The following is a 144,179-nucleotide window of genomic DNA, read 5'->3' as shown; positions in this document are numbered from 1 at the left end:
GTTTTTTGCAATTTTCACCCGAGTGTGCTGGGTATACTCAGACGTGAGTCCCAGGCTCTCCACACCACTGGAGTCAAGCTATCCCGGCTGATGAAGGCTGATATCCAGAAACCGGTCCTTGGATGCTTGATTCCGGTCTGGGAAAGACATGGCTTGGTAGTTCGGACTGAACTGTTTCCATGAGGCACAGGGTCAGAGCTGTTTTGCATATAGCCAGTGTCTAACCCAGGGTGGTGTGGAGTGCAAAAAAATGTTGGATTTAGGCCCAGATCCTTGTTCTGGGTAAATGTATGACATTGTTCTACATGCTGTCCATCAACTGTGTTTTTTGCAATTTTCACCCGAGTGTGCTGGGTATACTCAGACGTGAGTCCCAGGCTCTCCACACCACTGGAGTCAAGCTATCCAGGCTGATAAAGGCTGATAGCCAGAAACCGGTCCTTGGATGCTTGATTCCGGTCTGGGAAAGACATGGCTTGGTAGTTCGGACTGGACTGTTTCTATGAGGCACAGGGTCAGAGCTGATTTGCATATAGCCAGTGTCTAACCCAGGGTGGTGTGGAGTGCAAAAAAATGATGGATTTAGGCCCAGATCTTTGTACTGGGTAAATGTATGACATTGTTCTACATTCTGTCCATCAACTGTGTTTTTTGCAATTTTCACCCCGAGTGTGCTGGGTATACTCAGACGTGAGTCCCGGGCTCTCCACACCACTGGAGTCAAGCTATCCAGGCTGATGATGGATGATAGCCAGAAACCGGTCCTTGGATGCTTGATTCCGGTCAGGGAAAGACATGGCTTGGTAGTTCGGACTGGACTGTTCCCATGAGGCACAGGGTCAGAGCTGATTTGCATATAGCCAGTGTCTAACCCAGGGTGGTGTGGAGTGCAAAAAAACGATGGATTTAGGCCCAGATCCTTGTACTGGGGTGAATGTATGACATTCTTCTACATTCTGTCCATCAACTGTGTTTTTTGCAATTTTCACCCCGAGTGTGCTGGGTATACTCAGACGTGAGTCCCAGGCTCTCCACACCACTGGAGTCAAGCTATCCAGGCTGATGAAGGCTGATAGCCAGAAACCGGTCCTTGGATGCTTGATTCCGGTCAGGGAAAGACATGGCTTGGTAGTTCGGACTGGACTGTTCCCATGAGGCACAGGGTCAGAGCTGATTTGCATATAGCCAGTGTCTAACCCAGGGTCGTGTGGAGTGCAAAAAAACAATGGATTTAGGCCCAGATCCTTGTACTGGGGTGAATGTATGACATTCTTCTACATTCTGTCCATCAACTGTGTTTTTTGCAATTTTCACCCCGAGTGTGCTGGGTATACTCAGACGTGAGTCCCAGGCTCTCCACACCACTGGAGTCAAGCTATCCAGGCTGATGAAGGCTGATAGCCAGAAACCGGTCCTTGGATGCTTGATTCCGGTCTGGGAAAGACATGGCTTGGTAGTTCGGACTGGACTGTTCCCATGAGGCACAGGGTCAGAGCTGATTTGCATATAGCCAGTGTCTAACCCAGGGTGGTGTGGAGTGCAACAAAACGATGGATTTAGGCCCAGATCCTTGTACTGGTGTGAATGTATGACATTCTACTACATTCTGTCCATCAACTGTGTATTTTGCAATTTTCACCCCGAGTGTGCTGGGTATACTCAGACGTGAGTCCCAGGCTCTCCACACCACTGGAGTCAAGCTATCCAGGCTGATGAAGGCTGATAGCCAGAAACCGGTCCTTGGATGCTTGATTCCGGTCTGGGAAAGACATGGCTTGGTAGTTCAGACTGGACTGTTCCCATGAGGCACAGGGTCAGAGCTGATTTGCATATAGCCATTGTCTAACCCAGGGTGGTGTGGAGTGCAAAAAAACAATAGATTTAGGCCCAGATCCTTGTACTGGGATGAATGGATGACATTGTTCTACATTCTGTCCATTAACTGTGTTTTTTGCAATTTTCACCCGAGTGTGCTGGGTATACTCAGACGTGAGTCCCAGGCTCTCCACACCACTGGAGTCAAGCTATCCAGGCTGAGGAAGGCTGATAGCCAGAAACCGGTCCTTGGATGCTTGATTCCGGTCTGGGAAAGACATGGCTTGGTAGTTCAGACTGGACTGTTCCCATGAGGCACAGGGTCAGAGCTGATTTGCATATAGCCAGTGTCTAACCCAGCGTGGTGTGGAGTGCAAAAAAACAATGGATTTAGGCCCAGATCCTTGTACTGGGGTGAATGTATGACATTGTTCTACATTCTGTCCATCAACTGTGTTTTTTGCAATTTTCACCCGAGTGTGCTGGGTATACTCAGACGTGAGTCCCAGGCTCTCCACACCACTGGAGTCAAGCTATCCCGGCTGATGAAGGCTGATAGCCAGAAACTGGTCCTTGGATGCTTGATTCCGGTCTGGGAAAGACATGGCTTGGTAGTTCGGACTGGACTGTTTCCATGAGGCACAGGGTCAGAGCTGTTTTGCATATAGCCAGTGTCTAACCCAGGGTGGTGTGGAGTGCAAAAAAATGTTGGATTTAGGCCCAGATCCTTGTACTGGGTAAATGTATGACATTGTTCTACATGCTGTCCATCAACTGTGTTTTTTGCAATTTTCACCCGAGTGTGCTGGGTATACTCAGACGTGAGTCCCAGACTCTCCACACCACTGGAGTCAAGCTATCCAGGCTGATAAAGGCTGATAGCCAGAAACCGGTCCTTGGATGCTTGATTCCGGTCTGGGAAAGACATGGCTTGGTAGTTCGGACTGGACTGTTTCTATGAGGCACAGGGTCAGAGCTGAATTGCATATAGCCAGTGTCTAACCCAGGGTGGTGTGGAGTGCAAAAAAATGATGGATTTAGGCCCAGATCCTTGTACTGGGTAAATGTATGACATTGGTCTACATTCTGTCCATCAACTGTGTTTTTTGCAATTTTCACCCAGAGTGTGCTGGGTATACTCAGACGTGAGTCCCAGGCTCTCCACACCACTGGAGTCAAGCTATCCAGGCTGATGAAGGCTGATAGCCAGAAACCGATCCTTGGATGCTTGATTCCGGTCTGGGAAAGACATGGCTTGGTAGTTCGGACTGGACTGTTCCCATGAGGCACTGGGTCAGAGCTGATTTGCAAATAGCCAGTGTCTAACCCAGGGTGGTGTGGAGTGCAAAAAAACGATGGATTTAGGCCCAGATCCTTGTACTGGGGTGAATGTATGACATTCTTCTACATTCTGTCCATCAACTGTGTTTTTTGCAATTTTCACCCCGAGTGTGCTGGGTATACTCAGACGTGAGTCCCAGGCTCTCGCCACACCACTGGAGTCAAGCTATCCAGGCTGATGAAGGCTGATAGCCTGAAACCGGTCCTTGGATGCTTGATTCCGGTCTGGGAAAGACATGGTTTGGTAGTTCGGACTGGACTGTTCCCATGAGGCACAGAGTCAGAGCTAATTTGCATATAGCCAGTGTCTAACCCAGGGTGGTGTGGAGTGCAAAACAATGATGGATTTAGGCCCAGATCTTTGTACTGGGTAAATGTATGACATTGTTCTACATTCTGTCCATCAACTGTGTTTTTTGCAATTTTCACCCCGAGTGTGCTGGGTATACTCAGGCGTGAGTCCCGGGCTCTCCACACCACTGGAGTCAAGCTATCCAGGCTGATGAAGGCTGATAGCCAGAAACCGGTCCTTGGATGCTTGATTCCGGTCTGGGAAAGACATGGCTTGGTAGTTCGGACTGGACTGTTCCCATGAGGCACAGGGTCAGAGCTGATTTGCATATAGCCAGTGTCTAACCCAGGGTGGTGTGGAGTGCAAAAAAACGATGGATTTAGGCCCAGATCCTTGTACTGGGGTGAATGTATGACATTCTTCTACATTCTGTCCATCAACTGTGTTTTTTGCAATTTTCACCCCGAGTGTGCTGGGTATACTCAGACGTGAGTCCCAGGCTCTCCACACCACTGGAGTCAAGCTATCCAGGCTGATGAAGGCTGATAGCCAGAAACCGGTCCTTGGATGCTTGATTCCGGTCTGGGAAAGACATGGCTTGGTAGTTCAGACTGGACTGTTCCCATGAGGCACAGGGTCAGAGCTGATTTGCATATAGCCATTGTCTAACCCAGGGTGGTGTGGAGTGCAAAAAAACAATAGATTTAGGCCCAGATCCTTGTATTGGGGGGAATATATGACATTGTTCTACATTCTGTCCATCAACTGTGTTTTTTGCAATTGTCACCCCGAGTGTGCTGGGTATACTCAGATGTGAGTCCCAGGCTCTCCCCGCCACTGGAGTCAAGCTATCCAGGCTGATAAAGGCTGATAGCCAGAAACCAGTCTTTGGATGCTCGATTCTGGTCTGGGAAAGACATGGCTTGGTAGTTCGGACTGGACTGTTCCCATGAGGCACAGGGTCAGAGCTGATTTGCATATAGCCAGTGTCTAACTCAGGGTGGTGTGGAGTGCAAAAAAAGATGGATATAGGCCCAGATCCTTGTACTGGGGTGAATGTATGACATTATTCTACATTCTGTCCATCAACTGTGTTTTTTGCAATTTTCACCCCGAGTGTGCTGGGTATACTCAGACGTGAGTCCCAGGCTCTCGCCACACCACTGGAGTCAAGCTATCCAGGCTGATGAAGGCTGATAGCCTGAAACCGGTCCTTGGATGCTTGATTCCGGTCTGGGAAAGACATGGTTTGGTAGTTCGGACTGGACTGTTCCCATGAGGCACAGAGTCAGAGCTAATTTGCATATAGCCAGTGTCTAGCCCATGAGTGGTGTGGAGTGCAAAAAAACGATGGATTTATGCCCAGATCCTTGTACTGGGGTGAATGGATGACATTGTTCTACATTCTGTCCATTAACTCTGTTTTTTGCAATTTTCCCTGAGTGTGCTGGGTATACTCAGACGTGAGTCCCAGGCTCTCCACACCACTGGAGTCAAGCTATCCAGGCTGATGAAGGCTAATAGCCAGAAACCGGTCCTTGGATGCTTGATTCCGGTCTGGGAAAGACATGGCTTGGTAGTTCAGACTGGACTGTTCCCATGAGGCACAGGGTCAGAGCTGATTTGCATATAGCCAGTGTCTAACCCAGGGTGGTGTGGAGTGCAAAAAAACAATGGATTTAGGCCCAGATCCTTGTACTGGGGTGAATGTATGACATTGTTCTACATTCTGTCCATCAACTGTGTTTTTTGCAATTTTCACCCGAGTGTGCTGGGTATACTCAGACGTGAGTCCCAGGCTCTCCACACCACTGGAGTCAAGCTATCCCGGCTGATGAAGGCTGATATCCAGAAACCGGTCCTTGGATGCTTGATTCCGGTCTGGGAAAGACATGGCTTGGTAGTTCGGACTGGACTGTTTCCATGAGGCACAGGGTCAGAGCTGTTTTGCATATAGCCAGTGTCTAACCCAGGGTGGTGTGGAGTGCAAAAAAATGTTGGATTTAGGCCCAGATCCTTGTACTGGGTAAATGTATGACATTGTTCTACATGCTGTCCATCAACTGTGTTTTTTGCAATTTTCACCCGAGTGTGCTGGGTATACTCAGACGTGAGTCCCAGGCTCTCCACACCACTGGAGTCAAGCTATCCAGGCTGATAAAGGCTGATAGCCAGAAACCGGTCCTTGGATGCTTGATTCCGGTCTGGGAAAGACATGGCTTGGTAGTTCGGACTGGACTGTTTCTATGAGGCACAGGGTCAGAGCTGATTTGCATATAGCCAGTGTCTAACCCAGGGTGGTGTGGAGTGCAAAAAAATGATGGATTTAGGCCCAGATCTTTGTACTGGGTAAATGTATGACATTGTTCTACATTCTGTCCATCAACTGTGTTTTTTGCAATTTTCACCCAGAGTGTGCTGGGTATACTCAGACGTGAGTCCCGGGCTCTCCACACCACTGGAGTCAAGCTATCCAGGCTGATGATGGATGATAGCCAGAAACCAGTCCTTGGATGCTTGATTCCGGTCTGGGAAAGACATGGCTTGGTAGTTCGGACTGGACTGTTCCCATGAGGCACAGGGTCAGAGCTGATTTGCATATAGCCAGTGTCTAACTCAGGGTGGTGTGGAGTGCAAAAAAAGATGGATATAGGCCCAGATCCTTGTACTGGGGTGAATGTATGACATTATTCTACATTCTGTCCATCAACTGTGTTTTTTGCAATTTTCACCCCGAGTGTGCTGGGTATACTCAGACGTGAGTCCCAGGCTCTCGCCACACCACTGGAGTCAAGCTATCCAGGCTGATGAAGGCTGATAGCCTGAAACCGGTCCTTGGATGCTTGATTCCGGTCTGGGAAAGACATGGTTTGGTAGTTCGGACTGGACTGTTCCCATGAGGCACAGAGTCAGAGCTAATTTGCATATAGCCAGTGTCTAGCCCATGAGTGGTGTGGAGTGCAAAAAAACGATGGATTTAGGCCCAGATCCTTGTACTGGGGTGAATGGATGACATTGTTCTACATTCTGTCCATTAACTCTGTTTTTTGCAATTTTCACCGAGTGTGCTGGGTATACTCAGACGTGAGTCCCAGGCTCTCCACACCACTGGAGTCAAGCTATCCAGGCTGATGAAGGCTAATAGCCAGAAACCGGTCCTTGGATGCTTGATTCCGGTCTGGGAAAGACATGGCTTGGTAGTTCAGACTGGACTGTTCCCATGAGGCACAGGGTCAGAGCTGATTTGCATATAGCCAGTGTCTAACCCAGGGTGGTGTGGAGTGCAAAAAAACAATGGATTTAGGCCCAGATCCTTGTACTGGGGTGAATGTATGACATTGTTCTACATTCTGTCCATCAACTGTGTTTTTTGCAATTTTCACCCGAGTGTGCTGGGTATACTCAGACGTGAGTCCCAGGCTCTCCACACCACTGGAGTCAAGCTATCCCGGCTGATGAAGGCTGATATCCAGAAACCGGTCCTTGGATGCTTGATTCCGGTCTGGGAAAGACATGGCTTGGTAGTTCGGACTGGACTGTTTCCATGAGGCACAGGGTCAGAGCTGTTTTGCATATAGCCAGTGTCTAACCCAGGGTGGTGTGGAGTGCAAAAAAATGTTGGATTTAGGCCCAGATCCTTGTACTGGGTAAATGTATGGCATTGTTCTACATGCTGTCCATCAACTGTGTTTTTTGCAATTTTCACCCGAGTGTGCTGGGTATACTCAGACGTGAGTCCCAGGCTCTCCACACCACTGGAGTCAAGCTATCCAGGCTGATAAAGGCTGATAGCCAGAAACCGGTCCTTGGATGCTTGATTCCGGTCTGGGAAAGACATGGCTTGGTAGTTCGGACTGGACTGTTTCTATGAGGCACAGGGTCAGAGCTGATTTGCATATAGCCAGTGTCTAACCCAGGGTGGTGTGGAGTGCAAAAAAATGATGGATTTAGGCCCAGATCTTTGTACTGGGTAAATGTATGACATTGTTCTACATTCTGTCCATCAACTGTGTTTTTTGCAATTTTCACCCCGAGTGTGCTGGGTATACTCAGACGTGAGTCCCGGGCTCTCCACACCACTGGAGTCAAGCTATCCAGGCTGATGATGGATGATAGCCAGAAACCGGTCCTTGGATGCTTGATTCCGGTCAGGGAAAGACATGGCTTGGTAGTTCGGACTGGACTGTTCCCATGAGGCACAGGGTCAGAGCTGATTTGCATATAGCCAGTGTCTAACCCAGGGTGGTGTGGAGTGCAAAAAAACGATGGATTTAGGCCCAGATCCTTGTACTGGGGTGAATGTATGACATTCTTCTACATTCTGTCCATCAACTGTGTTTTTTGCAATTTTCACCCCGAGTGTGCTGGGTATACTCAGACGTGAGTCCCAGGCTCTCCACACCACTGGAGTCAAGCTATCCAGGCTGATGAAGGCTGATAGCCAGAAACCGGTCCTTGGATGCTTGATTCCGGTCAGGGAAAGACATGGCTTGGTAGTTCGGACTGGACTGTTCCCATGAGGCACAGGGTCAGAGCTGATTTGCATATAGCCAGTGTCTAACCCAGGGTCGTGTGGAGTGCAAAAAAACAATGGATTTAGGCCCAGATCCTTGTACTGGGGTGAATGTATGACATTCTTCTACATTCTGTCCATCAACTGTGTTTTTTGCAATTTTCACCCCGAGTGTGCTGGGTATACTCAGACGTGAGTCCCAGGCTCTCCACACCACTGGAGTCAAGCTATCCAGGCTGATGAAGGCTGATAGCCAGAAACCGGTCCTTGGATGCTTGATTCCGGTCTGGGAAAGACATGGCTTGGTAGTTCGGACTGGACTGTTCCCATGAGGCACAGGGTCAGAGCTGATTTGCATATAGCCAGTGTCTAACCCAGGGTGGTGTGGAGTGCAACAAAACGATGGATTTAGGCCCAGATCCTTGTACTGGTGTGAATGTATGACATTCTACTACATTCTGTCCATCAACTGTGTATTTTGCAATTTTCACCCCGAGTGTGCTGGGTATACTCAGACGTGAGTCCCAGGCTCTCCACACCACTGGAGTCAAGCTATCCAGGCTGATGAAGGCTGATAGCCAGAAACCGGTCCTTGGATGCTTGATTCCGGTCTGGGAAAGACATGGCTTGGTAGTTCAGACTGGACTGTTCCCATGAGGCACAGGGTCAGAGCTGATTTGCATATAGCCATTGCCTAACCCAGGGTGGTGTGGAGTGCAAAAAAACAATAGATTTAGGCCCAGATCCTTGTACTGGGGTGAATGGATGACATTGTTCTACATTCTGTCCATTAACTGTGTTTTTTGCAATTTTCACCCGAGTGTGCTGGGTATACTCAGACGTGAGTCCCAGGCTCTCCACACCACTGGAGTCAAGCTATCCAGGCTGAGGAAGGCTGATAGCCAGAAACCGGTCCTTGGATGCTTGATTCCGGTCTGGGAAAGACATGGCTTGGTAGTTCAGACTGGACTGTTCCCATGAGGCACAGGGTCAGAGCTGATTTGCATATAGCCAGTGTCTAACCCAGCGTGGTGTGGAGTGCAAAAAAACAATGGATTTAGGCCCAGATCCTTGTACTGGGGTGAATGTATGACATTGTTCTACATTCTGTCCATCAACTGTGTTTTTTGCAATTTTCACCCGAGTGTGCTGGGTATACTCAGACGTGAGTCCCAGGCTCTCCACACCACTGGAGTCAAGCTATCCCGGCTGATGAAGGCTGATAGCCAGAAACTGGTCCTTGGATGCTTGATTCCGGTCTGGGAAAGACATGGCTTGGTAGTTCGGACTGGACTGTTTCCATGAGGCACAGGGTCAGAGCTGTTTTGCATATAGCCAGTGTCTAACCCAGGGTGGTGTGGAGTGCAAAAAAATGTTGGATTTAGGCCCAGATCCTTGTACTGGGTAAATGTATGACATTGTTCTACATGCTGTCCATCAACTGTGTTTTTTGCAATTTTCACCCGAGTGTGCTGGGTATACTCAGACGTGAGTCCCAGACTCTCCACACCACTGGAGTCAATCTATCCAGGCTGATAAAGGCTGATAGCCAGAAACCGGTCCTTGGATGCTTGATTCCGGTCTGGGAAAGACATGGCTTGGTAGTTCGGACTGGACTGTTTCTATGAGGCACAGGGTCAGAGCTGATTTGCATATAGCCAGTGTCTAACCCAGGGTGGTGTGGAGTGCAAAAAAATGATGGATTTAGGCCCAGATCCTTGTACTGGGTAAATGTATGACATTGTTCTACATTCTGTCCATCAACTGTGTTTTTTGCAATTTTCACCCAGAGTGTGCTGGGTATACTCAGACGTGAGTCCCAGGCTCTCCACACCACTGGAGTCAAGCTATCCAGGCTGATGAAGGCTGATAGCCAGAAACCGGTCCTTGGATGCTTGATTCCGGTCTGGGAAAGACATGGCTTGGTAGTTCGGACTGGACTGTTCCCATGAGGCACTGGGTCAGAGCTGATTTGCAAATAGCCAGTGTCTAACCCAGGGTGGTGTGGAGTGCAAAAAAACGATGGATTTAGGCCCAGATCCTTGTACTGGGGTGAATGTATGACATTCTTCTACATTCTGTCCATCAACTGTGTTTTTTGCAATTTTCACCCCGAGTGTGCTGGGTATACTCAGACGTGAGTCCCAGGCTCTCGCCACACCACTGGAGTCAAGCTATCCAGGCTGATGAAGGCTGATAGCCTGAAACCGGTCCTTGGATGCTTGATTCCGGTCTGGGAAAGACATGGTTTGGTAGTTCGGACTGGACTGTTCCCATGAGGCACAGAGTCAGAGCTAATTTGCATATAGCCAGTGTCTAACCCAGGGTGGTGTGGAGTGCAAAAAAATGATGGATTTAGGCCCAGATCTTTGTACTGGGTAAATGTATGACATTGTTCTACATTCTGTCCATCAACTGTGTTTTTTGCAATTTTCACCCCGAGTGTGCTGGGTATACTCAGACGTGAGTCCCGAGCTCTCCACACCACTGGAGTCAAGCTATCCAGGCTGATGAAGGATGATAGCCAGAAACCGGTCCTTGGATGCTTGATTCCGGTCAGGGAAAGACATGGCTTGGTAGTTCGGACTGGACTGTTCCCATGAGGCACAGGGTCAGAGCTGATTTGCATATAGCCAGTGTCTAACCCAGGGTGGTGTGGAGTGCAAAAAAACGATGGATTTAGGCCCAGATCCTTGTACTGGGGTGAATGTATGACATTCTTCTACATTCTGTCCATCAACTGTGTTTTTTGCAATTTTCACCCCGAGTGTGCTGGGTATACTCAGACGTGAGTCCCAGGCTCTCCACACCACTGGAGTCAAGCTATCCAGGCTGATGAAGGCTGATAGCCAGAAACCGGTCCTTGGATGCTTGATTCCGGTCAGGGAAAGACATGGCTTGGTAGTTCGGACTGGACTGTTCCCATGAGGCACAGGGTCAGAGCTGATTTGCATATAGCCAGTGTCTAACCCAGGGTCGTGTGGAGTGCAAAAAAACAATGGATTTAGGCCCAGATCCTTGTACTGGGGTGAATGTATGACATTCTTCTACATTCTGTCCATCAACTGTGTTTTTTGCAATTTTCACCCGAGTGTGCTGGGTATACTCAGACGTGAGTCCCAGGCTCTCCACACCACTGGAGTCAAGCTATCCAGGCTGATGAAGGCTGATAGCCAGAAACCGGTCCTTGGATGCTTGATTCCGGTCTGGGAAAGACATGGCTTGGTAGTTCGGACTGGACTGTTCCCATGAGGCACAGGGTCAGAGCTGATTTGCATATAGCCCGTGTCTAACCCAGGGTGGTGTGGAGTGCAACAAAACGATGGATTTAGGCCCAGATCCTTGTACTGGTGTGAATGTATGACATTCTACTACATTCTGTCCATCAACTGTGTTTTTTGCAATTTTCACCCCGAGTGTGCTGGGTATACTCAGACGTGAGTCCCAGGCTCTCCACACCACTGGAGTCAAGCTATCCAGGCTGATGAAGGCTGATAGCCAGAAACCGGTCCTTGGATGCTTGATTCCGGTCTGGGAAAGACATGGCTTGGTAGTTCAGACTGGACTGTTCCCATGAGGCACAGGGTCAGAGCTGATTTGCATATAGCCATTGTCTAACCCAGGGTGGTGTGGAGTGCAAAAAAACAATAGATTTAGGCCCAGATCCTTGTACTGGGGTGAATGAATGACATTGTTCTACATTCTGTCCATTAACTGTGTTTTTTGCAATTTTCACCCGAGTGTGCTGGGTATACTCAGACGTGAGTCCCAGGCTCTCCACACCACTGGAGTCAAGCTATCCAGGCTGAGGAAGGCTGATAGCCAGAAACCGGTCCTTGGATGCTTGATTCCGGTCTGGGAAAGACATGGCTTGGTAGTTCGGACTGGACTGTTTCCATGAGGCACAGGGTCAGAGCTGTTTTGCATATAGCCAGTGTCTAACCCAGGGTGGTGTGGAGTGCAAAAAAATGTTGGATTTAGGCCCAGATCCTTGTACTGGGTAAATGTATGGCATTGTTCTACATGCTGTCCATCAACTGTGTTTTTTGCAATTTTCACCCGAGTGTGCTGGGTATACTCAGACGTGAGTCCCAGGCTCTCCACACCACTGGAGTCAAGCTATCCAGGCTGATAAAGGCTGATAGCCAGAAACCGGTCCTTGGATGCTTGATTCCGGTCTGGGAAAGACATGGCTTGGTAGTTCGGACTGGACTGTTTCTATGAGGCACAGGGTCAGAGCTGATTTGCATATAGCCAGTGTCTAACCCAGGGTGGTGTGGAGTGCAAAAAAATGATGGATTTAGGCCCAGATCTTTGTACTGGGTAAATGTATGACATTGTTCTACATTCTGTCCATCAACTGTGTTTTTTGCAATTTTCACCCCGAGTGTGCTGGGTATACTCAGACGTGAGTCCCGGGCTCTCCACACCACTGGAGTCAAGCTATCCAGGCTGATGATGGATGATAGCCAGAAACCGGTCCTTGGATGCTTGATTCCGGTCAGGGAAAGACATGGCTTGGTAGTTCGGACTGGACTGTTCCCATGAGGCACAGGGTCAGAGCTGATTTGCATATAGCCAGTGTCTAACCCAGGGTGGTGTGGAGTGCAAAAAAACGATGGATTTAGGCCCAGATCCTTGTACTGGGGTGAATGTATGACATTCTTCTACATTCTGTCCATCAACTGTGTTTTTTGCAATTTTCACCCCGAGTGTGCTGGGTATACTCAGACGTGAGTCCCACGCTCTCCACACCACTGGAGTCAAGCTATCCAGGCTGATGAAGGCTGATAGCCAGAAACCGGTCCTTGGATGCTTGATTCCGGTCAGGGAAAGACATGGCTTGGTAGTTCGGACTGGACTGTTCCCATGAGGCACAGGGTCAGAGCTGATTTGCATATAGCCAGTGTCTAACCCAGGGTCGTGTGGAGTGCAAAAAAACAATGAATTTAGGCCCAGATCCTTGTACTGGGGTGAATGTATGACATTCTTCTACATTCTGTCCATCAACTGTGTTTTTTGCAATTTTCACCCCGAGTGTGCTGGGTATACTCAGACGTGAGTCCCAGGCTCTCCACACCACTGGAGTCAAGCTATCCAGGCTGATGAAGGCTGATAGCCAGAAACCGGTCCTTGGATGCTTGATTCCGGTCTGGGAAAGACATGGCTTGGTAGTTCGGACTGGACTGTTCCCATGAGGCACAGGGTCAGAGCTGATTTGCATATAGCCAGTGTCTAACCCAGGGTGGTGTGGAGTGCAACAAAACGATGGATTTAGGCCCAGATCCTTGTACTGGTGTGAATGTATGACATTCTACTACATTCTGTCCATCAACTGTGTATTTTGCAATTTTCACCCCGAGTGTGCTGGGTATACTCAGACGTGAGTCCCAGGCTCTCCACACCACTGGAGTCAAGCTATCCAGGCTGATGAAGGCTGATAGCCAGAAACCGGTCCTTGGATGCTTGATTCCGGTCTGGGAAAGACATGGCTTGGTAGTTCAGACTGGACTGTTCCCATGAGGCACAGGGTCAGAGCTGATTTGCATATAGCCATTGCCTAACCCAGGGTGGTGTGGAGTGCAAAAAAACAATAGATTTAGGCCCAGATCCTTGTACTGGGGTGAATGGATGACATTGTTCTACATTCTGTCCATTAACTGTGTTTTTTGCAATTTTCACCCGAGTGTGCTGGGTATACTCAGACGTGAGTCCCAGGCTCTCCACACCACTGGAGTCAAGCTATCCAGGCTGAGGAAGGCTGATAGCCAGAAACCGGTCCTTGGATGCTTGATTCCGGTCTGGGAAAGACATGGCTTGGTAGTTCAGACTGGACTGTTCCCATGAGGCACAGGGTCAGAGCTGATTTGCATATAGCCAGTGTCTAACCCAGCGTGGTGTGGAGTGCAAAAAAACAATGGATTTAGGCCCAGATCCTTGTACTGGGGTGAATGTATGACATTGTTCTACATTCTGTCCATCAACTGTGTTTTTTGCAATTTTCACCCGAGTGTGCTGGGTATACTCAGACGTGAGTCCCAGGCTCTCCACACCACTGGAGTCAAGCTATCCCGGCTGATGAAGGCTGATAGCCAGAAACTGGTCCTTGGATGCTTGATTCCGGTCTGGGAAAGACATGGCTTGGTAGTTCGGACTGGACTGTTTCCATGAGGCACAGGGTCAGAGCTGTTTTGCATATAGCCAGTGTCTAACCCAGGGTGGTGTGGAGTGCAAAAAAATGTTGGATTTAGGCCCAGATCCTTGTACTGGGTAAATGTATGACATTGTTCTACATGCTGTCCATCAACTGTGTTTTTTGCAATTTTCACCCGAGTGTGCTGGGTATACTCAGACGTGAGTCCCAGGCTCTCCACACCACTGGAGTCAAGCTATCCAGGCTGATAAAGGCTGATAGCCAGAAACCGGTCCTTGGATGCTTGATTTCGGTCTGGAAAAGACATGGCTTGGTAGTTCGGACTGGACTGTTTCTATGAGGCACAGGGTCAGAGCTGATTTGCATATAGCCAGTGTCTAACCCAGGGTGGTGTGGAGTGCAAAAAAACGATGGATTTAGGCCCAGATCCTTGTACTGGGGTGAATGTATGACATTCTTCTACATTCTGTCCATCAACTGTGTTTTTTGCAATTTTCACCCCTAGTGTGCTGGGTATACTCAGACGTGAGTCCCAGGCTCTCCACACCACTGGAGTCAAGCTATCCAGGCTGATGAAGGCTGATAGCCAGAAACCGGTCCTTGGATGCTTGATTCCGGTCTGGGAAAGACATGGCTTGGTAGTTCGGACTGGACTGTTCCCATGAGGCACAGGGTCAGAGCTGATTTGCATATAGCCAGTGTCTAACCCAGGGTGGTGTGGAGTGCAAAAAAACGATGGATTTAGGCCCAGATCCTTGTACTGGGGTGAATGTATGACATTCTTCTACATTCTGTCCATCAACTGTGTTTTTTGCAATTTTCACCCCGAGTGTGCTGGGTATACTCAGACGTGAGTCCCAGGCTCTCCACACCACTGGAGTCAAGCTATCCAGGCTGATGAAGGCTGATAGCCAGAAACCGGTCCTTGGATGCTTGATTCCGGTCTGGGAAAGACATGGCTTGGTAGTTCAGACTGGACTGTTCCCATGAGGCACAGGGTCAGAGCTGATTTGCATATAGCCATTGTCTAACCCAGGGTGGTGTGGAGTGCAACAAAACAATAGATTTAGGCCCAGATCCTTGTATTGGGGGGAATATATGACATTGTTCTACATTCTGTCCATCAACTGTGTTTTTTGCAATTGTCACCCCGAGTGTGCTGGGTATACTCAGATGTGAGTCCCAGGCTCTCCCCACCACTGGAGTCAAGCTATCCAGGCTGATAAAGGCTGATAGCCAGAAACCAGTCCTTGGATGCTTGATTCCGGTGTGGGAAAGACATGGCTTGGTAGTTCGGACTGGACTGTTCCCATGAGGCACAGGGTCAGAGCTGATTTGCATATAGCCAGTGTCTAACTCAGGGTGGTGTGGAGTGCAAAAAAAGATGGATATAGGCCCAGATCCTTGTACTGGGGTGAATGTATGACATTATTCTACATTCTGTCCATCAACTGTGTTTTTTGCAATTTTCACCCCGAGTGTGCTGGGTATACTCAGACGTGAGTCCCAGGCTCTCGCCACACCACTGGAGTCAAGCTATCCAGGCTGATGAAGGCTGATAGCCTGAAACCGGTCCTTGGATGCTTGATTCCGGTCTGGGAAAGACATGGTTTGGTAGTTCGGACTGGACTGTTCCCATGAGGCACAGAGTCAGAGCTAATTTGCATATAGCCAGTGTCTAGCCCATGAGTGGTGTGGAGTGCAAAAAAACGATGGATTTAGGCCCAGATCCTTGTACTGGGGTGAATGGATGACATTGTTCTACATTCTGTCCATTAACTCTGTTTTTTGCAATTTTCCCCGAGTGTGCTGGGTATACTCAGACGTGAGTCCCGGGCTCTCCACACCACTGGAGTCAAGCTATCCAGGCTGATGAAGGCTAATAGCCAGAAACCGGTCCTTGGATGCTTGATTCCGGTCTGGGAAAGACATGGCTTGGTAGTTCAGACTGGACTGTTCCCATGAGGCACAGGGTCAGAGCTGATTTGCATATAGCCAGTGTCTAACCCAGGGTGGTGTGGAGTGCAAAAAAACAATGGATTTAGGCCCAGATCCTTGTACTGGGGTGAATGTATGACATTGTTCTACATTCTGTCCATCAACTGTGTTTTTTGCAATTTTCACCCGAGTGTGCTGGGTATACTCAGACGTGAGTCCCAGGCTCTCCACACCACTGGAGTCAAGCTATCCCGGCTGATGAAGGCTGATATCCAGAAACCGGTCCTTGGATGCTTGATTCCGGTCTGGGAAAGACATGGCTTGGTAGTTCGGACTGGACTGTTTCCATGAGGCACAGGGTCAGAGCTGTTTTGCATATAGCCAGTGTCTAACCCAGGGTGGTGTGGAGTGCAAAAAAATGTTGGATTTAGGCCCAGATCCTTGTACTGGGTAAATGTATGACATTGTTCTACATGCTGTCCATCAACTGTGTTTTTTGCAATTTTCACCCGAGTGTGCTGGGTATACTCAGACGTGAGTCCCAGGCTCTCCACACCACTGGAGTCAAGCTATCCAGGCTGATAAAGGCTGATAGCCAGAAACCGGTCCTTGGATGCTTGATTCCGGTCTGGGAAAGACATGGCTTGGTAGTTCGGACTGGACTGTTTCTATGAGGCACAGGGTCAGAGCTGATTTGCATATAGCCAGTGTCTAACCCAGGGTGGTGTGGAGTGCAAAAAAATGATGGATTTAGGCCCAGATCTTTGTACTGGGTAAATGTATGACATTGTTCTACATTCTGTCCATCAACTGTGTTTTTTGCAATTTTCACCCCGAGTGTGCTGGGTATACTCAGACGTGAGTCCCGGGCTCTCCACACCACTGGAGTCAAGCTATCCAGGCTGATGATGGATGATAGCCAGAAACCAGTCCTTGGATGCTTCATTCCGGTCTGGGAAAGACATGGCTTGGTAGTTCGGACTGGACTGTTCCCATGAGGCACAGGGTCAGAGCTGATTTGCATATAGCCAGTGTCTAACTCAGGGTGGTGTGGAGTGCAAAAAAAGATGGATATAGGCCCAGATCCTTGTACTGGGGTGAATGTATGACATTATTCTACATTCTGTCCATCAACTGTGTTTTTTGCAATTTTCACCCCGAGTGTGCTGGGTATACTCAGACGTGAGTCCCAGGCTCTCGCCACACCACTGGAGTCAAGCTATCCAGGCTGATGAAGGCTGATAGCCAGAAACCGGTCCTTGGATGCTTGATTCCGGTCTGGGAAAGACATGGCTTGGTAGTTCAGACTGGACTGTTCCCATGAGGCACAGGGTCAGAGCTGATTTGCATATAGCCAGTGTCTAACCCAGGGTGGTGTGGAGTGCAAAAAAACAATGGATTTAGGCCCAGATCCTTGTACTGGGGTGAATGTATGACATTGTTCTACATTCTGTCCATCAACTGTGTTTTTTGCAATTTTCACCCGAGTGTGCTGGGTATACTCAGACGTGAGTCCCAGGCTCTCCACACCACTGGAGTCAAGCTATCCCGGCTGATGAAGGCTGATATCCAGAAACCGGTCCTTGGATGCTTGATTCCGGTCTGGGAAAGACATGGCTTGGTAGTTCGGACTGGACTGTTTCCATGAGGCACAGGGTCAGAGCTGTTTTGCATATAGCCAGTGTCTAACCCAGGGTGGTGTGGAGTGCAAAAAAATGTTGGATTTAGGCCCAGATCCTTGTACTGGGTAAATGTATGACATTGTTCTACATGCTGTCCATCAACTGTGTTTTTTGCAATTTTCACCCGAGTGTGCTGGGTATACTCAGACGTGAGTCCCAGGCTCTCCACACCACTGGAGTCAAGCTATCCAGGCTGATAAAGGCTGATAGCCAGAAACCGGTCCTTGGATGCTTGATTCCGGTCTGGGAAAGACATGGCTTGGTAGTTCGGACTGGACTGTTTCTATGAGGCACAGGGTCAGAGCTGATTTGCATATAGCCAGTGTCTAACCCAGGGTGGTGTGGAGTGCAAAAAAATGATGGATTTAGGCCCAGATCTTTGTACTGGGTAAATGTATGACATTGTTCTACATTCTGTCCATCAACTGTGTTTTTTGCAATTTTCACCCCGAGTGTGCTGGGTATACTCAGACGTGAGTCCCGGGCTCTCCACACCACTGGAGTCAAGCTATCCAGGCTGATGATGGATGATAGCCAGAAACCGGTCCTTGGATGCTTGATTCCGGTCAGGGAAAGACATGGCTTGGTAGTTCGGACTGGACTGTTCCCATGAGGCACAGGGTCAGAGCTGATTTGCATATAGCCAGTGTCTAACCCAGGGTGGTGTGGAGTGCAAAAAAACGATGGATTTAGGCCCAGATCCTTGTACTGGGGTGAATGTATGACATTCTTCTACATTCTGTCCATCAACTGTGTTTTTTGCAATTTTCACCCCGAGTGTGCTGGGTATACTCAGACGTGAGTCCCAGGCTCTCCACACCACTGGAGTCAAGCTATCCAGGCTGATGAAGGCTGATAGCCAGAAACCGGTCCTTGGATGCTTGATTCCGGTCAGGGAAAGACATGGCTTGGTAGTTCGGACTGGACTGTTCCCATGAGGCACAGGGTCAGAGCTGATTTGCATATAGCCAGTGTCTAACCCAGGGTCGTGTGGAGTGCAAAAAAACAATGGATTTAGGCCCAGATCCTTGTACTGGGGTGAATGTATGACATTCTTCTACATTCTGTCCATCAACTGTGTTTTTTGCAATTTTCACCCCGAGTGTGCTGGGTATACTCAGACGTGAGTCCCAGGCTCTCCACACCACTGGAGTCAAGCTATCCAGGCTGATGAAGGCTGATAGCCAGAAACCGGTCCTTGGATGCTTGATTCCGGTCTGGGAAAGACATGGCTTGGTAGTTCGGACTGGACTGTTCCCATGAGGCACAGGGTCAGAGCTGATTTGCATATAGCCAGTGTCTAACCCAGGGTGGTGTGGAGTGCAACAAAACGATGGATTTAGGCCCAGATCCTTGTACTGGTGTGAATGTATGACATTCTACTACATTCTGTCCATCAACTGTGTATTTTGCAATTTTCACCCCGAGTGTGCTGGGTATACTCAGACGTGAGTCCCAGGCTCTCCACACCACTGGAGTCAAGCTATCCAGGCTGATGAAGGCTGATAGCCAGAAACCGGTCCTTGGATGCTTGATTCCGGTCTGGGAAAGACATGGCTTGGTAGTTCAGACTGGACTGTTCCCATGAGGCACAGGGTCAGAGCTGATTTGCATATAGCCATTGTCTAACCCAGGGTGGTGTGGAGTGCAAAAAAACAATAGATTTAGGCCCAGATCCTTGTACTGGGATGAATGGATGACATTGTTCTACATTCTGTCCATTAACTGTGTTTTTTGCAATTTTCACCCGAGTGTGCTGGGTATACTCAGACGTGAGTCCCAGGCTCTCCACACCACTGGAGTCAAGCTATCCAGGCTGAGGAAGGCTGATAGCCAGAAACCGGTCCTTGGATGCTTGATTCCGGTCTGGGAAAGACAGTGCTTGGTAGTTCAGACTGGACTGTTCCCATGAGGCACAGGGTCCGAGCTGATTTGCATATAGCCAGTGTCTAACCCAGCGTGGTGTGGAGTGCAAAAAAACAATGGATTTAGGCCCAGATCCTTGTACTGGGGTGAATGTATGACATTGTTCTACATTCTGTCCATCAACTGTGTTTTTTGCAATTTTCACCCGAGTGTGCTGGGTATACTCAGACGTGAGTCCCAGGCTCTCCACACCACTGGAGTCAAGCTATCCCGGCTGATGAAGGCTGATAGCCAGAAACTGGTCCTTGGATGCTTGATTCCGGTCTGGGAAAGACATGGCTTGGTAGTTCGGACTGGACTGTTTCCATGAGGCACAGGGTCAGAGCTGTTTTGCATATAGCCAGTGTCTAACCCAGGGTGGTGTGGAGTGCAAAAAAATGTTGGATTTAGGCCCAGATCCTTGTACTGGGTAAATGTATGACATTGTTCTACATGCTGTCCATCAACTGTGTTTTTTGCAATTTTCACCCGAGTGTGCTGGGTATACTCAGACGTGAGTCCCAGACTCTCCACACCACTGGAGTCAAGCTATCCAGGCTGATAAAGGCTGATAGCCAGAAACCGGTCCTTGGATGCTTGATTCCGGTCTGGGAAAGACATGGCTTGGTAGTTCGGACTGGACTGTTTCTATGAGGCACAGGGTCAGAGCTGATTTGCATATAGCCAGTGTCTAACCCAGGGTGGTGTGGAGTGCAAAAAAATGATGGATTTAGGCCCAGATCCTTGTACTGGGTAAATGTATGACATTGTTCTACATTCTGTCCATCAACTGTGTTTTTTGCAATTTTCACCCAGAGTGTGCTGGGTATACTCAGACGTGAGTCCCAGGCTCTCCACACCACTGGAGTCAAGCTATCCAGGCTGATGAAGGCTGATAGCCAGAAACCGATCCTTGGATGCTTGATTCCGGTCTGGGAAAGACATGGCTTGGTAGTTCGGACTGGACTGTTCCCATGAGGCACTGGGTCAGAGCTGATTTGCAAATAGCCAGTGTCTAACCCAGGGTGGTGTGGAGTGCAAAAAAACGATGGATTTAGGCCCAGATCCTTGTACTGGGGTGAATGTATGACATTCTTCTACATTCTGTCCATCAACTGTGTTTTTTGCAATTTTCACCCCGAGTGTGCTGGGTATACTCAGACGTGAGTCCCAGGCTCTCGCCACACCACTGGAGTCAAGCTATCCAGGCTGATGAAGGCTGATAGCCTGAAACCGGTCCTTGGATGCTTGATTCCGGTCTGGGAAAGACATGGTTTGGTAGTTCGGACTGGACTGTTCCCATGAGGCACAGAGTCAGAGCTAATTTGCATATAGCCAGTGTCTAACCCAGGGTGGTGTGGAGTGCAAAACAATGATGGATTTAGGCCCAGATCTTTGTACTGGGTAAATGTATGACATTGTTCTACATTCTGTCCATCAACTGTGTTTTTTGCAATTTTCACCCCGAGTGTGCTGGGTATACTCAGGCGTGAGTCCCGGGCTCTCCACACCACTGGAGTCAAGCTATCCAGGCTGATGAAGGCTGATAGCCAGAAACCGGTCCTTGGATGCTTGATTCCGGTCTGGGAAAGACATGGCTTGGTAGTTCGGACTGGACTGTTCCCATGAGGCACAGGGTCAGAGCTGATTTGCATATAGCCAGTGTCTAACCCAGGGTGGTGTGGAGTGCAAAAAAACGATGGATTTAGGCCCAGATCCTTGTACTGGGGTGAATGTATGACATTCTTCTACATTCTGTCCATCAACTGTGTTTTTTGCAATTTTCACCCCGAGTGTGCTGGGTATACTCAGACGTGAGTCCCAGGCTCTCCACACCACTGGAGTCAAGCTATCCAGGCTGATGAAGGCTGATAGCCAGACACCGGTCCTTGGATGCTTGATTCCGGTCTGGGAAAGACATGGCTTGGTAGTTCAGACTGGACTGTTCCCATGAGGCACAGGGTCAGAGCTGATTTGCATATAGCCATTGTCTAACCCAGGGTGGTGTGGAGTGCAAAAAAACAATAGATTTAGGCCCAGATCCTTGTATTGGGGGGAATATATGACATTGTTCTACATTCTGTCCATCAACTGTGTTTTTTGCAATTGTCACCCCGAGTGTGCTGGGTATACTCAGATGTGAGTCCCAGGCTCTCCCCGCCACTGGAGTCAAGCTATCCAGGCTGATAAAGGCTGATAGCCAGAAACCAGTCCTTGGATGCTCGATTCCGGTCTGGGAAAGACATGGCTTGGTAGTTCGGACTGGACTGTTCCCATGAGGCACAGGGTCAGAGCTGATTTGCATATAGCCAGTGTCTAACTCAGGGTGGTGTGGAGTGCAAAAAAAGATGGATATAGGCCCAGATCCTTGTACTGGGGTGAATGTATGACATTATTCTACATTCTGTCCATCAACTGTGTTTTTTGCAATTTTCACCCCGAGTGTGCTGGGTATACTCAGACGTGAGTCCCAGGCTCTCGCCACACCACTGGAGTCAAGCTATCCAGGCTGATGAAGGCTGATAGCCTGAAACCGGTCCTTGGATGCTTGATTCCGGTCTGGGAAAGACATGGTTTGGTAGTTCGGACTGGACTGTTCCCATGAGGCACAGAGTCAGAGCTAATTTGCATATAGCCAGTGTCTAGCCCATGAGTGGTGTGGAGTGCAAAAAAACGATGGATTTAGGCCCAGATCCTTGTACTGGGGTGAATGGATGACATTGTTCTACATTCTGTCCATTAACTCTGTTTTTTGCAATTTTCCCCGAGTGTGCTGGGTATACTCAGACGTGAGTCCCAGGCTCTCCACACCACTGGAGTCAAGCTATCCAGGCTGATGAAGGCTAATAGCCAGAAACCGGTCCTTGGATGCTTGATTCCGGTCTGGGAAAGACATGGCTTGGTAGTTCAGACTGGACTGTTCCCATGAGGCACAGGGTCAGAGCTGATTTGCATATAGCCAGTGTCTAACCCAGGGTGGTGTGGAGTGCAAAAAAACAATGGATTTAGGCCCAGATCCTTGTACTGGGGTGAATGTATGACATTGTTCTACATTCTGTCCATCAACTGTGTTTTTTGCAATTTTCACCCGAGTGTGCTGGGTATACTCAGACGTGAGTCCCAGGCTCGCCACACCACTGGAGTCAAGCTATCCCGGCTGATGAAGGCTGATATCCAGAAACCGGTCCTTGGATGCTTGATTCCGGTCTGGGAAAGACATGGCTTGGTAGTTCGGACTGGACTGTTTCCATGAGGCACAGGGTCAGAGCTGTTTTGCATATAGCCAGTGTCTAACCCAGGGTCGTGTGGAGTGCAAAAAAACAATGGATTTAGGCCCAGATCCTTGTACTGGGGTGAATGTATGACATTCTTCTACATTCTGTCCATCAACTGTGTTTTTTGCAATTTTCACCCCGAGTGTGCTGGGTATACTCAGACGTGAGTCCCAGGCTCTCCACACCACTGGAGTCAAGCTATCCAGGCTGATGAAGGCTGATAGCCAGAAACCGGTCCTTGGATGCTTGATTCCGGTCTGGGAAAGACATGGCTTGGTAGTTCGGACTGGACTGTTCCCATGAGGCACAGGGTCAGAGCTGATTTGCATATAGCCAGTGTCTAACCCAGGGTGGTGTGGAGTGCAACAAAACGATGGATTTAGGCCCAGATCCTTGTACTGGTGTGAATGTATGACATTCTACTACATTCTGTCCATCAACTGTGTATTTTGCAATTTTCACCCCGAGTGTGCTGGGTATACTCAGACGTGAGTCCCAGGCTCTCCACACCACTGGAGTCAAGCTATCCAGGCTGATGAAGGCTGATAGCCAGAAACCGGTCCTTGGATGCTTGATTCCGGTCTGGGAAAGACATGGCTTGGTAGTTCAGACTGGACTGTTCCCATGAGGCACAGGGTCAGAGCTGATTTGCATATAGCCATTGCCTAACCCAGGGTGGTGTGGAGTGCAAAAAAACAATAGATTTAGGCCCAGATCCTTGTACTGGGGTGAATGGATGACATTGTTCTACATTCTGTCCATTAACTGTGTTTTTTGCAATTTTCACCCGAGTGTGCTGGGTATACTCAGACGTGAGTCCCAGGCTCTCCACACCACTGGAGTCAAGCTATCCAGGCTGAGGAAGGCTGATAGCCAGAAACCGGTCCTTGGATGCTTGATTCCGGTCTGGGAAAGACATGGCTTGGTAGTTCAGACTGGACTGTTCCCATGAGGCACAGGGTCAGAGCTGATTTGCATATAGCCAGTGTCTAACCCAGCGTGGTGTGGAGTGCAAAAAAACAATGGATTTAGGCCCAGATCCTTGTACTGGGGTGAATGTATGACATTGTTCTACATTCTGTCCATCAACTGTGTTTTTTGCAATTTTCACCCGAGTGTGCTGGGTATACTCAGACGTGAGTCCCAGGCTCTCCACACCACTGGAGTCAAGCTATCCCGGCTGATGAAGGCTGATAGCCAGAAACTGGTCCTTGGATGCTTGATTCCGGTCTGGGAAAGACATGGCTTGGTAGTTCGGACTGGACTGTTTCCATGAGGCACAGGGTCAGAGCTGTTTTGCATATAGCCAGTGTCTAACCCAGGGTGGTGTGGAGTGCAAAAAAATGTTGGATTTAGGCCCAGATCCTTGTACTGGGTAAATGTATGACATTGTTCTACATGCTGTCCATCAACTGTGTTTTTTGCAATTTTCACCCGAGTGTGCTGGGTATACTCAGACGTGAGTCCCAGGCTCTCCACACCACTGGAGTCAAGCTATCCAGGCTGATAAAGGCTGATAGCCAGAAACCGGTCCTTGGATGCTTGATTTCGGTCTGGAAAAGACATGGCTTGGTAGTTCGGACTGGACTGTTTCTATGAGGCACAGGGTCAGAGCTGATTTGCATATAGCCAGTGTCTAACCCAGGGTGGTGTGGAGTGCAAAAAAATGATGGATTTAGGCCCAGATCCTTGTACTGGGTAAATGTATGACATTGTTCTACATTCTGTCCATCAACTGTGTTTTTTGCAATTTTCACCCCGAGTGTGCTGGGTATACTCAGACGTGAGTCCCAGGCTCTCCACACCACTAGAGTCAAGCTATCCAGGCTGATGAAGGATGATAGCCAGAAACCGGTCCTTGGATGCTTGATTCCGGTCAGGGAAAGACATGGCTTGGTAGTTCGGACTGGACTGTTCCCATGAGGCACAGGGTCAGTGCTGATTTGCATATAGCCAGTGTCTAACCCAGGGTGGTGTGGAGTGCAAAAAAACGATGGATTTAGGCCCAGATCCTTGTACTGGGGTGAATGTATGACATTCTTCTACATTCTGTCCATCAACTGTGTTTTTTGCAATTTTCACCCCTAGTGTGCTGGGTATACTCAGACGTGAGTCCCAGGCTCTCCACACCACTGGAGTCAAGCTATCCAGGCTGATGAAGGCTGATAGCCAGAAACCGGTCCTTGGATGCTTGATTCCGGTCTGGGAAAGACATGGCTTGGTAGTTCGGACTGGACTGTTCCCATGAGGCACAGGGTCAGAGCTGATTTGCATATAGCCAGTGTCTAACCCAGGGTGGTGTGGAGTGCAAAAAAACGATGGATTTAAGCCCAGATCCTTGTACTGGGGTGAATGTATGACATTCTTCTACATTCTGTCCATCAACTGTGTTTTTTGCAATTTTCACCCCGAGTGTGCTGGGTATACTCAGACGTGAGTCCCAGGCTCTCCACACCACTGGAGTCAAGCTATCCAGGCTGATGAAGGCTGATAGCCAGAAACCGGTCCTTGGATGCTTGATTCCGGTCTGGGAAAGACATGGCTTGGTAGTTCAGACTGGACTGTTCCCATGAGGCACAGGGTCAGAGCTGATTTGCATATAGCCATTGTCTAACCCAGGGTGGTGTGGAGTGCAACAAAACAATAGATTTAGGCCCAGATCCTTGTATTGGGGGGAATATATGACATTGTTCTACATTCTGTCCATCAACTGTGTTTTTTGCAATTGTCACCCCGAGTGTGCTGGGTATACTCAGATGTGAGTCCCAGGCTCTCCCCACCACTGGAGTCAAGCTATCCAGGCTGATAAAGGCTGATAGCCAGAAACCAGTCCTTGGATGCTTGATTCCGGTCTGGGAAAGACATGGCTTGGTAGTTCGGACTGGACTGTTCCCATGAGGCACAGGGTCAGAGCTGATTTGCATATAGCCAGTGTCTAACTCAGGGTGGTGTGGAGTGCAAAAAAAGATGGATATAGGCCCAGATCCTTGTACTGGGGTGAATGTATGACATTATTCTACATTCTGTCCATCAACTGTGTTTTTTGCAATTTTCACCCCGAGTGTGCTGGGTATACTCAGACGTGAGTCCCAGGCTCTCGCCACACCACTGGAGTCAAGCTATCCAGGCTGATGAAGGCTGATAGCCTGAAACCGGTCCTTGGATGCTTGATTCCGGTCTGGGAAAGACATGGTTTGGTAGTTCGGACTGGACTGTTCCCATGAGGCACAGAGTCAGAGCTAATTTGCATATAGCCAGTGTCTAGCCCATGAGTGGTGTGGAGTGCAAAAAAACGATGGATTTAGGCCCAGATCCTTGTACTGGGGTGAATGGATGACATTGTTCTACATTCTGTCCATTAACTCTGTTTTTTGCAATTTTCCCCGAGTGTGCTGGGTATACTCAGACGTGAGTCCCGGGCTCTCCACACCACTGGAGTCAAGCTATCCAGGCTGATGAAGGCTAATAGCCAGAAACCGGTCCTTGGATGCTTGATTCCGGTCTGGGAAAGACATGGCTTGGTAGTTCAGACTGGACTGTTCCCATGAGGCACAGGGTCAGAGCTGATTTGCATATAGCCAGTGTCTAACCCAGGGTGGTGTGGAGTGCAAAAAAACAATGGATTTAGGCCCAGATCCTTGTACTGGGGTGAATGTATGACATTGTTCTACATTCTGTCCATCAACTGTGTTTTTTGCAATTTTCACCCGAGTGTGCTGGGTATACTCAGACGTGAGTCCCAGGCTCTCCACACCACTGGAGTCAAGCTATCCCGGCTGATGAAGGCTGATATCCAGAAACCGGTCCTTGGATGCTTGATTCCGGTCTGGGAAAGACATGGCTTGGTAGTTCGGACTGGACTGTTTCCATGAGGCACAGGGTCAGAGCTGTTTTGCATATAGCCAGTGTCTAACCCAGGGTGGTGTGGAGTGCAAAAAAATGTTGGATTTAGGCCCAGATCCTTGTACTGGGTAAATGTATGACATTGTTCTACATGCTGTCCATCAACTGTGTTTTTTGCAATTTTCACCCGAGTGTGCTGGGTATACTCAGACGTGAGTCCCAGGCTCTCCACACCACTGGAGTCAAGCTATCCAGGCTGATAAAGGCTGATAGCCAGAAACCGGTCCTTGGATGCTTGATTCCGGTCTGGGAAAGACATGGCTTGGTAGTTCGGACTGGACTGTTTCTATGAGGCACAGGGTCAGAGCTGATTTGCATATAGCCAGTGTCTAACCCAGGGTGGTGTGGAGTGCAAAAAAATGATGGATTTAGGCCCAGATCTTTGTACTGGGTAAATGTATGACATTGTTCTACATTCTGTCCATCAACTGTGTTTTTTGCAATTTTCACCCCGAGTGTGCTGGGTATACTCAGACGTGAGTCCCGGGCTCTCCACACCACTGGAGTCAAGCTATCCAGGCTGATGATGGATGATAGCCAGAAACCAGTCCTTGGATGCTTCATTCCGGTCTGGGAAAGACATGGCTTGGTAGTTCGGACTGGACTGTTCCCATGAGGCACAGGGTCAGAGCTGATTTGCATATAGCCAGTGTCTAACTCAGGGTGGTGTGGAGTGCAAAAAAAGATGGATATAGGCCCAGATCCTTGTACTGGGGTGAATGTATGACATTATTCTACATTCTGTCCATCAACTGTGTTTTTTGCAATTTTCACCCCGAGTGTGCTGGGTATACTCAGACGTGAGTCCCAGGCTCTCGCCACACCACTGGAGTCAAGCTATCCAGGCTGATGAAGGCTGATAGCCTGAAACCGGTCCTTGGATGCTTGATTCCGGTCTGGGAAAGACATGGTTTGGTAGTTCGGACTGGACTGTTCCCATGAGGCACAGAGTCAGAGCTAATTTGCATATAGCCAGTGTCTAGCCCATGAGTGGTGTGGAGTGCAAAAAAACGATGGATTTAGGCCCAGATCCTTGTACTGGGGTGAATGGATGACATTGTTCTACATTCTGTCCATTAACTCTGTTTTTTGCAATTTTCACCGAGTGTGCTGGGTATACTCAGACGTGAGTCCCAGGCTCTCCACACCACTGGAGTCAAGCTATCCAGGCTGATGAAGGCTAATAGCCAGAAACCGGTCCTTGGATGCTTGATTCCGGTCTGGGAAAGACATGGCTTGGTAGTTCAGACTGGACTGTTCCCATGAGGCACAGGGTCAGAGCTGATTTGCATATAGCCAGTGTCTAACCCAGGGTGGTGTGGAGTGCAAAAAAACAATGGATTTAGGCCCAGATCCTTGTACTGGGGTGAATGTATGACATTGTTCTACATTCTGTCCATCAACTGTGTTTTTTGCAATTTTCACCCGAGTGTGCTGGGTATACTCAGACGTGAGTCCCAGGCTCTCCACACCACTGGAGTCAAGCTATCCAGGCTGAGGAAGGCTGATAGCCAGAAACCGGTCCTTGGATGCTTGATTCCGGTCTGGGAAAGACATGGCTTGGTAGTTCAGACTGGACTGTTCCCATGAGGCACAGGGTCAGAGCTGATTTGCATATAGCCAGTGTCTAACCCAGCGTGGTGTGGAGTGCAAAAAAACAATGGATTTAGGCCCAGATCCTTGTACTGGGGTGAATGTATGACATTGTTCTACATTCTGTCCATCAACTGTGTTTTTTGCAATTTTCACCCGAGTGTGCTGGGTATACTCAGACGTGAGTCCCAGGCTCTCCACACCACTGGAGTCAAGCTATCCCGGCTGATGAAGGCTGATAGCCAGAAACTGGTCCTTGGATGCTTGATTCCGGTCTGGGAAAGACATGGCTTGGTAGTTCGGACTGGACTGTTTCCATGAGGCACAGGGTCAGAGCTGTTTTGCATATAGCCAGTGTCTAACCCAGGGTGGTGTGGAGTGCAAAAAAATGTTGGATTTAGGCCCAGATCCTTGTACTGGGTAAATGTATGACATTGTTCTACATGCTGTCCATCAACTGTGTTTTTTGCAATTTTCACCCGAGTGTGCTGGGTATACTCAGACGTGAGTCCCAGACTCTCCACACCACTGGAGTCAAGCTATCCAGGCTGATAAAGGCTGATAGCCAGAAACCGGTCCTTGGATGCTTGATTCCGGTCTGGGAAAGACATGGCTTGGTAGTTCGGACTGGACTGTTTCTATGAGGCACAGGGTCAGAGCTGATTTGCATATAGCCAGTGTCTAACCCAGGGTGGTGTGGAGTGCAAAAAAATGATGGATTTAGGCCCAGATCCTTGTACTGGGTAAATGTATGACATTGTTCTACATTCTGTCCATCAACTGTGTTTTTTGCAATTTTCACCCAGAGTGTGCTGGGTATACTCAGACGTGAGTCCCAGGCTCTCCACACCACTGGAGTCAAGCTATCCAGGCTGATGAAGGCTGATAGCCTGAAACCGGTCCTTGGATGCTTGATTCCGGTCTGGGAAAGACATGGTTTGGTAGTTCGGACTGGACTGTTCCCATGAGGCACAGAGTCAGAGCTAATTTGCATATAGCCAGTGTCTAACCCAGGGTGGTGTGGAGTGCAAAACAATGATGGATTTAGGCCCAGATCTTTGTACTGGGTAAATGTATGACATTGTTCTACATTCTGTCCATCAACTGTGTTTTTTGCAATTTTCACCCCGAGTGTGCTGGGTATACTCAGGCGTGAGTCCCGGGCTCTCCACACCACTGGAGTCAAGCTATCCAGGCTGAAGAAGGCTGATAGCCAGAAACCGGTCCTTGGATGCTTGATTCCGGTCTGGGAAAGACATGGCTTGGTAGTTCGGACTGGACTGTTCCCATGAGGCACAGGGTCAGAGCTGATTTGCATATAGCCAGTGTCTAACCCAGGGTGGTGTGGAGTGCAAAAAAACGATGGATTTAGGCCCAGATCCTTGTACTGGGGTGAATGTATGACATTCTTCTACATTCTGTCCATCAACTGTGTTTTTTGCAATTTTCACCCCGAGTGTGCTGGGTATACTCAGACGTGAGTCCCAGGCTCTCCACACCACTGGAGTCAAGCTATCCAGGCTGATGAAGGCTGATAGCCAGAAACCGGTCCTTGGATGCTTGATTCCGGTCTGGGAAAGACATGGCTTGGTAGTTCAGACTGGACTGTTCCCATGAGGCACAGGGTCAGAGCTGATTTGCATATAGCCATTGTCTAACCCAGGGTGGTGTGGAGTGCAAAAAAACAATAGATTTAGGCCCAGATCCTTGTATTGGGGGGAATATATGACATTGTTCTACATTCTGTCCATCAACTGTGTTTTTTGCAATTGTCACCCCGAGTGTGCTGGGTATACTCAGATGTGAGTCCCAGGCTCTCCCCGCCACTGGAGTCAAGCTATCCAGGCTGATAAAGGCTGATAGCCAGAAACCAGTCCTTGGATGCTCGATTCCGGTTTGGGAAAGACATGGCTTGGTAGTTCGGACTGGACTGTTCCCATGAGGCACAGGGTCAGAGCTGATTTGCATATAGCCAGTGTCTAACTCAGGCTGGTGTGGAGTGCAAAAAAAGATGGATATAGGCCCAGATCCTTGTACTGGGGTGAATGTATGACATTATTCTACATTCTGTCCATCAACTGTGTTTTTTGCAATTTTCACCCCGAGTGTGCTGGGTATACTCAGACGTGAGTCCCAGGCTCTCGCCACACCACTGGAGTCAAGCTATCCAGGCTGATGAAGGCTGATAGCCTGAAACCGGTCCTTGGATGCTTGATTCCGGTCTGGGAAAGACATGGTTTGGTAGTTCGGACTGGACTGTTCCCATGAGGCACAGAGTCAGAGCTAATTTGCATATAGCCAGTGTCTAGCCCATGAGTGGTGTGGAGTGCAAAAAAACGATGGATTTAGGCCCAGATCCTTGTACTGGGGTGAATGGATGACATTGTTCTACATTCTGTCCATTAACTCTGTTTTTTGCAATTTTCCCCGAGTGTGCTGGGTATACTCAGACGTGAGTCCCAGGCTCTCCACACCACTGGAGTCAAGCTATCCAGGCTGATGAAGGCTAATAGCCAGAAACCGGTCCTTGGATGCTTGATTCCGGTCTGGGAAAGACATGGCTTGGTAGTTCAGACTGGACTGTTCCCATGAGGCACAGGGTCAGAGCTGATTTGCATATAGCCAGTGTCTAACCCAGGGTGGTGTGGAGTGCAAAAAAACAATGGATTTAGGCCCAGATCCTTGTACTGGGGTGAATGTATGACATTGTTCTACATTCTGTCCATCAACTGTGTTTTTTGCAATTTTCACCCGAGTGTGCTGGGTATACTCAGACGTGAGTCCCAGGCTCTCCACACCACTGGAGTCAAGCTATCCCGGCTGATGAAGGCTGATATCCAGAAACCGGTCCTTGGATGCTTGATTCCGGTCTGGGAAAGACATGGCTTGGTAGTTCGGACTGGACTGTTTCCATGAGGCACAGGGTCAGAGCTGTTTTGCATATAGCCAGTGTCTAACCCAGGGTGGTGTGGAGTGCAAAAAAATGTTGGATTTAGGCCCAGATCCTTGTACTGGGTAAATGTATGACATTGTTCTACATGCTGTCCATCAACTGTGTTTTTTGCAATTTTCACCCGAGTGTGCTGGGTATACTCAGACGTGAGTCCCAGGCTCTCCACACCACTCGAGTCAAGCTATCCAGGCTGATAAAGGCTGATAGCCAGAAACCGGTCCTTGGATGCTTGATTCCGGTCTGGGAAAGACATGGCTTGGTAGTTCGGACTGGACTGTTTCTATGAGGCACAGGGTCAGAGCTGATTTGCATATAGCCAGTGTCTAACCCAGGGTGGTGTGGAGTGCAAAAAAATGATGGATTTAGGCCCAGATCTTTGTACTGGGTAAATGTATGACATTGTTCTACATTCTGTCCATCAACTGTGTTTTTTGCAATTTTCACCCCGAGTGTGCTGGGTATACTCAGACGTGAGTCCCAGGCTCTCGCCACACCACTGGAGTCAAGCTATCCAGGCTGATGAAGGCTGATAGCCTGAAACCGGTCCTTGGATGCTTGATTCCGGTCTGGGAAAGACATGGTTTGGTAGTTCGGACTGGACTGTTCCCATGAGGCACAGAGTCAGAGCTAATTTGCATATAGCCAGTGTCTAGCCCATGAGTGGTGTGGAGTGCAAAAAAACGATGGATTTAGGCCCAGATCCTTGTACTGGGGTGAATGGATGACATTGTTCTACATTCTGTCCATTAACTCTGTTTTTTGCAATTTTCACCGAGTGTGCTGGGTATACTCAGACGTGAGTCCCAGGCTCTCCACACCACTGGAGTCAAGCTATCCAGGCTGATGAAGGCTAATAGCCAGAAACCGGTCCTTGGATGCTTGATTCCGGTCTGGGAAAGACATGGCTTGGTAGTTCAGACTGGACTGTTCCCATGAGGCACAGGGTCAGAGCTGATTTGCATATAGCCAGTGTCTAACCCAGGGTGGTGTGGAGTGCAAAAAAACAATGGATTTAGGCCCAGATCCTTGTACTGGGGTGAATGTATGACATTGTTCTACATTCTGTCCATCAACTGTGTTTTTTGCAATTTTCACCCGAGTGTGCTGGGTATACTCAGACGTGAGTCCCAGGCTCTCCACACCACTGGAGTCAAGCTATCCCGGCTGATGAAGGCTGATATCCAGAAACCGGTCCTTGGATGCTTGATTCCGGTCTGGGAAAGACATGGCTTGGTAGTTCGGACTGGACTGTTTCCATGAGGCACAGGGTCAGAGCTGTTTTGCATATAGCCAGTGTCTAACCCAGGGTGGTGTGGAGTGCAAAAAAATGTTGGATTTAGGCCCAGATCCTTGTACTGGGTAAATGTATGGCATTGTTCTACATGCTGTCCATCAACTGTGTTTTTTGCAATTTTCACCCGAGTGTGCTGGGTATACTCAGACGTGAGTCCCAGGCTCTCCACACCACTGGAGTCAAGCTATCCAGGCTGATAAAGGCTGATAGCCAGAAACCGGTCCTTGGATGCTTGATTCCGGTCTGGGAAAGACATGGCTTGGTAGTTCGGACTGGACTGTTTCTATGAGGCACAGGGTCAGAGCTGATTTGCATATAGCCAGTGTCTAACCCAGGGTGGTGTGGAGTGCAAAAAAATGATGGATTTAGGCCCAGATCTTTGTACTGGGTAAATGTATGACATTGTTCTACATTCTGTCCATCAACTGTGTTTTTTGCAATTTTCACCCCGAGTGTGCTGGGTATACTCAGACGTGAGTCCCGGGCTCTCCACACCACTGGAGTCAAGCTATCCAGGCTGATGATGGATGATAGCCAGAAACCGGTCCTTGGATGCTTGATTCCGGTCAGGGAAAGACATGGCTTGGTAGTTCGGACTGGACTGTTCCCATGAGGCACAGGGTCAGAGCTGATTTGCATATAGCCAGTGTCTAACCCAGGGTGGTGTGGAGTGCAAAAAAACGATGGATTTAGGCCCAGATCCTTGTACTGGGGTGAATGTATGACATTCTTCTACATTCTGTCCATCAACTGTGTTTTTTGCAATTTTCACCCCGAGTGTGCTGGGTATACTCAGACGTGAGTCCCAGGCTCTCCACACCACTGGAGTCAAGCTATCCAGGCTGATGAAGGCTGATAGCCAGAAACCGGTCCTTGGATGCTTGATTCCGGTCAGGGAAAGACATGGCTTGGTAGTTCGGACTGGACTGTTCCCATGAGGCACAGGGTCAGAGCTGATTTGCATATAGCCAGTGTCTAACCCAGGGTCGTGTGGAGTGCAAAAAAACAATGGATTTAGGCCCAGATCCTTGTACTGGGGTGAATGTATGACATTCTTCTACATTCTGTCCATCAACTGTGTTTTTTGCAATTTTCACCCCGAGTGTGCTGGGTATACTCAGACGTGAGTCCCAGGCTCTCCACACCACTGGAGTCAAGCTATCCAGGCTGATGAAGGCTGATAGCCAGAAACCGGTCCTTGGATGCTTGATTCCGGTCTGGGAAAGACATGGCTTGGTAGTTCGGACTGGACTGTTCCCATGAGGCACAGGGTCAGAGCTGATTTGCATATAGCCAGTGTCTAACCCAGGGTGGTGTGGAGTGCAACAAAACGATGGATTTAGGCCCAGATCCTTGTACTGGTGTGAATGTATGACATTCTACTACATTCTGTCCATCAACTGTGTATTTTGCAATTTTCACCCCGAGTGTGCTGGGTATACTCAGACGTGAGTCCCAGGCTCTCCACACCACTGGAGTCAAGCTATCCAGGCTGATGAAGGCTGATAGCCAGAAACCGGTCCTTGGATGCTTGATTCCGGTCTGGGAAAGACATGGCTTGGTAGTTCAGACTGGACTGTTCCCATGAGGCACAGGGTCAGAGCTGATTTGCATATAGCCATTGCCTAACCCAGGGTGGTGTGGAGTGCAAAAAAACAATAGATTTAGGCCCAGATCCTTGTACTGGGGTGAATGGATGACATTGTTCTACATTCTGTCCATTAACTGTGTTTTTTGCAATTTTCACCCGAGTGTGCTGGGTATACTCAGACGTGAGTCCCAGGCTCTCCACACCACTGGAGTCAAGCTATCCAGGCTGAGGAAGGCTGATAGCCAGAAACCGGTCCTTGGATGCTTGATTCCGGTCTGGGAAAGACATGGCTTGGTAGTTCAGACTGGACTGTTCCCATGAGGCACAGGGTCAGAGCTGATTTGCATATAGCCAGTGTCTAACCCAGCGTGGTGTGGAGTGCAAAAAAACAATGGATTTAGGCCCAGATCCTTGTACTGGGGTGAATGTATGACATTGTTCTACATTCTGTCCATCAACTGTGTTTTTTGCAATTTTCACCCGAGTGTGCTGGGTATACTCAGACGTGAGTCCCAGGCTCTCCACACCACTGGAGTCAAGCTATCCCGGCTGATGAAGGCTGATAGCCAGAAACTGGTCCTTGGATGCTTGATTCCGGTCTGGGAAAGACATGGCTTGGTAGTTCGGACTGGACTGTTTCCATGAGGCACAGGGTCAGAGCTGTTTTGCATATAGCCAGTGTCTAACCCAGGGTGGTGTGGAGTGCAAAAAAATGTTGGATTTAGGCCCAGATCCTTGTACTGGGTAAATGTATGACATTGTTCTACATGCTGTCCATCAACTGTGTTTTTTGCAATTTTCACCCGAGTGTGCTGGGTATACTCAGACGTGAGTCCCAGACTCTCCACACCACTGGAGTCAATCTATCCAGGCTGATAAAGGCTGATAGCCAGAAACCGGTCCTTGGATGCTTGATTCCGGTCTGGGAAAGACATGGCTTGGTAGTTCGGACTGGACTGTTTCTATGAGGCACAGGGTCAGAGCTGATTTGCATATAGCCAGTGTCTAACCCAGGGTGGTGTGGAGTGCAAAAAAATGATGGATTTAGGCCCAGATCCTTGTACTGGGTAAATGTATGACATTGTTCTACATTCTGTCCATCAACTGTGTTTTTTGCAATTTTCACCCAGAGTGTGCTGGGTATACTCAGACGTGAGTCCCAGGCTCTCCACACCACTGGAGTCAAGCTATCCAGGCTGATGAAGGCTGATAGCCAGAAACCGGTCCTTGGATGCTTGATTCCGGTCTGGGAAAGACATGGCTTGGTAGTTCGGACTGGACTGTTCCCATGAGGCACTGGGTCAGAGCTGATTTGCAAATAGCCAGTGTCTAACCCAGGGTGGTGTGGAGTGCAACAAAACGATGGATTTAGGCCCAGATCCTTGTACTGGGGTGAATGTATGACATTCTTCTACATTCTGTCCATCAACTGTGTTTTTTGCAATTTTCACCCCGAGTGTGCTGGGTATACTCAGACGTGAGTCCCAGGCTCTCGCCACACCACTGGAGTCAAGCTATCCAGGCTGATGAAGGCTGATAGCCTGAAACCGGTCCTTGGATGCTTGATTCCGGTCTGGGAAAGACATGGTTTGGTAGTTCGGACTGGACTGTTCCCATGAGGCACAGAGTCAGAGCTAATTTGCATATAGCCAGTGTCTTTCCCAGGGTGGTGTGGAGTGCAAAAAAATGATGGATTTAGGCCCAGATCTTTGTACTGGGTAAATGTATGACATTGTTCTACATTCTGTCCATCAACTGTGTTTTTTGCAATTTTCACCCCGAGTGTGCTGGGTATACTCAGACGTGAGTCCCGAGCTCTCCACACCACTGGAGTCAAGCTATCCAGGCTGATGAAGGATGATAGCCAGAAACCGGTCCTTGGATGCTTGATTCCGGTCAGGGAAAGACATGGCTTGGTAGTTCGGACTGGACTGTTCCCATGAGGCACAGGGTCAGAGCTGATTTGCATATAGCCAGTGTCTAACCCAGGGTGGTGTGGAGTGCAAAAAAACGATGGATTTAGGCCCAGATCCTTGTACTGGGGTGAATGTATGACATTCTTCTACATTCTGTCCATCAACTGTGTTTTTTGCAATTTTCACCCCGAGTGTGCTGGGTTTACTCAGACGTGAGTCCCAGGCTCTCCACACCACTGGAGTCAAGCTATCCAGGCTGATGAAGGCTGATAGCCAGAAACCGGTCCTTGGATGCTTGATTCCGGTCAGGGAAAGACATGGCTTGGTAGTTCGGACTGGACTGTTCCCATGAGGCACAGGGTCAGAGCTGATTTGCATATAGCCAGTGTCTAACCCAGGGTCGTGTGGAGTGCAAAAAAACAATGGATTTAGGCCCAGATCCTTGTACTGGGGTGAATGTATGACATTCTTCTACATTCTGTCCATCAACTGTGTTTTTTGCAATTTTCACCCGAGTGTGCTGGGTATACTCAGACGTGAGTCCCAGGCTCTCCACACCACTGGAGTCAAGCTATCCAGGCTGATGAAGGCTGATAGCCAGAAACCGGTCCTTGGATGCTTGATTCCGGTCTGGGAAAGACATGGCTTGGTAGTTCGGACTGGACTGTTCCCATGAGGCACAGGGTCAGAGCTGATTTGCATATAGCCAGTGTCTAACCCAGGGTGGTGTGGAGTGCAACAAAACGATGGATTTAGGCCCAGATCCTTGTACTGGTGTGAATGTATGACATTCTACTACATTCTGTCCATCAACTGTGTTTTTTGCAATTTTCACCCCGAGTGTGCTGGGTATACTCAGACGTGAGTCCCAGGCTCTCCACACCACTGGAGTCAAGCTATCCAGGCTGAGGAAGGCTGATAGCCAGAAACCGGTCCTTGGATGCTTGATTCCGGTCTGGGAAAGACATGGCTTGGTAGTTCGGACTGGACTGTTTCCATGAGGCACAGGGTCAGAGCTGTTTTGCATATAGCCAGTGTCTAACCCAGGGTGGTGTGGAGTGCAAAAAAATGTTGGATTTAGGCCCAGATCCTTGTACTGGGTAAATGTATGGCATTGTTCTACATGCTGTCCATCAACTGTGTTTTTTGCAATTTTCACCCGAGTGTGCTGGGTATACTCAGACGTGAGTCCCAGGCTCTCCACACCACTGGAGTCAAGCTATCCAGGCTGATAAAGGCTGATAGCCAGAAACCGGTCCTTGGATGCTTGATTCCGGTCTGGGAAAGACATGGCTTGGTAGTTCGGACTGGACTGTTCCCATGAGGCACAGGGTCAGAGCTGATTTGCATATAGCCAGTGTCTAACCCAGGGTGGTGTGGAGTGCAAAAAAACGATGGATTTAGGCCCAGATCCTTGTACTGGGGTGAATGTATGACATTCTTCTACATTCTGTCCATCAACTGTGTTTTTTGCAATTTTCACCCCGAGTGTGCTGGGTATACTCAGACGTGAGTCCCAGGCTCTCCACACCACTGGAGTCAAGCTATCCAGGCTGATGAAGGCTGATAGCCAGAAACCGGTCCTTGGATGCTTGATTCCGGTCAGGGAAAGACATGGCTTGGTAGTTCGGACTGGACTGTTCCCATGAGGCACAGGGTCAGAGCTGATTTGCATATAGCCAGTGTCTAACCCAGGGTCGTGTGGAGTGCAAAAAAACAATGGATTTAGGCCCAGATCCTTGTACTGGGGTGAATGTATGACATTCTTCTACATTCTGTCCATCAACTGTGTTTTTTGCAATTTTCACCCCGAGTGTGCTGGGTATACTCAGACGTGAGTCCCAGGCTCTCCACACCACTGGAGTCAAGCTATCCAGGCTGATGAAGGCTGATAGCCAGAAACCGGTCCTTGGATGCTTGATTCCGGTCTGGGAAAGACATGGCTTGGTAGTTCGGACTGGACTGTTCCCATGAGGCACAGGGTCAGAGCTGATTTGCATATAGCCAGTGTCTAACCCAGGGTGGTGTGGAGTGCAACAAAACGATGGATTTAGGCCCAGATCCTTGTACTGATGTGAATGTATGACATTCTACTACATTCTGTCCATCAACTGTGTATTTTGCAATTTTCACCCCGAGTGTGCTGGGTATACTCAGACGTGAGTCCCAGGCTCTCCACACCACTGGAGTCAAGCTATCCAGGCTGATGAAGGCTGATAGCCAGAAACCGGTCCTTGGATGCTTGATTCCGGTCTGGGAAAGACATGGCTTGGTAGTTCAGACTGGACTGTTCCCATGAGGCACAGGGTCAGAGCTGATTTGCATATAGCCATTGCCTAACCCAGGGTGGTGTGGAGTGCAAAAAAACAATAGATTTAGGCCCAGATCCTTGTACTGGGGTGAATGGATGACATTGTTCTACATTCTGTCCATTAACTGTGTTTTTTGCAATTTTCACCCGAGTGTGCTGGGTATACTCAGACGTGAGTCCCAGGCTCTCCACACCACTGGAGTCAAGCTATCCAGGCTGAGGATGGCTGATAGCCAGAAACCGGTCCTTGGATGCTTGATTCCGGTCTGGGAAAGACATGGCTTGGTAGTTCAGACTGGACTGTTCCCATGAGGCACAGGGTCAGAGCTGATTTGCATATAGCCAGTGTCTAACCCAGCGTGGTGTGGAGTGCAAAAAAACAATGGATTTAGGCCCAGATCCTTGTACTGGGGTGAATGTATGACATTGTTCTACATTCTGTCCATCAACTGTGTTTTTTGCAATTTTCACCCGAGTGTGCTGGGTATACTCAGACGTGAGTCCCAGGCTCTCCACACCACTGGAGTCAAGCTATCCCGGCTGATGAAGGCTGATAGCCAGAAACTGGTCCTTGGATGCTTGATTCCGGTCTGGGAAAGACATGGCTTGGTAGTTCGGACTGGACTGTTTCCATGAGGCACAGGGTCAGAGCTGTTTTGCATATAGCCAGTGTCTAACCCAGGGTGGTGTGGAGTGCAAAAAAATGTTGGATTTAGGCCCAGATCCTTGTACTGGGTAAATGTATGACATTGTTCTACATGCTGTCCATCAACTGTGTTTTTTGCAATTTTCACCCGAGTGTGCTGGGTATACTCAGACGTGAGTCCCAGACTCTCCACACCACTGGAGTCAATCTATCCAGGCTGATAAAGGCTGATAGCCAGAAACCGGTCCTTGGATGCTTGATTCCGGTCTGGGAAAGACATGGCTTGGTAGTTCGGACTGGACTGTTTCTATGAGGCACAGGGTCAGAGCTGATTTGCATATAGCCAGTGTCTAACCCAGGGTGGTGTGGAGTGCAAAAAAATGATGGATTTAGGCCCAGATCCTTGTACTGGGTAAATGTATGACATTGTTCTACATTCTGTCCATCAACTGTGTTTTTTGCAATTTTCACCCAGAGTGTGCTGGGTATACTCAGACGTGAGCCCCAGGCTCTCCACACCACTGGAGTCAAGCTATCCAGGCTGATGAAGGCTGATAGCCAGAAACCGGTCCTTGGATGCTTGATTCCGGTCTGGGAAAGACATGGCTTGGTAGTTCGGACTGGACTGTTCCCATGAGGCACTGGGTCAGAGCTGATTTGCAAATAGCCAGTGTCTAACCCAGGGTGGTGTGGAGTGCAAAAAAACGATGGATTTAGGCCCAGATCCTTGTACTGGGGTGAATGTATGACATTGTTCTACATTCTGTCCATCAACTGTGTTTTTTGCAATTTTCACCCAGAGTGTGCTGGGTATACTCAGACGTGAGCCCCAGGCTCTCCACACCACTGGAGTCAAGCTATCCAGGCTGATGAAGGCTGATAGCCAGAAACCGGTCCTTGGATGCTTGATTCCGGTCTGGGAAAGACATGGCTTGGTAGTTCGGACTGGACTGTTCCCATGAGGCACTGGGTCAGAGCTGATTTGCAAATAGCCAGTGTCTAACCCAGGGTGGTGTGGAGTGCAAAAAAACGATGGATTTAGGCCCAGATCCTTGTACTGGGGTGAATGTATGACATTCTTCTACATTCTGTCCATCAACTGTGTTTTTTGCAATTTTCACCCCGAGTGTGCTGGGTATACTCAGACGTGAGTCCCAGGCTCTCGCCACACCACTGGAGTCAAGCTATCCAGGCTGATGAAGGCTGATAGCCAGAAACCGGTCCTTGGATGCTTGATTCCGGTCTGGGAAAGACATGGCTTGGTAGTTCGGACTGGACTGTTCCCATGAGGCACTGGGTCAGAGCTGATTTGCAAATAGCCAGTGTCTAACCCAGGGTGGTGTGGAGTGCAAAAAAACGATGGATTTAGGCCCAGATCCTTGTACTGGGGTGAATGTATGACATTCTTCTACATTCTGTCCATCAACTGTGTTTTTTGCAATTTTCACCCCGAGTGTGCTGGGTATACTCAGACGTGAGTCCCAGGCTCTCGCCACACCACTGGAGTCAAGCTATCCAGGCTGATGAAGGCTGATAGCCTGAAACCGGTCCTTGGATGCTTGATTCCGGTCTGGGAAAGACATGGTTTGGTAGTTCGGACTGGACTGTTCCCATGAGGCACAGAGTCAGAGCTAATTTGCATATAGCCAGTGTCTAACCCAGGGTGGTGTGGAGTGCAAAAAAATGATGGATTTAGGCCCAGATCTTTGTACTGGGTAAATGTATGACATTGTTCTACATTCTGTCCATCAACTGTGTTTTTTGCAATTTTCACCCCGAGTGTGCTGGGTATACTCAGACGTGAGTCCCGAGCTCTCCACACCACTGGAGTCAAGCTATCCAGGCTGATGAAGGATGATAGCCTGAAACCGGTCCTTGGATGCTTGATTCCGGTCTGGGAAAGACATGGTTTGGTAGTTCGGACTGGACTGTTCCCATGAGGCACAGAGTCAGAGCTAATTTGCATATAGCCAGTGTCTAGCCCATGAGTGGTGTGGAGTGCAAAAAAACGATGGATTTAGGCCCAGATCCTTGTACTGGGGTGAATGGATGACATTGTTCTACATTCTGTCCATTAACTCTGTTTTTTGCAATTTTCACCGAGTGTGCTGGGTATACTCAGACGTGAGTCCCAGGCTCTCCACACCACTGGAGTCAAGCTATCCAGGCTGATGAAGGCTAATAGCCAGAAACCGGTCCTTGGATGCTTGATTCCGGTCTGGGAAAGACATGGCTTGGTAGTTCAGACTGGACTGTTCCCATGAGGCACAGGGTCAGAGCTGATTTGCATATAGCCAGTGTCTAACCCAGGGTGGTGTGGAGTGCAAAAAAACAATGGATTTAGGCCCAGATCCTTGTACTGGGGTGAATGTATGACATTGTTCTACATTCTGTCCATCAACTGTGTTTTTTGCAATTTTCACCCGAGTGTGCTGGGTATACTCAGACGTGAGTCCCAGGCTCTCCACACCACTGGAGTCAAGCTATCCCGGCTGATGAAGGCTGATATCCAGAAACCGGTCCTTGGATGCTTGATTCCGGTCTGGGAAAGACATGGCTTGGTAGTTCGGACTGGACTGTTTCCATGAGGCACAGGGTCAGAGCTGTTTTGCATATAGCCAGTGTCTAACCCAGGGTGGTGTGGAGTGCAAAAAAATGTTGGATTTAGGCCCAGATCCTTGTACTGGGTAAATGTATGACATTGTTCTACATGCTGTCCATCAACTGTGTTTTTTGCAATTTTCACCCGAGTGTGCTGGGTATACTCAGACGTGAGTCCCAGGCTCTCCACACCACTGGAGTCAAGCTATCCAGGCTGATAAAGGCTGATAGCCAGAAACCGGTCCTTGGATGCTTGATTCCGGTCTGGGAAAGACATGGCTTGGTAGTTCGGACTGGACTGTTTCTATGAGGCACAGGGTCAGAGCTGATTTGCATATAGCCAGTGTCTAACCCAGGGTGGTGTGGAGTGCAAAAAAATGATGGATTTAGGCCCAGATCTTTGTACTGGGTAAATGTATGACATTGTTCTACATTCTGTCCATCAACTGTGTTTTTTGCAATTTTCACCCCGAGTGTGCTGGGTATACTCAGACGTGAGTCCCGGGCTCTCCACACCACTGGAGTCAAGCTATCCAGGCTGATGATGGATGATAGCCAGAAACCGGTCCTTGGATGCTTGATTCCGGTCAGGGAAAGACATGGCTTGGTAGTTCGGACTGGACTGTTCCCATGAGGCACAGGGTCAGAGCTGATTTGCATATAGCCAGTGTCTAACCCAGGGTGGTGTGGAGTGCAAAAAAACGATGGATTTAGGCCCAGATCCTTGTACTGGGGTGAATGTATGACATTCTTCTACATTCTGTCCATCAACTGTGTTTTTTGCAATTTTCACCCCGAGTGTGCTGGGTATACTCAGACGTGAGTCCCAGGCTCTCCACACCACTGGAGTCAAGCTATCCAGGCTGATGAAGGCTGATAGCCAGAAACCGGTCCTTGGATGCTTGATTCCGGTCAGGGAAAGACATGGCTTGGTAGTTCGGACTGGACTGTTCCCATGAGGCACAGGGTCAGAGCTGATTTGCATATAGCCAGTGTCTAACCCAGGGTCGTGTGGAGTGCAAAAAAACAATGGATTTAGGCCCAGATCCTTGTACTGGGGTGAATGTATGACATTCTTCTACATTCTGTCCATCAACTGTGTTTTTTGCAATTTTCACCCCGAGTGTGCTGGGTATACTCAGACGTGAGTCCCAGGCTCTCCACACCACTGGAGTCAAGCTATCCAGGCTGATGAAGGCTGATAGCCAGAAACCGGTCCTTGGATGCTTGATTCCGGTCTGGGAAAGACATGGCTTGGTAGTTCGGACTGGACTGTTCCCATGAGGCACAGGGTCAGAGCTGATTTGCATATAGCCAGTGTCTAACCCAGGGTGGTGTGGAGTGCAACAAAACGATGGATTTAGGCCCAGATCCTTGTACTGGTGTGAATGTATGACATTCTACTACATTCTGTCCATCAACTGTGTATTTTGCAATTTTCACCCCGAGTGTGCTGGGTATACTCAGACGTGAGTCCCAGGCTCTCCACACCACTGGAGTCAAGCTATCCAGGCTGATGAAGGCTGATAGCCAGAAACCGGTCCTTGGATGCTTGATTCCGGTCTGGGAAAGACATGGCTTGGTAGTTCAGACTGGACTGTTCCCATGAGGCACAGGGTCAGAGCTGATTTGCATATAGCCATTGTCTAACCCAGGGTGGTGTGGAGTGCAAAAAAACAATAGATTTAGGCCCAGATCCTTGTACTGGGATGAATGGATGACATTGTTCTACATTCTGTCCATTAACTGTGTTTTTTGCAATTTTCACCCGAGTGTGCTGGGTATACTCAGACGTGAGTCCCAGGCTCTCCACACCACTGGAGTCAAGCTATCCAGGCTGAGGAAGGCTGATAGCCAGAAACCGGTCCTTGGATGCTTGATTCCGGTCTGGGAAAGACATGGCTTGGTAGTTCAGACTGGACTGTTCCCATGAGGCACAGGGTCAGAGCTGATTTGCATATAGCCAGTGTCTAACCCAGCGTGGTGTGGAGTGCAAAAAAACAATGGATTTAGGCCCAGATCCTTGTACTGGGGTGAATGTATGACATTGTTCTACATTCTGTCCATCAACTGTGTTTTTTGCAATTTTCACCCGAGTGTGCTGGGTATACTCAGACGTGAGTCCCAGGCTCTCCACACCACTGGAGTCAAGCTATCCCGGCTGATGAAGGCTGATAGCCAGAAACTGGTCCTTGGATGCTTGATTCCGGTCTGGGAAAGACATGGCTTGGTAGTTCGGACTGGACTGTTTCCATGAGGCACAGGGTCAGAGCTGTTTTGCATATAGCCAGTGTCTAACCCAGGGTTGTGTGGAGTGCAAAAAAATGTTGGATTTAGGCCCAGATCCTTGTACTGGGTAAATGTATGACATTGTTCTACATGCTGTCCATCAACTGTGTTTTTTGCAATTTTCACCCGAGTGTGCTGGGTATACTCAGACGTGAGTCCCAGACTCTCCACACCACTGGAGTCAAGCTATCCAGGCTGATAAAGGCTGATAGCCAGAAACCGGTCCTTGGATGCTTGATTCCGGTCTGGGAAAGACATGGCTTGGTAGTTCGGACTGGACTGTTTCTATGAGGCACAGGGTCAGAGCTGATTTGCATATAGCCAGTGTCTAACCCAGGGTGGTGTGGAGTGCAAAAAAATGATGGATTTAGGCCCAGATCCTTGTACTGGGTAAATGTATGACATTGTTCTACATTCTGTCCATCAACTGTGTTTTTTGCAATTTTCACCCAGAGTGTGCTGGGTATACTCAGACGTGAGTCCCAGGCTCTCCACACCACTGGAGTCAAGCTATCCAGGCTGATGAAGGCTGATAGCCTGAAACCGGTCCTTGGATGCTTGATTCCGGTCTGGGAAAGACATGGTTTGGTAGTTCGGACTGGACTGTTCCCATGAGGCACAGAGTCAGAGCTAATTTGCATATAGCCAGTGTCTAACCCAGGGTGGTGTGGAGTGCAAAACAATGATGGATTTAGGCCCAGATCTTTGTACTGGGTAAATGTATGACATTGTTCTACATTCTGTCCATCAACTGTGTTTTTTGCAATTTTCACCCCGAGTGTGCTGGGTATACTCAGGCGTGAGTCCCGGGCTCTCCACACCACTGGAGTCAAGCTATCCAGGCTGAAGAAGGCTGATAGCCAGAAACCGGTCCTTGGATGCTTGATTCCGGTCTGGGAAAGACATGGCTTGGTAGTTCGGACTGGACTGTTCCCATGAGGCACAGGGTCAGAGCTGATTTGCATATAGCCAGTGTCTAACCCAGGGTGGTGTGGAGTGCAAAAAAACGATGGATTTAGGCCCAGATCCTTGTACTGGGGTGAATGTATGACATTCTTCTACATTCTGTCCATCAACTGTGTTTTTTGCAATTTTCACCCCGAGTGTGCTGGGTATACTCAGACGTGAGTCCCAGGCTCTCCACACCACTGGAGTCAAGCTATCCAGGCTGATGAAGGCTGATAGCCAGAAACCGGTCCTTGGATGCTTGATTCCGGTCTGGGAAAGACATGGCTTGGTAGTTCAGACTGGACTGTTCCCATGAGGCACAGGGTCAGAGCTGATTTGCATATAGCCATTGTCTAACCCAGGGTGGTGTGGAGTGCAAAAAAACAATAGATTTAGGCCCAGATCCTTGTATTGGGGGGAATATATGACATTGTTCTACATTCTGTCCATCAACTGTGTTTTTTGCAATTGTCACCCCGAGTGTGCTGGGTATACTCAGATGTGAGTCCCAGGCTCTCCCCGCCACTGGAGTCAAGCTATCCAGGCTGATAAAGGCTGATAGCCAGAAACCAGTCCTTGGATGCTCGATTCCGGTTTGGGAAAGACATGGCTTGGTAGTTCGGACTGGACTGTTCCCATGAGGCACAGGGTCAGAGCTGATTTGCATATAGCCAGTGTCTAACTCAGGGTGGTGTGGAGTGCAAAAAAAGATGGATATAGGCCCAGATCCTTGTACTGGGGTGAATGTATGACATTATTCTACATTCTGTCCATCAACTGTGTTTTTTGCAATTTTCACCCCGAGTGTGCTGGGTATACTCAGACGTGAGTCCCAGGCTCTCGCCACACCACTGGAGTCAAGCTATCCAGGCTGATGAAGGCTGATAGCCTGAAACCGGTCCTTGGATGCTTGATTCCGGTCTGGGAAAGACATGGTTTGGTAGTTCGGACTGGACTGTTCCCATGAGGCACAGAGTCAGAGCTAATTTGCATATAGCCAGTGTCTAGCCCATGAGTGGTGTGGAGTGCAAAAAAACGATGGATTTAGGCCCAGATCCTTGTACTGGGGTGAATGGATGACATTGTTCTACATTCTGTCCATTAACTCTGTTTTTTGCAATTTTCCCCGAGTGTGCTGGGTATACTCAGACGTGAGTCCCAGGCTCTCCACACCACTGGAGTCAAGCTATCCAGGCTGATGAAGGCTAATAGCCAGAAACCGGTCCTTGGATGCTTGATTCCGGTCTGGGAAAGACATGGCTTGGTAGTTCAGACTGGACTGTTCCCATGAGGCACAGGGTCAGAGCTGATTTGCATATAGCCAGTGTCTAACCCAGGGTGGTGTGGAGTGCAAAAAAACAATGGATTTAGGCCCAGATCCTTGTACTGGGGTGAATGTATGACATTGTTCTACATTCTGTCCATCAACTGTGTTTTTTGCAATTTTCACCCGAGTGTGCTGGGTATACTCAGACGTGAGTCCCAGGCTCTCCACACCACTGGAGTCAAGCTATCCCGGCTGATGAAGGCTGATATCCAGAAACCGGTCCTTGGATGCTTGATTCCGGTCTGGGAAAGACATGGCTTGGTAGTTCGGACTGGACTGTTTCCATGAGGCACAGGGTCAGAGCTGTTTTGCATATAGCCAGTGTCTAACCCAGGGTGGTGTGGAGTGCAAAAAAATGTTGGATTTAGGCCCAGATCCTTGTACTGGGTAAATGTATGACATTGTTCTACATGCTGTCCATCAACTGTGTTTTTTGCAATTTTCACCCGAGTGTGCTGGGTATACTCAGACGTGAGTCCCAGGCTCTCCACACCACTCGAGTCAAGCTATCCAGGCTGATAAAGGCTGATAGCCAGAAACCGGTCCTTGGATGCTTGATTCCGGTCTGGGAAAGACATGGCTTGGTAGTTCGGACTGGACTGTTTCTATGAGGCACAGGGTCAGAGCTGATTTGCATATAGCCAGTGTCTAACCCAGGGTGGTGTGGAGTGCAAAAAAATGATGGATTTAGGCCCAGATCTTTGTACTGGGTAAATGTATGACATTGTTCTACATTCTGTCCATCAACTGTGTTTTTTGCAATTTTCACCCCGAGTGTGCTGGGTATACTCAGACGTGAGTCCCAGGCTCTCGCCACACCACTGGAGTCAAGCTATCCAGGCTGATGAAGGCTGATAGCCTGAAACCGGTCCTTGGATGCTTGATTCCGGTCTGGGAAAGACATGGTTTGGTAGTTCGGACTGGACTGTTCCCATGAGGCACAGAGTCAGAGCTAATTTGCATATAGCCAGTGTCTAGCCCATGAGTGGTGTGGAGTGCAAAAAAACGATGGATTTAGGCCCAGATCCTTGTACTGGGGTGAATGGATGACATTGTTCTACATTCTGTCCATTAACTCTGTTTTTTGCAATTTTCACCGAGTGTGCTGGGTATACTCAGACGTGAGTCCCAGGCTCTCCACACCACTGGAGTCAAGCTATCCAGGCTGATGAAGGCTAATAGCCAGAAACCGGTCCTTGGATGCTTGATTCCGGTCTGGGAAAGACATGGCTTGGTAGTTCAGACTGGACTGTTCCCATGAGGCACAGGGTCAGAGCTGATTTGCATATAGCCAGTGTCTAACCCAGGGTGGTGTGGAGTGCAAAAAAACAATGGATTTAGGCCCAGATCCTTGTACTGGGGTGAATGTATGACATTGTTCTACATTCTGTCCATCAACTGTGTTTTTTGCAATTTTCACCCGAGTGTGCTGGGTATACTCAGACGTGAGTCCCAGGCTCTCCACACCACTGGAGTCAAGCTATCCCGGCTGATGAAGGCTGATATCCAGAAACCGGTCCTTGGATGCTTGATTCCGGTCTGGGAAAGACATGGCTTGGTAGTTCGGACTGGACTGTTTCCATGAGGCACAGGGTCAGAGCTGTTTTGCATATAGCCAGTGTCTAACCCAGGGTGGTGTGGAGTGCAAAAAAATGTTGGATTTAGGCCCAGATCCTTGTACTGGGTAAATGTATGGCATTGTTCTACATGCTGTCCATCAACTGTGTTTTTTGCAATTTTCACCCGAGTGTGCTGGGTATACTCAGACGTGAGTCCCAGGCTCTCCACACCACTGGAGTCAAGCTATCCAGGCTGATAAAGGCTGATAGCCAGAAACCGGTCCTTGGATGCTTGATTCCGGTCTGGGAAAGACATGGCTTGGTAGTTCGGACTGGACTGTTTCTATGAGGCACAGGGTCAGAGCTGATTTGCATATAGCCAGTGTCTAACCCAGGGTGGTGTGGAGTGCAAAAAAATGATGGATTTAGGCCCAGATCTTTGTACTGGGTAAATGTATGACATTGTTCTACATTCTGTCCATCAACTGTGTTTTTTGCAATTTTCACCCCGAGTGTGCTGGGTATACTCAGACGTGAGTCCCGGGCTCTCCACACCACTGGAGTCAAGCTATCCAGGCTGATGATGGATGATAGCCAGAAACCGGTCCTTGGATGCTTGATTCCGGTCAGGGAAAGACATGGCTTGGTAGTTCGGACTGGACTGTTCCCATGAGGCACAGGGTCAGAGCTGATTTGCATATAGCCAGTGTCTAACCCAGGGTGGTGTGGAGTGCAAAAAAACGATGGATTTAGGCCCAGATCCTTGTACTGGGGTGAATGTATGACATTCTTCTACATTCTGTTCATCAACTGTGTTTTTTGCAATTTTCACCCCGAGTGTGCTGGGTATACTCAGACGTGAGTCCCAGGCTCTCCACACCACTGGAGTCAAGCTATCCAGGCTGATGAAGGCTGATAGCCAGAAACCGGTCCTTGGATGCTTGATTCCGGTCAGGGAAAGACATGGCTTGGTAGTTCGGACTGGACTGTTCCCATGAGGCACAGGGTCAGAGCTGATTTGCATATAGCCAGTGTCTAACCCAGGGTCGTGTGGAGTGCAAAAAAACAATGGATTTAGGCCCAGATCCTTGTACTGGGGTGAATGTATGACATTCTTCTACATTCTGTCCATCAACTGTGTTTTTTGCAATTTTCACCCCGAGTGTGCTGGGTATACTCAGACGTGAGTCCCAGGCTCTCCACACCACTGGAGTCAAGCTATCCAGGCTGATGAAGGCTGATAGCCAGAAACCGGTCCTTGGATGCTTGATTCCGGTCTGGGAAAGACATGGCTTGGTAGTTCGGACTGGACTGTTCCCATGAGGCACAGGGTCAGAGCTGATTTGCATATAGCCAGTGTCTAACCCAGGGTGGTGTGGAGTGCAACAAAACGATGGATTTAGGCCCAGATCCTTGTACTGGTGTGAATGTATGACATTCTACTACATTCTGTCCATCAACTGTGTATTTTGCAATTTTCACCCCGAGTGTGCTGGGTATACTCAGACGTGAGTCCCAGGCTCTCCACACCACTGGAGTCAAGCTATCCAGGCTGATGAAGGCTGATAGCCAGAAACCGGTCCTTGGATGCTTGATTCCGGTCTGGGAAAGACATGGCTTGGTAGTTCAGACTGGACTGTTCCCATGAGGCACAGGGTCAGAGCTGATTTGCATATAGCCATTGCCTAACCCAGGGTGGTGTGGAGTGCAAAAAAACAATAGATTTAGGCCCAGATCCTTGTACTGGGGTGAATGGATGACATTGTTCTACATTCTGTCCATTAACTGTGTTTTTTGCAATTTTCACCCGAGTGTGCTGGGTATACTCAGACGTGAGTCCCAGGCTCTCCACACCACTGGAGTCAAGCTATCCAGGCTGAGGAAGGCTGATAGCCAGAAACCGGTCCTTGGATGCTTGATTCCGGTCTGGGAAAGACATGGCTTGGTAGTTCAGACTGGACTGTTCCCATGAGGCACAGGGTCAGAGCTGATTTGCATATAGCCAGTGTCTAACCCAGCGTGGTGTGGAGTGCAAAAAAACAATGGATTTAGGCCCAGATCCTTGTACTGGGGTGAATGTATGACATTGTTCTACATTCTGTCCATCAACTGTGTTTTTTGCAATTTTCACCCGAGTGTGCTGGGTATACTCAGACGTGAGTCCCAGGCTCTCCACACCACTGGAGTCAAGCTATCCCGGCTGATGAAGGCTGATAGCCAGAAACTGGTCCTTGGATGCTTGATTCCGGTCTGGGAAAGACATGGCTTGGTAGTTCGGACTGGACTGTTTCCATGAGGCACAGGGTCAGAGCTGTTTTGCATATAGCCAGTGTCTAACCCAGGGTGGTGTGGAGTGCAAAAAAATGTTGGATTTAGGCCCAGATCCTTGTACTGGGTAAATGTATGACATTGTTCTACATGCTGTCCATCAACTGTGTTTTTTGCAATTTTCACCCGAGTGTGCTGGGTATACTCAGACGTGAGTCCCAGACTCTCCACACCACTGGAGTCAATCTATCCAGGCTGATAAAGGCTGATAGCCAGAAACCGGTCCTTGGATGCTTGATTCCGGTCTGGGAAAGACATGGCTTGGTAGTTCGGACTGGACTGTTTCTATGAGGCACAGGGTCAGAGCTGATTTGCATATAGCCAGTGTCTAACCCAGGGTGGTGTGGAGTGCAAAAAAATGATGGATTTAGGCCCAGATCCTTGTACTGGGTAAATGTATGACATTGTTCTACATTCTGTCCATCAACTGTGTTTTTTGCAATTTTCACCCAGAGTGTGCTGGGTATACTCAGACGTGAGTCCCAGGCTCTCCACACCACTGGAGTCAAGCTATCCAGGCTGATGAAGGCTGATAGCCAGAAACCGGTCCTTGGATGCTTGATTCCGGTCTGGGAAAGACATGGCTTGGTAGTTCGGACTGGACTGTTCCCATGAGGCACTGGGTCAGAGCTGATTTGCAAATAGCCAGTGTCTAACCCAGGGTGGTGTGGAGTGCAACAAAACGATGGATTTAGGCCCAGATCCTTGTACTGGGGTGAATGTATGACATTCTTCTACATTCTGTCCATCAACTGTGTTTTTTGCAATTTTCACCCCGAGTGTGCTGGGTATACTCAGACGTGAGTCCCAGGCTCTCGCCACACCACTGGAGTCAAGCTATCCAGGCTGATGAAGGCTGATAGCCTGAAACCGGTCCTTGGATGCTTGATTCCGGTCTGGGAAAGACATGGTTTGGTAGTTCGGACTGGACTGTTCCCATGAGGCACAGAGTCAGAGCTAATTTGCATATAGCCAGTGTCTTTCCCAGGGTGGTGTGGAGTGCAAAAAAATGATGGATTTAGGCCCAGATCTTTGTACTGGGTAAATGTATGACATTGTTCTACATTCTGTCCATCAACTGTGTTTTTTGCAATTTTCACCCCGAGTGTGCTGGGTATACTCAGACGTGAGTCCCGAGCTCTCCACACCACTGGAGTCAAGCTATCCAGGCTGATGAAGGATGATAGCCAGAAACCGGTCCTTGGATGCTTGATTCCGGTCAGGGAAAGACATGGCTTGGTAGTTCGGACTGGACTGTTCCCATGAGGCACAGGGTCAGAGCTGATTTGCATATAGCCAGTGTCTAACCCAGGGTGGTGTGGAGTGCAAAAAAACGATGGATTTAGGCCCAGATCCTTGTACTGGGGTGAATGTATGACATTCTTCTACATTCTGTCCATCAACTGTGTTTTTTGCAATTTTCACCCCGAGTGTGCTGGGTTTACTCAGACGTGAGTCCCAGGCTCTCCACACCACTGGAGTCAAGCTATCCAGGCTGATGAAGGCTGATAGCCAGAAACCGGTCCTTGGATGCTTGATTCCGGTCAGGGAAAGACATGGCTTGGTAGTTCGGACTGGACTGTTCCCATGAGGCACAGGGTCAGAGCTGATTTGCATATAGCCAGTGTCTAACCCAGGGTCGTGTGGAGTGCAAAAAAACAATGGATTTAGGCCCAGATCCTTGTACTGGGGTGAATGTATGACATTCTTCTACATTCTGTCCATCAACTGTGTTTTTTGCAATTTTCACCCGAGTGTGCTGGGTATACTCAGACGTGAGTCCCAGGCTCTCCACACCACTGGAGTCAAGCTATCCAGGCTGATGAAGGCTGATAGCCAGAAACCGGTCCTTGGATGCTTGATTCCGGTCTGGGAAAGACATGGCTTGGTAGTTCGGACTGGACTGTTCCCATGAGGCACAGGGTCAGAGCTGATTTGCATATAGCCAGTGTCTAACCCAGGGTGGTGTGGAGTGCAACAAAACGATGGATTTAGGCCCAGATCCTTGTACTGGTGTGAATGTATGACATTCTACTACATTCTGTCCATCAACTGTGTTTTTTGCAATTTTCACCCCGAGTGTGCTGGGTATACTCAGACGTGAGTCCCAGGCTCTCCACACCACTGGAGTCAAGCTATCCAGGCTGAGGAAGGCTGATAGCCAGAAACCGGTCCTTGGATGCTTGATTCCGGTCTGGGAAAGACATGGCTTGGTAGTTCGGACTGGACTGTTTCCATGAGGCACAGGGTCAGAGCTGTTTTGCATATAGCCAGTGTCTAACCCAGGGTGGTGTGGAGTGCAAAAAAATGTTGGATTTAGGCCCAGATCCTTGTACTGGGGTGAATGTATGACATTCTTCTACATTCTGTCCATCAACTGTGTTTTTTGCAATTTTCACCCCGAGTGTGCTGGGTTTACTCAGACGTGAGTCCCAGGCTCTCCACACCACTGGAGTCAAGCTATCCAGGCTGATGAAGGCTGATAGCCAGAAACCGGTCCTTGGATGCTTGATTCCGGTCAGGGAAAGACATGGCTTGGTAGTTCGGACTGGACTGTTCCCATGAGGCACAGGGTCAGAGCTGATTTGCATATAGCCAGTGTCTAACCCAGGGTCGTGTGGAGTGCAAAAAAACAATGGATTTAGGCCCAGATCCTTGTACTGGGGTGAATGTATGACATTCTTCTACATTCTGTCCATCAACTGTGTTTTTTGCAATTTTCACCCGAGTGTGCTGGGTATACTCAGACGTGAGTCCCAGGCTCTCCACACCACTGGAGTCAAGCTATCCAGGCTGATGAAGGCTGATAGCCAGAAACCGGTCCTTGGATGCTTGATTCCGGTCTGGGAAAGACATGGCTTGGTAGTTCGGACTGGACTGTTCCCATGAGGCACAGGGTCAGAGCTGATTTGCATATAGCCAGTGTCTAACCCAGGGTGGTGTGGAGTGCAACAAAACGATGGATTTAGGCCCAGATCCTTGTACTGGTGTGAATGTATGACATTCTACTACATTCTGTCCATCAACTGTGTTTTTTGCAATTTTCACCCCGAGTGTGCTGGGTATACTCAGACGTGAGTCCCAGGCTCTCCACACCACTGGAGTCAAGCTATCCAGGCTGAGGAAGGCTGATAGCCAGAAACCGGTCCTTGGATGCTTGATTCCGGTCTGGGAAAGACATGGCTTGGTAGTTCGGACTGGACTGTTTCCATGAGGCACAGGGTCAGAGCTGTTTTGCATATAGCCAGTGTCTAACCCAGGGTGGTGTGGAGTGCAAAAAAATGTTGGATTTAGGCCCAGATCCTTGTACTGGGTAAATGTATGGCATTGTTCTACATGCTGTCCATCAACTGTGTTTTTTGCAATTTTCACCCGAGTGTGCTGGGTATACTCAGACGTGAGTCCCAGGCTCTCCACACCACTGGAGTCAAGCTATCCAGGCTGATAAAGGCTGATAGCCAGAAACCGGTCCTTGGATGCTTGATTCCGGTCTGGGAAAGACATGGCTTGGTAGTTCGGACTGGACTGTTCCCATGAGGCACAGGGTCAGAGCTGATTTGCATATAGCCAGTGTCTAACCCAGGGTGGTGTGGAGTGCAAAAAAACGATGGATTTAGGCCCAGATCCTTGTACTGGGGTGAATGTATGACATTCTTCTACATTCTGTCCATCAACTGTGTTTTTTGCAATTTTCACCCCGAGTGTGCTGGGTATACTCAGACGTGAGTCCCAGGCTCTCCACACCACTGGAGTCAAGCTATCCAGGCTGATGAAGGCTGATAGCCAGAAACCGGTCCTTGGATGCTTGATTCCGGTCAGGGAAAGACATGGCTTGGTAGTTCGGACTGGACTGTTCCCATGAGGCACAGGGTCAGAGCTGATTTGCATATAGCCAGTGTCTAACCCAGGGTCGTGTGGAGTGCAAAAAAACAATGGATTTAGGCCCAGATCCTTGTACTGGGGTGAATGTATGACATTCTTCTACATTCTGTCCATCAACTGTGTTTTTTGCAATTTTCACCCCGAGTGTGCTGGGCATACTCAGACGTGAGTCCCAGGCTCTCCACACCACTGGAGTCAAGCTATCCAGGCTGATGAAGGCTGATAGCCAGAAACCGGTCCTTGGATGCTTGATTCCGGTCTGGGAAAGACATGGCTTGGTAGTTCGGACTGGACTGTTCCCATGAGGCACAGGGTCAGAGCTGATTTGCATATAGCCAGTGTCTAACCCAGGGTGGTGTGGAGTGCAACAAAACGATGGATTTAGGCCCAGATCCTTGTACTGATGTGAATGTATGACATTCTACTACATTCTGTCCATCAACTGTGTATTTTGCAATTTTCACCCCGAGTGTGCTGGGTATACTCAGACGTGAGTCCCAGGCTCTCCACACCACTGGAGTCAAGCTATCCAGGCTGATGAAGGCTGATAGCCAGAAACCGGTCCTTGGATGCTTGATTCCGGTCTGGGAAAGACATGGCTTGGTAGTTCAGACTGGACTGTTCCCATGAGGCACAGGGTCAGAGCTGATTTGCATATAGCCATTGCCTAACCCAGGGTGGTGTGGAGTGCAAAAAAACAATAGATTTAGGCCCAGATCCTTGTACTGGGGTGAATGGATGACATTGTTCTACATTCTGTCCATTAACTGTGTTTTTTGCAATTTTCACCCGAGTGTGCTGGGTATACTCAGACGTGAGTCCCAGGCTCTCCACACCACTGGAGTCAAGCTATCCAGGCTGAGGATGGCTGATAGCCAGAAACCGGTCCTTGGATGCTTGATTCCGGTCTGGGAAAGACATGGCTTGGTAGTTCAGACTGGACTGTTCCCATGAGGCACAGGGTCAGAGCTGATTTGCATATAGCCAGTGTCTAACCCAGCGTGGTGTGGAGTGCAAAAAAACAATGGATTTAGGCCCAGATCCTTGTACTGGGGTGAATGTATGACATTGTTCTACATTCTGTCCATCAACTGTGTTTTTTGCAATTTTCACCCGAGTGTGCTGGGTATACTCAGACGTGAGTCCCAGGCTCTCCACACCACTGGAGTCAAGCTATCCCGGCTGATGAAGGCTGATAGCCAGAAACTGGTCCTTGGATGCTTGATTCCGGTCTGGGAAAGACATGGCTTGGTAGTTCGGACTGGACTGTTTCCATGAGGCACAGGGTCAGAGCTGTTTTGCATATAGCCAGTGTCTAACCCAGGGTGGTGTGGAGTGCAAAAAAATGTTGGATTTAGGCCCAGATCCTTGTACTGGGTAAATGTATGACATTGTTCTACATGCTGTCCATCAACTGTGTTTTTTGCAATTTTCACCCGAGTGTGCTGGGTATACTCAGACGTGAGTCCCAGACTCTCCACACCACTGGAGTCAATCTATCCAGGCTGATAAAGGCTGATAGCCAGAAACCGGTCCTTGGATGCTTGATTCCGGTCTGGGAAAGACATGGCTTGGTAGTTCGGACTGGACTGTTTCTATGAGGCACAGGGTCAGAGCTGATTTGCATATAGCCAGTGTCTAACCCAGGGTGGTGTGGAGTGCAAAAAAATGATGGATTTAGGCCCAGATCCTTGTACTGGGTAAATGTATGACATTGTTCTACATTCTGTCCATCAACTGTGTTTTTTGCAATTTTCACCCAGAGTGTGCTGGGTATACTCAGACGTGAGCCCCAGGCTCTCCACACCACTGGAGTCAAGCTATCCAGGCTGATGAAGGCTGATAGCCAGAAACCGGTCCTTGGATGCTTGATTCCGGTCTGGGAAAGACATGGCTTGGTAGTTCGGACTGGACTGTTCCCATGAGGCACTGGGTCAGAGCTGATTTGCAAATAGCCAGTGTCTAACCCAGGGTGGTGTGGAGTGCAAAAAAACGATGGATTTAGGCCCAGATCCTTGTACTGGGGTGAATGTATGACATTGTTCTACATTCTGTCCATCAACTGTGTTTTTTGCAATTTTCACCCAGAGTGTGCTGGGTATACTCAGACGTGAGCCCCAGGCTCTCCACACCACTGGAGTCAAGCTATCCAGGCTGATGAAGGCTGATAGCCAGAAACCGGTCCTTGGATGCTTGATTCCGGTCCGGGAAAGACATGGCTTGGTAGTTCGGACTGGACTGTTCCCATGAGGCACTGGGTCAGAGCTGATTTGCAAATAGCCAGTGTCTAACCCAGGGTGGTGTGGAGTGCAAAAAAACGATGGATTTAGGCCCAGATCCTTGTACTGGGGTGAATGTATGACATTCTTCTACATTCTGTCCATCAACTGTGTTTTTTGCAATTTTCACCCCGAGTGTGCTGGGTATACTCAGACGTGAGTCCCAGGCTCTCGCCACACCACTGGAGTCAAGCTATCCAGGCTGATGAAGGCTGATAGCCAGAAACCGGTCCTTGGATGCTTGATTCCGGTCTGGGAAAGACATGGCTTGGTAGTTCGGACTGGACTGTTCCCATGAGGCACTGGGTCAGAGCTGATTTGCAAATAGCCAGTGTCTAACCCAGGGTGGTGTGGAGTGCAAAAAAACGATGGATTTAGGCCCAGATCCTTGTACTGGGGTGAATGTATGACATTCTTCTACATTCTGTCCATCAACTGTGTTTTTTGCAATTTTCACCCCGAGTGTGCTGGGTATACTCAGACGTGAGTCCCAGGCTCTCGCCACACCACTGGAGTCAAGCTATCCAGGCTGATGAAGGCTGATAGCCTGAAACCGGTCCTTGGATGCTTGATTCCGGTCTGGGAAAGACATGGTTTGGTAGTTCGGACTGGACTGTTCCCATGAGGCACAGAGTCAGAGCTAATTTGCATATAGCCAGTGTCTAACCCAGGGTGGTGTGGAGTGCAAAAAAATGATGGATTTAGGCCCAGATCTTTGTACTGGGTAAATGTATGACATTGTTCTACATTCTGTCCATCAACTGTGTTTTTTGCAATTTTCACCCCGAGTGTGCTGGGTATACTCAGACGTGAGTCCCGAGCTCTCCACACCACTGGAGTCAAGCTATCCAGGCTGATGAAGGATGATAGCCTGAAACCGGTCCTTGGATGCTTGATTCCGGTCTGGGAAAGACATGGTTTGGTAGTTCGGACTGGACTGTTCCCATGAGGCACAGAGTCAGAGCTAATTTGCATATAGCCAGTGTCTAGCCCATGAGTGGTGTGGAGTGCAAAAAAACGATGGATTTAGGCCCAGATCCTTGTACTGGGGTGAATGGATGACATTGTTCTACATTCTGTCCATTAACTCTGTTTTTTGCAATTTTCACCGAGTGTGCTGGGTATACTCAGACGTGAGTCCCAGGCTCTCCACACCACTGGAGTCAAGCTATCCAGGCTGATGAAGGCTAATAGCCAGAAACCGGTCCTTGGATGCTTGATTCCGGTCTGGGAAAGACATGGCTTGGTAGTTCAGACTGGACTGTTCCCATGAGGCACAGGGTCAGAGCTGATTTGCATATAGCCAGTGTCTAACCCAGGGTGGTGTGGAGTGCAAAAAAACAATGGATTTAGGCCCAGATCCTTGTACTGGGGTGAATGTATGACATTGTTCTACATTCTGTCCATCAACTGTGTTTTTTGCAATTTTCACCCGAGTGTGCTGGGTATACTCAGACGTGAGTCCCAGGCTCTCCACACCACTGGAGTCAAGCTATCCCGGCTGATGAAGGCTGATATCCAGAAACCGGTCCTTGGATGCTTGATTCCGGTCTGGGAAAGACATGGCTTGGTAGTTCGGACTGGACTGTTTCCATGAGGCACAGGGTCAGAGCTGTTTTGCATATAGCCAGTGTCTAACCCAGGGTGGTGTGGAGTGCAAAAAAATGTTGGATTTAGGCCCAGATCCTTGTACTGGGTAAATGTATGACATTGTTCTACATGCTGTCCATCAACTGTGTTTTTTGCAATTTTCACCCGAGTGTGCTGGGTATACTCAGACGTGAGTCCCAGGCTCTCCACACCACTGGAGTCAAGCTATCCAGGCTGATAAAGGCTGATAGCCAGAAACCGGTCCTTGGATGCTTGATTCCGGTCTGGGAAAGACATGGCTTGGTAGTTCGGACTGGACTGTTTCTATGAGGCACAGGGTCAGAGCTGATTTGCATATAGCCAGTGTCTAACCCAGGGTGGTGTGGAGTGCAAAAAAATGATGGATTTAGGCCCAGATCTTTGTACTGGGTAAATGTATGACATTGTTCTACATTCTGTCCATCAACTGTGTTTTTTGCAATTTTCACCCCGAGTGTGCTGGGTATACTCAGACGTGAGTCCCGGGCTCTCCACACCACTGGAGTCAAGCTATCCAGGCTGATGATGGATGATAGCCAGAAACCGGTCCTTGGATGCTTGATTCCGGTCAGGGAAAGACATGGCTTGGTAGTTCGGACTGGACTGTTCCCATGAGGCACAGGGTCAGAGCTGATTTGCATATAGCCAGTGTCTAACCCAGGGTGGTGTGGAGTGCAAAAAAACGATGGATTTAGGCCCAGATCCTTGTACTGGGGTGAATGTATGACATTCTTCTACATTCTGTCCATCAACTGTGTTTTTTGCAATTTTCACCCCGAGTGTGCTGGGTATACTCAGACGTGAGTCCCAGGCTCTCCACACCACTGGAGTCAAGCTATCCAGGCTGATGAAGGCTGATAGCCAGAAACCGGTCCTTGGATGCTTGATTCCGGTCAGGGAAAGACATGGCTTGGTAGTTCGGACTGGACTGTTCCCATGAGGCACAGGGTCAGAGCTGATTTGCATATAGCCAGTGTCTAACCCAGGGTCGTGTGGAGTGCAAAAAAACAATGGATTTAGGCCCAGATCCTTGTACTGGGGTGAATGTATGACATTCTTCTACATTCTGTCCATCAACTGTGTTTTTTGCAATTTTCACCCCGAGTGTGCTGGGTATACTCAGACGTGAGTCCCAGGCTCTCCACACCACTGGAGTCAAGCTATCCAGGCTGATGAAGGCTGATAGCCAGAAACCGGTCCTTGGATGCTTGATTCCGGTCTGGGAAAGACATGGCTTGGTAGTTCGGACTGGACTGTTCCCATGAGGCACAGGGTCAGAGCTGATTTGCATATAGCCAGTGTCTAACCCAGGGTGGTGTGGAGTGCAACAAAACGATGGATTTAGGCCCAGATCCTTGTACTGGTGTGAATGTATGACATTCTACTACATTCTGTCCATCAACTGTGTATTTTGCAATTTTCACCCCGAGTGTGCTGGGTATACTCAGACGTGAGTCCCAGGCTCTCCACACCACTGGAGTCAAGCTATCCAGGCTGATGAAGGCTGATAGCCAGAAACCGGTCCTTGGATGCTTGATTCCGGTCTGGGAAAGACATGGCTTGGTAGTTCAGACTGGACTGTTCCCATGAGGCACAGGGTCAGAGCTGATTTGCATATAGCCATTGTCTAACCCAGGGTGGTGTGGAGTGCAAAAAAACAATAGATTTAGGCCCAGATCCTTGTACTGGGATGAATGGATGACATTGTTCTACATTCTGTCCATTAACTGTGTTTTTTGCAATTTTCACCCGAGTGTGCTGGGTATACTCAGACGTGAGTCCCAGGCTCTCCACACCACTGGAGTCAAGCTATCCAGGCTGAGGAAGGCTGATAGCCAGAAACCGGTCCTTGGATGCTTGATTCCGGTCTGGGAAAGACATGGCTTGGTAGTTCAGACTGGACTGTTCCCATGAGGCACAGGGTCAGAGCTGATTTGCATATAGCCAGTGTCTAACCCAGCGTGGTGTGGAGTGCAAAAAAACAATGGATTTAGGCCCAGATCCTTGTACTGGGGTGAATGTATGACATTGTTCTACATTCTGTCCATCAACTGTGTTTTTTGCAATTTTCACCCGAGTGTGCTGGGTATACTCAGACGTGAGTCCCAGGCTCTCCACACCACTGGAGTCAAGCTATCCCGGCTGATGAAGGCTGATAGCCAGAAACTGGTCCTTGGATGCTTGATTCCGGTCTGGGAAAGACATGGCTTGGTAGTTCGGACTGGACTGTTTCCATGAGGCACAGGGTCAGAGCTGTTTTGCATATAGCCAGTGTCTAACCCAGGGTGGTGTGGAGTGCAAAAAAATGTTGGATTTAGGCCCAGATCCTTGTACTGGGTAAATGTATGACATTGTTCTACATGCTGTCCATCAACTGTGTTTTTTGCAATTTTCACCCGAGTGTGCTGGGTATACTCAGACGTGAGTCCCAGACTCTCCACACCACTGGAGTCAAGCTATCCAGGCTGATAAAGGCTGATAGCCAGAAACCGGTCCTTGGATGCTTGATTCCGGTCTGGGAAAGACATGGCTTGGTAGTTCGGACTGGACTGTTTCTATGAGGCACAGGGTCAGAGCTGATTTGCATATAGCCAGTGTCTAACCCAGGGTGGTGTGGAGTGCAAAAAAATGATGGATTTAGGCCCAGATCCTTGTACTGGGTAAATGTATGACATTGTTCTACATTCTGTCCATCAACTGTGTTTTTTGCAATTTTCACCCAGAGTGTGCTGGGTATACTCAGACGTGAGTCCCAGGCTCTCCACACCACTGGAGTCAAGCTATCCAGGCTGATGAAGGCTGATAGCCTGAAACCGGTCCTTGGATGCTTGATTCCGGTCTGGGAAAGACATGGTTTGGTAGTTCGGACTGGACTGTTCCCATGAGGCACAGAGTCAGAGCTAATTTGCATATAGCCAGTGTCTAACCCAGGGTGGTGTGGAGTGCAAAACAATGATGGATTTAGGCCCAGATCTTTGTACTGGGTAAATGTATGACATTGTTCTACATTCTGTCCATCAACTGTGTTTTTTGCAATTTTCACCCCGAGTGTGCTGGGTATACTCAGGCGTGAGTCCCGGGCTCTCCACACCACTGGAGTCAAGCTATCCAGGCTGAAGAAGGCTGATAGCCAGAAACCGGTCCTTGGATGCTTGATTCCGGTCTGGGAAAGACATGGCTTGGTAGTTCGGACTGGACTGTTCCCATGAGGCACAGGGTCAGAGCTGATTTGCATATAGCCAGTGTCTAACCCAGGGTGGTGTGGAGTGCAAAAAAACGATGGATTTAGGCCCAGATCCTTGTACTGGGGTGAATGTATGACATTCTTCTACATTCTGTCCATCAACTGTGTTTTTTGCAATTTTCACCCCGAGTGTGCTGGGTATACTCAGACGTGAGTCCCAGGCTCTCCACACCACTGGAGTCAAGCTATCCAGGCTGATGAAGGCTGATAGCCAGAAACCGGTCCTTGGATGCTTGATTCCGGTCTGGGAAAGACATGGCTTGGTAGTTCAGACTGGACTGTTCCCATGAGGCACAGGGTCAGAGCTGATTTGCATATAGCCATTGTCTAACCCAGGGTGGTGTGGAGTGCAAAAAAACAATAGATTTAGGCCCAGATCCTTGTATTGGGGGGAATATATGACATTGTTCTACATTCTGTCCATCAACTGTGTTTTTTGCAATTGTCACCCCGAGTGTGCTGGGTATACTCAGATGTGAGTCCCAGGCTCTCCCCGCCACTGGAGTCAAGCTATCCAGGCTGATAAAGGCTGATAGCCAGAAACCAGTCCTTGGATGCTCGATTCCGGTTTGGGAAAGACATGGCTTGGTAGTTCGGACTGGACTGTTCCCATGAGGCACAGGGTCAGAGCTGATTTGCATATAGCCAGTGTCTAACTCAGGGTGGTGTGGAGTGCAAAAAAAGATGGATATAGGCCCAGATCCTTGTACTGGGGTGAATGTATGACATTATTCTACATTCTGTCCATCAACTGTGTTTTTTGCAATTTTCACCCCGAGTGTGCTGGGTATACTCAGACGTGAGTCCCAGGCTCTCGCCACACCACTGGAGTCAAGCTATCCAGGCTGATGAAGGCTGATAGCCTGAAACCGGTCCTTGGATGCTTGATTCCGGTCTGGGAAAGACATGGTTTGGTAGTTCGGACTGGACTGTTCCCATGAGGCACAGAGTCAGAGCTAATTTGCATATAGCCAGTGTCTAGCCCATGAGTGGTGTGGAGTGCAAAAAAACGATGGATTTAGGCCCAGATCCTTGTACTGGGGTGAATGGATGACATTGTTCTACATTCTGTCCATTAACTCTGTTTTTTGCAATTTTCCCCGAGTGTGCTGGGTATACTCAGACGTGAGTCCCAGGCTCTCCACACCACTGGAGTCAAGCTATCCAGGCTGATGAAGGCTAATAGCCAGAAACCGGTCCTTGGATGCTTGATTCCGGTCTGGGAAAGACATGGCTTGGTAGTTCAGACTGGACTGTTCCCATGAGGCACAGGGTCAGAGCTGATTTGCATATAGCCAGTGTCTAACCCAGGGTGGTGTGGAGTGCAAAAAAACAATGGATTTAGGCCCAGATCCTTGTACTGGGGTGAATGTATGACATTGTTCTACATTCTGTCCATCAACTGTGTTTTTTGCAATTTTCACCCGAGTGTGCTGGGTATACTCAGACGTGAGTCCCAGGCTCTCCACACCACTGGAGTCAAGCTATCCCGGCTGATGAAGGCTGATATCCAGAAACCGGTCCTTGGATGCTTGATTCCGGTCTGGGAAAGACATGGCTTGGTAGTTCGGACTGGACTGTTTCCATGAGGCACAGGGTCAGAGCTGTTTTGCATATAGCCAGTGTCTAACCCAGGGTGGTGTGGAGTGCAAAAAAATGTTGGATTTAGGCCCAGATCCTTGTACTGGGTAAATGTATGACATTGTTCTACATGCTGTCCATCAACTGTGTTTTTTGCAATTTTCACCCGAGTGTGCTGGGTATACTCAGACGTGAGTCCCAGGCTCTCCACACCACTCGAGTCAAGCTATCCAGGCTGATAAAGGCTGATAGCCAGAAACCGGTCCTTGGATGCTTGATTCCGGTCTGGGAAAGACATGGCTTGGTAGTTCGGACTGGACTGTTTCTATGAGGCACAGGGTCAGAGCTGATTTGCATATAGCCAGTGTCTAACCCAGGGTGGTGTGGAGTGCAAAAAAATGATGGATTTAGGCCCAGATCTTTGTACTGGGTAAATGTATGACATTGTTCTACATTCTGTCCATCAACTGTGTTTTTTGCAATTTTCACCCCGAGTGTGCTGGGTATACTCAGACGTGAGTCCCAGGCTCTCGCCACACCACTGGAGTCAAGCTATCCAGGCTGATGAAGGCTGATAGCCTGAAACCGGTCCTTGGATGCTTGATTCCGGTCTGGGAAAGACATGGTTTGGTAGTTCGGACTGGACTGTTCCCATGAGGCACAGAGTCAGAGCTAATTTGCATATAGCCAGTGTCTAGCCCATGAGTGGTGTGGAGTGCAAAAAAACGATGGATTTAGGCCCAGATCCTTGTACTGGGGTGAATGGATGACATTGTTCTACATTCTGTCCATTAACTCTGTTTTTTGCAATTTTCACCGAGTGTGCTGGGTATACTCAGACGTGAGTCCCAGGCTCTCCACACCACTGGAGTCAAGCTATCCAGGCTGATGAAGGCTAATAGCCAGAAACCGGTCCTTGGATGCTTGATTCCGGTCTGGGAAAGACATGGCTTGGTAGTTCAGACTGGACTGTTCCCATGAGGCACAGGGTCAGAGCTGATTTGCATATAGCCAGTGTCTAACCCAGGGTGGTGTGGAGTGCAAAAAAACAATGGATTTAGGCCCAGATCCTTGTACTGGGGTGAATGTATGACATTGTTCTACATTCTGTCCATCAACTGTGTTTTTTGCAATTTTCACCCGAGTGTGCTGGGTATACTCAGACGTGAGTCCCAGGCTCTCCACACCACTGGAGTCAAGCTATCCCGGCTGATGAAGGCTGATATCCAGAAACCGGTCCTTGGATGCTTGATTCCGGTCTGGGAAAGACATGGCTTGGTAGTTCGGACTGGACTGTTTCCATGAGGCACAGGGTCAGAGCTGTTTTGCATATAGCCAGTGTCTAACCCAGGGTGGTGTGGAGTGCAAAAAAATGTTGGATTTAGGCCCAGATCCTTGTACTGGGTAAATGTATGGCATTGTTCTACATGCTGTCCATCAACTGTGTTTTTTGCAATTTTCACCCGAGTGTGCTGGGTATACTCAGACGTGAGTCCCAGGCTCTCCACACCACTGGAGTCAAGCTATCCAGGCTGATAAAGGCTGATAGCCAGAAACCGGTCCTTGGATGCTTGATTCCGGTCTGGGAAAGACATGGCTTGGTAGTTCGGACTGGACTGTTTCTATGAGGCACAGGGTCAGAGCTGATTTGCATATAGCCAGTGTCTAACCCAGGGTGGTGTGGAGTGCAAAAAAATGATGGATTTAGGCCCAGATCTTTGTACTGGGTAAATGTATGACATTGTTCTACATTCTGTCCATCAACTGTGTTTTTTGCAATTTTCACCCCGAGTGTGCTGGGTATACTCAGACGTGAGTCCCGGGCTCTCCACACCACTGGAGTCAAGCTATCCAGGCTGATGATGGATGATAGCCAGAAACCGGTCCTTGGATGCTTGATTCCGGTCAGGGAAAGACATGGCTTGGTAGTTCGGACTGGACTGTTCCCATGAGGCACAGGGTCAGAGCTGATTTGCATATAGCCAGTGTCTAACCCAGGGTGGTGTGGAGTGCAAAAAAACGATGGATTTAGGCCCAGATCCTTGTACTGGGGTGAATGTATGACATTCTTCTACATTCTGTCCATCAACTGTGTTTTTTGCAATTTTCACCCCGAGTGTGCTGGGTATACTCAGACGTGAGTCCCAGGCTCTCCACACCACTGGAGTCAAGCTATCCAGGCTGATGAAGGCTGATAGCCAGAAACCGGTCCTTGGATGCTTGATTCCGGTCAGGGAAAGACATGGCTTGGTAGTTCGGACTGGACTGTTCCCATGAGGCACAGGGTCAGAGCTGATTTGCATATAGCCAGTGTCTAACCCAGGGTCGTGTGGAGTGCAAAAAAACAATGGATTTAGGCCCAGATCCTTGTACTGGGGTGAATGTATGACATTCTTCTACATTCTGTCCATCAACTGTGTTTTTTGCAATTTTCACCCCGAGTGTGCTGGGTATACTCAGACGTGAGTCCCAGGCTCTCCACACCACTGGAGTCAAGCTATCCAGGCTGATGAAGGCTGATAGCCAGAAACCGGTCCTTGGATGCTTGATTCCGGTCTGGGAAAGACATGGCTTGGTAGTTCGGACTGGACTGTTCCCATGAGGCACAGGGTCAGAGCTGATTTGCATATAGCCAGTGTCTAACCCAGGGTGGTGTGGAGTGCAACAAAACGATGGATTTAGGCCCAGATCCTTGTACTGGTGTGAATGTATGACATTCTACTACATTCTGTCCATCAACTGTGTATTTTGCAATTTTCACCCCGAGTGTGCTGGGTATACTCAGACGTGAGTCCCAGGCTCTCCACACCACTGGAGTCAAGCTATCCAGGCTGATGAAGGCTGATAGCCAGAAACCGGTCCTTGGATGCTTGATTCCGGTCTGGGAAAGACATGGCTTGGTAGTTCAGACTGGACTGTTCCCATGAGGCACAGGGTCAGAGCTGATTTGCATATAGCCATTGCCTAACCCAGGGTGGTGTGGAGTGCAAAAAAACAATAGATTTAGGCCCAGATCCTTGTACTGGGGTGAATGGATGACATTGTTCTACATTCTGTCCATTAACTGTGTTTTTTGCAATTTTCACCCGAGTGTGCTGGGTATACTCAGACGTGAGTCCCAGGCTCTCCACACCACTGGAGTCAAGCTATCCAGGCTGAGGAAGGCTGATAGCCAGAAACCGGTCCTTGGATGCTTGATTCCGGTCTGGGAAAGACATGGCTTGGTAGTTCAGACTGGACTGTTCCCATGAGGCACAGGGTCAGAGCTGATTTGCATATAGCCAGTGTCTAACCCAGCGTGGTGTGGAGTGCAAAAAAACAATGGATTTAGGCCCAGATCCTTGTACTGGGGTGAATGTATGACATTGTTCTACATTCTGTCCATCAACTGTGTTTTTTGCAATTTTCACCCGAGTGTGCTGGGTATACTCAGACGTGAGTCCCAGGCTCTCCACACCACTGGAGTCAAGCTATCCCGGCTGATGAAGGCTGATAGCCAGAAACTGGTCCTTGGATGCTTGATTCCGGTCTGGGAAAGACATGGCTTGGTAGTTCGGACTGGACTGTTTCCATGAGGCACAGGGTCAGAGCTGTTTTGCATATAGCCAGTGTCTAACCCAGGGTGGTGTGGAGTGCAAAAAAATGTTGGATTTAGGCCCAGATCCTTGTACTGGGTAAATGTATGACATTGTTCTACATGCTGTCCATCAACTGTGTTTTTTGCAATTTTCACCCGAGTGTGCTGGGTATACTCAGACGTGAGTCCCAGACTCTCCACACCACTGGAGTCAATCTATCCAGGCTGATAAAGGCTGATAGCCAGAAACCGGTCCTTGGATGCTTGATTCCGGTCTGGGAAAGACATGGCTTGGTAGTTCGGACTGGACTGTTTCTATGAGGCACAGGGTCAGAGCTGATTTGCATATAGCCAGTGTCTAACCCAGGGTGGTGTGGAGTGCAAAAAAATGATGGATTTAGGCCCAGATCCTTGTACTGGGTAAATGTATGACATTGTTCTACATTCTGTCCATCAACTGTGTTTTTTGCAATTTTCACCCAGAGTGTGCTGGGTATACTCAGACGTGAGTCCCAGGCTCTCCACACCACTGGAGTCAAGCTATCCAGGCTGATGAAGGCTGATAGCCAGAAACCGGTCCTTGGATGCTTGATTCCGGTCTGGGAAAGACATGGCTTGGTAGTTCGGACTGGACTGTTCCCATGAGGCACTGGGTCAGAGCTGATTTGCAAATAGCCAGTGTCTAACCCAGGGTGGTGTGGAGTGCAAAAAAACGATGGATTTAGGCCCAGATCCTTGTACTGGGGTGAATGTATGACATTCTTCTACATTCTGTCCATCAACTGTGTTTTTTGCAATTTTCACCCCGAGTGTGCTGGGTATACTCAGACGTGAGTCCCAGGCTCTCGCCACACCACTGGAGTCAAGCTATCCAGGCTGATGAAGGCTGATAGCCTGAAACCGGTCCTTGGATGCTTGATTCCGGTCTGGGAAAGACATGGTTTGGTAGTTCGGACTGGACTGTTCCCATGAGGCACAGAGTCAGAGCTAATTTGCATATAGCCAGTGTCTTTCCCAGGGTGGTGTGGAGTGCAAAAAAATGATGGATTTAGGCCCAGATCTTTGTACTGGGTAAATGTATGACATTGTTCTACATTCTGTCCATCAACTGTGTTTTTTGCAATTTTCACCCCGAGTGTGCTGGGTATACTCAGACGTGAGTCCCGAGCTCTCCACACCACTGGAGTCAAGCTATCCAGGCTGATGAAGGATGATAGCCAGAAACCGGTCCTTGGATGCTTGATTCCGGTCAGGGAAAGACATGGCTTGGTAGTTCGGACTGGACTGTTCCCATGAGGCACAGGGTCAGAGCTGATTTGCATATAGCCAGTGTCTAACCCAGGGTGGTGTGGAGTGCAAAAAAACGATGGATTTAGGCCCAGATCCTTGTACTGGGGTGAATGTATGACATTCTTCTACATTCTGTCCATCAACTGTGTTTTTTGCAATTTTCACCCCGAGTGTGCTGGGTTTACTCAGACGTGAGTCCCAGGCTCTCCACACCACTGGAGTCAAGCTATCCAGGCTGATGAAGGCTGATAGCCAGAAACCGGTCCTTGGATGCTTGATTCCGGTCAGGGAAAGACATGGCTTGGTAGTTCGGACTGGACTGTTCCCATGAGGCACAGGGTCAGAGCTGATTTGCATATAGCCAGTGTCTAACCCAGGGTCGTGTGGAGTGCAAAAAAACAATGGATTTAGGCCCAGATCCTTGTACTGGGGTGAATGTATGACATTCTTCTACATTCTGTCCATCAACTGTGTTTTTTGCAATTTTCACCCGAGTGTGCTGGGTATACTCAGACGTGAGTCCCAGGCTCTCCACACCACTGGAGTCAAGCTATCCAGGCTGATGAAGGCTGATAGCCAGAAACCGGTCCTTGGATGCTTGATTCCGGTCTGGGAAAGACATGGCTTGGTAGTTCGGACTGGACTGTTCCCATGAGGCACAGGGTCAGAGCTGATTTGCATATAGCCAGTGTCTAACCCAGGGTGGTGTGGAGTGCAACAAAACGATGGATTTAGGCCCAGATCCTTGTACTGGTGTGAATGTATGACATTCTACTACATTCTGTCCATCAACTGTGTTTTTTGCAATTTTCACCCCGAGTGTGCTGGGTATACTCAGACGTGAGTCCCAGGCTCTCCACACCACTGGAGTCAAGCTATCCAGGCTGAGGAAGGCTGATAGCCAGAAACCGGTCCTTGGATGCTTGATTCCGGTCTGGGAAAGACATGGCTTGGTAGTTCGGACTGGACTGTTTCCATGAGGCACAGGGTCAGAGCTGTTTTGCATATAGCCAGTGTCTAACCCAGGGTGGTGTGGAGTGCAAAAAAATGTTGGATTTAGGCCCAGATCCTTGTACTGGGTAAATGTATGGCATTGTTCTACATGCTGTCCATCAACTGTGTTTTTTGCAATTTTCACCCGAGTGTGCTGGGTATACTCAGACGTGAGTCCCAGGCTCTCCACACCACTGGAGTCAAGCTATCCAGGCTGATAAAGGCTGATAGCCAGAAACCGGTCCTTGGATGCTTGATTCCGGTCTGGGAAAGACATGGCTTGGTAGTTCGGACTGGACTGTTCCCATGAGGCACAGGGTCAGAGCTGATTTGCATATAGCCAGTGTCTAACCCAGGGTGGTGTGGAGTGCAAAAAAACGATGGATTTAGGCCCAGATCCTTGTACTGGGGTGAATGTATGACATTCTTCTACATTCTGTCCATCAACTGTGTTTTTTGCAATTTTCACCCCGAGTGTGCTGGGTATACTCAGACGTGAGTCCCAGGCTCTCCACACCACTGGAGTCAAGCTATCCAGGCTGATGAAGGCTGATAGCCAGAAACCGGTCCTTGGATGCTTGATTCCGGTCAGGGAAAGACATGGCTTGGTAGTTCGGACTGGACTGTTCCCATGAGGCACAGGGTCAGAGCTGATTTGCATATAGCCAGTGTCTAACCCAGGGTCGTGTGGAGTGCAAAAAAACAATGGATTTAGGCCCAGATCCTTGTACTGGGGTGAATGTATGACATTCTTCTACATTCTGTCCATCAACTGTGTTTTTTGCAATTTTCACCCCGAGTGTGCTGGGTATACTCAGACGTGAGTCCCAGGCTCTCCACACCACTGGAGTCAAGCTATCCAGGCTGATGAAGGCTGATAGCCAGAAACCGGTCCTTGGATGCTTGATTCCGGTCTGGGAAAGACATGGCTTGGTAGTTCGGACTGGACTGTTCCCATGAGGCACAGGGTCAGAGCTGATTTGCATATAGCCAGTGTCTAACCCAGGGTGGTGTGGAGTGCAACAAAACGATGGATTTAGGCCCAGATCCTTGTACTGATGTGAATGTATGACATTCTACTACATTCTGTCCATCAACTGTGTATTTTGCAATTTTCACCCCGAGTGTGCTGGGTATACTCAGACGTGAGTCCCAGGCTCTCCACACCACTGGAGTCAAGCTATCCAGGCTGATGAAGGCTGATAGCCAGAAACCGGTCCTTGGATGCTTGATTCCGGTCTGGGAAAGACATGGCTTGGTAGTTCAGACTGGACTGTTCCCATGAGGCACAGGGTCAGAGCTGATTTGCATATAGCCATTGCCTAACCCAGGGTGGTGTGGAGTGCAAAAAAACAATAGATTTAGGCCCAGATCCTTGTACTGGGGTGAATGGATGACATTGTTCTACATTCTGTCCATTAACTGTGTTTTTTGCAATTTTCACCCGAGTGTGCTGGGTATACTCAGACGTGAGTCCCAGGCTCTCCACACCACTGGAGTCAAGCTATCCAGGCTGAGGAAGGCTGATAGCCAGAAACCGGTCCTTGGATGCTTGATTCCGGTCTGGGAAAGACATGGCTTGGTAGTTCAGACTGGACTGTTCCCATGAGGCACAGGGTCAGAGCTGATTTGCATATAGCCAGTGTCTAACCCAGCGTGGTGTGGAGTGCAAAAAAACAATGGATTTAGGCCCAGATCCTTGTACTGGGGTGAATGTATGACATTGTTCTACATTCTGTCCATCAACTGTGTTTTTTGCAATTTTCACCCGAGTGTGCTGGGTATACTCAGACGTGAGTCCCAGGCTCTCCACACCACTGGAGTCAAGCTATCCCGGCTGATGAAGGCTGATAGCCAGAAACTGGTCCTTGGATGCTTGATTCCGGTCTGGGAAAGACATGGCTTGGTAGTTCGGACTGGACTGTTTCCATGAGGCACAGGGTCAGAGCTGTTTTGCATATAGCCAGTGTCTAACCCAGGGTGGTGTGGAGTGCAAAAAAATGTTGGATTTAGGCCCAGATCCTTGTACTGGGTAAATGTATGACATTGTTCTACATGCTGTCCATCAACTGTGTTTTTTGCAATTTTCACCCGAGTGTGCTGGGTATACTCAGACGTGAGTCCCAGACTCTCCACACCACTGGAGTCAATCTATCCAGGCTGATAAAGGCTGATAGCCAGAAACCGGTCCTTGGATGCTTGATTCCGGTCTGGGAAAGACATGGCTTGGTAGTTCGGACTGGACTGTTTCTATGAGGCACAGGGTCAGAGCTGATTTGCATATAGCCAGTGTCTAACCCAGGGTGGTGTGGAGTGCAAAAAAATGATGGATTTAGGCCCAGATCCTTGTACTGGGTAAATGTATGACATTGTTCTACATTCTGTCCATCAACTGTGTTTTTTGCAATTTTCACCCAGAGTGTGCTGGGTATACTCAGACGTGAGCCCCAGGCTCTCCACACCACTGGAGTCAAGCTATCCAGGCTGATGAAGGCTGATAGCCAGAAACCGGTCCTTGGATGCTTGATTCCGGTCTGGGAAAGACATGGCTTGGTAGTTCGGACTGGACTGTTCCCATGAGGCACTGGGTCAGAGCTGATTTGCAAATAGCCAGTGTCTAACCCAGGGTGGTGTGGAGTGCAAAAAAACGATGGATTTAGGCCCAGATCCTTGTACTGGGGTGAATGTATGACATTCTTCTACATTCTGTCCATCAACTGTGTTTTTTGCAATTTTCACCCCGAGTGTGCTGGGTATACTCAGACGTGAGTCCCAGGCTCTCGCCACACCACTGGAGTCAAGCTATCCAGGCTGATGAAGGCTGATAGCCTGAAACCGGTCCTTGGATGCTTGATTCCGGTCTGGGAAAGACATGGTTTGGTAGTTCGGACTGGACTGTTCCCATGAGGCACAGAGTCAGAGCTAATTTGCATATAGCCAGTGTCTAACCCAGGGTGGTGTGGAGTGCAAAAAAATGATGGATTTAGGCCCAGATCTTTGTACTGGGTAAATGTATGACATTGTTCTACATTCTGTCCATCAACTGTGTTTTTTGCAATTTTCACCCCGAGTGTGCTGGGTATACTCAGACGTGAGTCCCGAGCTCTCCACACCACTGGAGTCAAGCTATCCAGGCTGATGAAGGATGATAGCCAGAAACCGGTCCTTGGATGCTTGATTCCGGTCAGGGAAAGACATGGCTTGGTAGTTCGGACTGGACTGTTCCCATGAGGCACAGGGTCAGAGCTGATTTGCATATAGCCAGTGTCTAACCCAGGGTGGTGTGGAGTGCAAAAAAACGATGGATTTAGGCCCAGATCCTTGTACTGGGGTGAATGTATGACATTCTTCTACATTCTGTCCATCAACTGTGTTTTTTGCAATTTTCACCCCGAGTGTGCTGGGTATACTCAGACGTGAGTCCCAGGCTCTCCACACCACTGGAGTCAAGCTATCCAGGCTGATGAAGGCTGATAGCCAGAAACCGTTCCTTGGATGCTTGATTCCGGTCAGGGAAAGACATGGCTTGGTAGTTCGGACTGGACTGTTCCCATGAGGCACAGGGTCAGAGCTGATTTGCATATAGCCAGTGTCTAACCCAGGGTGGTGTGGAGTGCAACAAAACGATGGATTTAGGCCCAGATCCTTGTACTGGGGTGAATGTATGACATTGTTCTACATTCTGTCCATCAACTGTGTTTTTTGCAATTTTCACCCGAGTGTGCTGGGTATACTCAGACGTGAGTCCCAGGCTCTCCACACCACTGGAGTCAAGCTATCCCGGCTGATGAAGGCTGATAGCCAGAAACCGGTCCTTGGATGCTTGATTCCGGTCTGGGAAAGACATGGCTTGGTAGTTCAGACTGGACTGTTCCCATGAGGCACAGGGTCAGAGCTGATTTGCATATAGCCAGTGTCTAACCCAGCGTGGTGTGGAGTGCAAAAAAACAATGGATTTAGGCCCAGATCCTTGTACTGGGGTGAATGTATGACATTGTTCTACATTCTGTCCATCAACTGTGTTTTTTGCAATTTTCACCCGAGTGTGCTGGGTATACTCAGACGTGAGTCCCAGGCTCTCCACACCACTGGAGTCAAGCTATCCCGGCTGATGAAGGCTGATAGCCAGAAACTGGTCCTTGGATGCTTGATTCCGGTCTGGGAAAGACATGGCTTGGTAGTTCGGACTGGACTGTTTCCATGAGGCACAGGGTCAGAGCTGTTTTGCATATAGCCAGTGTCTAACCCAGGGTGGTGTGGAGTGCAAAAAAATGTTGGATTTAGGCCCAGATCCTTGTACTGGGTAAATGTATGACATTGTTCTACATGCTGTCCATCAACTGTGTTTTTTGCAATTTTCACCCGAGTGTGCTGGGTATACTCAGACGTGAGTCCCAGGCTCTCCACACCACTGGAGTCAAGCTATCCAGGCTGATAAAGGCTGATAGCCAGAAACCGGTCCTTGGATGCTTGATTTCGGTCTGGGAAAGACATGGCTTGGTAGTTCGGACTGGACTGTTTCTATGAGGCACAGGGTCAGAGCTGATTTGCATATAGCCAGTGTCTAACCCAGGGTGGTGTGGAGTGCAAAAAAATGATGGATTTAGGCCCAGATCCTTGTACTGGGTAAATGTATGACATTGTTCTACATTCTGTCCATCAACTGTGTTTTTTGCAATTTTCACCCCGAGTGTGCTGGGTATACTCAGACGTGAGTCCCAGGCTCTCCACACCACTAGAGTCAAGCTATCCAGGCTGATGAAGGATGATAGCCAGAAACCGGTCCTTGGATGCTTGATTCCGGTCAGGGAAAGACATGGCTTGGTAGTTCGGACTGGACTGTTCCCATGAGGCACAGGGTCAGTGCTGATTTGCATATAGCCAGTGTCTAACCCAGGGTGGTGTGGAGTGCAAAAAAACGATGGATTTAGGCCCAGATCCTTGTACTGGGGTGAATGTATGACATTCTTCTACATTCTGTCCATCAACTGTGTTTTTTGCAATTTTCACCCCTAGTGTGCTGGGTATACTCAGACGTGAGTCCCAGGCTCTCCACACCACTGGAGTCAAGCTATCCAGGCTGATGAAGGCTGATAGCCAGAAACCGGTCCTTGGATGCTTGATTCCGGTCTGGGAAAGACATGGCTTGGTAGTTCGGACTGGACTGTTCCCATGAGGCACAGGGTCAGAGCTGATTTGCATATAGCCAGTGTCTAACCCAGGGTGGTGTGGAGTGCAAAAAAACGATGGATTTAGGCCCAGATCCTTGTACTGGGGTGAATGTATGACATTCTTCTACATTCTGTCCATCAACTGTGTTTTTTGCAATTTTCACCCCGAGTGTGCTGGGTATACTCAGACGTGAGTCCCAGGCTCTCCACACCACTGGAGTCAAGCTATCCAGGCTGATGAAGGCTGATAGCCAGAAATCGGTCCTTGGATGCTTGATTCCGGTCTGGGAAAGACATGGCTTGGTAGTTCAGACTGGACTGTTCCCATGAGGCACAGGGTCAGAGCTGATTTGCATATAGCCATTGTCTAACCCAGGGTGGTGTGGAGTGCAACAAAACAATAGATTTAGGCCCAGATCCTTGTATTGGGGGGAATATATGACATTATTCTACATTCTGTCCATCAACTGTGTTTTTTGCAATTTTCACCCCGAGTGTGCTGGGTATACTCAGACGTGAGTCCCAGGCTCTCGCCACACCACTGGAGTCAAGCTATCCAGGCTGATGAAGGCTGATAGCCTGAAACCGGTCCTTGGATGCTTGATTCCGGTCTGGGAAAGACATGGTTTGGTAGTTCGGACTGGACTGTTCCCATGAGGCACAGAGTCAGAGCTAATTTGCATATAGCCAGTGTCTAGCCCATGAGTGGTGTGGAGTGCAAAAAAACGATGGATTTAGGCCCAGATCCTTGTACTGGGGTGAATGGATGACATTGTTCTACATTCTGTCCATTAACTCTGTTTTTTGCAATTTTCCCCGAGTGTGCTGGGTATACTCAGACGTGAGTCCCGGGCTCTCCACACCACTGGAGTCAAGCTATCCAGGCTGATGAAGGCTAATAGCCAGAAACCGGTCCTTGGATGCTTGATTCCGGTCTGGGAAAGACATGGCTTGGTAGTTCAGTTTGAGGAAAGAAACTAATCTCCTCATTTTTAGAAAGCACCTGAAGACACTGCTCTTCTTGGAAGCTTGGGGTTCATCGTAGTGAGAGGTCATGTGTTCTTGCCAGTGTTATGTGTCCATTGTGAGCGCTTAGATACCTCGGGGTGATATAGCGCTTTATAAATGAATAAAAAAATAAAAAAATAAAAAAACCGGTCCTTGGATGCTTGATTCCGGTCTGGGAAAGACATGGCTTGGTAGTTCAGACTGGACTGTTCCCATGAGGCACAGGGTCAGAGCTGATTTGCATATAGCCAGTGTCTAACCCAGGGTGGTGTGGAGTGCAAAAAAACAATGGATTTAGGCCCAGATCCTTGTACTGGGGTGAATGTATGACATTGTTCTACATTCTGTCCATCAACTGTGTTTTTTGCAATTTTCACCCGAGTGTGCTGGGTATACTCAGACGTGAGTCCCAGGCTCTCCACACCACTGGAGTCAAGCTATCCCGGCTGATGAAGGCTGATATCCAGAAACCGGTCCTTGGATGCTTGATTCCGGTCTGGGAAAGACATGGCTTGGTAGTTCGGACTGGACTGTTTCCATGAGGCACAGGGTCAGAGCTGTTTTGCATATAGCCAGTGTCTAACCCAGGGTGGTGTGGAGTGCAAAAAAATGTTGGATTTAGGCCCAGATCCTTGTACTGGGTAAATGTATGACATTGTTCTACATGCTGTCCATCAACTGTGTTTTTTGCAATTTTCACCCGAGTGTGCTGGGTATACTCAGACGTGAGTCCCAGGCTCTCCACACCACTGGAGTCAAGCTATCCAGGCTGATAAAGGCTGATAGCCAGAAACCGGTCCTTGGATGCTTGATTCCGGTCTGGGAAAGACATGGCTTGGTAGTTCGGACTGGACTGTTTCTATGAGGCACAGGGTCAGAGCTGATTTGCATATAGCCAGTGTCTAACCCAGGGTGGTGTGGAGTGCAAAAAAATGACGGATTTAGGCCCAGATCTTTGTACTGGGTAAATGTATGACATTGTTCTACATTCTGTCCATCAACTGTGTTTTTTGCAATTTTCACCCCGAGTGTGCTGGGTATACTCAGACGTGAGTCCCGGGCTCTCCACACCACTGGAGTCAAGCTATCCAGGCTGATGATGGATGATAGCCAGAAACCAGTCCTTGGATGCTTCATTCCGGTCTGGGAAAGACATGGCTTGGTAGTTCGGACTGGACTGTTCCCATGAGGCACAGGGTCAGAGCTGATTTGCATATAGCCAGTGTCTAACTCAGGGTGGTGTGGAGTGCAAAAAAAGATGGATATAGGCCCAGATCCTTGTACTGGGGTGAATGTATGACATTATTCTACATTCTGTCCATCAACTGTGTTTTTTGCAATTTTCACCCCGAGTGTGCTGGGTATACTCAGACGTGAGTCCCAGGCTCTCGCCACACCACTGGAGTCAAGCTATCCAGGCTGATGAAGGCTGATAGCCTGAAACCGGTCCTTGGATGCTTGATTCCGGTCTGGGAAAGACATGGTTTGGTAGTTCGGACTGGACTGTTCCCATGAGGCACAGAGTCAGAGCTAATTTGCATATAGCCAGTGTCTAGCCCATGAGTGGTGTGGAGTGCAAAAAAACGATGGATTTAGGCCCAGATCCTTGTACTGGGGTGAATGGATGACATTGTTCTACATTCTGTCCATTAACTCTGTTTTTTGCAATTTTCACCGAGTGTGCTGGGTATACTCAGACGTGAGTCCCAGGCTCTCCACACCACTGGAGTCAAGCTATCCAGGCTGATGAAGGCTAATAGCCAGAAACCGGTCCTTGGATGCTTGATTCCGGTCTGGGAAAGACATGGCTTGGTAGTTCAGACTGGACTGTTCCCATGAGGCACAGGGTCAGAGCTGATTTGCATATAGCCAGTGTCTAACCCAGGGTGGTGTGGAGTGCAAAAAAACAATGGATTTAGGCCCAGATCCTTGTACTGGGGTGAATGTATGACATTGTTCTACATTCTGTCCATCAACTGTGTTTTTTGCAATTTTCACCCGAGTGTGCTGGGTATACTCAGACGTGAGTCCCAGGCTCTCCACACCACTGGAGTCAAGCTATCCCGGCTGATGAAGGCTGATATCCAGAAACCGGTCCTTGGATGCTTGATTCCGGTCTGGGAAAGACATGGCTTGGTAGTTCGGACTGGACTGTTTCCATGAGGCACAGGGTCAGAGCTGTTTTGCATATAGCCAGTGTCTAACCCAGGGTGGTGTGGAGTGCAAAAAAATGTTGGATTTAGGCCCAGATCCTTGTACTGGGTAAATGTATGACATTGTTCTACATGCTGTCCATCAACTGTGTTTTTTGCAATTTTCACCCGAGTGTGCTGGGTATACTCAGACGTGAGTCCCAGGCTCTCCACACCACTGGAGTCAAGCTATCCAGGCTGATAAAGGCTGATAGCCAGAAACCGGTCCTTGGATGCTTGATTCCGGTCTGGGAAAGACATGGCTTGGTAGTTCGGACTGGACTGTTTCTATGAGGCACAGGGTCAGAGCTGATTTGCATATAGCCAGTGTCTAACCCAGGGTGGTGTGGAGTGCAAAAAAATGATGGATTTAGGCCCAGATCTTTGTACTGGGTAAATGTATGACATTGTTCTACATTCTGTCCATCAACTGTGTTTTTTGCAATTTTCACCCCGAGTGTGCTGGGTATACTCAGACGTGAGTCCCGGGCTCTCCACACCACTGGAGTCAAGCTATCCAGGCTGATGATGGATGATAGGTTGAGAAAGGTCTATAGCCAAGTACTCAAATCTTATAAAAACAGTGTGATATTTCTAATGATAAGTTTCCAGTGTTATAAGTGAAAAGGTCTCCAACAGAGCCAATTTAGAAACAAATTATTTTATTAATTTTAGAAATTAGTTCCAAAAATATATAAATCTTTTTTAGTAATATTTTTGTAGATTTTTTAAAAATTGATTTTTCTTGTTTTTGTATACAGTTTGTTAAATCATTGATAATACATATACGTTCATTCTGTAAATACTTTTGAATACACAGTGAAATAGAAAAAGACAAAAGATGTTAGCAATACGGCAAGGTGGATCACGACGCGCGTTTCGGCCAAGTAGCCTTCTTCAGGTGGCCGTGTATTGCTCTGAAATTTTAGAAAAAATATTACATGTAAGACTCAGACACTATAACACACTGGACCATGTATTACACACAGCTATTTACATTATCTCATTAATACCACGCAATTTATATATATTTTTAAAAACAACAGAGAAATGCATATATAGTTACATATTGTCCACAATAGGTGCATCTCATCATAACTTCATACCATCGTATGTACAGATGAAATTATTATATTGATGTTCAGAGAAGTATATTCTATATCACCTTCCTAGATAGATTAAGTTTATAAACTTCATTTTTGGCATCAGTGTGACATCATTTTGGCACCATTTTAGCATAACACTTTTGACCTTATCTTCTTATATTCAGATTTGTAAATTTGACATAGGTTTTCCTTACTTTTACCCTTCTTTCACGTTTAATAGTAAGACAGGTACAAGCATGAATTTGATTAATAATTGAAGGTATATGCGAACAAGGGAGACCGGATGTTGGTACTAATAGGAAGGGTTGTTAATATATACAGAAACCACTTACTTGGAGGCTATTTTTAGCAGGTCTTGAAATAGCCACACTTTATTGATAGATGCGTTTTCTATTTCTGGTTAAAATTATGTACCTATCAGTAAAAGAATAACAATTGCCATGTAATGTCTAGATGGTAAGAGCTGTAAATGGCAATGAAGATAGGCCGCAAATCATAGAGAATTTACCTATAGTAGCATGATGCTGCCAGAAAATATGGAAGTGGTCGTCCCAGCAGTGAGTGTCCAGGTAGAAAACTGCGGATAGATGTGGTGAGAATATGCTTGAGTAGTGTATCTAATAAAAATGGATACACATTAATTAATAATAGAGGTCATAAGTTTATACCTGATTATAACATTAGCTTGCCTCAGAGATAATCATTTGATCGTTGATGACTCCTCTTTATAAGGAATTTACTTGATAGGGTAGCTTTGATGTAGTTTCCACTCAGGGGTTGATTCCATTAAAAAGATATTCTAAATGTGACATAAAGTAGAAATCGTTAGAGGTTCGCTCGGTGGTATGGTAAATACAATGGGTACGACTTAATAAAGTTAATCTAGTTTATTATGGCTGACTGGAAGCCAAAGATATATTCTGGTTTTACAATGAATGCAAGGCGAGAATTCTGTATATGCTAGGCGATCTGTAATCCTGTTCTAAGACAGGTATTTACTGGTATTACTGTGTCAAATACTTAGACGGGTTAAACTGGGAAACAAAACATTCGGTGCAGTTATGTCGGCTAGTCGGTTACCAATACAAGTTCACAGTAATAAGCGCTATGTAAAAAGCGCATGTTTACCTAAACGTGCAGGATTTGAGGCAGACCGGAGGCTTAGTTCTATCGTTTTGCGGTCCGTTTCTTAGACTACGGAAAAGAGAGATAATTGTGCGAAGCAAATGCGTTAAAAAGCACTCGGCAGTTCTAAACGTGAGAGTGCATGAATAATAGCTCGACACTACTTAGATAGTTGTCCGTAGTCGCGGGTATGTAGACTTACCGATGCACAGCGTGGGAGATGGACGGGAGCCTCTGGGTTTTAGTGCTGCATCTCGACTGGTATGGCGTGATGTGGGAAAGCTTACTGGATCTAAACGTTTGTCTTTCCAGGAGCACCTAATATATATAGTGCGATTTGATTGGGTCTACCTGGGTGCATAATGAGAATAGAGAAAGGACTGGAGTCGCGTCGATGTGACGTGGCTTAGATGCACTTGCCTCAGTAAGGGATAACTAACCGATAGGTTTGTAGACAGAAAACTCAGCACGCCCAGTTTATGGGACTTAAGGGCGAACTAAGAGCAAGTGGTTAGTGTTAAATAACATAACAGTCAAGAGACTGTAGACGACATCATCAATCCGTTGACCAGATCGAAACTCTACATGTCTAGACTATGAAACTCGAAAGTCATGGAAATAAAGAGCGGACTAGAGAGAGGTGTTTGATGCAAAACTGAAAAGTGGCTAGAAGGCAATTGCTATGTCAATTGTATGATTAGTATTATTAGGTGTTTAATAGCAAAGATACATGTAAGATATAAGTTGTGAATATACATGATACAATTAAATTAATGACGCTAAAAATAACCGCGACTAGTGTGTTAGATCAAATTTATGCTGTTTAGGTAATAGCCCAGACAAACGCGAAGTCGACAATTAAAATTACCTTCGAGTGGCATACATATCAGATGGATGGGATAAGATGGTGGAATGGGTATATGATTAATTTGGCTTTAAATCTGTATTACTACAGGCTTAAAACGTGAAAGAGTGGTAATTACATAGGTCATAAACATAAGTTCTAGTAAACATCTCATCAATAGTGTGTGCATGTGAGCCAGGTAGCAATTATAAAAATTCTTCCCTATATGATTGCATGCTCCCATGCAATTTCTGAGTTCAGGCCATTAGTAACTGTATTAAACATAAAAATGTGGTAGACCTCTCTTTTTTTCCTTACTTGTTCACAGCAGAGCCCTGCTGTGGGGAGGATTTTTTCAATTATAAACCATCGAATATCTTCAGGCGAGTGATGGTTTTCCATATAGTGTGATACCATAGGTGCAGACACTTTTTGGGTACGGATTGCGGATCGATGTTCCGTTAACCGGGTATTCATCGATCTGGAAGTCTCACCTATGTACGCTTTTTCACAAGGGCACATGAGAAGGTAAACCAAATTTTTGGATTTGCAGTTGGTGATACCTTTACTCTCTATGGTAATGCCATTATGAGATATTGATTTTCCCTCTATACATTGCTGGCATGACTTGCATCCTCCACATTTAAAATTTCCGTGAATGGTGGATGATAGCCAGAAACAGGTCCTTGGATGCTTGATTCCGGTCAGGGAAAGACATGGCTTGGTAGTTCGGACTGGACTGTTCCCATGAGGCACAGGGTCAGAGCTGATTTGCATATAGCCAGTGTCTAACCCAGGGTCGTGTGGAGTGCAAAAAAACAATGGATTTAGGCCCAGATCCTTGTACTGGGGTGAATGTATGACATTCTTCTACATTCTGTCCATCAACTGTGTTTTTTGCAATTTTCACCCCGAGTGTGCTGGGTATACTCAGACGTGAGTCCCAGGCTCTCCACACCACTGGAGTCAAGCTATCCAGGCTGATGAAGGCTGATAGCCAGAAACCGGTCCTTGGATGCTTGATTCCGGTCTGGGAAAGACATGACTTGGTAGTTCGGACTGGACTGTTCCCATGAGGCACAAGGTCAGAGCTGATTTGCATATAGCCAGTGTCTAACCCAGGGTGGTGTGGAGTGCAACAAAACGATGGATTTAGGCCCAGATCCTTGTACTGGTGTGAATGTATGACATTCTACTACATTCTGTCCATCAACTGTGTATTTTGCAATTTTCACCCCGAGTTTGCTGGGTATACTCAGACGTGAGTCCCAGGCTCTCCACACCACTGGAGTCAAGCTATCCAGGCTGATGAAGGCTGATAGCCAGAAACCGGTCCTTGGATGCTTGATTCCGGTCTGGGAAAGACATGGCTTGGTAGTTCAGACTGGACTGTTCCCATGAGGCACAGGGTCAGAGCTGATTTGCATATAGCCATTGTCTAACCCAGGGTGGTGTGGAGTGCAAAAAAACAATAGATTTAGGCCCAGATCCTTGTACTGGGATGAATGGATGACATTGTTCTACATTCTGTCCATTAACTGTGTTTTTTGCAATTTTCACCCGAGTGTGCTGGGTATACTCAGACGTGAGTCCCAGGCTCTCCACACCACTGGAGTCAAGCTATCCAGGCTGAGGAAGGCTGATAGCCAGAAACCGGTCCTTGGATGCTTGATTCCGGTCTGGGAAAGACATGGCTTGGTAGTTCAGACTGGACTGTTCCCATGAGGCACAGGGTCAGAGCTGATTTGCATATAGCCAGTGTCTAACCCAGCGTGGTGTGGAGTGCAAAAAAACAATGGATTTAGGCCCAGATCCTTGTACTGGGGTGAATGTATGACATTGTTCTACATTCTGTCCATCAACTGTGTTTTTTGCAATTTTCACCCGAGTGTGCTGGGTATACTCAGACGTGAGTCCCAGGCTCTCCACACCACTGGAGTCAAGCTATCCCGGCTGATGAAGGCTGATAGCCAGAAACTGGTCCTTGGATGCTTGATTCCGGTCTGGGAAAGACATGGCTTGGTAGTTCGGACTGGACTGTTTCCATGAGGCACAGGGTCAGAGCTGTTTTGCATATAGCCAGTGTCTAACCCAGGGTGGTGTGGAGTGCAAAAAAATGTTGGATTTAGGCCCAGATCCTTGTACTGGGTAAATGTATGACATTGTTCTACATGCTGTCCATCAACTGTGTTTTTTGCAATTTTCACCCGAGTGTGCTGGGTATACTCAGACGTGAGTCCCAGACTCTCCACACCACTGGAGTCAAGCTATCCAGGCTGATAAAGGCTGATAGCCAGAAACCGGTCCTTGGATGCTTGATTCCGGTCTGGGAAAGACATGGCTTGGTAGTTCGGACTGGACTGTTTCTATGAGGCACAGGGTCAGAGCTGATTTGCATATAGCCAGTGTCTAACCCAGGGTGGTGTGGAGTGCAAAAAAATGATGGATTTAGGCCCAGATCCTTGTACTGGGTAAATGTATGACATTGTTCTACATTCTGTCCATCAACTGTGTTTTTTGCAATTTTCACCCAGAGTGTGCTGGGTATACTCAGACGTGAGTCCCAGGCTCTCCACACCACTGGAGTCAAGCTATCCAGGCTGATGAAGGCTGATAGCCAGAAACCGATCCTTGGATGCTTGATTCCGGTCTGGGAAAGACATGGCTTGGTAGTTCGGACTGGACTGTTCCCATGAGGCACTGGGTCAGAGCTGATTTGCAAATAGCCAGTGTCTAACCCAGGATGGTGTGGAGTGCAAAAAAACGATGGATTTAGGCCCAGATCCTTGTACTGGGGTGAATGTATGACATTCTTCTACATTCTGTCCATCAACTGTGTTTTTTGCAATTTTCACCCCGAGTGTGCTGGGTATACTCAGACGTGAGTCCCAGGCTCTCGCCACACCACTGGAGTCAAGCTATCCAGGCTGATGAAGGCTGATAGCCTGAAACCGGTCCTTGGATGCTTGATTCCGGTCTGGGAAAGACATGGTTTGGTAGTTCGGACTGGACTGTTCCCATGAGGCACAGAGTCAGAGCTAATTTGCATATAGCCAGTGTCTAACCCAGGGTGGTGTGGAGTGCAAAACAATGATGGATTTAGGCCCAGATCTTTGTACTGGGTAAATGTATGACATTGTTCTACATTCTGTCCATCAACTGTGTTTTTTGCAATTTTCACCCCGAGTGTGCTGGGTATACTCAGGCGTGAGTCCCGGGCTCTCCACACCACTGGAGTCAAGCTATCCAGGCTGATGAAGGCTCATAGCCAGAAACCGGTCCTTGGATGCTTGATTCCGGTCTGGGAAAGACATGGTTTGGTAGTTCGGACTGGACTGTTCCCATGAGGCACAGAGTCAGAGCTAATTTGCATATAGCCAGTGTCTAGCCCATGAGTGGTGTGGAGTGCAAAAAAACGATGGATTTAGGCCCAGATCCTTGTACTGGGGTGAATGGATGACATTGTTCTACATTCTGTCCATTAACTCTGTTTTTTGCAATTTTCACCGAGTGTGCTGGGTATACTCAGACGTGAGTCCCAGGCTCTCCACACCACTGGAGTCAAGCTATCCAGGCTGATGAAGGCTAATAGCCAGAAACCGGTCCTTGGATGCTTGATTCCGGTCTGGGAAAGACATGGCTTGGTAGTTCAGACTGGACTGTTCCCATGAGGCACAGGGTCAGAGCTGATTTGCATATAGCCAGTGTCTAACCCAGGGTGGTGTGGAGTGCAAAAAAACAATGGATTTAGGCCCAGATCCTTGTACTGGGGTGAATGTATGACATTGTTCTACATTCTGTCCATCAACTGTGTTTTTTGCAATTTTCACCCGAGTGTGCTGGGTATACTCAGACGTGAGTCCCAGGCTCTCCACACCACTGGAGTCAAGCTATCCCGGCTGATGAAGGCTGATATCCAGAAACCGGTCCTTGGATGCTTGATTCCGGTCTGGGAAAGACATGGCTTGGTAGTTCGGACTGGACTGTTTCCATGAGGCACAGGGTCAGAGCTGTTTTGCATATAGCCAGTGTCTAACCCAGGGTGGTGTGGAGTGCAAAAAAATGTTGGATTTAGGCCCAGATCCTTGTACTGGGTAAATGTATGGCATTGTTCTACATGCTGTCCATCAACTGTGTTTTTTGCAATTTTCACCCGAGTGTGCTGGGTATACTCAGACGTGAGTCCCAGGCTCTCCACACCACTGGGGTCAAGCTATCCAGGCTGATAAAGGCTGATAGCCAGAAACCGGTCCTTGGATGCTTGATTCCGGTCTGGGAAAGACATGGCTTGGTAGTTCGGACTGGACTGTTTCTATGAGGCACAGGGTCAGAGCTGATTTGCATATAGCCAGTGTCTAACCCAGGGTGGTGTGGAGTGCAAAAAAATGATGGATTTAGGCCCAGATCTTTGTACTGGGTAAATGTATGACATTGTTCTACATTCTGTCCATCAACTGTGTTTTTTGCAATTTTCACCCCGAGTGTGCTGGGTATACTCAGACGTGAGTCCCGGGCTCTCCACACCACTGGAGTCAAGCTATCCAGGCTGATGATGGATGATAGCCAGAAACCGGTCCTTGGATGCTTGATTCCGGTCAGGGAAAGACATGGCTTGGTAGTTCGGACTGGACTGTTCCCATGAGGCACAGGGTCAGAGCTGATTTGCATATAGCCAGTGTCTAACCCAGGGTGGTGTGGAGTGCAAAAAAACGATGGATTTAGGCCCAGATCCTTGTACTGGGGTGAATGTATGACATTCTTCTACATTCTGTCCATCAACTGTGTTTTTTGCAATTTTCACCCCGAGTGTGCTGGGTATACTCAGACGTGAGTCCCAGGCTCTCCACACCACTGGAGTCAAGCTATCCAGGCTGATGAAGGCTGATAGCCAGAAACCGGTCCTTGGATGCTTGATTCCGGTCAGGGAAAGACATGGCTTGGTAGTTCGGACTGGACTGTTCCCATGAGGCACAGGGTCAGAGCTGATTTGCATATAGCCAGTGTCTAACCCAGGGTCGTGTGGAGTGCAAAAAAACAATGGATTTAGGCCCAGATCCTTGTACTGGGGTGAATGTATGACATTCTTCTACATTCTGTCCATCAACTGTGTTTTTTGCAATTTTCACCCCGAGTGTGCTGGGTATACTCAGACGTGAGTCCCAGGCTCTCCACACCACTGGAGTCAAGCTATCCAGGCTGATGAAGGCTGATAGCCAGAAACCGGTCCTTGGATGCTTGATTCCGGTCTGGGAAAGACATGGCTTGGTAGTTCGGACTGGACTGTTCCCATGAGGCACAGGGTCAGAGCTGATTTGCATATAGCCAGTGTCTAACCCAGGGTGGTGTGGAGTGCAACAAAACGATGGATTTAGGCCCAGATCCTTGTACTGGTGTGAATGTATGACATTCTACTACATTCTGTCCATCAACTGTGTATTTTGCAATTTTCACCCCGAGTGTGCTGGGTATACTCAGACGTGAGTCCCAGGCTCTCCACACCACTGGAGTCAAGCTATCCAGGCTGATGAAGGCTGATAGCCAGAAACCGGTCCTTGGATGCTTGATTCCGGTCTGGGAAAGACATGGCTTGGTAGTTCAGACTGGACTGTTCCCATGAGGCACAGGGTCAGAGCTGATTTGCATATAGCCATTGCCTAACCCAGGGTGGTGTGGAGTGCAAAAAAACAATAGATTTAGGCCCAGATCCTTGTACTGGGGTGAATGGATGACATTGTTCTACATTCTGTCCATTAACTGTGTTTTTTGCAATTTTCACCCGAGTGTGCTGGGTATACTCAGACGTGAGTCCCAGGCTCTCCACACCACTGGAGTCAAGCTATCCAGGCTGAGGAAGGCTGATAGCCAGAAACCGGTCCTTGGATGCTTGATTCCGGTCTGGGAAAGACATGGCTTGGTAGTTCAGACTGGACTGTTCCCATGAGGCACAGGGTCAGAGCTGATTTGCATATAGCCAGTGTCTAACCCAGCGTGGTGTGGAGTGCAAAAAAACAATGGATTTAGGCCCAGATCCTTGTACTGGGGTGAATGTATGACATTGTTCTACATTCTGTCCATCAACTGTGTTTTTTGCAATTTTCACCCGAGTGTGCTGGGTATACTCAGACGTGAGTCCCAGGCTCTCCACACCACTGGAGTCAAGCTATCCCGGCTGATGAAGGCTGATAGCCAGAAACTGGTCCTTGGATGCTTGATTCCGGTCTGGGAAAGACATGGCTTGGTAGTTCGGACTGGACTGTTTCCATGAGGCACAGGGTCAGAGCTGTTTTGCATATAGCCAGTGTCTAACCCAGGGTGGTGTGGAGTGCAAAAAAATGTTGGATTTAGGCCCAGATCCTTGTACTGGGTAAATGTATGACATTGTTCTACATGCTGTCCATCAACTGTGTTTTTTGCAATTTTCACCCGAGTGTGCTGGGTATACTCAGACGTGAGTCCCAGACTCTCCACACCACTGGAGTCAATCTATCCAGGCTGATAAAGGCTGATAGCCAGAAACCGGTCCTTGGATGCTTGATTCCGGTCTGGGAAAGACATGGCTTGGTAGTTCGGACTGGACTGTTTCTATGAGGCACAGGGTCAGAGCTGATTTGCATATAGCCAGTGTCTAACCCAGGGTGGTGTGGAGTGCAAAAAAATGATGGATTTAGGCCCAGATCCTTGTACTGGGTAAATGTATGACATTGTTCTACATTCTGTCCATCAACTGTGTTTTTTGCAATTTTCACCCAGAGTGTGCTGGGTATACTCAGACGTGAGTCCCAGGCTCTCCACACCACTGGAGTCAAGCTATCCAGGCTGATGAAGGCTGATAGCCAGAAACCGGTCCTTGGATGCTTGATTCCGGTCTGGGAAAGACATGGCTTGGTAGTTCGGACTGGACTGTTCCCATGAGGCACTGGGTCAGAGCTGATTTGCAAATAGCCAGTGTCTAACCCAGGGTGGTGTGGAGTGCAAAAAAACGATGGATTTAGGCCCAGATCCTTGTACTGGGGTGAATGTATGACATTCTTCTACATTCTGTCCATCAACTGTGTTTTTTGCAATTTTCACCCCGAGTGTGCTGGGTATACTCAGACGTGAGTCCCAGGCTCTCGCCACACCACTGGAGTCAAGCTATCCAGGCTGATGAAGGCTGATAGCCTGAAACCGGTCCTTGGATGCTTGATTCCGGTCTGGGAAAGACATGGTTTGGTAGTTCGGACTGGACTGTTCCCATGAGGCACAGAGTCAGAGCTAATTTGCATATAGCCAGTGTCTTTCCCAGGGTGGTGTGGAGTGCAAAAAAATGATGGATTTAGGCCCAGATCTTTGTACTGGGTAAATGTATGACATTGTTCTACATTCTGTCCATCAACTGTGTTTTTTGCAATTTTCACCCCGAGTGTGCTGGGTATACTCAGACGTGAGTCCCGAGCTCTCCACACCACTGGAGTCAAGCTATCCAGGCTGATGAAGGATGATAGCCAGAAACCGGTCCTTGGATGCTTGATTCCGGTCAGGGAAAGACATGGCTTGGTAGTTCGGACTGGACTGTTCCCATGAGGCACAGGGTCAGAGCTGATTTGCATATAGCCAGTGTCTAACCCAGGGTGGTGTGGAGTGCAAAAAAACGATGGATTTAGGCCCAGATCCTTGTACTGGGGTGAATGTATGACATTCTTCTACATTCTGTCCATCAACTGTGTTTTTTGCAATTTTCACCCCGAGTGTGCTGGGTTTACTCAGACGTGAGTCCCAGGCTCTCCACACCACTGGAGTCAAGCTATCCAGGCTGATGAAGGCTGATAGCCAGAAACCGGTCCTTGGATGCTTGATTCCGGTCAGGGAAAGACATGGCTTGGTAGTTCGGACTGGACTGTTCCCATGAGGCACAGGGTCAGAGCTGATTTGCATATAGCCAGTGTCTAACCCAGGGTCGTGTGGAGTGCAAAAAAACAATGGATTTAGGCCCAGATCCTTGTACTGGGGTGAATGTATGACATTCTTCTACATTCTGTCCATCAACTGTGTTTTTTGCAATTTTCACCCGAGTGTGCTGGGTATACTCAGACGTGAGTCCCAGGCTCTCCACACCACTGGAGTCAAGCTATCCAGGCTGATGAAGGCTGATAGCCAGAAACCGGTCCTTGGATGCTTGATTCCGGTCTGGGAAAGACATGGCTTGGTAGTTCGGACTGGACTGTTCCCATGAGGCACAGGGTCAGAGCTGATTTGCATATAGCCAGTGTCTAACCCAGGGTGGTGTGGAGTGCAACAAAACGATGGATTTAGGCCCAGATCCTTGTACTGGTGTGAATGTATGACATTCTACTACATTCTGTCCATCAACTGTGTTTTTTGCAATTTTCACCCCGAGTGTGCTGGGTATACTCAGACGTGAGTCCCAGGCTCTCCACACCACTGGAGTCAAGCTATCCAGGCTGAGGAAGGCTGATAGCCAGAAACCGGTCCTTGGATGCTTGATTCCGGTCTGGGAAAGACATGGCTTGGTAGTTCGGACTGGACTGTTTCCATGAGGCACAGGGTCAGAGCTGTTTTGCATATAGCCAGTGTCTAACCCAGGGTGGTGTGGAGTGCAAAAAAATGTTGGATTTAGGCCCAGATCCTTGTACTGGGTAAATGTATGGCATTGTTCTACATGCTGTCCATCAACTGTGTTTTTTGCAATTTTCACCCGAGTGTGCTGGGTATACTCAGACGTGAGTCCCAGGCTCTCCACACCACTGGAGTCAAGCTATCCAGGCTGATAAAGGCTGATAGCCAGAAACCGGTCCTTGGATGCTTGATTCCGGTCTGGGAAAGACATGGCTTGGTAGTTCGGACTGGACTGTTCCCATGAGGCACAGGGTCAGAGCTGATTTGCATATAGCCAGTGTCTAACCCAGGGTGGTGTGGAGTGCAAAAAAACGATGGATTTAGGCCCAGATCCTTGTACTGGGGTGAATGTATGACATTCTTCTACATTCTGTCCATCAACTGTGTTTTTTGCAATTTTCACCCCGAGTGTGCTGGGTATACTCAGACGTGAGTCCCAGGCTCTCCACACCACTGGAGTCAAGCTATCCAGGCTGATGAAGGCTGATAGCCAGAAACCGGTCCTTGGATGCTTGATTCCGGTCAGGGAAAGACATGGCTTGGTAGTTCGGACTGGACTGTTCCCATGAGGCACAGGGTCAGAGCTGATTTGCATATAGCCAGTGTCTAACCCAGGGTCGTGTGGAGTGCAAAAAAACAATGGATTTAGGCCCAGATCCTTGTACTGGGGTGAATGTATGACATTCTTCTACATTCTGTCCATCAACTGTGTTTTTTGCAATTTTCACCCCGAGTGTGCTGGGTATACTCAGACGTGAGTCCCAGGCTCTCCACACCACTGGAGTCAAGCTATCCAGGCTGATGAAGGCTGATAGCCAGAAACCGGTCCTTGGATGCTTGATTCCGGTCTGGGAAAGACATGGCTTGGTAGTTCGGACTGGACTGTTCCCATGAGGCACAGGGTCAGAGCTGATTTGCATATAGCCAGTGTCTAACCCAGGGTGGTGTGGAGTGCAACAAAACGATGGATTTAGGCCCAGATCCTTGTACTGATGTGAATGTATGACATTCTACTACATTCTGTCCATCAACTGTGTATTTTGCAATTTTCACCCCGAGTGTGCTGGGTATACTCAGACGTGAGTCCCAGGCTCTCCACACCACTGGAGTCAAGCTATCCAGGCTGATGAAGGCTGATAGCCAGAAACCGGTCCTTGGATGCTTGATTCCGGTCTGGGAAAGACATGGCTTGGTAGTTCAGACTGGACTGTTCCCATGAGGCACATGGTCAGAGCTGATTTGCATATAGCCATTGCCTAACCCAGGGTGGTGTGGAGTGCAAAAAAACAATAGATTTAGGCCCAGATCCTTGTACTGGGGTGAATGGATGACATTGTTCTACATTCTGTCCATTAACTGTGTTTTTTGCAATTTTCACCCGAGTGTGCTGGGTATACTCAGACGTGAGTCCCAGGCTCTCCACACCACTGGAGTCAAGCTATCCAGGCTGAGGAAGGCTGATAGCCAGAAACCGGTCCTTGGATGCTTGATTCCGGTCTGGGAAAGACATGGCTTGGTAGTTCAGACTGGACTGTTCCCATGAGGCACAGGGTCAGAGCTGATTTGCATATAGCCAGTGTCTAACCCAGCGTGGTGTGGAGTGCAAAAAAACAATGGATTTAGGCCCAGATCCTTGTACTGGGGTGAATGTATGACATTGTTCTACATTCTGTCCATCAACTGTGTTTTTTGCAATTTTCACCCGAGTGTGCTGGGTATACTCAGACGTGAGTCCCAGGCTCTCCACACCACTGGAGTCAAGCTATCCCGGCTGATGAAGGCTGATAGCCAGAAACTGGTCCTTGGATGCTTGATTCCGGTCTGGGAAAGACATGGCTTGGTAGTTCGGACTGGACTGTTTCTATGAGGCACAGGGTCAGAGCTGATTTGCATATAGCCAGTGTCTAACCCAGGGTGGTGTGGAGTGCAAAAAAATGATGGATTTAGGCCCAGATCCTTGTACTGGGTAAATGTATGACATTGTTCTACATTCTGTCCATCAACTGTGTTTTTTGCAATTTTCACCCAGAGTGTGCTGGGTATACTCAGACGTGAGCCCCAGGCTCTCCACACCACTGGAGTCAAGCTATCCAGGCTGATGAAGGCTGATAGCCAGAAACCGGTCCTTGGATGCTTGATTCCGGTCTGGGAAAGACATGGCTTGGTAGTTCGGACTGGACTGTTCCCATGAGGCACTGGGTCAGAGCTGATTTGCAAATAGCCAGTGTCTAACCCAGGGTGGTGTGGAGTGCACAAAAACGATGGATTTAGGCCCAGATCCTTGTACTGGGGTGAATGTATGACATTCTTCTACATTCTGTCCATCAACTGTGTTTTTTGCAATTTTCACCCCGAGTGTGCTGGGTATACTCAGACGTGAGTCCCAGGCTCTCGCCACACCACTGGAGTCAAGCTATCCAGGCTGATGAAGGCTGATAGCCTGAAACCGGTCCTTGGATGCTTGATTCCGGTCTGGGAAAGACATGGTTTGGTAGTTCGGACTGGACTGTTCCCATGAGGCACAGAGTCAGAGCTAATTTGCATGTAGCCAGTGTCTAACCCAGGGTGGTGTGGAGTGCAAAAAAATGATGGATTTAGGCCCAGATCTTTGTACTGGGTAAATGTATGACATTGTTCTACATTCTGTCCATCAACTGTGTTTTTTGCAATTTTCACCCCGAGTGTGCTGGGTATACTCAGACGTGAGTCCCGAGCTCTCCACACCACTGGAGTCAAGCTATCCAGGCTGATGAAGGATGATAGCCAGAAACCGGTCCTTGGATGCTTGATTCCGGTCAGGGAAAGACATGGCTTGGTAGTTCGGACTGGACTGTTCCCATGAGGCACAGGGTCAGAGCTGATTTGCATATAGCCAGTGTCTAACCCAGGGTGGTGTGGAGTGCAAAAAAACGATGGATTTAGGCCCAGATCCTTGTACTGGGGTGAATGTATGACATTCTTCTACATTCTGTCCATCAACTGTGTTTTTTGCAATTTTCACCCCGAGTGTGCTGGGTATACTCAGACGTGAGTCCCAGGCTCTCCACACCACTGGAGTCAAGCTATCCAGGCTGATGAAGGCTGATAGCCAGAAACCGTTCCTTGGATGCTTGATTCCGGTCAGGGAAAGACATGGCTTGGTAGTTCGGACTGGACTGTTCCCATGAGGCACAGGGTCAGAGCTGATTTGCATATAGCCAGTGTCTAACCCAGGGTGGTGTGGAGTGCAACAAAACGATGGATTTAGGCCCAGATCCTTGTACTGGGGTGAATGTATGACATTGTTCTACATTCTGTCCATCAACTGTGTTTTTTGCAATTTTCACCCGAGTGTGCTGGGTATACTCAGACGTGAGTCCCAGGCTCTCCACACCACTGGAGTCAAGCTATCCCGGCTGATGAAGGCTGATAGCCAGAAACCGGTCCTTGGATGCTTGATTCCGGTCTGGGAAAGACATGGCTTGGTAGTTCAGACTGGACTGTTCCCATGAGGCACAGGGTCAGAGCTGATTTGCATATAGCCAGTGTCTAACCCAGCGTGGTGTGGAGTGCAAAAAAACAATGGATTTAGGCCCAGATCCTTGTACTGGGGTGAATGTATGACATTGTTCTACATTCTGTCCATCAACTGTGTTTTTTGCAATTTTCACCCGAGTGTGCTGGGTATACTCAGACGGGAGTCCCAGGCTCTCCACACCACTGGAGTCAAGCTATCCCGGCTGATGAAGGCTGATAGCCAGAAACTGGTCCTTGGATGCTTGATTCCGGTCTGGGAAAGACATGGCTTGGTAGTTCGGACTGGACTGTTTCCATGAGGCACAGGGTCAGAGCTGTTTTGCATATAGCCAGTGTCTAACCCAGGGTGGTGTGGAGTGCAAAAAAATGTTGGATTTAGGCCCAGATCCTTGTACTGGGTAAATGTATGACATTGTTCTACATGCTGTCCATCAACTGTGTTTTTTGCAATTTTCACCCGAGTGTGCTGGGTATACTCAGACGTGAGTCCCAGGCTCTCCACACCACTGGAGTCAAGCTATCCAGGCTGATAAAGGCTGATAGCCAGAAACCGGTCCTTGGATGCTTGATTTCGGTCTGGGAAAGACATGGCTTGGTAGTTCGGACTGGACTGTTTCTATGAGGCACAGGGTCAGAGCTGATTTGCATATAGCCAGTGTCTAACCCAGGGTGGTGTGGAGTGCAAAAAAATGATGGATTTAGGCCCAGATCCTTGTACTGGGTAAATGTATGACATTGTTCTACATTCTGTCCATCAACTGTGTTTTTTGCAATTTTCACCCCGAGTGTGCTGGGTATACTCAGACGTGAGTCCCAGGCTCTCCACACCACTAGAGTCAAGCTATCCAGGCTGATGAAGGATGATAGCCAGAAACCGGTCCTTGGATGCTTGATTCCGGTCTGGGAAAGACATGGCTTGGTAGTTCAGACTGGACTGTTCCCATGAGGCACAGGGTCAGAGCTGATTTGCATATAGCCATTGTCTAACCCAGGGTGGTGTGGAGTGCAACAAAACAATAGATTTAGGCCCAGATCCTTGTATTGGGGGGAATATATGACATTATTCTACATTCTGTCCATCAACTGTGTTTTTTGCAATTTTCACCCCGAGTGTGCTGGGTATACTCAGACGTGAGTCCCAGGCTCTCGCCACACCACTGGAGTCAAGCTATCCAGGCTGATGAAGGCTGATAGCCTGAAACCGGTCCTTGGATGCTTGATTCCGGTCTGGGAAAGACATGGTTTGGTAGTTCGGACTGGACTGTTCCCATGAGGCACAGAGTCAGAGCTAATTTGCATATAGCCAGTGTCTAGCCCATGAGTGGTGTGGAGTGCAAAAAAACGATGGATTTAGGCCCAGATCCTTGTACTGGGGTGAATGGATGACATTGTTCTACATTCTGTCCATTAACTCTGTTTTTTGCAATTTTCCCCGAGTGTGCTGGGTATACTCAGACGTGAGTCCCGGGCTCTCCACACCACTGGAGTCAAGCTATCCAGGCTGATGAAGGCTAATAGCCAGAAACCGGTCCTTGGATGCTTGATTCCGGTCTGGGAAAGACATGGCTTGGTAGTTCAGTTTGAGGAAAGAAGCTAATCTCCTCATTTTTAGAAAGCACCTGAAGACACTGCTCTTCTTGGAAGCTTGGGGTTCATCGTAGTGAGAGGTCATGTGTTCTTGCCAGTGTTATGTGTCCATTGTGAGCGCTTAGATACCTCGGGGTGATATAGCGCTTTATAAATGAATAAAAAAATAAAAAAATAAAAAAACCGGTCCTTGGATGCTTGATTCCGGTCTGGGAAAGACATGGCTTGGTAGTTCAGACTGGACTGTTCCCATGAGGCACAGGGTCAGAGCTGATTTGCATATAGCCAGTGTCTAACCCAGGGTGGTGTGGAGTGCAAAAAAACAATGGATTTAGGCCCAGATCCTTGTACTGGGGTGAATGTATGACATTGTTCTACATTCTGTCCATCAACTGTGTTTTTTGCAATTTTCACCCGAGTGTGCTGGGTATACTCAGACGTGAGTCCCAGGCTCTCCACACCACTGGAGTCAAGCTATCCCGGCTGATGAAGGCTGATATCCAGAAACCGGTCCTTGGATGCTTGATTCCGGTCTGGGAAAGACATGGCTTGGTAGTTCGGACTGGACTGTTTCCATGAGGCACAGGGTCAGAGCTGTTTTGCATATAGCCAGTGTCTAACCCAGGGTGGTGTGGAGTGCAAAAAAATGTTGGATTTAGGCCCAGATCCTTGTACTGGGTAAATGTATGACATTGTTCTACATGCTGTCCATCAACTGTGTTTTTTGCAATTTTCACCCGAGTGTGCTGGGTATACTCAGACGTGAGTCCCAGGCTCTCCACACCACTGGAGTCAAGCTATCCAGGCTGATAAAGGCTGATAGCCAGAAACCGGTCCTTGGATGCTTGATTCCGGTCTGGGAAAGACATGGCTTGGTAGTTCGGACTGGACTGTTTCTATGAGGCACAGGGTCAGAGCTGATTTGCATATAGCCAGTGTCTAACCCAGGGTGGTGTGGAGTGCAAAAAAATGATGGATTTAGGCCCAGATCTTTGTACTGGGTAAATGTATGACATTGTTCTACATTCTGTCCATCAACTGTGTTTTTTGCAATTTTCACCCCGAGTGTGCTGGGTATACTCAGACGTGAGTCCCGGGCTCTCCACACCACTGGAGTCAAGCTATCCAGGCTGATGATGGATGATAGCCAGAAACCAGTCCTTGGATGCTTCATTCCGGTCTGGGAAAGACATGGCCTGGTAGTTCGGACTGGACTGTTCCCATGAGGCACAGGGTCAGAGCTGATTTGCATATAGCCAGTGTCTAACTCAGGGTGGTGTGGAGTGCAAAAAAAGATGGATATAGGCCCAGATCCTTGTACTGGGGTGAATGTATGACATTATTCTACATTCTGTCCATCAACTGTGTTTTTTGCAATTTTCACCCCGAGTGTGCTGGGTATACTCAGACGTGAGTCCCAGGCTCTCGCCACACCACTGGAGTCAAGCTATCCAGGCTGATGAAGGCTGATAGCCTGAAACCGGTCCTTGGATGCTTGATTCCGGTCTGGGAAAGACATGGTTTGGTAGTTCGGACTGGACTGTTCCCATGAGGCACAGAGTCAGAGCTAATTTGCATATAGCCAGTGTCTAGCCCATGAGTGGTGTGGAGTGCAAAAAAACGATGGATTTAGGCCCAGATCCTTGTACTGGGGTGAATGGATGACATTGTTCTACATTCTGTCCATTAACTCTGTTTTTTGCAATTTTCACCGAGTGTGCTGGGTATACTCAGACGTGAGTCCCAGGCTCTCCACACCACTGGAGTCAAGCTATCCAGGCTGATGAAGGCTAATAGCCAGAAACCGGTCCTTGGATGCTTGATTCCGGTCTGGGAAAGACATGGCTTGGTAGTTCAGACTGGACTGTTCCCATGAGGCACAGGGTCAGAGCTGATTTGCATATAGCCAGTGTCTAACCCAGGGTGGTGTGGAGTGCAAAAAAACAATGGATTTAGGCCCAGATCCTTGTACTGGGGTGAATGTATGACATTGTTCTACATTCTGTCCATCAACTGTGTTTTTTGCAATTTTCACCCGAGTGTGCTGGGTATACTCAGACGTGAGTCCCAGGCTCTCCACACCACTGGAGTCAAGCTATCCCGGCTGATGAAGGCTGATATCCAGAAACCGGTCCTTGGATGCTTGATTCCGGTCTGGGAAAGACATGGCTTGGTAGTTCGGACTGGACTGTTTCCATGAGGCACAGGGTCAGAGCTGTTTTGCATATAGCCAGTGTCTAACCCAGGGTGGTGTGGAGTGCAAAAAAATGTTGGATTTAGGCCCAGATCCTTGTACTGGGTAAATGTATGACATTGTTCTACATGCTGTCCATCAACTGTGTTTTTTGCAATTTTCACCCGAGTGTGCTGGGTATACTCAGACGTGAGTCCCAGGCTCTCCACACCACTGGAGTCAAGCTATCCAGGCTGATAAAGGCTGATAGCCAGAAACCGGTCCTTGGATGCTTGATTCCGGTCTGGGAAAGACATGGCTTGGTAGTTCGGACTGGACTGTTTCTATGAGGCACAGGGTCAGAGCTGATTTGCATATAGCCAGTGTCTAACCCAGGGTGGTGTGGAGTGCAAAAAAATGATGGATTTAGGCCCAGATCTTTGTACTGGGTAAATGTATGACATTGTTCTACATTCTGTCCATCAACTGTGTTTTTTGCAATTTTCACCCCGAGTGTGCTGGGTATACTCAGACGTGAGTCCCGGGCTCTCCACACCACTGGAGTCAAGCTATCCAGGCTGATGATGGATGATAGCCAGAAACCGGTCCTTGGATGCTTGATTCCGGTCAGGGAAAGACATGGCTTGGTAGTTCGGACTGGACTGTTCCCATGAGGCACAGGGTCAGAGCTGATTTGCATATAGCCAGTGTCTAACCCAGGGTGGTGTGGAGTGCAAAAAAACGATGGATTTAGGCCCAGATCCTTGTACTGGGGTGAATGTATGACATTCTTCTACATTCTGTCCATCAACTGTGTTTTTTGCAATTTTCACCCCGAGTGTGCTGGGTATACTCAGACGTGAGTCCCAGGCTCTCCACACCACTGGAGTCAAGCTATCCAGGCTGATGAAGGCTGATAGCCAGAAACCGGTCCTTGGATGCTTGATTCCGGTCAGGGAAAGACATGGCTTGGTAGTTCGGACTGGACTGTTCCCATGAGGCACAGGGTCAGAGCTGATTTGCATATAGCCAGTGTCTAACCCAGGGTCGTGTGGAGTGCAAAAAAACAATGGATTTAGGCCCAGATCCTTGTACTGGGGTGAATGTATGACATTCTTCTACATTCTGTCCATCAACTGTGTTTTTTGCAATTTTCACCCCGCGTGTGCTGGGTATACTCAGACGTGAGTCCCAGGCTCTCCACACCACTGGAGTCAAGCTATCCAGGCTGATGAAGGCTGATAGCCAGAAACCGGTCCTTGGATGCTTGATTCCGGTCTGGGAAAGACATGGCTTGGTAGTTCGGACTGGACTGTTCCCATGAGGCACAGGGTCAGAGCTGATTTGCATATAGCCAGTGTCTAACCCAGGGTGGTGTGGAGTGCAACAAAACGATGGATTTAGGCCCAGATCCTTGTACTGGTGTGAATGTATGACATTCTACTACATTCTGTCCATCAACTGTGTATTTTGCAATTTTCACCCCGAGTGTGCTGGGTATACTCAGACGTGAGTCCCAGGCTCTCCACACCACTGGAGTCAAGCTATCCAGGCTGATGAAGGCTGATAGCCAGAAACCGGTCCTTGGATGCTTGATTCCGGTCTGGGAAAGACATGGCTTGGTAGTTCAGACTGGACTGTTCCCATGAGGCACAGGGTCAGAGCTGATTTGCATATAGCCATTGTCTAACCCAGGGTGGTGTGGAGTGCAAAAAAACAATAGATTTAGGCCCAGATCCTTGTACTGGGATGAATGGATGACATTGTTCTACATTCTGTCCATTAACTGTGTTTTTTGCAATTTTCACCCGAGTGTGCTGGGTATACTCAGACGTGAGTCCCAGGCTCTCCACACCACTGGAGTCAAGCTATCCAGGCTGAGGAAGGCTGATAGCCAGAAACCGGTCCTTGGATGCTTGATTCCGGTCTGGGAAAGACATGGCTTGGTAGTTCAGACTGGACTGTTCCCATGAGGCACAGGGTCAGAGCTGATTTGCATATAGCCAGTGTCTAACCCAGCATGGTGTGGAGTGCAAAAAAACAATGGATTTAGGCCCAGATCCTTGTACTGGGGTGAATGTATGACATTGTTCTACATTCTGTCCATCAACTGTGTTTTTTGCAATTTTCACCCGAGTGTGCTGGGTATACTCAGACGTGAGTCCCAGGCTCTCCACACCACTGGAGTCAAGCTATCCCGGCTGATGAAGGCTGATAGCCAGAAACTGGTCCTTGGATGCTTGATTCCGGTCTGGGAAAGACATGGCTTGGTAGTTCGGACTGGACTGTTTCCATGAGGCACAGGGTCAGAGCTGTTTTGCATATAGCCAGTGTCTAACCCAGGGTGGTGTGGAGTGCAAAAAAATGTTGGATTTAGGCCCAGATCCTTGTACTGGGTAAATGTATGACATTGTTCTACATGCTGTCCATCAACTGTGTTTTTTGCAATTTTCACCCGAGTGTGCTGGGTATACTCAGACGTGAGTCCCAGACTCTCCACACCACTGGAGTCAAGCTATCCAGGCTGATAAAGGCTGATAGCCAGAAACCGGTCCTTGGATGCTTGATTCCGGTCTGGGAAAGACATGGCTTGGTAGTTCGGACTGGACTGTTTCTATGAGGCACAGGGTCAGAGCTGATTTGCATATAGCCAGTGTCTAACCCAGGGTGGTGTGGAGTGCAAAAAAATGATGGATTTAGGCCCAGATCCTTGTACTGGGTAAATGTATGACATTGTTCTACATTCTGTCCATCAACTGTGTTTTTTGCAATTTTCACCCAGAGTGTGCTGGGTATACTCAGACGTGAGTCCCAGGCTCTCCACACCACTGGAGTCAAGCTATCCAGGCTGATGAAGGCTGATAGCCAGAAACCGATCCTTGGATGCTTGATTCCGGTCTGGGAAAGACATGGCTTGGTAGTTCGGACTGGACTGTTCCGATGAGGCACTGGGTCAGAGCTGATTTGCAAATAGCCAGTGTCTAACCCAGGATGGTGTGGAGTGCAAAAAAACGATGGATTTAGGCCCAGATCCTTGTACTGGGGTGAATGTATGACATTCTTCTACATTCTGTCCATCAACTGTGTTTTTTGCAATTTTCACCCCGAGTGTGCTGGGTATACTCAGACGTGAGTCCCAGGCTCTCGCCACACCACTGGAGTCAAGCTATCCAGGCTGATGAAGGCTGATAGCCTGAAACCGGTCCTTGGATGCTTGATTCCGGTCTGGGAAAGACATGGTTTGGTAGTTCGGACTGGACTGTTCCCATGAGGCACAGAGTCAGAGCTAATTTGCATATAGCCAGTGTCTAACCCAGGGTGGTGTGGAGTGCAAAACAATGATGGATTTAGGCCCAGATCTTTGTACTGGGTAAATGTATGACATTGTTCTACATTCTGTCCATCAACTGTGTTTTTTGCAATTTTCACCCCGAGTGTGCTGGGTATACTCAGGCGTGAGTCCCGGGCTCTCCACACCACTGGAGTCAAGCTATCCAGGCTGATGAAGGCTGATAGCCAGAAACCGGTCCTTGGATGCTTGATTCCGGTCTGGGAAAGACATGGCTTGGTAGTTCGGACTGGACTGTTCCCATGAGGCACAGGGTCAGAGCTGATTTGCATATAGCCAGTGTCTAACCCAGGGTGGTGTGGAGTGCAAAAAAACGATGGATTTAGGCCCAGATCCTTGTACTGGGGTGAATGTATGACATTCTTCTACATTCTGTCCATCAACTGTGTTTTTTGCAATTTTCACCCCGAGTGTGCTGGGTATACTCAGACGTGAGTCCCAGGCTCTCCACACCACTGGAGTCAAGCTATCCAGGCTGATGAAGGCTGATAGCCAGAAACCGGTCCTTGGATGCTTGATTCCGGTCTGGGAAAGACATGGCTTGGTAGTTCAGACTGGACTGTTCCCATGAGGCACAGGGTCAGAGCTGATTTGCATATAGCCATTGTCTAACCCAGGGTGGTGTGGAGTGCAAAAAACAATAGATTTAGGCCCAGATCCTTGTATTGGGGGGAATATATGACATTGTTCTACATTCTGTCCATCAACTGTGTTTTTTGCAATTGTCACCCCGAGTGTGCTGGGTATACTCAGATGTGAGTCCCAGGCTCTCCCCGCCACTGGAGTCAAGCTATCCAGGCTGATAAAGGCTGATAGCCAGAAACCAGTCCTTGGATGCTCGATTCCGGTCTGGGAAAGACATGGTTTGGTAGTTCGGACTGGACTGTTCCCATGAGGCACAGAGTCAGAGCTAATTTGCATATAGCCAGTGTCTAGCCCATGAGTGGTGTGGAGTGCAAAAAAACGATGGATTTAGGCCCAGATCCTTGTACTGGGGTGAATGGATGACATTGTTCTACATTCTGTCCATTAACTCTGTTTTTTGCAATTTTCCCCGAGTGTGCTGGGTATACTCAGACGTGAGTCCCAGGCTCTCCACACCACTGGAGTCAAGCTATCCAGGCTGATGAAGGCTAATAGCCAGAAACCGGTCCTTGGATGCTTGATTCCGGTCTGGGAAAGACATGGCTTGGTAGTTCAGACTGGACTGTTCCCATGAGGCACAGGGTCAGAGCTGATTTGCATATAGCCAGTGTCTAACCCAGGGTGGTGTGGAGTGCAAAAAAACAATGGATTTAGGCCCAGATCCTTGTACTGGGGTGAATGTATGACATTGTTCTACATTCTGTCCATCAACTGTGTTTTTTGCAATTTTCACCCGAGTGTGCTGGGTATACTCAGACGTGAGTCCCAGGCTCTCCACACCACTGGAGTCAAGCTATCCCGGCTGATGAAGGCTGATATCCAGAAACCGGTCCTTGGATGCTTGATTCCGGTCTGGGAAAGACATGGCTTGGTAGTTCGGACTGGACTGTTTCCATGAGGCACAGGGTCAGAGCTGTTTTGCATATAGCCAGTGTCTAACCCAGGGTGGTGTGGAGTGCAAAATAATGTTGGATTTAGGCCCAGATCCTTGTACTGGGTAAATGTATGACATTGTTCTACATGCTGTCCATCAACTGTGTTTTTTGCAATTTTCACCCGAGTGTGCTGGGTATACTCAGACGTGAGTCCCAGGCTCTCCACACCACTGGAGTCAAGCTATCCAGGCTGTTAAAGGCTGATAGCCAGAAACCGGTCCTTGGATGCTTGATTCCGGTCTGGGAAAGACATGGCTTGGTAGTTCGGACTGGACTGTTTCTATGAGGCACAGGGTCAGAGCTGATTTGCATATAGCCAGTGTCTAACCCAGGGTGGTGTGGAGTGCAAAAAAATGATGGATTTAGGCCCAGATCTTTGTACTGGGTAAATGTATGACATTGTTCTACATTCTGTCCATCAACTGTGTTTTTTGCAATTTTCACCCCGAGTGTGCTGGGTATACTCAGACGTGAGTCCCGGGCTCTCCACACCACTGGAGTCAAGCTATCCAGGCTGATGATGGATGATAGCCAGAAACCAGTCCTTGGATGCTTGATTCCGGTCTGGGAAAGACATGGCTTGGTAGTTCGGACTGGACTGTTCCCATGAGGCACAGGGTCAGAGCTGATTTGCATATAGCCAGTGTCTAACTCAGGGTGGTGTGGAGTGCAAAAAAAGATGGATATAGGCCCAGATCCTTGTACTGGGGTGAATGTATGACATTATTCTACATTCTGTCCATCAACTGTGTTTTTTGCAATTTTCACCCCGAGTGTGCTGGGTATACTCAGACGTGAGTCCCAGGCTCTCGCCACACCACTGGAGTCAAGCTATCCAGGCTGATGAAGGCTGATAGCCTGAAACCGGTCCTTGGATGCTTGATTCCGGTCTGGGAAAGACATGGTTTGGTAGTTCGGACTGGACTGTTCCCATGAGGCACAGAGTCAGAGCTAATTTGCATATAGCCAGTGTCTAGCCCATGAGTGGTGTGGAGTGCAAAAAAACGATGGATTTAGGCCCAGATCCTTGTACTGGGGTGAATGGATGACATTGTTCTACATTCTGTCCATTAACTCTGTTTTTTGCAATTTTCACCGAGTGTGCTGGGTATACTCAGACGTGAGTCCCAGGCTCTCCACACCACTGGAGTCAAGCTATCCAGGCTGATGAAGGCTAATAGCCAGAAACCGGTCCTTGGATGCTTGATTCCGGTCTGGGAAAGACATGGCTTGGTAGTTCAGACTGGACTGTTCCCATGAGGCACAGGGTCAGAGCTGATTTGCATATAGCCAGTGTCTAACCCAGGGTGGTGTGGAGTGCAAAAAAACAATGGATTTAGGCCCAGATCCTTGTACTGGGGTGAATGTATGACATTGTTCTACATTCTGTCCATCAACTGTGTTTTTTGCAATTTTCACCCGAGTGTGCTGGGTATACTCAGACGTGAGTCCCAGGCTCTCCACACCACTGGAGTCAAGCTATCCCGGCTGATGAAGGCTGATATCCAGAAACCGGTCCTTGGATGCTTGATTCCGGTCTGGGAAAGACATGGCTTGGTAGTTCGGACTGGACTGTTTCCATGAGGCACAGGGTCAGAGCTGTTTTGCATATAGCCAGTGTCTAACCCAGGGTGGTGTGGAGTGCAAAAAAATGTTGGATTTAGGCCCAGATCCTTGTACTGGGTAAATGTATGGCATTGTTCTACATGCTGTCCATCAACTGTGTTTTTTGCAATTTTCACCCGAGTGTGCTGGGTATACTCAGACGTGAGTCCCAGGCTCTCCACACCACTGGAGTCAAGCTATCCAGGCTGATAAAGGCTGATAGCCAGAAACCGGTCCTTGGATGCTTGATTCCAGTCTGGGAAAGACATGGCTTGGTAGTTCGGACTGGACTGTTTCTATGAGGCACAGGGTCAGAGCTGATTTGCATATAGCCAGTGTCTAACCCAGGGTGGTGTGGAGTGCAAAAAAATGATGGATTTAGGCCCAGATCTTTGTACTGGGTAAATGTATGACATTGTTCTACATTCTGTCCATCAACTGTGTTTTTTGCAATTTTCACCCCGAGTGTGCTGGGTATACTCAGACGTGAGTCCCTGGCTCTCCACACCACTGGAGTCAAGCTATCCAGGCTGATGATGGATGATAGCCAGAAACCGGTCCTTGGATGCTTGATTCCGGTCAGGGAAAGACATGGCTTGGTAGTTCGGACTGGACTGTTCCCATGAGGCACAGGGTCAGAGCTGATTTGCATATAGCCAGTGTCTAACCCAGGGTGGTGTGGAGTGCAAAAAAACGATGGATTTAGGCCCAGATCCTTGTACTGGGGTGAATATATGACATTCTTCTACATTCTGTCCATCAACTGTGTTTTTTGCAATTTTCACCCCGAGTGTGCTGGGTATACTCAGACGTGAGTCCCAGGCTCTCCACACCACTGGAGTCAAGCTATCCAGGCTGATGAAGGCTGATAGCCAGAAACCGGTCCTTGGATGCTTGATTCCGGTCAGGGAAAGACATGGCTTGGTAGTTCGGACTGGACTGTTCCCATGAGGCACAGGGTCAGAGCTGATTTGCATATAGCCAGTGTCTAACCCAGGGTCGTGTGGAGTGCAAAAAAACAATGGATTTAGGCCCAGATCCTTGTACTGGGGTGAATGTATGACATTCTTCTACATTCTGTCCATCAACTGTGTTTTTTGCAATTTTCACCCCGAGTGTGCTGGGTATACTCAGACGTGAGTCCCAGGCTCTCCACACCACTGGAGTCAAGCTATCCAGGCTGATGAAGGCTGATAGCCAGAAACCGGTCCTTGGATGCTTGATTCCGGTCTGGGAAAGACATGGCTTGGTAGTTCGGACTGGACTGTTCCCATGAGGCACAGGGTCAGAGCTGATTTGCATATAGCCAGTGTCTAACCCAGGGTGGTGTGGAGTGCAACAAAACGATGGATTTAGGCCCAGATCCTTGTACTGGTGTGAATGTATGACATTCTACTACATTCTGTCCATCAACTGTGTATTTTGCAATTTTCACCCCGAGTGTGCTGGGTATACTCAGACGTGAGTCCCAGGCTCTCCACACCACTGGAGTCAAGCTATCCAGGCTGATGAAGGCTGATAGCCAGAAACCGGTCCTTGGATGCTTGATTCCGGTCTGGGAAAGACATGGCTTGGTAGTTCAGACTGGACTGTTCCCATGAGGCACAGGGTCAGAGCTGATTTGCATATAGCCATTGCCTAACCCAGGGTGGTGTGGAGTGCAAAAAAACAATAGATTTAGGCCCAGATCCTTGTACTGGGGTGAATGGATGACATTGTTCTACATTCTGTCCATTAACTGTGTTTTTTGCAATTTTCACCCGAGTGTGCTGGGTATACTCAGACGTGAGTCCCAGGCTCTCCACACCACTGGAGTCAAGCTATCCAGGCTGAGGAAGGCTGATAGCCAGAAACCGGTCCTTGGATGCTTGATTCCGGTCTGGGAAAGACATGGCTTGGTAGTTCAGACTGGACTGTTCCCATGAGGCACAGGGTCAGAGCTGATTTGCATATAGCCAGTGTCTAACCCAGCGTGGTGTGGAGTGCAAAAAAACAATGGATTTAGGCCCAGATCCTTGTACTGGGGTGAATGTATGACATTGTTCTACATTCTGTCCATCAACTGTGTTTTTTGCAATTTTCACCCGAGTGTGCTGGGTATACTCAGACGTGAGTCCCAGGCTCTCCACACCACTGGAGTCAAGCTATCCCGGCTGATGAAGGCTGATAGCCAGAAACTGGTCCTTGGATGCTTGATTCCGGTCTGGGAAAGACATGGCTTGGTAGTTCGGACTGGACTGTTTCCATGAGGCACAGGGTCAGAGCTGTTTTGCATATAGCCAGTGTCTAACCCAGGGTGGTGTGGAGTGCAAAAAAATGTTGGATTTAGGCCCAGATCCTTGTACTGGGTAAATGTATGACATTGTTCTACATGCTGTCCATCAACTGTGTTTTTTGCAATTTTCACCCGAGTGTGCTGGGTATACTCAGACGTGAGTCCCAGACTCTCCACACCACTGGAGTCAATCTATCCAGGCTGATAAAGGCTGATAGCCAGAAACCGGTCCTTGGATGCTTGATTCCGGTCTGGGAAAGACATGGCTTGGTAGTTCGGACTGGACTGTTTCTATGAGGCACAGGGTCAGAGCTGATTTGCATATAGCCAGTGTCTAACCCAGGGTGGTGTGGAGTGCAAAAAAATGATGGATTTAGGCCCAGATCCTTGTACTGGGTAAATGTATGACATTGTTCTACATTCTGTCCATCAACTGTGTTTTTTGCAATTTTCACCCAGAGTGTGCTGGGTATACTCAGACGTGAGTCCCAGGCTCTCCACACCACTGGAGTCAAGCTATCCAGGCTGATGAAGGCTGATAGCCAGAAACCGGTCCTTGGATGCTTGGTTCCGGTCTGGGAAAGACATGGCTTGGTAGTTCGGACTGGACTGTTCCCATGAGGCACTGGGTCAGAGCTGATTTGCAAATAGCCAGTGTCTAACCCAGGGTGGTGTGGAGTGCAAAAAAACGATGGATTTAGGCCCAGATCCTTGTACTGGGGTGAATGTATGACATTCTTCTACATTCTGTCCATCAACTGTGTTTTTTGCAATTTTCACCCCGAGTGTGCTGGGTATACTCAGACGTGAGTCCCAGGCTCTCGCCACACCACTGGAGTCAAGCTATCCAGGCTGATGAAGGCTGATAGCCTGAAACCGGTCCTTGGATGCTTGATTCCGGTCTGGGAAAGACATGGTTTGGTAGTTCGGACTGGACTGTTCCCATGAGGCACAGAGTCAGAGCTAATTTGCATATAGCCAGTGTCTTTCCCAGGGTGGTGTGGAGTGCAAAAAAATGATGGATTTAGGCCCAGATCTTTGTACTGGGTAAATGTATGACATTGTTCTACATTCTGTCCATCAACTGTGTTTTTTGCAATTTTCACCCCGAGTGTGCTGGGTATACTCAGACGTGAGTCCCGAGCTCTCCACACCACTGGAGTCAAGCTATCCAGGCTGATGAAGGATGATAGCCAGAAACCGGTCCTTGGATGCTTGATTCCGGTCAGGGAAAGACATGGCTTGGTAGTTCGGACTGGACTGTTCCCATGAGGCACAGGGTCAGAGCTGATTTGCATATAGCCAGTGTCTAACCCAGGGTGGTGTGGAGTGCAAAAAAACGATGGATTTAGGCCCAGATCCTTGTACTGGGGTGAATGTATGACATTCTTCTACATTCTGTCCATCAACTGTGTTTTTTGCAATTTTCACCCCGAGTGTGCTGGGTTTACTCAGACGTGAGTCCCAGGCTCTCCACACCACTGGAGTCAAGCTATCCAGGCTGATGAAGGCTGATAGCCAGAAACCGGTCCTTGGATGCTTGATTCCGGTCAGGGAAAGACATGGCTTGGTAGTTCGGACTGGACTGTTCCCATGAGGCACAGGGTCAGAGCTGATTTGCATATAGCCAGTGTCTAACCCAGGGTCGTGTGGAGTGCAAAAAAACAATGGATTTAGGCCCAGATCCTTGTACTGGGGTGAATGTATGACATTCTTCTACATTCTGTCCATCAACTGTGTTTTTTGCAATTTTCACCCGAGTGTGCTGGGTATACTCAGACGTGAGTCCCAGGCTCTCCACACCACTGGAGTCAAGCTATCCAGGCTGATGAAGGCTGATAGCCAGAAACCGGTCCTTGGATGCTTGATTCCGGTCTGGGAAAGACATGGCTTGGTAGTTCGGACTGGACTGTTCCCATGAGGCACAGGGTCAGAGCTGATTTGCATATAGCCAGTGTCTAACCCAGGGTGGTGTGGAGTGCAACAAAATGATGGATTTAGGCCCAGATCCTTGTACTGGTGTGAATGTATGACATTCTACTACATTCTGTCCATCAACTGTGTTTTTTGCAATTTTCACCCCGAGTGTGCTGGGTATACTCAGACGTGAGTCCCAGGCTCTCCACACCACTGGAGTCAAGCTATCCAGGCTGATGAAGGCTGATAGCCAGAAACCGGTCCTTGGATGCTTGATTCCGGTCTGGGAAAGACATGGCTTGGTAGTTCAGACTGGACTGTTCCCATGAGGCACAGGGTCAGAGCTGATTTGCATATAGCCATTGTCTAACCCAGGGTGGTGTGGAGTGCAAAAAAACAATAGATTTAGGCCCAGATCCTTGTACTGGGGTGAATGGATGACATTGTTTTACATTCTGTCCATTAACTGTGTTTTTTGCAATTTTCACCCGAGTGTGCTGGGTATACTCAGACGTGAGTCCCAGGCTCTCCACACCACTGGAGTCAAGCTATCCAGGCTGAGGAAGGCTGATAGCCAGAAACCGGTCCTTGGATGCTTGATTCCGGTCTGGGAAAGACATGGCTTGGTAGTTCGGACTGGACTGTTTCCATGAGGCACAGGGTCAGAGCTGTTTTGCATATAGCCAGTGTCTAACCCAGGGTGGTGTGGAGTGCAAAAAAATGTTGGATTTAGGCCCAGATCCTTGTACTGGGTAAATGTATGGCATTGTTCTACATGCTGTCCATCAACTGTGTTTTTTGCAATTTTCACCCGAGTGTGCTGGGTATACTCAGACGTGAGTCCCAGGCTCTCCACACCACTGGAGTCAAGCTATCCAGGCTGATAAAGGCTGATAGCCAGAAACCGGTCCTTGGATGCTTGATTCCGGTCTGGGAAAGACATGGCTTGGTAGTTCGGACTGGACTGTTCCCATGAGACACAGGGTCAGAGCTGATTTGCATATAGCCAGTGTCTAACCCAGGGTGGTGTGGAGTGCAAAAAAACGATGGATTTAGGCCCAGATCCTTGTACTGGGGTGAATGTATGACATTCTTCTACATTCTGTCCATCAACTGTGTTTTTTGCAATTTTCACCCCGAGTGTGCTGGGTATACTCAGACGTGAGTCCCAGGCTCTCCACACCACTGGAGTCAAGCTATCCAGGCTGATGAAGGCTGATAGCCAGAAACCGGTCCTTGGATGCTTGATTCCGGTCAGGGAAAGACATGGCTTGGTAGTTCGGACTGGACTGTTCCCATGAGGCACAGGGTCAGAGCTGATTTGCATATAGCCAGTGTCTAACCCAGGGTGGTGTGGAGTGCAAAAAAACGATGGATTTAGGCCCAGATCCTTGTACTGGGGTGAATGTATGACATTCTTCTACATTCTGTCCATCAACTGTGTTTTTTGCAATTTTCACCCCGAGTGTGCTGGGTTTACTCAGACGTGAGTCCCAGGCTCTCCACACCACTGGAGTCAAGCTATCCAGGCTGATGAAGGCTGATAGCCAGAAACCGGTCCTTGGATGCTTGATTCCGGTCAGGGAAAGACATGGCTTGGTAGTTCGGACTGGACTGTTCCCATGAGGCACAGGGTCAGAGCTGATTTGCATATAGCCAGTGTCTAACCCAGGGTCGTGTGGAGTGCAAAAAAACAATGGATTTAGGCCCAGATCCTTGTACTGGGGTGAATGTATGACATTCTTCTACATTCTGTCCATCAACTGTGTTTTTTGCAATTTTCACCCGAGTGTGCTGGGTATACTCAGACGTGAGTCCCAGGCTCTCCACACCACTGGAGTCAAGCTATCCAGGCTGATGAAGGCTGATAGCCAGAAACCGGTCCTTGGATGCTTGATTCCGGTCTGGGAAAGACATGGCTTGGTAGTTCGGACTGGACTGTTCCCATGAGGCACAGGGTCAGAGCTGATTTGCATATAGCCAGTGTCTAACCCAGGGTGGTGTGGAGTGCAACAAAACGATGGATTTAGGCCCAGATCCTTGTACTGGTGTGAATGTATGACATTCTACTACATTCTGTCCATCAACTGTGTTTTTTGCAATTTTCACCCCGAGTGTGCTGGGTATACTCAGACGTGAGTCCCAGGCTCTCCACACCACTGGAGTCAAGCTATCCAGGCTGAGGAAGGCTGATAGCCAGAAACCGGTCCTTGGATGCTTGATTCCGGTCTGGGAAAGACATGGCTTGGTAGTTCGGACTGGACTGTTTCCATGAGGCACAGGGTCAGAGCTGTTTTGCATATAGCCAGTGTCTAACCCAGGGTGGTGTGGAGTGCAAAAAAATGTTGGATTTAGGCCCAGATCCTTGTACTGGGTAAATGTATGGCATTGTTCTACATGCTGTCCATCAACTGTGTTTTTTGCAATTTTCACCCGAGTGTGCTGGGTATACTCAGACGTGAGTCCCAGGCTCTCCACACCACTGGAGTCAAGCTATCCAGGCTGATAAAGGCTGATAGCCAGAAACCGGTCCTTGGATGCTTGATTCCGGTCTGGGAAAGACATGGCTTGGTAGTTCGGACTGGACTGTTCCCATGAGGCACAGGGTCAGAGCTGATTTGCATATAGCCAGTGTCTAACCCAGGGTGGTGTGGAGTGCAAAAAAACGATGGATTTAGGCCCAGATCCTTGTACTGGGGTGAATGTATGACATTCTTCTACATTCTGTCCATCAACTGTGTTTTTTGCAATTTTCACCCCGAGTGTGCTGGGTATACTCAGACGTGAGTCCCAGGCTCTCCACACCACTGGAGTCAAGCTATCCAGGCTGATGAAGGCTGATAGCCAGAAACCGGTCCTTGGATGCTTGATTCCGGTCAGGGAAAGACATGGCTTGGTAGTTCGGACTGGACTGTTCCCATGAGGCACAGGGTCAGAGCTGATTTGCATATAGCCAGTGTCTAACCCAGGGTCGTGTGGAGTGCAAAAAAACAATGGATTTAGGCCCAGATCCTTGTACTGGGGTGAATGTATGACATTCTTCTACAATCTGTCCATCAACTGTGTTTTTTGCAATTTTCACCCCGAGTGTGCTGGGTATACTCAGACGTGAGTCCCAGGCTCTCCACACCACTGGAGTCAAGCTATCCAGGCTGATGAAGGCTGATAGCCAGAAACCGGTCCTTGGATGCTTGATTCCGGTCTGGGAAAGACATGGCTTGGTAGTTCGGACTGGACTGTTCCCATGAGGCACAGGGTCAGAGCTGATTTGCATATAGCCAGTGTCTAACCCAGGGTGGTGTGGAGTGCAACAAAACGATGGATTTAGGCCCAGATCCTTGTACTGATGTGAATGTATGACATTCTACTACATTCTGTCCATCAACTGTGTATTTTGCAATTTTCACCCCGAGTGTGCTGGGTATACTCAGACGTGAGTCCCAGGCTCTCCACACCACTGGAGTCAAGCTATCCAGGCTGATGAAGGCTGATAGCCAGAAACCGGTCCTTGGATGCTTGATTCCGGTCTGGGAAAGACATGGCTTGGTAGTTCAGACTGGACTGTTCCCATGAGGCACAGGGTCAGAGCTGATTTGCATATAGCCATTGCCTAACCCAGGGTGGTGTGGAGTGCAAAAAAACAATAGATTTAGGCCCAGATCCTTGTACTGGGGTGAATGGATGACATTGTTCTACATTCTGTCCATTAACTGTGTTTTTTGCAATTTTCACCCGAGTGTGCTGGGTATACTCAGACGTGAGTCCCAGGCTCTCCACACCACTGGAGTCAAGCTATCCAGGCTGAGGAAGGCTGATAGCCAGAAACCGGTCCTTGGATGCTTGATTCCGGTCTGGGAAAGACATGGCTTGGTAGTTCAGACTGGACTGTTCCCATGAGGCACAGGGTCAGAGCTGATTTGCATATAGCCAGTGTCTAACCCAGCGTGGTGTGGAGTGCAAAAAAACAATGGATTTAGGCCCAGATCCTTGTACTGGGGTGAATGTATGACATTGTTCTACATTCTGTCCATCAACTGTGTTTTTTGCAATTTTCACCCGAGTGTGCTGGGTATACTCAGACGTGAGTCCCAGGCTCTCCACACCACTGGAGTCAAGCTATCCCGGCTGATGAAGGCTGATAGCCAGAAACTGGTCCTTGGATGCTTGATTCCGGTCTGGGAAAGACATGGCTTGGTAGTTCGGACTGGACTGTTTCCATGAGGCACAGGGTCAGAGCTGTTTTGCATATAGCCAGTGTCTAACCCAGGGTGGTGTGGAGTGCAAAAAAATGTTGGATTTAGGCCCAGATCCTTGTACTGGGTAAATGTATGACATTGTTCTACATGCTGTCCATCAACTGTGTTTTTTGCAATTTTCACCCGAGTGTGCTGGGTATACTCAGACGTGAGTCCCAGACTCTCCACACCACTGGAGTCAATCTATCCAGGCTGATAAAGGCTGATAGCCAGAAACCGGTCCTTGGATGCTTGATTCCGGTCTGGGAAAGACATGGCTTGGTAGTTCGGACTGGACTGTTTCTATGAGGCACAGGGTCAGAGCTGATTTGCATATAGCCAGTGTCTAACCCAGGGTGGTGTGGAGTGCAAAAAAATGATGGATTTAGGCCCAGATCCTTGTACTGGGTAAATGTATGACATTGTTCTACATTCTGTCCATCAACTGTGTTTTTTGCAATTTTCACCCAGAGTGTGCTGGGTATACTCAGACGTGAGCCCCAGGCTCTCCACACCACTGGAGTCAAGCTATCCAGGCTGATGAAGGCTGATAGCCAGAAACCGGTCCTTGGATGCTTGATTCCGGTCTGGGAAAGACATGGCTTGGTAGTTCGGACTGGACTGTTCCCATGAGGCACTGGGTCAGAGCTGATTTGCAAATAGCCAGTGTCTAACCCAGGGTGGTGTGGAGTGCAAAAAAACGATGGATTTAGGCCCAGATCCTTGTACTGGGGTGAATGTATGACATTCTTCTACATTCTGTCCATCAACTGTGTTTTTTGCAATTTTCACCCCGAGTGTGCTGGGTATACTCAGACGTGAGTCCCAGGCTCTCGCCACACCACTGGAGTCAAGCTATCCAGGCTGATGAAGGCTGATAGCCTGAAACCGGTCCTTGGATGCTTGATTCCGGTCTGGGAAAGACATGGTTTGGTAGTTCGGACTGGACTGTTCCCATGAGGCACAGAGTCAGAGCTAATTTGCATATAGCCAGTGTCTAACCCAGGGTGGTGTGGAGTGCAAAAAAATGATGGATTTAGGCCCAGATCTTTGTACTGGGTAAATGTATGACATTGTTCTACATTCTGTCCATCAACTGTGTTTTTTGCAATTTTCACCCCGAGTGTGCTGGGTATACTCAGACGTGAGTCCCGAGCTCTCCACACCACTGGAGTCAAGCTATCCAGGCTGATGAAGGATGATAGCCAGAAACCGGTCCTTGGATGCTTGATTCCGGTCAGGGAAAGACATGGCTTGGTAGTTCGGACTGGACTGTTCCCATGAGGCACAGGGTCAGAGCTGATTTGCATATAGCCAGTGTCTAACCCAGGGTGGTGTGGAGTGCAAAAAAACGATGGATTTAGGCCCAGATCCTTGTACTGGGGTGAATGTATGACATTCTTCTACATTCTGTCCATCAACTGTGTTTTTTGCAATTTTCACCCCGAGTGTGCTGGGTATACTCAGACGTGAGTCCCAGGCTCTCCACACCACTGGAGTCAAGCTATCCAGGCTGATGAAGGCTGATAGCCAGAAACCGTTCCTTGGATGCTTGATTCCGGTCAGGGAAAGACATGGCTTGGTAGTTCGGACTGGACTGTTCCCATGAGGCACAGGGTCAGAGCTGATTTGCATATAGCCAGTGTCTAACCCAGGGTGGTGTGGAGTGCAACAAAACGATGGATTTAGGCCCAGATCCTTGTACTGGGGTGAATGTATGACATTGTTCTACATTCTGTCCATTAACTCTGTTTTTTGCAATTTTCACCGAGTGTGCTGGGTATACTCAGACGTGAGTCCCAGGCTCTCCACACCACTGGAGTCAAGCTATCCCGGCTGATGAAGGCTGATAGCCAGAAACCGGTCCTTGGATGCTTGATTCCGGTCTGGGAAAGACATGGCTTGGTAGTTCAGACTGGACTGTTCCCATGAGGCACAGGGTCAGAGCTGATTTGCATATAGCCAGTGTCTAACCCAGCGTGGTGTGGAGTGCAAAAAAACAATGGATTTAGGCCCAGATCCTTGTACTGGGGTGAATGTATGACATTGTTCTACATTCTGTCCATCAACTGTGTTTTTTGCAATTTTCACCCGAGTGTGCTGGGTATACTCAGACGTGAGTCCCAGGCTCTCCACACCACTGGAGTCAAGCTATCCCGGCTGATGAAGGCTGATAGCCAGAAACTGGTCCTTGGATGCTTGATTCCGGTCTGGGAAAGACATGGCTTGGTAGTTCGGACTGGACTGTTTCCATGAGGCACAGGGTCAGAGCTGTTTTGCATATAGCCAGTGTCTAACCCAGGGTGGTGTGGAGTGCAAAAAAATGTTGGATTTAGGCCCAGATCCTTGTACTGGGTAAATGTATGACATTGTTCTACATGCTGTCCATCAACTGTGTTTTTTGCAATTTTCACCCGAGTGTGCTGGGTATACTCAGACGTGAGTCCCAGGCTCTCCACACCACTGGAGTCAAGCTATCCAGGCTGATAAAGGCTGATAGCCAGAAACCGGTCCTTGGATGCTTGATTTCGGTCTGGGAAAGACATGGCTTGGTAGTTCGGACTGGACTGTTTCTATGAGGCACAGGGTCAGAGCTGATTTGCATATAGCCAGTGTCTAACCCAGGGTGGTGTGGAGTGCAAAAAAATGATGGATTTAGGCCCAGATCCTTGTACTGGGTAAATGTATGACATTGTTCTACATTCTGTCCATCAACTGTGTTTTTTGCAATTTTCACCCCGAGTGTGCTGGGTATACTCAGACGTGAGTCCCAGGCTCTCCACACCACTAGAGTCAAGCTATCCAGGCTGATGAAGGATGATAGCCAGAAACCGGTCCTTGGATGCTTGATTCCGGTCTGGGAAAGACATGGCTTGGTAGTTCAGACTGGACTGTTCCCATGAGGCACAGGGTCAGAGCTGATTTGCATATAGCCATTGTCTAACCCAGGGTGGTGTGGAGTGCAACAAAACTATAGATTTAGGCCCAGATCCTTGTATTGGGGGGAATATATGACATTATTCTACATTCTGTCCATCAACTGTGTTTTTTGCAATTTTCACCCCGAGTGTGCTGGGTATACTCAGACGTGAGTCCCAGGCTCTCGCCACACCACTGGAGTCAAGCTATCCAGGCTGATGAAGGCTGATAGCCTGAAACCGGTCCTTGGATGCTTGATTCCGGTCTGGGAAAGACATGGTTTGGTAGTTCGGACTGGACTGTTCCCATGAGGCACAGAGTCAGAGCTAATTTGCATATAGCCAGTGTCTAGCCCATGAGTGGTGTGGAGTGCAAAAAAACGATGGATTTAGGCCCAGATCCTTGTACTGGGGTGAATGGATGACATTGTTCTACATTCTGTCCATTAACTCTGTTTTTTGCAATTTTCCCCGAGTGTGCTGGGTATACTCAGACGTGAGTCCCGGGCTCTCCACACCACTGGAGTCAAGCTATCCAGGCTGATGAAGGCTAATAGCCAGAAACCGGTCCTTGGATGCTTGATTCCGGTCTGGGAAAGACATGGCTTGGTAGTTCAGTTTGAGGAAAGAAACTAATCTCCTCATTTTTAGAAAGCACCTGAAGACACTGCTCTTCTTGGAAGCTTGGGGTTCATCGTAGTGAGAGGTCATGTGTTCTTGCCAGTGTTATGTGTCCATTGTGAGCGCTTAGATACCTCGGGGTGATATAGCGCTTTATAAATGAATAAAAAAATAAAAAAATAAAAAAACCGGTCCTTGGATGCTTGATTCCGGTCTGGGAAAGACATGGCTTGGTAGTTCAGACTGGACTGTTCCCATGAGGCACAGGGTCAGAGCTGATTTGCATATAGCCAGTGTCTAACCCAGGGTGGTGTGGAGTGCAAAAAAACAATGGATTTAGGCCCAGATCCTTGTACTGGGGTGAATGTATGACATTGTTCTACATTCTGTCCATCAACTGTGTTTTTTGCAATTTTCACCCGAGTGTGCTGGGTATACTCAGACGTGAGTCCCAGGCTCTCCACACCACTGGAGTCAAGCTATCCCGGCTGATGAAGGCTGATATCCAGAAACCGGTCCTTGGATGCTTGATTCCGGTCTGGGAAAGACATGGCTTGGTAGTTCGGACTGGACTGTTTCCATGAGGCACAGGGTCAGAGCTGTTTTGCATATAGCCAGTGTCTAACCCAGGGTGGTGTGGAGTGCAAAAAAATGTTGGATTTAGGCCCAGATCCTTGTACTGGGTAAATGTATGACATTGTTCTACATGCTGTCCATCAACTGTGTTTTTTGCAATTTTCACCCGAGTGTGCTGGGTATACTCAGACGTGAGTCCCAGGCTCTCCACACCACTGGAGTCAAGCTATCCAGGCTGATAAAGGCTGATAGCCAGAAACCGGTCCTTGGATGCTTGATTCCGGTCTGGGAAAGACATGGCTTGGTAGTTCGGACTGGACTGTTTCTATGAGGCACAGGGTCAGAGCTGATTTGCATATAGCCAGTGTCTAACCCAGGGTGGTGTGGAGTGCAAAAAAATGATGGATTTAGGCCCAGATCTTTGTACTGGGTAAATGTATGACATTGTTCTACATTCTGTCCATCAACTGTGTTTTTTGCAATTTTCACCCCGAGTGTGCTGGGTATACTCAGACGTGAGTCCCGGGCTCTCCACACCACTGGAGTCAAGCTATCCAGGCTGATGATGGATGATAGCCAGAAACCAGTCCTTGGATGCTTCATTCCGGTCTGGGAAAGACATGGCCTGGTAGTTCGGACTGGACTGTTCCCATGAGGCACAGGGTCAGAGCTGATTTGCATATAGCCAGTGTCTAACTCAGGGTGGTGTGGAGTGCAAAAAAAGATGGATATAGGCCCAGATCCTTGTACTGGGGTGAATGTATGACATTATTCTACATTCTGTCCATCAACTGTGTTTTTTGCAATTTTCACCCCGAGTGTGCTGGGTATACTCAGACGTGAGTCCCAGGCTCTCGCCACACCACTGGAGTCAAGCTATCCAGGCTGATGAAGGCTGATAGCCTGAAACCGGTCCTTGGATGCTTGATTCCGGTCTGGGAAAGACATGGTTTGGTAGTTCGGACTGGACTGTTCCCATGAGGCACAGAGTCAGAGCTAATTTGCATATAGCCAGTGTCTAGCCCATGAGTGGTGTGGAGTGCAAAAAAACGATGGATTTAGGCCCAGATCCTTGTACTGGGGTGAATGGATGACATTGTTCTACATTCTGTCCATTAACTCTGTTTTTTGCAATTTTCACCGAGTGTGCTGGGTATACTCAGACGTGAGTCCCAGGCTCTCCACACCACTGGAGTCAAGCTATCCAGGCTGATGAAGGCTAATAGCCAGAAACCGGTCCTTGGATGCTTGATTCCGGTCTGGGAAAGACATGGCTTGGTAGTTCAGACTGGACTGTTCCCATGAGGCACAGGGTCAGAGCTGATTTGCATATAGCCAGTGTCTAACCCAGGGTGGTGTGGAGTGCAAAAAAACAATGGATTTAGGCCCAGATCCTTGTACTGGGGTGAATGTATGACATTGTTCTACATTCTGTCCATCAACTGTGTTTTTTGCAATTTTCACCCGAGTGTGCTGGGTATACTCAGACGTGAGTCCCAGGCTCTCCACACCACTGGAGTCAAGCTATCCCGGCTGATGAAGGCTGATATCCAGAAACCGGTCCTTGGATGCTTGATTCCGGTCTGGGAAAGACATGGCTTGGTAGTTCGGACTGGACTGTTTCCATGAGGCACAGGGTCAGAGCTGTTTTGCATATAGCCAGTGTCTAACCCAGGGTGGTGTGGAGTGCAAAAAAATGTTGGATTTAGGCCCAGATCCTTGTACTGGGTAAATGTATGACATTGTTCTACATGCTGTCCATCAACTGTGTTTTTTGCAATTTTCACCCGAGTGTGCTGGGTATACTCAGACGTGAGTCCCAGGCTCTCCACACCACTGGAGTCAAGCTATCCAGGCTGATAAAGGCTGATAGCCAGAAACCGGTCCTTGGATGCTTGATTCCGGTCTGGGAAAGACATGGCTTGGTAGTTCGGACTGGACTGTTTCTATGAGGCACAGGGTCAGAGCTGATTTGCATATAGCCAGTGTCTAACCCAGGGTGGTGTGGAGTGCAAAAAAATGATGGATTTAGGCCCAGATCTTTGTACTGGGTAAATGTATGACATTGTTCTACATTCTGTCCATCAACTGTGTTTTTTGCAATTTTCACCCCGAGTGTGCTGGGTATACTCAGACGTGAGTCCCGGGCTCTCCACACCACTGGAGTCAAGCTATCCAGGCTGATGATGGATGATAGCCAGAAACCGGTCCTTGGATGCTTGATTCCGGTCAGGGAAAGACATGGCTTGGTAGTTCGGACTGGACTGTTCCCATGAGGCACAGGGTCAGAGCTGATTTGCATATAGCCAGTGTCTAACCCAGGGTGGTGTGGAGTGCAAAAAAACGATGGATTTAGGCCCAGATCCTTGTACTGGGGTGAATGTATGACATTCTTCTACATTCTGTCCATCAACTGTGTTTTTTGCAATTTTCACCCCGAGTGTGCTGGGTATACTCAGACGTGAGTCCCAGGCTCTCCACACCACTGGAGTCAAGCTATCCAGGCTGATGAAGGCTGATAGCCAGAAACCGGTCCTTGGATGCTTGATTCCGGTCAGGGAAAGACATGGCTTGGTAGTTCGGACTGGACTGTTCCCATGAGGCACAGGGTCAGAGCTGATTTGCATATAGCCAGTGTCTAACCCAGGGTCGTGTGGAGTGCAAAAAAACAATGGATTTAGGCCCAGATCCTTGTACTGGGGTGAATGTATGACATTCTTCTACATTCTGTCCATCAACTGTGTTTTTTGCAATTTTCACCCCGAGTGTGCTGGGTATACTCAGACGTGAGTCCCAGGCTCTCCACACCACTGGAGTCAAGCTATCCAGGCTGATGAAGGCTGATAGCCAGAAACCGGTCCTTGGATGCTTGATTCCGGTCTGGGAAAGACATGGCTTGGTAGTTCGGACTGGACTGTTCCCATGAGGCACAGGGTCAGAGCTGATTTGCATATAGCCAGTGTCTAACCCAGGGTGGTGTGGAGTGCAACAAAACGATGGATTTAGGCCCAGATCCTTGTACTGGTGTGAATGTATGACATTCTACTACATTCTGTCCATCAACTGTGTATTTTGCAATTTTCACCCAGAGTGTGCTGGGTATACTCAGACGTGAGTCCCAGGCTCTCCACACCACTGGAGTCAAGCTATCCAGGCTGATGAAGGCTGATAGCCAGAAACCGGTCCTTGGATGCTTGATTCCGGTCTGGGAAAGACATGGCTTGGTAGTTCAGACTGGACTGTTCCCATGAGGCACAGGGTCAGAGCTGATTTGCATATAGCCATTGTCTAACCCAGGGTGGTGTGGAGTGCAAAAAAACAATAGATTTAGGCCCAGATCCTTGAACTGGGATGAATGGATGACATTGTTCTACATTCTGTCCATTAACTGTGTTTTTTGCAATTTTCACCCGAGTGTGCTGGGTATACTCAGACGTGAGTCCCAGGCTCTCCACACCACTGGAGTCAAGCTATCCAGGCTGAGGAAGGCTGATAGCCAGAAACCGGTCCTTGGATGCTTGATTCCGGTCTGGGAAAGACATGGCTTGGTAGTTCAGACTGGACTGTTCCCATGAGGCACAGGGTCAGAGCTGATTTGCATATAGCCAGTGTCTAACCCAGCATGGTGTGGAGTGCAAAAAAACAATGGATTTAGGCCCAGATCCTTGTACTGGGGTGAATGTATGACATTGTTCTACATTCTGTCCATCAACTGTGTTTTTTGCAATTTTCACCCGAGTGTGCTGGGTATACTCAGACGTGAGTCCCAGGCTCTCCACACCACTGGAGTCAAGCTATCCCGGCTGATGAAGGCTGATAGCCAGAAACTGGTCCTTGGATGCTTGATTCCGGTCTGGGAAAGACATGGCTTGGTAGTTCGGACTGGACTGTTTCCATGAGGCACAGGGTCAGAGCTGTTTTGCATATAGCCAGTGTCTAACCCAGGGTGGTGTGGAGTGCAAAAAAATGTTGGATTTAGGCCCAGATCCTTGTACTGGGTAAATGTATGACATTGTTCTACATGCTGTCCATCAACTGTGTTTTTTGCAATTTTCACCCGAGTGTGCTGGGTATACTCAGACGTGAGTCCCAGACTCTCCACACCACTGGAGTCAAGCTATCCAGGCTGATAAAGGCTGATAGCCAGAAACCGGTCCTTGGATGCTTGATTCCGGTCTGGGAAAGACATGGCTTGGTAGTTCGGACTGGACTGTTTCTATGAGGCACAGGGTCAGAGCTGATTTGCATATAGCCAGTGTCTAACCCAGGGTGGTGTGGAGTGCAAAAAAATGATGGATTTAGGCCCAGATCCTTGTACTGGGTAAATGTATGACATTGTTCTACATTCTGTCCATCAACTGTGTTTTTTGCAATTTTCACCCAGAGTGTGCTGGGTATACTCAGACGTGAGTCCCAGGCTCTCCACACCACTGGAGTCAAGCTATCCAGGCTGATGAAGGCTGATAGCCAGAAACCGATCCTTGGATGCTTGATTCCGGTCTGGGAAAGACATGGCTTGGTAGTTCGGACTGGACTGTTCCCATGAGGCACTGGGTCAGAGCTGATTTGCAAATAGCCAGTGTCTAACCCAGGATGGTGTGGAGTGCAAAAAAACGATGGATTTAGGCCCAGATCCTTGTACTGGGGTGAATGTATGACATTCTTCTACATTCTGTCCATCAACTGTGTTTTTTGCAATTTTCACCCCGAGTGTGCTGGGTATACTCAGACGTGAGTCCCAGGCTCTCGCCACACCACTGGAGTCAAGCTATCCAGGCTGATGAAGGCTGATAGCCTGAAACCGGTCCTTGGATGCTTGATTCCGGTCTGGGAAAGACATGGTTTGGTAGTTCGGACTGGACTGTTCCGATGAGGCACAGAGTCAGAGCTAATTTGCATATAGCCAGTGTCTAACCCAGGGTGGTGTGGAGTGCAAAACAATGATGGATTTAGGCCCAGATCTTTGTACTGGGTAAATGTATGACATTGTTCTACATTCTGTCCATCAACTGTGTTTTTTGCAATTTTCACCCCGAGTGTGCTGGGTATACTCAGGCGTGAGTCCCGGGCTCTCCACACCACTGGAGTCAAGCTATCCAGGCTGATGAAGGCTGATAGCCAGAAACCGGTCCTTGGATGCTTGATTCCGGTCTGGGAAAGACATGGCTTGGTAGTTCGGACTGGACTGTTCCCATGAGGCACAGGGTCAGAGCTGATTTGCATATAGCCAGTGTCTAACCCAGGGTGGTGTGGAGTGCAAAAAAACGATGGATTTAGGCCCAGATCCTTGTACTGGGGTGAATGTATGACATTCTTCTACATTCTGTCCATCAACTGTGTTTTTTGCAATTTTCACCCCGAGTGTGCTGGGTATACTCAGACGTGAGTCCCAGGCTCTCCACACCACTGGAGTCAAGCTATCCAGGCTGATGAAGGCTGATAGCCAGAAACCGGTCCTTGGATGCTTGATTCCGGTCTGGGAAAGACATGGCTTGGTAGTTCAGACTGGACTGTTCCCATGAGGCACAGGGTCAGAGCTGATTTGCATATAGCCATTGTCTAACCCAGGGTGGTGTGGAGTGCAAAAAACAATAGATTTAGGCCCAGATCCTTGTATTGGGGGGAATATATGACATTGTTCTACATTCTGTCCATCAACTGTGTTTTTTGCAATTGTCACCCCGAGTGTGCTGGGTATACTCAGATGTGAGTCCCAGGCTCTCCCCGCCACTGGAGTCAAGCTATCCAGGCTGATAAAGGCTGATAGCCAGAAACCAGTCCTTGGATGCTCGATTCCGGTCTGGGAAAGACATGGCTTGGTAGTTCGGACTGGACTGTTCCCATGAGGCACAGGGTCAGAGCTGATTTGCATATAGCCAGTGTCTAACTCAGGGTGGTGTGGAGTGCAAAAAAAGATGGATATAGGCCCAGATCCTTGTACTGGGGTGAATGTATGACATTATTCTACATTCTGTCCATCAACTGTGTTTTTTGCAATTTTCACCCCGAGTGTGCTGGGTATACTCAGACGTGAGTCCCAGGCTCTCGCCACACCACTGGAGTCAAGCTATCCAGGCTGATGAAGGCTGATAGCCTGAAACCGGTCCTTGGATGCTTGATTCCGGTCTGGGAAAGACATGGTTTGGTAGTTCGGACTGGACTGTTCCCATGAGGCACAGAGTCAGAGCTAATTTGCATATAGCCAGTGTCTAGCCCATGAGTGGTGTGGAGTGCAAAAAAACGATGGATTTAGGCCCAGATCCTTGTACTGGGGTGAATGGATGACATTGTTCTACATTCTGTCCATTAACTCTGTTTTTTGCAATTTTCCCCGAGTGTGCTGGGTATACTCAGACGTGAGTCCCAGGCTCTCCACACCACTGGAGTCAAGCTATCCAGGCTGATGAAGGCTAATAGCCAGAAACCGGTCCTTGGATGCTTGATTCCGGTCTGGGAAAGACATGGCTTGGTAGTTCAGACTGGACTGTTCCCATGAGGCACAGGGTCAGAGCTGATTTGCATATAGCCAGTGTCTAACCCAGGGTGGTGTGGAGTGCAAAAAAACAATGGATTTAGGCCCAGATCCTTGTACTGGGGTGAATGTATGACATTGTTCTACATTCTGTCCATCAACTGTGTTTTTTGCAATTTTCACCCGAGTGTGCTGGGTATACTCAGACGTGAGTCCCAGGCTCTCCACACCACTGGAGTCAAGCTATCCCGGCTGATGAAGGCTGATATCCAGAAACCGGTCCTTGGATGCTTGATTCCGGTCTGGGAAAGACATGGCTTGGTAGTTCGGACTGGACTGTTTCCATGAGGCACAGGGTCAGAGCTGTTTTGCATATAGCCAGTGTCTAACCCAGGGTGGTGTGGAGTGCAAAAAAATGTTGGATTTAGGCCCAGATCCTTGTACTGGGTAAATGTATGACATTGTTCTACATGCTGTCCATCAACTGTGTTTTTTGCAATTTTCACCCGAGTGTGCTGGGTATACTCAGACGTGAGTCCCAGGCTCTCCACACCACTGGAGTCAAGCTATCCAGGCTGTTAAAGGCTGATAGCCAGAAACCGGTCCTTGGATGCTTGATTCCGGTCTGGGAAAGACATGGCTTGGTAGTTCGGACTGGACTGTTTCTATGAGGCACAGGGTCAGAGCTGATTTGCATATAGCCAGTGTCTAACCCAGGGTGGTGTGGAGTGCAAAAAAATGATGGATTTAGGCCCAGATCTTTGTACTGGGTAAATGTATGACATTGTTCTACATTCTGTCCATCAACTGTGTTTTTTGCAATTTTCACCCCGAGTGTGCTGGGTATACTCAGACGTGAGTCCCGGGCTCTCCACACCACTGGAGTCAAGCTATCCAGGCTGATGATGGATGATAGCCAGAAACCAGTCCTTGGATGCTTGATTCCGGTCTGGGAAAGACATGGCTTGGTAGTTCGGACTGGACTGTTCCCATGAGGCACAGGGTCAGAGCTGATTTGCATATAGCCAGTGTCTAACTCAGGGTGGTGTGGAGTGCAAAAAAAGATGGATATAGGCCCAGATCCTTGTACTGGGGTGAATGTATGACATTATTCTACATTCTGTCCATCAACTGTGTTTTTTGCAATTTTCACCCCGAGTGTGCTGGGTATACTCAGACGTGAGTCCCAGGCTCTCGCCACACCACTGGAGTCAAGCTATCCAGGCTGATGAAGGCTGATAGCCTGAAACCGGTCCTTGGATGCTTGATTCCGGTCTGGGAAAGACATGGTTTGGTAGTTCGGACTGGACTGTTCCCATGAGGCACAGAGTCAGAGCTAATTTGCATATAGCCAGTGTCTAGCCCATGAGTGGTGTGGAGTGCAAAAAAACGATGGATTTAGGCCCAGATCCTTGTACTGGGGTGAATGGATGACATTGTTCTACATTCTGTCCATTAACTCTGTTTTTTGCAATTTTCACCGAGTGTGCTGGGTATACTCAGACGTGAGTCCCAGGCTCTCCACACCACTGGAGTCAAGCTATCCAGGCTGATGAAGGCTAATAGCCAGAAACCGGTCCTTGGATGCTTGATTCCGGTCTGGGAAAGACATGGCTTGGTAGTTCAGACTGGACTGTTCCCATGAGGCACAGGGTCAGAGCTGATTTGCATATAGCCAGTGTCTAACCCAGGGTGGTGTGGAGTGCAAAAAAACAATGGATTTAGGCCCAGATCCTTGTACTGGGGTGAATGTATGACATTGTTCTACATTCTGTCCATCAACTGTGTTTTTTGCAATTTTCACCCGAGTGTGCTGGGTATACTCAGACGTGAGTCCCAGGCTCTCCACACCACTGGAGTCAAGCTATCCCGGCTGATGAAGGCTGATATCCAGAAACCGGTCCTTGGATGCTTGATTCCGGTCTGGCAAAGACATGGCTTGGTAGTTCGGACTGGACTGTTTCCATGAGGCACAGGGTCAGAGCTGTTTTGCATATAGCCAGTGTCTAACCCAGGGTGGTGTGGAGTGCAAAAAAATGTTGGATTTAGGCCCAGATCCTTGTACTGGGTAAATGTATGGCATTGTTCTACATGCTGTCCATCAACTGTGTTTTTTGCAATTTTCACCCGAGTGTGCTGGGTATACTCAGACGTGAGTCCCAGGCTCTCCACACCACTGGAGTCAAGCTATCCAGGCTGATAAAGGCTGATAGCCAGAAACCGGTCCTTGGATGCTTGATTCCGGTCTGGGAAAGACATGGCTTGGTAGTTCGGACTGGACTGTTTCTATGAGGCACAGGGTCAGAGCTGATTTGCATATAGCCAGTGTCTAACCCAGGGTGGTGTGGAGTGCAAAAAAATGATGGATTTAGGCCCAGATCTTTGTACTGGGTAAATGTATGACATTGTTCTACATTCTGTCCATCAACTGTGTTTTTTGCAATTTTCACCCCGAGTGTGCTGGGTATACTCAGACGTGAGTCCCGGGCTCTCCACACCACTGGAGTCAAGCTATCCAGGCTGATGATGGATGATAGCCAGAAACCGGTCCTTGGATGCTTGATTCCGGTCAGGGAAAGACATGGCTTGGTAGTTCGGACTGGACTGTTCCCATGAGGCACAGGGTCAGAGCTGATTTGCATATAGCCAGTGTCTAACCCAGGGTGGTGTGGAGTGCAAAAAAACGATGGATTTAGGCCCAGATCCTTGTACTGGGGTGAATGTATGACATTCTTCTACATTCTGTCCATCAACTGTGTTTTTTGCAATTTTCACCCCGAGTGTGCTGGGTATACTCAGACGTGAGTCCCAGGCTCTCAACACCACTGGAGTCAAGCTATCCAGGCTGATGAAGGCTGATAGCCAGAAACCGGTCCTTGGATGCTTGATTCCGGTCAGGGAAAGACATGGCTTGGTAGTTCGGACTGGACTGTTCCCATGAGGCACAGGGTCAGAGCTGATTTGCATATAGCCAGTGTCTAACCCAGGGTCGTGTGGAGTGCAAAAAAACAATGGATTTAGGCCCAGATCCTTGTACTGGGGTGAATGTATGACATTCTTCTACATTCTGTCCATCAACTGTGTTTTTTGCAATTTTCACCCCGAGTGTGCTGGGTATACTCAGACGTGAGTCCCAGGCTCTCCACACCACTGGAGTCAAGCTATCCAGGCTGATGAAGGCTGATAGCCAGAAACCGGTCCTTGGATGCTTGATTCCGGTCTGGGAAAGACATGGCTTGGTAGTTCGGACTGGACTGTTCCCATGAGGCACAGGGTCAGAGCTGATTTGCATATAGCCAGTGTCTAACCCAGGGTGGTGTGGAGTGCAACAAAACGATGGATTTAGGCCCAGATCCTTGTACTGGTGTGAATGTATGACATTCTACTACATTCTGTCCATCAACTGTGTATTTTGCAATTTTCACCCCGAGTGTGCTGGGTATACTCAGACGTGAGTCCCAGGCTCTCCACACCACTGGAGTCAAGCTATCCAGGCTGATGAAGGCTGATAGCCAGAAACCGGTCCTTGGATGCTTGATTCCGGTCTGGGAAAGACATGGCTTGGTAGTTCAGACTGGACTGTTCCCATGAGGCACAGGGTCAGAGCTGATTTGCATATAGCCATTGCCTAACCCAGGGTGGTGTGGAGTGCAAAAAAACAATAGATTTAGGCCCAGATCCTTGTACTGGGGTGAATGGATGACATTGTTCTACATTCTGTCCATTAACTGTGTTTTTTGCAATTTTCACCCGAGTGTGCTGGGTATACTCAGACGTGAGTCCCAGGCTCTCCACACCACTGGAGTCAAGCTATCCAGGCTGAGGAAGGCTGATAGCCAGAAACCGGTCCTTGGATGCTTGATTCCGGTCTGGGAAAGACATGGCTTGGTAGTTCAGACTGGACTGTTCCCATGAGGCACAGGGTCAGAGCTGATTTGCATATAGCCAGTGTCTAACCCAGCGTGGTGTGGAGTGCAAAAAAACAATGGATTTAGGCCCAGATCCTTGTACTGGGGTGAATGTATGACATTGTTCTACATTCTGTCCATCAACTGTGTTTTTTGCAATTTTCACCCGAGTGTGCTGGGTATACTCAGACGTGAGTCCCAGGCTCTCCACACCACTGGAGTCAAGCTATCCCGGCTGATGAAGGCTGATAGCCAGAAACTGGTCCTTGGATGCTTGATTCCGGTCTGGGAAAGACATGGCTTGGTAGTTCGGACTGGACTGTTTCCATGAGGCACAGGGTCAGAGCTGTTTTGCATATAGCCAGTGTCTAACCCAGGGTGGTGTGGAGTGCAAAAAAATGTTGGATTTAGGCCCAGATCCTTGTACTGGGTAAATGTATGACATTGTTCTACATGCTGTCCATCAACTGTGTTTTTTGCAATTTTCACCCGAGTGTGCTGGGTATACTCAGACGTGAGTCCCAGACTCTCCACACCACTGGAGTCAATCTATCCAGGCTGATAAAGGCTGATAGCCAGAAACCGGTCCTTGGATGCTTGATTCCGGTCTGGGAAAGACATGGCTTGGTAGTTCGGACTGGACTGTTTCTATGAGGCACAGGGTCAGAGCTGATTTGCATATAGCCAGTGTCTAACCCAGGGTGGTGTGGAGTGCAAAAAAATGATGGATTTAGGCCCAGATCCTTGTACTGGGTAAATGTATGACATTGTTCTACATTCTGTCCATCAACTGTGTTTTTTGCAATTTTCACCCAGAGTGTGCTGGGTATACTCAGACGTGAGTCCCAGGCTCTCCACACCACTGGAGTCAAGCTATCCAGGCTGATGAAGGCTGATAGCCAGAAACCGGTCCTTGGATGCTTGATTCCGGTCTGGGAAAGACATGGCTTGGTAGTTCGGACTGGACTGTTCCCATGAGGCACTGGGTCAGAGCTGATTTGCAAATAGCCAGTGTCTAACCCAGGGTGGTGTGGAGTGCAAAAAAACGATGGATTTAGGCCCAGATCCTTGTACTGGGGTGAATGTATGACATTCTTCTACATTCTGTCCATCAACTGTGTTTTTTGCAATTTTCACCCCGAGTGTGCTGGGTATACTCAGACGTGAGTCCCAGGCTCTCGCCACACCACTGGAGTCAAGCTATCCAGGCTGATGAAGGCTGATAGCCTGAAACCGGTCCTTGGATGCTTGATTCCGGTCTGGGAAAGACATGGTTTGGTAGTTCGGACTGGACTGTTCCCATGAGGCACAGAGTCAGAGCTAATTTGCATATAGCCAGTGTCTTTCCCAGGGTGGTGTGGAGTGCAAAAAAATGATGGATTTAGGCCCAGATCTTTGTACTGGGTAAATGTATGACATTGTTCTACATTCTGTCCATCAACTGTGTTTTTTGCAATTTTCACCCCGAGTGTGCTGGGTATACTCAGACGTGAGTCCCGAGCTCTCCACACCACTGGAGTCAAGCTATCCAGGCTGATGAAGGATGATAGCCAGAAACCGGTCCTTGGATGCTTGATTCCGGTCAGGGAAAGACATGGCTTGGTAGTTCGGACTGGACTGTTCCCATGAGGCACAGGGTCAGAGCTGATTTGCATATAGCCAGTGTCTAACCCAGGGTGGTGTGGAGTGCAAAAAAACGATGGATTTAGGCCCAGATCCTTGTACTGGGGTGAATGTATGACATTCTTCTACATTCTGTCCATCAACTGTGTTTTTTGCAATTTTCACCCCGAGTGTGCTGGGTTTACTCAGACGTGAGTCCCAGGCTCTCCACACCACTGGAGTCAAGCTATCCAGGCTGATGAAGGCTGATAGCCAGAAACCGGTCCTTGGATGCTTGATTCCGGTCAGGGAAAGACATGGCTTGGTAGTTCGGACTGGACTGTTCCCATGAGGCACAGGGTCAGAGCTGATTTGCATATAGCCAGTGTCTAACCCAGGGTCGTGTGGAGTGCAAAAAAACAATGGATTTAGGCCCAGATCCTTGTACTGGGGTGAATGTATGACATTCTTCTACATTCTGTCCATCAACTGTGTTTTTTGCAATTTTCACCCGAGTGTGCTGGGTATACTCAGACGTGAGTCCCAGGCTCTCCACACCACTGGAGTCAAGCTATCCAGGCTGATGAAGGCTGATAGCCAGAAACCGGTCCTTGGATGCTTGATTCCGGTCTGGGAAAGACATGGCTTGGTAGTTCGGACTGGACTGTTCCCATGAGGCACAGGGTCAGAGCTGATTTGCATATAGCCAGTGTCTAACCCAGGGTGGTGTGGAGTGCAACAAAACGATGGATTTAGGCCCAGATCCTTGTACTGGTGTGAATGTATGACATTCTACTACATTCTGTCCATCAACTGTGTTTTTTGCAATTTTCACCCCGAGTGTGCTGGGTATACTCAGACGTGAGTCCCAGGCTCTCCACACCACTGGAGTCAAGCTATCCAGGCTGATGAAGGCTGATAGCCAGAAACCGGTCCTTGGATGCTTGATTCCGGTCTGGGAAAGACATGGCTTGGTAGTTCAGACTGGACTGTTCCCATGAGGCACAGGGTCAGAGCTGATTTGCATATAGCCATTGTCTAACCCAGGGTGGTGTGGAGTGCAAAAAAACAATAGATTTAGGCCCAGATCCTTGTACTGGGGTGAATGGATGACATTGTTTTACATTCTGTCCATTAACTGTGTTTTTTGCAATTTTCACCCGAGTGTGCTGGGTATACTCAGACGTGAGTCCCAGGCTCTCCACACCACTGGAGTCAAGCTATCCAGGCTGAGGAAGGCTGATAGCCAGAAACCGGTCCTTGGATGCTTGATTCCGGTCTGGGAAAGACATGGCTTGGTAGTTCGGACTGGACTGTTTCCATGAGGCACAGGGTCAGAGCTGTTTTGCATATAGCCAGTGTCTAACCCAGGGTGGTGTGGAGTGCAAAAAAATGTTGGATTTAGGCCCAGATCCTTGTACTGGGTAAATGTATGGCATTGTTCTACATGCTGTCCATCAACTGTGTTTTTTGCAATTTTCACCCGAGTGTGCTGGGTATACTCAGACGTGAGTCCCAGGCTCTCCACACCACTGGAGTCAAGCTATCCAGGCTGATGAAGGCTGATAGCCAGAAACCGGTCCTTGGATGCTTGCTTCCGGTCTGGGAAAGACATGGCTTGGTAGTTCAGACTGGACTGTTCCCATGAGGCACAGGGTCAGAGCTGATTTGCATATAGCCATTGCCTAACCCAGGGTGGTGTGGAGTGCAAAAAAACAATAGATTTAGGCCCAGATCCTTGTACTGGGGTGAATGGATGACATTGTTCTACATTCTGTCCATTAACTGTGTTTTTTGCAATTTTCACCCGAGTGTGCTGGGTATACTCAGACGTGAGTCCCAGGCTCTCCACACCACTGGAGTCAAGCTATCCAGGCTGAGGAAGGCTGATAGCCAGAAACCGGTCCTTGGATGCTTGATTCCGGTCTGGGAAAGACATGGCTTGGTAGTTCAGACTGGACTGTTCCCATGAGGCACAGGGTCAGAGCTGATTTGCATATAGCCAGTGTCTAACCCAGCGTGGTGTGGAGTGCAAAAAAACAATGGATTTAGGCCCAGATCCTTGTACTGGGGTGAATGTATGACATTGTTCTACATTCTGTCCATCAACTGTGTTTTTTGCAATTTTCACCCGAGTGTGCTGGGTATACTCAGACGTGAGTCCCAGGCTCTCCACACCACTGGAGTCAAGCTATCCCGGCTGATGAAGGCTGATAGCCAGAAACTGGTCCTTGGATGCTTGATTCCGGTCTGGGAAAGACATGGCTTGGTAGTTCGGACTGGACTGTTTCCATGAGGCACAGGGTCAGAGCTGTTTTGCATATAGCCAGTGTCTAACCCAGGGTGGTGTGGAGTGCAAAAAAATGTTGGATTTAGGCCCAGATCCTTGTACTGGGTAAATGTATGACATTGTTCTACATGCTGTCCATCAACTGTGTTTTTTGCAATTTTCACCCGAGTGTGCTGGGTATACTCAGACGTGAGTCCCAGACTCTCCACACCACTGGAGTCAATCTATCCAGGCTGATAAAGGCTGATAGCCAGAAACCGGTCCTTGGATGCTTGATTCCGGTCTGGGAAAGACATGGCTTGGTAGTTCGGACTGGACTGTTTCTATGAGGCACAGGGTCAGAGCTGATTTGCATATAGCCAGTGTCTAACCCAGGGTGGTGTGGAGTGCAAAAAAATGATGGATTTAGGCCCAGATCCTTGTACTGGGTAAATGTATGACATTGTTCTACATTCTGTCCATCAACTGTGTTTTTTGCAATTTTCACCCAGAGTGTGCTGGGTATACTCAGACGTGAGCCCCAGGCTCTCCACACCACTGGAGTCAAGCTATCCAGGCTGATGAAGGCTGATAGCCAGAAACCGGTCCTTGGATGCTTGATTCCGGTCTGGGAAAGACATGGCTTGGTAGTTCGGACTGGACTGTTCCCATGAGGCACTGGGTCAGAGCTGATTTGCAAATAGCCAGTGTCTAACCCAGGGTGGTGTGGAGTGCAAAAAAACGATGGATTTAGGCCCAGATCCTTGTACTGGGGTGAATGTATGACATTCTTCTACATTCTGTCCATCAACTGTGTTTTTTGCAATTTTCACCCCGAGTGTGCTGGGTATACTCAGACGTGAGTCCCAGGCTCTCGCCACACCACTGGAGTCAAGCTATCCAGGCTGATGAAGGCTGATAGCCTGAAACCGGTCCTTGGATGCTTGATTCCGGTCTGGGAAAGACATGGTTTGGTAGTTCGGACTGGACTGTTCCCATGAGGCACAGAGTCAGAGCTAATTTGCATATAGCCAGTGTCTAACCCAGGGTGGTGTGGAGTGCAAAAAAATGATGGATTTAGGCCCAGATCTTTGTACTGGGTAAATGTATGACATTGTTCTACATTCTGTCCATCAACTGTGTTTTTTGCAATTTTCACCCCGAGTGTGCTGGGTATACTCAGACGTGAGTCCCGAGCTCTCCACACCACTGGAGTCAAGCTATCCAGGCTGATGAAGGATGATAGCCAGAAACCGGTCCTTGGATGCTTGATTCCGGTCAGGGAAAGACATGGCTTGGTAGTTCGGACTGGACTGTTCCCATGAGGCACAGGGTCAGAGCTGATTTGCATATAGCCAGTGTCTAACCCAGGGTGGTGTGGAGTGCAAAAAAACGATGGATTTAGGCCCAGATCCTTGTACTGGGGTGAATGTATGACATTCTTCTACATTCTGTCCATCAACTGTGTTTTTTGCAATTTTCACCCCGAGTGTGCTGGGTATACTCAGACGTGAGTCCCAGGCTCTCCACACCACTGGAGTCAAGCTATCCAGGCTGATGAAGGCTGATAGCCAGAAACCGTTCCTTGGATGCTTGATTCCGGTCAGGGAAAGACATGGCTTGGTAGTTCGGACTGGACTGTTCCCATGAGGCACAGGGTCAGAGCTGATTTGCATATAGCCAGTGTCTAACCCAGGGTCGTCTGGAGTGCAAAAAAACAATGGATTTAGGCCCAGATCCTTGTACTGGGGTGAATGTATGACATTCTTCTACATTCTGTCCATCAACTGTGTTTTTTGCAATTTTCACCCGAGTGTGCTGGGTATACTCAGACGTGAGTCCCAGGCTCTCCACACCACTGGAGTCAAGCTATCCAGGCTGATGAAGGCTGATAGCCAGAAACCGGTCCTTGGATGCTTGATTCCGGTCTGGGAAAGACATGGCTTGGTAGTTCGGACTGGACTGTTCCCATGAGGCACAGGGTCAGAGCTGATTTGCATATAGCCAGTGTCTAACCCAGGGTGGTGTGGAGTGCAACCAAACGATGGATTTAGGCCCAGATCCTTGTACTGGTGTGAATGTATGACATTCTACTACATTCTGTCCATCAACTGTGTTTTTTGCAATTTTCACCCCGAGTGTGCTGGGTATACTCAGACGTGAGTCCCAGGCTCTCCACACCACTGGAGTCAAGCTATCCAGGCTGATGAAGGCTGATAGCCAGAAACCGGTCCTTGGATGCTTGATTCCGGTCTGGGAAAGACATGGCTTGGTAGTTCAGACTGGACTGTTCCCATGAGGCACAGGGTCAGAGCTGATTTGCATATAGCCATTGTCTAACCCAGGGTGGTGTGGAGTGCAAAAAAACAATAGATTTAGGCCCAGATCCTTGTACTGGGGTGAATGGATGACATTGTTCTACATTCTGTCCATTAACTGTGTTTTTTGCAATTTTCACCCGAGTGTGCTGGGTATACTCAGACGTGAGTCCCAGGCTCTCCACACCACTGGAGTCAAGCTATCCAGGCTGAGGAAGGCTGATAGCCAGAAACCGGTCCTTGGATGCTTGATTCCGGTCTGGGAAAGACATGGCTTGGTAGTTCAGACTGGACTGTTCCCATGAGGCACAGGGTCAGAGCTGATTTGCATATAGCCAGTGTCTAACCCAGCGTGGTGTGGAGTGCAAAAAAACAATGGATTTAGGCCCAGATCCTTGTACTGGGGTGAATGTATGACATTGTTCTACATTCTGTCCATCAACTGTGTTTTTTGCAATTTTCACCCGAGTGTGCTGGGTATACTCAGACGTGAGTCCCAGGCTCTCCACACCACTGGAGTCAAGCTATCCCGGCTGATGAAGGCTGATAGCCAGAAACTGGTCCTTGGATGCTTGATTCCGGTCTGGGAAAGACATGGCTTGGTAGTTCGGACTGGACTGTTTCCATGAGGCACAGGGTCAGAGCTGTTTTGCATATAGCCAGTGTCTAACCCAGGGTGGTGTGGAGTGCAAAAAAATGTTGGATTTAGGCCCAGATCCTTGTACTGGGTAAATGTATGACATTGTTCTACATGCTGTCCATCAACTGTGTTTTTTGCAATTTTCACCCGAGTGTGCTGGGTATACTCAGACGTGAGTCCCAGACTCTCCACACCACTGGAGTCAAGCTATCCAGGCTGATAAAGGCTGATAGCCAGAAACCGGTCCTTGGATGCTTGATTCCGGTCTGGGAAAGACATGGCTTGGTAGTTCGGACTGGACTGTTTCTATGAGGCACAGGGTCAGAGCTGATTTGCATATAGCCAGTGTCTAACCCAGGGTGGTGTGGAGTGCAAAAAAATGATGGATTTAGGCCCAGATCCCTGTACTGGGTAAATGTATGACATTGTTCTACATTCTGTCCATCAACTGTGTTTTTTGCAATTTTCACCCAGAGTGTGCTGGGTATACTCAGACGTGAGTCCCAGGCTCTCCACACCACTGGAGTCAAGCTATCCAGGCTGATGAAGGCTGATAGCCAGAAACCGGTCCTTGGATGCTTGATTCCGGTCTGGGAAAGACATGGCTTGGTAGTTCGGACTGGACTGTTCCCATGAGGCACTGGGTCAGAGCTGATTTGCAAATAGCCAGTGTCTAACCCAGGGTGGTGTGGAGTGCAAAAAAACGATGGATTTAGGCCCAGATCCTTGTACTGGGGTGAATGTATGACATTCTTCTACATTAGGCCATCAACTGTGTTTTTTGCAATTTTCACCCCGAGTGTGCTGGGTATACTCAGACGTGAGTCCCAGGCTCTCGCCACACCACTGGAGTCAAGCTATCCAGGCTGATGAAGGCTGATAGCCTGAAACCGGTCCTTGGATGCTTGATTCCGGTCTGGGAAAGACATGGTTTGGTAGTTCGGACTGGACTGTTCCCATGAGGCACAGAGTCAGAGCTAATTTGCATATAGCCAGAGTCTAACCCAGGGTGGTGTGGAGTGCAAAAAAATGATGGATTTAGGCCCAGATCTTTGTACTGGGTAAATGTATGACATTGTTCTACATTCTGTCCATCAACTGTGTTTTTTGCAATTTTCACCCCGAGTGTGCTGGGTATACTCAGACGTGAGTCCCAGGCTCTCCACACCACTGGAGTCAAGCTATCCAGGCTGATGAAGGCTGATAGCCAGAAACCGGTCTTTGGATGCTTGATTCCGGTCTGGGAAAGACATGGCTTGGTAGTTCAGACTGGACTGTTCCCATGAGGCACAGGGTCAGAGCTGATTTGCATATAGCCATTGTCTAACCCAGGGTGGTGTGGAGTGCAAAAAAACAATAGATTTAGGCCCAGATCCTTGTACTGGGGGGAATGTATGACATTGTTCTACATTCTGTCCATCAACTGTGTTTTTTGCAATTGTCACCCCGAGTGTGCTGGGTATACTCAGATGTGAGTGCCAGGCTCTCCCCATCACTGGAGTCAAGCTATCCAGGCTGATAAAGGCTGATAGCCGGAAACCGGTCCTTATATGCTTGATTCCGGTCTGGGAAAGACATGGCTTGGTAGTTCGGACTGGACTGTTCCCATGAGGCACAGGGTCAGAGCTGATTTGCATATAGCCAGTGTCTAACTCAGGGTGGTGTGGAGTGCAAAAAAACGATGGATTTAGGCCCAGATCCTTGTACTGGGGTGAATGTATGACATTATTCTACATTCTGTCCATCAACTGTGTTTTTTGCAATTTTCACCCCGAGTGTGCTGGGTATACTCAGACGTGAGTCCCAGGCTCACCGCACCACTGGAGTCAAGCTATCCAGGCTGATGAAGGCTGATAGCCTGAAACCGGTCCTTGGATGCTTGATTCCGGTCTGGGAAAGACATGGCTTGGTAGTTCGGACTGGATTGTTCCCATGAGGCACAGAGTCAGAGCTGATTTGCATATAGCCAGTGTCTAACCCATGAGTGGTGTGGAGTGCAAAAACCGATGGATTTAGGCCCAGATCCTTGTACTGGGGTGAATGGATGACATTGTTCTACATTCTGTCCATTAACTGTGTTTTTTGCAATTTTCACCCGAGTGTGCTGGGTATACTCAGACGTGAGTCCCAGGCTCTCCACACCACTGGAGTCAAGCTATCCAGGCTGATGAAGGCTGATAGCCAGAAACCGGTCCTTGGATGCTTGCTTCCGGTCTGGGAAAGACATGGCTTGGTAGTTCAGACTGGACTGTTCCCATGAGGCACAGGGTCAGAGCTGATTTACATATAGCCAGTGTCTAACCCAGGGTGGTGTGGAGTGCAAAAAAACAATGGATTTAGGCTCAGATCCTTGTACTGGGGTGAATGTATGACATTGTTCTACATTCTGTCCATCAACTGTGTTTTTTGCAATTTTCACCCGAGTGTGCTGGGTATACTCAGACGTGAGTCCCAGGCTCTCCACACCACTGGAGTCAAGCTATCCCGGCTGATAAAGGCTGATAGCCAGAAACTGGTCCTTGGATGCTTGATTCCGGTCTGGGAAACACATGGCTTGGTAGTTCGGACTGGACTGTTTCCATGAGGCACAGGGTCAGAGCTGTTTTGCATATAGCCAGTGTCTAACCCAGGGTGGTGTGGAGTGCAAAAAAATGTTGGATTTAGGCCCAGATCCTTGTACTGGGTAAATGTATGACATTGTTCTACATGCTGTCCATCAACTGTGTTTTTTGCAATTTTCACCGAGTGTGCTGGGTATACTCAGACGTGAGTCCCAGGCTCTCCACACCACTGGAGTCAAGCTATCCAGGCTGATGAAGGCTGATAGCCAGAAACCGGTCCTTGGATGCTTGATTCCGGTCAGGGAAAGACATGGCTTGGTAGTTCGGACTGGACTGTTCCCATGAGGCACAGGGTCAGAGCTGATTTGCATATAGCCAGTGTCTAACCCAGGGTCGTGTGGAGTGCAAAAAAACAATGGATTTAGGCCCAGATCCTTGTACTGGGGTGAATGTATGACATTCTTCTACATTCTGTCCATCAACTGTGTTTTTTGCAATTTTCACCCGAGTGTGCTGGGTATACTCAGACGTGAGTCCCAGGCTCTCCACACCACTGGAGTCAAGCTATCCAGGCTGATGAAGGCTGATAGCCAGAAACCGGTCCTTGGATGCTTGATTCCGGTCTGGGAAAGACATGGCTTGGTAGTTCGGACTGGACTGTTCCCATGAGGCACAGGGTCAGAGCTGATTTGCATATAGCCAGTGTCTAACCCAGGGTGGTGTGGAGTGCAACAAAATGATGGATTTAGGCCCAGATCCTTGTACTGGTGTGAATGTATGACATTCTACTACATTCTGTCCATCAACTGTGTTTTTTGCAATTTTCACCCCGAGTGTGCTGGGTATACTCAGACGTGAGTCCCAGGCTCTCCACACCACTGGAGTCAAGCTATCCAGGCTGATGAAGGCTGATAGCCAGAAACCGGTCCTTGGATGCTTGATTCCGGTCTGGGAAAGACATGGCTTGGTAGTTCAGACTGGACTGTTCCCATGAGGCACAGGGTCAGAGCTGATTTGCATATAGCCATTGTCTAACCCAGGGTGGTGTGGAGTGCAAAAAAACAATAGATTTAGGCCCAGATCCTTGTACTGGGGTGAATGGATGACATTGTTTTACATTCTGTCCATTAACTGTGTTTTTTGCAATTTTCACCCGAGTGTGCTGGGTATACTCAGACGTGAGTCCCAGGCTCTCCACACCACTGGAGTCAAGCTATCCAGGCTGAGGAAGGCTGATAGCCAGAAACCGGTCCTTGGATGCTTGATTCCGGTCTGGGAAAGACATGGCTTGGTAGTTCGGACTGGACTGTTTCCATGAGGCACAGGGTCAGAGCTGTTTTGCATATAGCCAGTGTCTAACCCAGGGTGGTGTGGAGTGCAAAAAAATGTTGGATTTAGGCCCAGATCCTTGTACTGGGTAAATGTATGGCATTGTTCTACATGCTGTCCATCAACTGTGTTTTTTGCAATTTTCACCCGAGTGTGCTGGGTATACTCAGACGTGAGTCCCAGGCTCTCCACACCACTGGAGTCAAGCTATCCAGGCTGATAAAGGCTGATAGCCAGAAACCGGTCCTTGGATGCTTGATTCCGGTCTGGGAAAGACATGGCTTGGTAGTTCGGACTGGACTGTTCCCATGAGACACAGGGTCAGAGCTGATTTGCATATAGCCAGTGTCTAACCCAGGGTGGTGTGGAGTGCAAAAAAACGATGGATTTAGGCCCAGATCCTTGTACTGGGGTGAATGTATGACATTCTTCTACATTCTGTCCATCAACTGTGTTTTTTGCAATTTTCACCCCGAGTGTGCTGGGTATACTCAGACGTGAGTCCCAGGCTCTCCACACCACTGGAGTCAAGCTATCCAGGCTGATGAAGGCTGATAGCCAGAAACCGGTCCTTGGATGCTTGATTCCGGTCAGGGAAAGACATGGCTTGGTAGTTCGGACTGGACTGTTCCCATGAGGCACAGGGTCAGAGCTGATTTGCATATAGCCAGTGTCTAACCCAGGGTGGTGTGGAGTGCAAAAAAACGATGGATTTAGGCCCAGATCCTTGTACTGGGGTGAATGTATGACATTCTTCTACATTCTGTCCATCAACTGTGTTTTTTGCAATTTTCACCCCGAGTGTGCTGGGTTTACTCAGACGTGAGTCCCAGGCTCTCCACACCACTGGAGTCAAGCTATCCAGGCTGATGAAGGCTGATAGCCAGAAACCGGTCCTTGGATGCTTGATTCCGGTCAGGGAAAGACATGGCTTGGTAGTTCGGACTGGACTGTTCCCATGAGGCACAGGGTCAGAGCTGATTTGCATATAGCCAGTGTCTAACCCAGGGTCGTGTGGAGTGCAAAAAAACAATGGATTTAGGCCCAGATCCTTGTACTGGGGTGAATGTATGACATTCTTCTACATTCTGTCCATCAACTGTGTTTTTTGCAATTTTCACCCGAGTGTGCTGGGTATACTCAGACGTGAGTCCCAGGCTCTCCACACCACTGGAGTCAAGCTATCCAGGCTGATGAAGGCTGATAGCCAGAAACCGGTCCTTGGATGCTTGATTCCGGTCTGGGAAAGACATGGCTTGGTAGTTCGGACTGGACTGTTCCCATGAGGCACAGGGTCAGAGCTGATTTGCATATAGCCAGTGTCTAACCCAGGGTGGTGTGGAGTGCAACAAAACGATGGATTTAGGCCCAGATCCTTGTACTGGTGTGAATGTATGACATTCTACTACATTCTGTCCATCAACTGTGTTTTTTGCAATTTTCACCCCGAGTGTGCTGGGTATACTCAGACGTGAGTCCCAGGCTCTCCACACCACTGGAGTCAAGCTATCCAGGCTGAGGAAGGCTGATAGCCAGAAACCGGTCCTTGGATGCTTGATTCCGGTCTGGGAAAGACATGGCTTGGTAGTTCGGACTGGACTGTTTCCATGAGGCACAGGGTCAGAGCTGTTTTGCATATAGCCAGTGTCTAACCCAGGGTGGTGTGGAGTGCAAAAAAATGTTGGATTTAGGCCCAGATCCTTGTACTGGGTAAATGTATGGCATTGTTCTACATGCTGTCCATCAACTGTGTTTTTTGCAATTTTCACCCGAGTGTGCTGGGTATACTCAGACGTGAGTCCCAGGCTCTCCACACCACTGGAGTCAAGCTATCCAGGCTGATAAAGGCTGATAGCCAGAAACCGGTCCTTGGATGCTTGATTCCGGTCTGGGAAAGACATGGCTTGGTAGTTCGGACTGGACTGTTCCCATGAGGCACAGGGTCAGAGCTGATTTGCATATAGCCAGTGTCTAACCCAGGGTGGTGTGGAGTGCAAAAAAACGATGGATTTAGGCCCAGATCCTTGTACTGGGGTGAATGTATGACATTCTTCTACATTCTGTCCATCAACTGTGTTTTTTGCAATTTTCACCCCGAGTGTGCTGGGTATACTCAGACGTGAGTCCCAGGCTCTCCACACCACTGGAGTCAAGCTATCCAGGCTGATGAAGGCTGATAGCCAGAAACCGGTCCTTGGATGCTTGATTCCGGTCAGGGAAAGACATGGCTTGGTAGTTCGGACTGGACTGTTCCCATGAGGCACAGGGTCAGAGCTGATTTGCATATAGCCAGTGTCTAACCCAGGGTCGTGTGGAGTGCAAAAAAACAATGGATTTAGGCCCAGATCCTTGTACTGGGGTGAATGTATGACATTCTTCTACAATCTGTCCATCAACTGTGTTTTTTGCAATTTTCACCCCGAGTGTGCTGGGTATACTCAGACGTGAGTCCCAGGCTCTCCACACCACTGGAGTCAAGCTATCCAGGCTGATGAAGGCTGATAGCCAGAAACCGGTCCTTGGATGCTTGATTCCGGTCTGGGAAAGACATGGCTTGGTAGTTCGGACTGGACTGTTCCCATGAGGCACAGGGTCAGAGCTGATTTGCATATAGCCAGTGTCTAACCCAGGGTGGTGTGGAGTGCAACAAAACGATGGATTTAGGCCCAGATCCTTGTACTGATGTGAATGTATGACATTCTACTACATTCTGTCCATCAACTGTGTATTTTGCAATTTTCACCCCGAGTGTGCTGGGTATACTCAGACGTGAGTCCCAGGCTCTCCACACCACTGGAGTCAAGCTATCCAGGCTGATGAAGGCTGATAGCCAGAAACCGGTCCTTGGATGCTTGATTCCGGTCTGGGAAAGACATGGCTTGGTAGTTCAGACTGGACTGTTCCCATGAGGCACAGGGTCAGAGCTGATTTGCATATAGCCATTGCCTAACCCAGGGTGGTGTGGAGTGCAAAAAAACAATAGATTTAGGCCCAGATCCTTGTACTGGGGTGAATGGATGACATTGTTCTACATTCTGTCCATTAACTGTGTTTTTTGCAATTTTCACCCGAGTGTGCTGGGTATACTCAGACGTGAGTCCCAGGCTCTCCACACCACTGGAGTCAAGCTATCCAGGCTGAGGAAGGCTGATAGCCAGAAACCGGTCCTTGGATGCTTGATTCCGGTCTGGGAAAGACATGGCTTGGTAGTTCAGACTGGACTGTTCCCATGAGGCACAGGGTCAGAGCTGATTTGCATATAGCCAGTGTCTAACCCAGCGTGGTGTGGAGTGCAAAAAAACAATGGATTTAGGCCCAGATCCTTGTACTGGGGTGAATGTATGACATTGTTCTACATTCTGTCCATCAACTGTGTTTTTTGCAATTTTCACCCGAGTGTGCTGGGTATACTCAGACGTGAGTCCCAGGCTCTCCACACCACTGGAGTCAAGCTATCCCGGCTGATGAAGGCTGATAGCCAGAAACTGGTCCTTGGATGCTTGATTCCGGTCTGGGAAAGACATGGCTTGGTAGTTCGGACTGGACTGTTTCCATGAGGCACAGGGTCAGAGCTGTTTTGCATATAGCCAGTGTCTAACCCAGGGTGGTGTGGAGTGCAAAAAAATGTTGGATTTAGGCCCAGATCCTTGTACTGGGTAAATGTATGACATTGTTCTACATGCTGTCCATCAACTGTGTTTTTTGCAATTTTCACCCGAGTGTGCTGGGTATACTCAGACGTGAGTCCCAGACTCTCCACACCACTGGAGTCAATCTATCCAGGCTGATAAAGGCTGATAGCCAGAAACCGGTCCTTGGATGCTTGATTCCGGTCTGGGAAAGACATGGCTTGGTAGTTCGGACTGGACTGTTTCTATGAGGCACAGGGTCAGAGCTGATTTGCATATAGCCAGTGTCTAACCCAGGGTGGTGTGGAGTGCAAAAAAATGATGGATTTAGGCCCAGATCCTTGTACTGGGTAAATGTATGACATTGTTCTACATTCTGTCCATCAACTGTGTTTTTTGCAATTTTCACCCAGAGTGTGCTGGGTATACTCAGACGTGAGCCCCAGGCTCTCCACACCACTGGAGTCAAGCTATCCAGGCTGATGAAGGCTGATAGCCAGAAACCGGTCCTTGGATGCTTGATTCCGGTCTGGGAAAGACATGGCTTGGTAGTTCGGACTGGACTGTTCCCATGAGGCACTGGGTCAGAGCTGATTTGCAAATAGCCAGTGTCTAACCCAGGGTGGTGTGGAGTGCAAAAAAACGATGGATTTAGGCCCAGATCCTTGTACTGGGGTGAATGTATGACATTCTTCTACATTCTGTCCATCAACTGTGTTTTTTGCAATTTTCACCCCGAGTGTGCTGGGTATACTCAGACGTGAGTCCCAGGCTCTCGCCACACCACTGGAGTCAAGCTATCCAGGCTGATGAAGGCTGATAGCCTGAAACCGGTCCTTGGATGCTTGATTCCGGTCTGGGAAAGACATGGTTTGGTAGTTCGGACTGGACTGTTCCCATGAGGCACAGAGTCAGAGCTAATTTGCATATAGCCAGTGTCTAACCCAGGGTGGTGTGGAGTGCAAAAAAATGATGGATTTAGGCCCAGATCTTTGTACTGGGTAAATGTATGACATTGTTCTACATTCTGTCCATCAACTGTGTTTTTTGCAATTTTCACCCCGAGTGTGCTGGGTATACTCAGACGTGAGTCCCGAGCTCTCCACACCACTGGAGTCAAGCTATCCAGGCTGATGAAGGATGATAGCCAGAAACCGGTCCTTGGATGCTTGATTCCGGTCAGGGAAAGACATGGCTTGGTAGTTCGGACTGGACTGTTCCCATGAGGCACAGGGTCAGAGCTGATTTGCATATAGCCAGTGTCTAACCCAGGGTGGTGTGGAGTGCAAAAAAACGATGGATTTAGGCCCAGATCCTTGTACTGGGGTGAATGTATGACATTCTTCTACATTCTGTCCATCAACTGTGTTTTTTGCAATTTTCACCCCGAGTGTGCTGGGTATACTCAGACGTGAGTCCCAGGCTCTCCACACCACTGGAGTCAAGCTATCCAGGCTGATGAAGGCTGATAGCCAGAAACCGTTCCTTGGATGCTTGATTCCGGTCAGGGAAAGACATGGCTTGGTAGTTCGGACTGGACTGTTCCCATGAGGCACAGGGTCAGAGCTGATTTGCATATAGCCAGTGTCTAACCCAGGGTGGTGTGGAGTGCAACAAAACGATGGATTTAGGCCCAGATCCTTGTACTGGGGTGAATGTATGACATTGTTCTACATTCTGTCCATTAACTCTGTTTTTTGCAATTTTCACCGAGTGTGCTGGGTATACTCAGACGTGAGTCCCAGGCTCTCCACACCACTGGAGTCAAGCTATCCCGGCTGATGAAGGCTGATAGCCAGAAACCGGTCCTTGGATGCTTGATTCCGGTCTGGGAAAGACATGGCTTGGTAGTTCAGACTGGACTGTTCCCATGAGGCACAGGGTCAGAGCTGATTTGCATATAGCCAGTGTCTAACCCAGCGTGGTGTGGAGTGCAAAAAAACAATGGATTTAGGCCCAGATCCTTGTACTGGGGTGAATGTATGACATTGTTCTACATTCTGTCCATCAACTGTGTTTTTTGCAATTTTCACCCGAGTGTGCTGGGTATACTCAGACGTGAGTCCCAGGCTCTCCACACCACTGGAGTCAAGCTATCCCGGCTGATGAAGGCTGATAGCCAGAAACTGGTCCTTGGATGCTTGATTCCGGTCTGGGAAAGACATGGCTTGGTAGTTCGGACTGGACTGTTTCCATGAGGCACAGGGTCAGAGCTGTTTTGCATATAGCCAGTGTCTAACCCAGGGTGGTGTGGAGTGCAAAAAAATGTTGGATTTAGGCCCAGATCCTTGTACTGGGTAAATGTATGACATTGTTCTACATGCTGTCCATCAACTGTGTTTTTTGCAATTTTCACCCGAGTGTGCTGGGTATACTCAGACGTGAGTCCCAGGCTCTCCACACCACTGGAGTCAAGCTATCCAGGCTGATAAAGGCTGATAGCCAGAAACCGGTCCTTGGATGCTTGATTTCGGTCTGGGAAAGACATGGCTTGGTAGTTCGGACTGGACTGTTTCTATGAGGCACAGGGTCAGAGCTGATTTGCATATAGCCAGTGTCTAACCCAGGGTGGTGTGGAGTGCAAAAAAATGATGGATTTAGGCCCAGATCCTTGTACTGGGTAAATGTATGACATTGTTCTACATTCTGTCCATCAACTGTGTTTTTTGCAATTTTCACCCCGAGTGTGCTGGGTATACTCAGACGTGAGTCCCAGGCTCTCCACACCACTAGAGTCAAGCTATCCAGGCTGATGAAGGATGATAGCCAGAAACCGGTCCTTGGATGCTTGATTCCGGTCTGGGAAAGACATGGCTTGGTAGTTCAGACTGGACTGTTCCCATGAGGCACAGGGTCAGAGCTGATTTGCATATAGCCATTGTCTAACCCAGGGTGGTGTGGAGTGCAACAAAACTATAGATTTAGGCCCAGATCCTTGTATTGGGGGGAATATATGACATTATTCTACATTCTGTCCATCAACTGTGTTTTTTGCAATTTTCACCCCGAGTGTGCTGGGTATACTCAGACGTGAGTCCCAGGCTCTCGCCACACCACTGGAGTCAAGCTATCCAGGCTGATGAAGGCTGATAGCCTGAAACCGGTCCTTGGATGCTTGATTCCGGTCTGGGAAAGACATGGTTTGGTAGTTCGGACTGGACTGTTCCCATGAGGCACAGAGTCAGAGCTAATTTGCATATAGCCAGTGTCTAGCCCATGAGTGGTGTGGAGTGCAAAAAAACGATGGATTTAGGCCCAGATCCTTGTACTGGGGTGAATGGATGACATTGTTCTACATTCTGTCCATTAACTCTGTTTTTTGCAATTTTCCCCGAGTGTGCTGGGTATACTCAGACGTGAGTCCCGGGCTCTCCACACCACTGGAGTCAAGCTATCCAGGCTGATGAAGGCTAATAGCCAGAAACCGGTCCTTGGATGCTTGATTCCGGTCTGGGAAAGACATGGCTTGGTAGTTCAGTTTGAGGAAAGAAACTAATCTCCTCATTTTTAGAAAGCACCTGAAGACACTGCTCTTCTTGGAAGCTTGGGGTTCATCGTAGTGAGAGGTCATGTGTTCTTGCCAGTGTTATGTGTCCATTGTGAGCGCTTAGATACCTCGGGGTGATATAGCGCTTTATAAATGAATAAAAAAATAAAAAAATAAAAAAACCGGTCCTTGGATGCTTGATTCCGGTCTGGGAAAGACATGGCTTGGTAGTTCAGACTGGACTGTTCCCATGAGGCACAGGGTCAGAGCTGATTTGCATATAGCCAGTGTCTAACCCAGGGTGGTGTGGAGTGCAAAAAAACAATGGATTTAGGCCCAGATCCTTGTACTGGGGTGAATGTATGACATTGTTCTACATTCTGTCCATCAACTGTGTTTTTTGCAATTTTCACCCGAGTGTGCTGGGTATACTCAGACGTGAGTCCCAGGCTCTCCACACCACTGGAGTCAAGCTATCCCGGCTGATGAAGGCTGATATCCAGAAACCGGTCCTTGGATGCTTGATTCCGGTCTGGGAAAGACATGGCTTGGTAGTTCGGACTGGACTGTTTCCATGAGGCACAGGGTCAGAGCTGTTTTGCATATAGCCAGTGTCTAACCCAGGGTGGTGTGGAGTGCAAAAAAATGTTGGATTTAGGCCCAGATCCTTGTACTGGGTAAATGTATGACATTGTTCTACATGCTGTCCATCAACTGTGTTTTTTGCAATTTTCACCCGAGTGTGCTGGGTATACTCAGACGTGAGTCCCAGGCTCTCCACACCACTGGAGTCAAGCTATCCAGGCTGATAAAGGCTGATAGCCAGAAACCGGTCCTTGGATGCTTGATTCCGGTCTGGGAAAGACATGGCTTGGTAGTTCGGACTGGACTGTTTCTATGA

The sequence above is a fragment of the Lissotriton vulgaris genome, chromosome 2_1 (genome assembly GCF_964263255.1).
Source record: "Lissotriton vulgaris chromosome 2_1, aLisVul1.2, whole genome shotgun sequence".
Lineage (NCBI taxonomy): Eukaryota > Metazoa > Chordata > Amphibia > Caudata > Salamandridae > Lissotriton > Lissotriton vulgaris.
This window is presented reverse-complemented; position numbering follows the sequence as displayed.